The sequence below is a fragment of the Tribolium castaneum genome, chromosome 4 (genome assembly GCF_031307605.1).
Source record: "Tribolium castaneum strain GA2 chromosome 4, icTriCast1.1, whole genome shotgun sequence".
In the NCBI taxonomy this organism is placed as follows: Eukaryota; Metazoa; Arthropoda; class Insecta; order Coleoptera; family Tenebrionidae; genus Tribolium; species Tribolium castaneum.
The window spans coordinates 6,340,722-6,454,132 of NC_087397.1; the positions used below are offsets into that span (position 1 = coordinate 6,340,722).

Consider the following 113,411-nt stretch of genomic DNA (forward strand, 5'->3'; position numbering starts at 1 on the left):
AATAATGTTTTTCTATCAAACGAGAATATTTTTGCTCACAAATTAGGATTTTAAAACAACGGGAACCCTTTCAAATTTGGCTCCAAAAATATGACACAGACAGACAGACAGCAAAGCAAGTTAAATAAAAGCTTTTAAAAGTAAGGATGAACCCAAATATTTTAATAAAAGTGTTAAGCCACCGGGTACTAGGAAGCACATAAAATCAGAAATAATTACTTTTATGATGGGTTTAATTCTTATATCCTTCACTTTCAACTAATTTGGGATAATTTTATTGTAAGTTGTGCAAAAAGTTGGCAAGTGCTGTTAGGGGAAAAGGCACCATCTAATTAAAACTTTCCCTGGGAAAAAAGAAGTTAATTTAGCTCGACGCATTATTTACAAGATGGTAAAAAATTAAGATCGAACAAATTCGAGGGAATCTAAATCCGCCATCTGAACCGAGATCCATTGGGATATCGGGGAGATAAACGCACGATGGATGTTTCACTTGGCGCAATTTCGGTTTCTTTAAGGGATTATCGGATCAAATGTTAGTTGGTATTCATGCTCAATTCTTTAGGTTCGGGGGAGTTTAAGAGCTAAATTCGAGGCGAATCGAGTTTTGGAGAAATTCAGCGCCCAATTTTTGGTTTTTTTGAAACGTGATATCGCGGTAAAACAGGTCAAGGCTGCGAGTAATTGTCTGTTTTATTGGCTTCAAAATTCGCAGCCTGTTCAATTTATTTTCTGTCATGTAACAAGCTCTGACGTTGAACTTGGAAAAATGAAATTTTGCACAAGTTTTAATTAACCCTCCTTTAATGCAATAAGGGTGACAGTTCAATTAAAAAATTCCTTTCGACTCATAAATTTGCAACTAGCGAGTTTCTGGCTGCAAGACAACAGGAGGATTTTTTCATTTCCAATAATCGCTTTTTGTGTGATGAAAGCCTCGTTAGTTTTGAAACTTTCACAATTTTCACAATGCCAACTTAAGTCGTGAGCTTTTTCCAGCACAAACTTCGGCCTTGTGTACATTCGAGCCGTTTGTTTTGAAGCCTGACAAACACTTGTCTGTTTGTCGAGTAATCCTCGCGAAACAGAGCCACAATTTATGAAAAATATTAAGAGTGGCACCGAGTTGATGAGGTGAAACATAAATATTCGCGCAAAGCCGCGCCGAGAAAAAGCGCCGACCTAAAATATGTTTATTACTCCCGTAAACAATGGAATCTCGAAATAAAACAGGCCGGCCTTGTTGACAAGTCGATTTTAGAGCTTATTTGACATTCATTTGTAAATAAAAATGCACGGGAGGATGGGCTGCTTCAATGGCAGGGTGGCGGCTATATTACGCGTGACACAGGACCAGCGGCCCGGAAAATACGTCTTTATAAGGAATTTATTATTTGATTCGAGGATCGTCTATCACAGAAAGTTCACGGAATGTCTTTTGCAGGAAGAAGTGGCGGTGCCTCGCCGATTGTTTCGATTAGCAGTTTTATTTTTAGTCCAAACCATTAGCACGTTTATTGATTGTCGCAATAATCCCAATTATTTATAGCTTATTTGCTCATCGTTAGCTGAGTTGCAATAAACATTTGAAAAACGATCATTTTCCGACATTTTCTGTGTCTCTCGTTTGTGATGGCGACAGTAGAAATGAAATCATTGATAAAGTACATTTCAGGATTTCTAAAGTTTGAAAAGCCTATTGAATAGAGAAATAAAGAGCCACTCTGCTGGTTCATACCAACAGACATTTGATATTTCCATTCCCGTAAAAGATGAAAGCTTTCAGATATGTATAAAGAACACAGCAAATGTAATTAGAATGAAGCGATACGCTCACTTGTGACTCATTACAACAATAGATAATCAAGAGCCAAATAAGAAGTAATAATTCCGTCGTTTTCCACGTTTTTGTCGCAGAAATAACAATGTAATGTGGGATAATAGAAATATTTGAATATCCTTTGACGCAGCTCACAAACATATGCCCTCGTTCCAATCTTTTGTAAAAGCGCAACTCTGTTATTGCGTCTCTGACAATTTGTATAAAAATGCAAAGGCTTGACAGAATGAGAAATATAAACGTTAAAATGTCCGCGTCCCAGATGCATGAATTTATCCTGGAAAATACTCCGTATGACCTATTATCGATTTCAGGAAAATCCGTAATTCACATTGTTGACACCACAACAGAGTGACTTTCACGCTGTCCAAAAATAAGAGCAAAACCGAATAAAACTTTCCAAATAAATAAGAATTGATCGATATTCGGCGCAAACTTTCATTTAAATGCATAATGAGAAGGAAGAATTCCAGCTCCTTCAAGTCGGGGGTCCACTTAAAATGGAAATTTTATCAGATCACCGACAATTCCAACAGATAAAAGACCAGAATTACAGACATATTTGCGCTGCAATTATTAACTCGAGGCTTCGTTAATCGATCTCGGGACACTCATTTGCATCGGTAAAAACGCCGCTGGACTGCAAGCCTTAAATTTGCATAAGGAAATGTGCGGTTTGGTAAATAGCAGATTTTGATCGTATCGCAAAACCGAATCGGTGTTAAATGGAGAAAGAAAATCCGCGAAAAATTCACTGGGGGCATGGGAAAGCAGTTTGGAATTGAAGCGGCAACGCTTTTGTGTTAATTGTTTTGTTAGAGTTAAAACTGCCACAAACACAATGTTAAATAAATTTGGCGTTATTACTATTATTATTATTCCGTGGATTAACGATCAACTGTGCGTCGGTCGTCCCTTCGTGCTTTATTAATGTGGGCGTGTGTAATCCCGTATAAAAATACCAATATCAGTTGTATTTGGTGAAATATGACTGTATAAGTCAGAGTTTAATCCCGGCATTATGTCTGAGAGAGTTACAAGAGCTTTATGCGAGTTTTTATGAAGATAACCACTTCCTTGCGATCAAATAACAAAAGAAAAAAAATAAAACGTATACTTTTACTATCTTCGGGCTTTAGTAGCCGGCCGCAGACATTACGAGGGAATGAAATAGGCCGAGGAAATCGAATTCCAACGACCACACACATGTGTTCAATTTATTTTGGATGCGCCGTACAAAAACTTGGTTTAAAACTAAATTACGGGCTAATTAATAGCAGAAATGGAGATGCAAAAGCCACAATATTACAACTTTCGTAACTATTCGCCTAGTTGGGAGAATTAGCAGCAATTGAAAGCCTCTCGGAGAACAAAGTTAAATTATATTTATGGATTTGGGATGTTATCGCTGAAGTATCAAATTTCAGACGGGCTTGCCCTGAGCTTGAACGGAATTACCTTCCTACTACGAACGAAACACCAAAAATTACAAAATGATTTGAAACACTTTAATCTTCCTCGATTATAAGTCTCTATATTATAAATAAACAAAAAGAAATTTAAAATTTTAGCACATCATAGATTATTATTTTGCAAGCTGATCCTGTTTAAGTTGGAAACGGAATTAAAATCATTATCTTATTTAGCTATTTTTGATACTTTTAATAGAAAAGAAAATTCAAAAAAATTTAAAAATTACCTATTATGTGTCAATATTCAACCAGAGGAAGTTTAGTATGATCTGTATGTGTAATAAAAAAAGTTACAGTAACTGTATAGTAATTAATAATATGTGTGCGAAAGCACAAGCTGAAAGCTCGAAAGCTGCCGTTATACAACGAGCGTATGAGAGTGTTATTCAAATTCTTTTTGTAAAATTTTAATTCAAAACACATAGTTTATTTATATTTATATTGTACACAGTTGTAGAAATACGTAAGCTCAGAAATAAATTTCCTTTACAGTCGGATACACATGATTATAATACTAGATCAGCCAATCTAATGAAACTTCCGTATTGTTTTATACTCTTTCTTTCCTTTTTCTAACGAGCTACACAGTATGTTTATATTTTTATACTTAAGTAGCAAATAAAGATTATTATTATTATTATTATTATTATTATTATTATTATTATTATTATTATTATTATTATTATTATTATTATTATTATTATTATTATTATTATTATTATTATTATTATTATTATTATTATTATTATTATTATTATTATTATTATTATTATTATTATTATTATTATTATTTTTATGGGAAGCGTGTTTTAAAATAGTGTTTATAATCTAAGATTCAGGTATTACTAAGAAGGCTTAAAATGTTACCAAAAAAATACTATTCAAACTATTTTATCTAATTAGTCTTATTATTATTCTAATATAAAGTTCTTACTATAACAGTTTTCAAGTTTGGAACACCTTTCACAATAAAAAATAATTCGCACAATTTTTGGAAAGAATTGCTTAGGTACTTTTCTTGACACGCATTGGCGGGACATTTAAATCCCAAATAAATTTTTAAGCGGAGTTGGTTACATAAAAATCTAAAGAATGGAATATTTTAATAATTGTTATTGCAATTGCCGCACGTATTTGCGTGCAGCTAATTGCTTAACTGAGATAGTGACGTCTTATCATCCAATAACTCAGAGTTTGTGGTTTCACAACATAATCAATCTCCCGTTATCGGTCCCACTTTCCAATATCTCGATCTTTTAATATTTTATTATTAAACAATCCTCAAGTGCCTTAAACAAAAGATGGATAATTTTTGCAAGTTCCGTGTAATATATTCCGAAAAACAGCGGGAAGCCATTGAGACGGAATTTGTGCGTCTTTCAGGTACGTAAAATTGTAAATTTTACCAAACTGGAATTATTCGAGAGAGGTTATGACAATTCCAGGTCAATACTATTTAGAGCATGCCGGAGCTACTTTATATTCAGAGAAACAACTCGAGGAAATTGCCCACCAATTATGTACCAACTTGTACGCAAACCCACACGCGAAAAACCTCTCCAGTAAACTAACAGAAGACGCTATTGATATCGTGCGTTATCAGTAAGTCCCCGAACCCAACAAGCCCATTTTTACCCAAAACCCAGGCTTTTAGCCCACTTTAAAACCACCCCTGACGAATACTCCGTCGTCTTCACATCAGGCGCCACCGCTTCTCTGAAACTTGTTGCGGAAAATTTCAAATACGGACCTGACGGTAGCCTCGTCTACCTCCAAGACAACCACACGTCCGTCCTCGGCATGCGCGCCTACGCCCCCCACACCAAGTGCATTAAATTCACAGAGACTTTATCACAATGCAAGACCGCAAAATCGGGGAATTCCCTGTTTGTCTTTCCCGCGCAGAGCAACTTCTCGGGGGTGAAGTACCCGCTTTCGTGGATCAAGGCTGTTAAGAAGGGGGCCCTGGGGCCGGGGGAGTGGTACGTGGTGTTGGACGCCGCCGCTTTTGCCCCCACAGAGGTTATGGATTTGTCCGAAATTAAGCCGGACTTTGTGGCGATCTCGTTTTGCAAAATTTTCGGGTATCCGACCGGGCTGGGGGCGCTTTTGGTGCGAAATGAGAGTTGTGGGGTCTTGAGGAAGAGGTATTACGGCGGAGGGACGGTTTTTATGGCGCAGGCGGTAAGGGATGAGGTTGTGATGAGGGATGTGATACATGAAAGGTGATTTATGTTTTTTTTAATCGAGGAAGTTTAGTTACATTTTTGGTAGGTTTGAGGACGGTACTGTTCCATTTCTCTCAATTTTGGCTCTTAAGGCGGGCTTTAACACCCTCAAGCGACTGGATTTGTCCTTCGAAACCATCTCAAGACACACTTTTTCGTTGGCACAGTACGTCTACAGGAACTTGCTTTGTTTGCACCACTCAAACGGCAAACCTGCTGTTGTTTTGTACCACAACACCACGTTTGAAAACCCGCAAGATCAAGGCCCCATTGTTAATTTTAATATTTTGCGCGATAACGGCGAATATGTCGGTTATGCCGAAGTGTCGCATTTTGCAAATTTGTATAACATTCATTTGAGAACTGGGTGTTTTTGTAATCCCGGTGCTTGTCAGTACTTTCTCAATTTGAGTCCTGAAGATGTGAAAAAACACTATGAGGTAAGTTTTGATTTTGTTCCTAATAAGTAACAAAGTGGAGATTAGGCAGGTCACGTGTGTGGGGACCAGCACGATTTGGTGGATGGGTACCCCACAGGTTCCGTCCGCGTTTCATTTGGGTACATGTCCCGGAAAATTGACGCTGATAAATTATTGGAAATGGTCGAAAATTGCTTCGTTACCAAGCCAGTGATTAAAAAAATCCCGCACAAGGGACGTAACGATTATTTAATCCCAACCGACAGTGACTATAAACTGGAGGAAGAACTGGACAATAACAATTCGGAGGGTGTTTTGAAACAGATCATTTTATACCCGATTAAATCCTGTGGGGGTTTTTCAGTGCCACAATGGCCACTTACCTCCACAGGTTTGAAATTTGACCGGCAATGGATGATAATCAACTCATCCGGCGTTGCAATTACGCAAAAAAACAACAAAAAAATGTGTCTCATTCGTCCGATCATCGATCTGGAAACCGAAATGTTGTTCCTAACGTATCCAGGTGTGTACGGGATGTTTCCAACTTTTTTCTTAATTATTTTCTAGGTCGTAAGAGCTTCCACGTTCCGATAAATGTCTCTTCGTATTCGCAAAATGTCGCGTCTCTCTGTCAGAGTAAAGTTTGCGGGGATAAAATCGAAGGGTGGGATTGCGGGGATGAAGTTTCTGATTGGTTAAGTGAAGTTTTGGAATGTCCGGGAGTCCGTTTGTTGAAACAGTGCGACGAAAACGAGAAAATCTTCACGAGGAAGAGCACGAAAAGTCGGTGATTTTCTCAAGTATTTCGCAAATAACTTTTTCTGTCTAGATGACGAAATTCAGCTGTCGCTGGTCAATAAAGCTCAATTTTTGTTAATAAACGAGGCCAGTGTAGAGTGGTTGAGGGGGCAAATCCGTGAGGAGGAGTTTTTTGAGGAGTTGGGGACGACGATTCAGAGATTCCGAGCGAATTTTGTTGTCAGGTTTAATAAGGAATTTACGGAAAATGAGTTCGGCGAGTTTATTTTTGACGACATTGCGTTTGAGGTGATTTTCGGTTTTGTTGTACGGTTTTTTATTTGAGGTTTCAGGCCGGGGGAGTGTGTACAAGGTGCCAAATGATTTGCATTGATCAAACTACCGGAACCACTTCAAAAGAGCCTTTACTAACGCTGTCTAAATGTTTCAAAGGGAAAATCACGTTTGGCGTTTATTTAAATCGGACCAAATATGATTTCGAGCGATGTCTTTACGTCGGATCCAAAGTCAATGGAACAAAACTGAAATAAATTTTTATATTTTTATTGCCTGTTTTTTATTTGAATTTAGCGCCGCTTGTTTGGAAACAAAGATAGCATATCATATTTCTTTAGATCAGACAAAGACAAGCAATTCGTTTTGATTGGCTAAAAGCCCCACCAGGCCCGACAACATTACAAATACAAATAAATGAATGAAAATTCTGGAAAATCTCACAAAAGTAACGTTCAGTTTTAGTTTAATTTACCCAAATTTCGTACAGTGAGAAGATGGAAAACGGTGATGTAATGTTACAGTGTTACAACAAAGGTTGCGGTCAAAAATTCGACCCAAGTCAGAATAAAGAAGGTGAGGTTATGTCATGTCATTCGGCACCTGAATTTATAAATAAATTTTGCAGATTCTTGTTGCCATCACCCTGGCGCACCTGTTTTCCACGACGCTTACAAGGGCTGGTCTTGCTGTAACAAAAAATGTACAGACTTTACAGAATTTTTAAACATAAAGGGTTGCACAAAATCAAAACATTCAAACGTGAAGCCCCCAGAACCCGAAAAACCCGCCAAACGGGAGGCGGACGTAAACGAAGTGATCGAAGTCAAACCAATTGTGCCGACAGCCAAAGAACGGCCCCCATTTGATACTCCAATGGTGCGTTCTTCATAAAAGAATATTTATTAATTTATTAAAAAAAAAACATTGTAGACTGTAATGCAACCTGAGATTGCACCTTCGGCACAACAACAAGTCCTAAACATCTCAAATGCGAACACGGCGCAAAACTCGAACGAAATTGCCATTGGCACCACTTGTAAGAACGGGGGCTGCGGCCAGACGTACCAAGGCCCTGAAACGAACGCCACCCCCTGTACACACCATCCCGGCGTCCCCATTTTCCACGAAGGGATGAAGTTCTGGTCCTGCTGTCAGAAACGCACCACTGATTTCAACGCGTTTTTGAACCAAGTGGGGTGCAAAAGCGGCCAACACGTGTGGATTAAGGAGGTAAGTGCGGTAGGCGTATTTCCCACTAGGGCTGTAAAACGACTTGCCAGAATGCGGACAACACAACCGTCCAATGTCGCTGGGATTACCATCAAACTGCCACTCACGTCGTCGTTTCCATTTATGCGAAACAATATTGCGTTAAAAAAAGCGAAATTAAACTAAATCCGATTAGACTTTACGCGAGTTTGGTGTTTCCCCAACAAAATAATGCGGTTTTTAACTTGGATTTGGAGCTCAGAGGGGTGAGATTCGATAGGTTTGTGTTTAGAAGTGTTTAATTGTGGTTTGTGCCAGATTGTTGATGTGGGGGCAAGTCAGGTTTCAATGTATGGGACCAAAGTTGAGATTAAGTTGAAGAAGGCAGAACCTGGGAGTTGGGCAAAATTGGATATACCTAGGGTGAGTGAGGAGAAGCCCAAGCCTGTCACGGTCGCCGATATTACGCCACAGGTTGATGCAGTCGATCTTGACGATTTATAATTTTGTAATGAAATATTTAAGATTTTTTATGAATATTATATGTAATTTCATTTTGCAACCAACACGAAATATACGGTTTTGAAAATATTTAAGTTTCTTCTTTGTTTGCCTTTGTTCTTTACGGGAATGGTAAGAAAAGCCGGTTGTTTTTGCAAGTTACTATATTTTTTATTATTATATAATCAAGACATGGCATATTTACAATTTGCTAAACCTAGAATCTACAATATCACATACATTTATCAAATATAAGGAAATATACTTTGGAATGCACAATAGTGCACTTGTATATTGTCTACAGATGCCAGTGCACACCTCTTTTACCTACAGTCTAACAAATTCGGTCCATTGTTGAATACAAAAATAATATCAATCATAATGAAATTTATCTTTCTCGCACGGAATTGCACTAAACCTATCTTACACATTATTGTACACAAATTCCATAAAATCAACATTTACAGTATACCAGGCAACAGATATTATTGTTCTAAATACATATTGCTTTGCTTCAAAATAATACTTTAGCTAAGCAAAACACTTATATGCATAAAAAATACTACAATGTAAATATCACAAAAACATCATAACAAAAAACCTGATGTAAACATTTATGTATTAAAAATAATAAAAAACAATACAACACGTGTTAAAAACGGCTAAAATATCTCATAAATAAAAACAATAATAAAATCACACCCAATATCATAATAAATAATACGTTTTCTGTTTACTATTTTGGTACTCTATACACTAACATACTTACAAAAAACTCTATTTTTCTGACTTGAGAGTGGCGTAACACGTCTGACAAACCCTCACCGGTTTCAGAATACGCAACCGTGAGATTTCGCTCTCGAATCGGCTGCATTTCGAGCAAAACACTTGTCCGCAATTGCGACAATGGTGTTTCCTTTCGTAAATTGTAAACCTGATATTGCACGAAGCGCAAAAGTCGGCTCCTTCGTCCTTGAGCCAGTGGTCGGCCGCCCGACCCGGAACGTCGCAGACGCTCCAAGAGAAAACCCTGCCGCGGGTGTCTCCCACGTAGACGCTGCGGTGGTCTCTGCAAAAAGTATTAATTTTTGCCGAATTTCACCGGCGGACTTACTTTGAGACCGCCAGGGCTGTGATAGAGGCGGGCTCCGCGTTGTCCTTGCGGTCGTAGGCGGTGTGCATTGTCAGTTTGCTCCTGAAGACCAGCTGGCGCTGCCACTTGAACCCTTGGTGTAAAATTATTATTTTTTATTTAAATTATTGGTGGTAGTTTAGTTACCTGGCCTGAGGACGTTCATAGGATTCACAGTTCGTTTCTTACTCTCTGGCACCATAACGAACGAATCGGTCAGGCTAGTGTCGGACTTGCTGGTCCGCATGCTGGTGCCGTCGTCGACGTCCAGACTAGCATTATCGGCGCTGTTACCACCTAGAACCCGGTTATTGAATTATTGGTATTGAACCCAAACAGCGAACCTTCACTCTTCCTGAACCCTCCATGCACTCGTGACCGTCGCCTCCGCACAGGTATCGGAGGTGAAGGCTCCTCAGTGTCACTGCACGTTTCCTTTTCGTTTTGTTGCTCACTTCTCCACTCCTTGGAGCTCGCTTGACGATCGATCGAAGGTCGCCTCGTATTATTGTCTTCGGATAAGCTGCTCTCGGAGCCCGATTTCATCAAACTCAGAGAGCTGTCGTTTGAAACATTGATCTGCTTGACTAGACGGTGGTGGATCGGAGTCGGCCGGACCGGACTCTGGTGCTTTGGTTCCATGTTGGTGTTGGTCTCGTCGGGCACTTGCACGTATTCAATCGACCACATCTTCAAAAAAAAATATTACGTATGCATGCAAGATTTCACCATATTCGGATAACAGCAGTTTACTCACCCTTGTGACCCCATCTGTGGACCCCGTCATCACGACATTCAACGAGTCCCATTCGTGCGTTTGCGAGAACGCCACACACAGAATTTGCTGCATTCTGTCAGCCCTCCCGACACACGTGTTGACACTCGCCAGCTCGTCCCCGTTTATGCTCCAGACGTGAAGCCACGTGGCCGCACACGTGGCAATGTCCCCTGTGAGGTCGTTCACGGCGACTGCGGCGATGGGTCCAGCGTGACCCCGTAACTGTCGCACGAAAATCCCTCGGGATAAGTCCCAAATGATTGCGGTGCAATCCCGGGACCCCGAAACTATGACGTTGTATGCGGGACTTGCAGCGAGACACGTCACTGCGTCCGTGTGTGCATAGAGATTGTGTTTGATGTTGAGGGATTTTTTCCGGGATTCGAATTCCCAGATTGTCACCACTGAACTGGTCCCAGCTGTGACGATTAGTTTGGGAGAGGGACAAACACAGGCCAGGATTTCGCCGTTGTTTTGGACCACGCTTTCGGACACGAAGACGGCTTTATCGCTGTCGTAATTCCCGATTCTTAGGGAGTGGTCAGCGAAGCCCCAAGCCACGTATTTGTTGTACAACGTTGGGATTAATACTTTGTTTTGTTCGACGGCGAGGACTGTTTTATCCACGTGGAGGATTTGGCCGACGGGACTTTTCACTTCTGGAAACACAGTTTAGACAATTGGTTGCTTTAGCAAGTCTTTACCTTTAATTGGCTGTAAGGAGGGTCTAAGGTTGTCTAAGTGGTGGAAAAAGAGTTTCTCAGGTTGTGGTAAAGTGAACGCTTGGACTAGGGACCCCGTATCAATAACCGACGTCCGGTTATTACCTCCGCCCATTTTTTTACAAGGGTGTGGTTTCTTGAACAATTGTTTAGGAATTTGCCCGAAATTATTAATAAAACCTATAGTTGCATTCTTTTTCAATGGATCGTCAATACTGGAATTGAATTATTAGTACGAGAAAACGCAACACGACTTGACTGACTTGTAAATATCGACGTTTCCCTCGTAGAACAAATGATGGAAGACATTAACCGAGTCAATAGCCGGCTGTCCTTGCTGTTTGTAACCGAAAATGAGGTCAATCCAATGGTGGAGATTCTGTGACACGTAGTCACACTCCAGGGCCATTCTGTGAACCCTTATGAACTCCCGTGGGTCCTGCTTGGCCCAAGGTGGTAACACCACGTCACCCAAAGCAACCCCGCTTTGTTTCGCCCCCAAATCAAATTGATTCAAGTTCTCCAAAAACTCAGGTAGGTAGAAAAATTCAGGAATCAGCTCCTTCACATCGGCCATATTGTGTTTGGAGGCCGATAACCAAGCCTCTTTGACCGAATGAAACATACGGTCGGCTAAATCGAAGTGTCCGCCTTGTAACCTCAGGAAATGTTGCGTGAAAGGCTCACTTCGGACTAAATACGAGCACACGATCATGGCACTAGAATAGTGCGTCCCATAATGGTACGGAGGGGTTTCCCCGTGTGGGTCATCCCATTCTTTGAAACGTTTCCGGAATTGCTCCAAACGTTCGGGGCTTTGGGCTCCCATCGGTTTGGTGAAGTCACGGAAAGTTGTCGGGTCGGTTAAGTCGAGCTCTTCCGAGTCATAATCGGCTAAGATCCAGGGAAACACCGGGTACTGCATCAAATCGTTATACGAACGGCCGGCTAAAGTATTCAAGTACATCAAGTACTGGAAATTTGAGATTTCGCCTCTCTGGAAATTAAAATTGAGACACTGGAGACACTATAGTGGGGACTTACGACCCAGCGTTGTGTCACACTCGTCTCGCCAATCAAATTGCTTAAAAGACTCGTTGCTTGTTCGACATTGGCCGTCCGGCGCTGACCCGCGACCGACTGTTGGGCACTATCAGCGATCCCAGTGGCCATGGCCATGAAACGCTGATACACCTTGTTCCGGACTTTCCGGGGGAAAGCCAGGAGGTAGTTCCGGCCGTCCCCGGAAAACACCTCCAGGGCCATCGGCTGCAGGAGGTACCGCCGCTTGTGCACCTCTCTACGATTAGCGAACATCACACAAGTTATTTAATTTTATTTTAATATTTGAAAACTCACCTGATGTCTTCGTATGAAAATTTGGAGCACTGGCGCATAGCGCGCGACCTTCTAGGCGACCCAGGGTTGGGCAAAATGGGTTCGTACTCGTGCGCGTTATTCGGCACACCCTCAATATCCCGAATTTCGCGATTCTTCAACAGAGTGAAACCATCAACGACGTAGCAATGTTCTTGTCCGAATAGCAACAACCCTTCGGTTGTGTCCAAGCCTTGAATGCGGGCGCAGCGAAACATGTGCGAAATCTTCTCGTTCTCTTCTAGAAGCCTCATCAAGGTTTGGTTATCCGGCGGTGCTGAGGGTTCCTCCTCCACGTCATTCTCCTCCTGTTGGTCGTCCGGGTCCGACTTGAGCCTGGCCAGGGGCGGAAGCGGGGTCAGTGGCAGCGGTGACGGTTCATCCACGATACTATCGGCCCGTTCTGGTTCGGTTAAACCCGTAACCCCGGTTCTTTTGTTTTGAACCGCCTGGTAGTAGATTTTACTGTGGTGGCTCGTTGCGACTTTATACTTGAGTAAGCCTTTCTCGTGTTCGGGCCGGTAGGGGTAATGCAGGTAGAAGAGATCGTTCCTCATTGTCTTCTTGCGCATCCTGTGGGGCCCTTCAGTCATGTCCAGCATCCATTTGTCGAGGTAGCAGGGCTCAGGGGGGCCCCAAAGTCCCCGTTCCCGTGTCAGCTCGTTTTCGGTTTGGAGCCACTCTTGGTGGACGTATCTCTGGGTGTGTTGGGTGGTGTTTTGGTGTTGTTGGCGGCGCATTTCTACGAATTCCCGGAGGAGGTTCACGTGGTTTATCATCCATTGTAAGGCTTGTTTTTTGCTCATCCTGATTTTGATTCGCATTGTGTCGTCCTTTCGGACTTTAGTCCGACTGGCTAAGCGGGTTAAACCGCCTGTAACTTTATGGATTTTCGATTGGATTTGGTTGTGTAACTCCCAAGGGACTCGATAGGTTGCTTTACGTTCGGCGTCGACATAGTTGAGCCATAGTTTGGACGCAGCGTCGAACACTTGCTCCCGGACTATTGTCAAGTCGGGTGCTTTGCAACCCGGGTTCGGGAACGCCAGTGTGACTTTAAAAACCTCCTCAATTGCTGGTTTTTTGCAAACGTAGAGTTCTTCCCACACGCGTAAAGCCGCCCCTGCCATTAAATTGCGCCCTTGATGGGCGTTTAATTGCTCATCGCGTGATTCAAGATCACTGCTTGGGTTAACATGCCAGGTTGTTCGCATGTTTGACTCCAACATGATTTTCATATCGGCTGTTAACTGGAGAAGGCAGTAAGTAAGGCACCCAATGAAATCTAATTCGTGATTGCCGGCTCCGAACACAATCAAACGATTGGTTGTCAGTTTGTGTAAGGCTTCCAACACCGACATTTGATCGGCGATGGTGTCAGTAGGGCGGGACAGGAGGAACAAAATACTGCGATTGAGACAATGGTAGAGACACTCAAGTGAGAGATTACCGGTGCGGCGTTTTGCTTGCCCGATTAACTTGACTATGAAATCGAAAACTTCATGTGGGTCCTTAGTTAAGGACCCTTGCCACAGTTTATCAACAATCCGCGCCGTCAGATAGAACACGTTAGGTGTAACGTGTTGAATGTGGGCATTGGCCAGTGGCACAACCGGGATTGCCGCCTGGTCCCCCACTAGCATATCCGCAGCTAGGAGATGGTCCATCAAAGTGACTAAAATTTCCGTCTGGTAGCAAATTTGTTGAGACGCGGTTGAATTGACCGGAAACGCATCCAAAACCAGGTCAATAACCGGTGAAGCTTTCCCTGTCGTGGACAAACTTAACGAATCGACCACAATAACCCGAATAAAATCGATAATAAACTGTCTGACCGGATGCGTAGTCAATGGATCCTCGTCTGGAGTTCTCGGCACGACAATAACTTCGGTCTCGTCACCCGCGGGAGTAGAGGCACCGCTACTATCCCCACTATCCATGCTTGAGACCACAGGTGGGGGGAACAGGACCCCAGCCAAGGCCCCGAGCACCTCAGACGACATAAAAATGGGCATAAAGTCGGGCATGTTGTGGTACAATTGGAACAGAACTTGGATGATTGAAATGGGGTGGTTTTGCAACCACTCGGGTAAAGTCGAGTCGCTGGTGTGGAGCATGGACCTTGCCATTGTCAATAAAACGACAACAGCTTCGGGACAAAGGCAAATCCGGGGGGCCACACTAGTCGCCGGTTGGTTGCTTATGGAGCTGCCCCAGAGAAACGTCCAAATTGCGTCCAAATCGAACTTTGTCTCGGCTGGTAAAAGCTTGACCGGCACCCCCATTATAAGGGCAGTTAGTAGGAAATAAATTTCCGGGACGTCCAAATGCGACGGGAGAAGCCATCCCAAGTATTGAAACCCGGGAATGTGGAGGGCTTCCGATTTGGTGTCATTACCTTGGTTACTGTTCATGTGGCATCCTAAAACTACTGCCATTTTATTGTGAGTGACTTGTTCCGTGTAGCGCAACCACCCGCCATTGCTACTACCATCGCGGAATCTATTAAAACAATAATTAATTGGTAGTAACGTACATAACGAAAAAAATTTACCGATTCATAAGTCCGGGGTTTGAGCACATCACCACTAAAATCCTCAACCCCCAGACCACTGTCGTGGCGTGTAAATTCGGTTGCATGAAAAGCAAGATCCAGTCAAACCCCAACGTGCGCGCGATTTCCTCCCCGACGATGTTTCTCTGCGCAAAAAGCATAGAATGCACCAGCCCCAAACAGCGGTTCCTCAGGAGAATATTCTCGCCTTCGCCTTCCTTCTCCGAGTCACTTTCACGCAAAACTAGCGGTTTTTCGTTAACGTTTGACGATTGGGGAAGTGTCGCTGCGATGAATTGCCCGAACAGCAACAAGTCGGGTTGGCGCGGTTGCCCCCCTAAGAGCACCGAAAGCAGGGAGAAGAGGACTTGCCGCGTGGCGTTATGTGTGACTTCGGGCGTGATGTGGAGGAGTTTTTCGACGAGTTGCAAGTCGCGCATTATCCACGTGTTGTTGCGTTTCTCGTTAGATTCGGCGGCGAGTTCGTACAAGTGCTCCAGGTGGGAGCGGAGGAGTTCGCCGGGGGCTTCGTGCCAGACTTCCAAGTCGCACAGGAGGTCCTAAACTCAAATAAATTTTTGTCGTTGTGAGATTTCACACTTGCCTGAAACGCCGTTCGGTTGGGGATGGCTGAGGACTCCCGGCCGCTGTCCACCGTGCCGACGAGGCTGAAGGCGAGGTGTAAGATATGCGAGTTAAGGAGCACCCGTTTGCGCCTCAGCAGCATGGCTAAGGTCTGGTAGCCCCGCTTGCGGTCCATTTCGGCTTGCGCCACTTTGTTGCTTTTAACGACGCAAACTAGGGCTTTCACACCGGCGTATAAACTTTCCACGTCTTGCGCCATCGCAATCAAGCCCAATAACACGGAACAGCCACCGACAGTGTCAATCTACAAAACGGGCAATGAAACTAAGTTGTGACCCCTGATTTGGACTTACAGTCGTGGCAACAGGTCGCGGGCAAAAAACTCTAACCCCTAAATACCCGATAACGACTCCGCCTAAACTCCTAGCAGACCCGGCTAAATGTCCGGCCGAATTGTGCAAAATCCGAATCGGAGTGGCACTTTCATGACTCGACATTCCGAGTTGTTTGGCAATTGATTTGTTGTCAGTCCGACTGTAAACTTTCCGGATTTTGTTCAACGTGAGTTGCGAAACGGCTTTAGCGTTGAGTCCGAATACGACTTTTTCCTCCGACACCAACTGCATTGTGTCCGAAGTGTTGAGGTTTGGGGCGAGGAAAGAGCCCATGTAGTGAGGCCCCAAATGGAACATTTGGGAGACCACGACTGGGGTTAGAACCTCTTCGAACAAGTGACAAGGGCCTTGCTTCCAACACAGTCGGGAGTACCTCCTCCAAGCTGGGGGGGTTCCAATAAAACCATAAACGGACGAAGCCACCGTTAGATTGGCACTCCCTCCACCTGGGTTTTGCGATATGTAGTGCATTTTTTGCGCGTGGAGTTGTTGGCCATCGAGATACAGGGCAAAGGACGAGTTTTTAAGAACAGCCCGGTTCAGGACCACGACAATGTGGTGCCATTGGCCTTCTTGGAGGATGTCGGGGCACCAGACCCTTGCTCCGTGCTCGCCAGAGCCCTCCGGCTCCCAATCACCTACATCTAGGAAAAATTTATAAAAATAAATAGCTAAGAACAAGGCTTACGGTGCGGAATGTGAGTCTCTTGGGTTGATACGATAATGGCCTTGTCCCTCGCTGACAGCACGATAGAGAGGCACACCAAGTGGTCCTCCCGTGCCGCGTTGAAGTTCCTGACAAGGGTCAACAACCGTACGCAGTGTGGATCAGTTCTCGGGTCAGAGAATTTATCAACACAAATCCAAGTGGAGTAGCTCAAGCCTGTCTGTGGTGGAAACAAGCGATCTCCTGACCCAATCCCCCCCAAGACACTACTATCCAAAGTGGAGACAACACTTGGGGCTGCAGTGGACTGTGGAGCGATACTCGGGAGGTACAAACAGCCGAACCCCTCCGCCGACATGTCAAACTCCACAAAAGGCGGAAGAGTGTACGACGACTGCGCCCGGAAATCCTTCGGAGTAGTCATCGAGACCAAGGTTTTGATCCGTGTCAAAGGCACCGGACCTCCCCCCTGCTCCTTACTCTCCAACGCCAGGCAACACAGGGGGTTCCCCAAACGGAGGAAATTGCGTAAATCGGTGGGTTCCAAAGCCTGGGCTGCCAGACGTTCTAGCATGTATTGGAGGGGCCCATGGAGGGGGTGCGTCTCGTTTTGAATGGGGGTTGACCCGATCGAGAGCAAATAACCGACGAATTCTTTATCACACATGACTTGTTGGTTACGTTCACTCCGCACGAGGGATTTGATCACTTCCGAAATGTATAACTGGAGGGTGAGGCCGGGGTCTGATGAGTTGATACAAGGGAGGAGTTGTAACATTGCAACTACGACCCCTGGGTGGACTATGATCGGGTCGGGGATTGGGGGAGTGAGGTTGAGGGAGTTGATGGAGCGTTTACCGGAGTTAGGGGGCGGTTCGATGGAAGCTTGCCGGGACAAGGACGGGGATTTCATGAGGATGACGTTAGGTTTGTCGAAAAGGTCGAGAGCCAAGTCGTAGAGGAGGCGGTAGGTGATGGTGGCGTATGAGAGAGACGGGGCCACTAAGTCCGACAACCTGGATAAAATTATGACAAAAAACGCCTAATTTAATCAAAAGACTTACTCAGGATTCGTAACAGATCCGACAAACAACTTGTGATAAACATCTTGCAAGTCATTGCTTGGTGCTTCCGAATCACATTCTTTGATAACATCGACTTTGTCGGTGAAACAGCCTAATAATCTAAGAGTATCACAAAGACTAGTTTTGCAAATTTCGTGGTAGAAGAACTTGGCATTGGCCGGTTCGAATCTCATGGCGGTCGAAATCGTATGAAAAACCAACTGTAGGAGTGTTAGAACCTCCGGATTTGTCTCCTTCTGCCGCAACTTTCCCTCCAACGCCACCAAAACACTCGTCACGTAAACGAACCCGTTGACTTTACGAAAAACAGTCCGAGTTCGGTGCGACTCCTTCAGACACAACTTCAGAGCTTCCAGAATATCGATTTTGAGTTGGAGTGCGGTTCTTGGAGCGGAATGCAGAGTTGTGAGGAGTTGGGCCATGTCTTCGTCACCTCCCGTGGTGAGAACCAATTCTTTGATGATACCTAACGCCGAGTATCGACACTCGGAATACTGGACTAGTTCTTGCACGCATTTGGCTCCGCCACATTCGCGTAAAACCGTGGCGTTTGACGGGTTTCCAGCCAGGAGGTGAGTGAGGGCTTCCACGATAAGGGTCCCCAGTTTTTCCTGACCGGGGGGTATTTTAAACTCGGGCTTGGATTTTTTCTCTTCGAGGAAAGTTAAATAACGGTTTAAACAAGTAACGAAAACTTCCAACATGCCAACTTCGCGATAAACATCTTTAAATATAACGTTGTGTTTCAATATGTTCAACAGGGTCTGTACACATAATATACTACAGTCTACGTGGTTTAAACTATGGGTTTTGAGGAAAATTGACATGGAGATTAGCTCTTTGCAAGGTACGAAGTTTAATTGGAATACGAGAAACTCGATCATTTCGAACAGTTTGCTTTGGATTTCTTCAGACTTGTAGTGGATTTTTTCGGTGAACTGGCTCAGAGTATTTTGGTTTTCGAGGATGAAGTAATTGGCGTTGTCCGAGTGGTAAATGCTTGAGATTGCGTCCAGGATTGTGCAGCACAGGAGGGGAGAGTTAGATTTCAGGAATGTGCTCTGTAATACCTGAAAAAAATTTTTCATGCAATTTTTTTTGTTGATGGTTGTAATAATTGTGCTTACGTGAAATGCTTGAATATTGCGCACACTGGTGCCGCGCCCCGAGGGCTGCGGTAGCGTAAAACCTTGCATTTGAAATAACGAACCAGTGGAGGCCTGTGACGGCTTCAGCTCAATATACCCACACATGCACAACGAAGTGACCATAAGAACTAGATTTCGGATCGATTCTTGTGCCTCACTCGACTTTTCACTTTCCAATCTGCAAAAGTATTTTAATTTGGCTTAAAACTCGTTTGGTTGTCTCACTTGAGTAAAAAATCCGACAAGAACAAATAACCTTGAGCTTGCCTAAAGTCGTCTAAAAGCGTCGAGGAGACTTCGCTCGAATCTTTCAAAAAACAAAAAACGGTTACGAACATTTCGACTAATTCTAGTGGTGCTAATTCAGGTACTCTTTTCATGTTTTCTATACACAAAGCGACGCAGCCTTTTGCTGAAATTTCGCAAAGTTAGAGAGGCATTTAGCTAGTTGGGGGGATTACAGTGGATGTAGCCCACAACAGGGGGCGTAAGCCCATGCCGGGAGAGGGTCATTAGGACTTCGGCTGCACTTTTCCTCCACATGACGTTGTGTGAGGGACACCATGAAGTGATAGCAGAAAATAATAACGTCAGGTCGTCCTTCCGAGCCAATTCTTCGGCGGGAATTCGATGACTACACAGACGGACCAATAATTGTACAAAAATTTTCTGGAGCAGGATTCTCCTTTCGCGTGGCGTGAAATCACTAGATGAGTCTTTACTGTTGGCTTCCTGTTCGGACATTTCCGGCAAATCGAAGAACAAGTACAAGCATTTGACTAACGTTGACGGGACCGAAACCTCGGACATGACCTGAAATATGTGTTGTTTTTTGGGAAATATTTTTGGGGGAAAAACCTGGACTAAAGTCGCATCTCCCGCCGCTAAAAGATTCAAAGTGCTTAGAAGCATCCACCCATTGCTCGACTCTTCGCAATTTTCAATTTCTAGAAATTTCGCAATGGCACAGCTCGCCGCTTCCGTGCTCTGATTCGAGGCCCGCTTCCTTATTTCCGACACCATAAGGAGCGACACTTGGTGGCAGAACGCGAGTATGTCCCAGAATTTCTCATTCATGTCGCACGTGGGACTCGATCCGAAGACCTAAAGTCTGCGTTTACACAAAGATTGGCTCTTTGATCGAATCACCTTGCAAAAAAGCGGGAGCATGTTGTAAAGTTTATCATCCCGCTCTTGGTCTGTTAATGGATGTGACGGGTGCGTGTACTCCGAGAAAAGCTTTTTGAGATGCATCAGACCCAATTGGGTGTGAGGGGAACCGGGGCCGCCGTCTGATATGTCTGATGAGGAGGCGGAAGGGGTGCCACCGCCTCCACCTCGCAACTTTCGCATGATATTCATTGTGAGGGCCTAAAAGCACCTGAAAGCGAAATGTTAACGAGGTTAACGTCGAATCACTTTGAATTTTGTAACGCGAGACTCTTGGAACGTTTAAGAATTACAATATTCCTGAAGCACTTTATTAAACCGGCACTAAAAGTCCATCATTACTGGACGATCGATAAGGTTCTACGAAGATCAGGCTACATCAACCTGTGCTCGTGAATCACTATTTGTTTATAAACCTGTGGAAACGCGACAGTTTTGATAAGAGATAAGCGAAAACCGCAGCTTTGCCAATTTGAGATATTCGTTTGGGTCGCCTGGATTTTACTGTTTGGTTTATGTATTACCGTTTTGATAACTTTATCATTTTCTCAGACATGTAATGTAATTTGCTCCCGTATTATTACGAGAATTGTGGGTTTCGACAACCGCATCAGCATAAAATTATAGTAGAAAACTAGAAACGCTTAAGTTTGTTGTCGAAAAATTTAGATTCGTTTTACTACATATTTCAGGATAAAAAGTTATTCAGGAAGGGTTTATTTTATTTCAGCCGATAGACAACATATTCCTTGATTAACAATCTAAAAGATCGACACAATTCTGCTACACCGTGTGGATGATTACAATTTTTTGCTCAAAAATAGAAGAAATACGCCCAGACGATGGTGTTTACAAAACTAAGGTTTTTAAATTTTTACTCTTAATTCAGATTTGTCTCAACCTAGATTTTAAAACTTTCACATCGTTGTAGAATTTGTAGTTTTCGGTTGATTTCATCACGGATTAGCAAAAAAGTATCTATGCATTAATGTTAAAACAATTACGTAAGCAATTAACAAAAGTTCATACTACAAAAATTTCACAAATGAAAAACATTTAATTCAGAAATTCAGGTTGTTTGAAAAAAAAGGACGTTCCATAATTTTTAAAAATTGGTAAATTTTGTATTTTTTACTAAGATTCTTTGAAATTTTCAAATATAATCATTGGACTTTAAAAGTGAAAGCACAATGTTGATAATTGTTATTTAATTCATTTTTATATTTTCGGTGAATCAGTGAAGCATAAGAAAAGAAGAAATGGAGCAGCAATTAACAAAAGTTCTGACCACAAAAATTTCATAAATCAAAAACATTTAATACAGAAATTTAAATTACTTGAAAAAATAATTTGGTGTTTCACAAAAAAGGACGTTCCATAATTTTAAAAAATTGGTACATTTTGGATTTTTTTACTAAGATTCTTTGAAATTATCGATTTAAATTTAATCATTTGACTTTAAAAATGAAAGCAAAATGTTGATAATTATTATTTAATTCATTTTTATATTTTCGGTGAATCAGTGAAGCATAAGAAAAGAAGAAATGGAGAAGCAATTAACAAAAGTACCACAAAATTTTCACAAATCAAAAACATTAAATCCAGAAATTTAAATTATTTGAAAAAATAATTTTGGTGTTTCACAAAAAGGACGTTCCATAATATTGAAAAAATTGTAGATTTCGGATTTTTTTACTAAGATTCTTTGAAAATATCAAATTAAATGTAATCATTTTGACTCCAAAAATGAAAAAATTAATGTTGTCAAATTAATATTTCATTCATTTTTGTATTTCCGGTGAATCAGTGAAGCATAAGAAAAGAAGAAATGGAGGAGAAAGGTTTTTTTTGCAGTTTTTGCTTCTTAGATTTTTTAGTTTAAAATTAGAAGTCAAATGAAATCAAAAAATAACTATGCGTAATAATAACAATTCCAAGAGTATTTGGAGTGCTCGAATGAAATTGACAATGCTATTAACGCAATAAGTAGGTTTTTAATTTGCCATTAAGCCAAAAGAAAACAAATTAACGTTATCGAAGAACGCTTATCAGTTAGTATGATTTCCAAAAGTTGAAATTTAGAATTATGTATTTGGAGACGATGATTATCATTTGATTTTTTTATTCTTGATTAGTTTCATTTCGTTGCAATTGGCCCCAAGTGACGTCAGGCGCTCTCATTTTTTTTTTTCAAAAACTAATTAGCACATGTTCCGCGGTTTAACAAACGTGTAAAACAAACAAAACCGCAGCCTCGTCCCTGAAAATCCATAAACGCACATGAAAACAAACCCACGAAAATGCAAAATCGCAAATGGAAAAACGTGGTACGTGGGCACATGAAATGGTATAAAAGCAGCCTACCGTACTAGCAATTTAAACATTAGCATCGCAATTATAAATAATAATGTCACCGAATTAAGATAAGAAAATCAGGCGGCGAAAATTTTCAACGATGACACACTGACCCAAAAATCAATCAAAGCACTTCCGATCATAACAAATCGCGATTTTAGTAACAATTTCACTAGAGGAGTATTAAATGACAACAAATTTTAAAATGGAAGGCTAGAATCGATTAGTTGAGTGGCGATTTAGAACGCAATCGGTGAGGCGAAATCGGCGGAGGATTGAGGCCGACTTTTTACCTGATCGGATTCGAAACGATGCGTGTTTTCATTTTTGCACTAAATACGCCCATTGGGTCTGCACAAGTTCGATGACAGCTGACACCGCATTTATCCACAAACACAACTGCAACACCGCTTCGGCTATGGATGATGGCTCTATTTCGGACGAAACGTTCCACCAGTCAACGCGAGTGAGAGCGTTAGGAGCGCGTAGGAACGACAAGGAGAGGCGATTTGAAGGAGCTTAGACGGGCCAAAGCCAATAAAGCAACGAGTTAAATAAATCAAAAATTTATTCAAGAAATTACAAATAGCTGTTGACATGATTGGTCACTTTGGAGAAATAATCGCTGATTTTCCTCTTCTTGTCTTCGATGAACCCCACGGGTTTCGGCTCCACATCCACTTCCATCGGGATCTCGCAATCGTCGCTCTTCTTCGTTTCGCTTTTCTTCATTTTGTCGATCTTGGACAGGAGACTTTCCTCCTCTTGCTCGGCATTGTCCCGACTTTTCGCCACATTCCCGTCTATGATATCTATAATCTCGATAATTTCGTCGGGAGTGACTGGACTTTTCTTCCGTTCGATTGTCACCGGTAACTCGGGATATTTCGCAACACTCGGCTTCGCCTCGTCCTTAACTTTCCGCTCGTTCGGCGAAGTTTTCTTCGTTTTAACTGCATCTTCGGCCGACGTTGACGGCAAATTGAGATCGGGTTTCCGCTTCTGTGTGAGCCCAAAAAATTGTTTTATTGTTGGCTGTGTCTTGGAATCGAAGTGGCATTGTTGGATAAAGGAGTATAACTTGTCTGGAGTGACGTTTGCGCCACAAAAGCGGCACAAATAACGCCACAGTTGGCCTAAAACAACTGATTATTATACCGGACAAAAATTTTTTTTTTTTATTACAAATAGTGATTTTGTTATTGGCGAGGAACATATACATTTTGTAAAATTCATCTCGGAGCTCGACATCGCCAAACGAGTAGTAGACCAAGTCGCGTCCAGAGGCGCTACATGCCATGAGTTGGATCAATGATTTTAAGTTGGGGTCGCCTTTGAAGGCCCCACAGCCCCAATTGCCTGTCGCAACAGGCGCCAAGTTTTGCTTTTCGCGACAACTAAACCCCACATAAGCCTGGAAAAAATCGTACAAGCTACCATTGTGTCCAGTCTACGGAGGACTATAGATTAGGAAACGAAACAAGATACAAAATCGCAGGATTTTTAGTACCTAAAAAATTCTCTAGAGGAAAAATGAAGGCGCTTCGAGCGTTATACGGGTGTCAAATTGTTTTAAATTAATTTAAATTAAACCATTTCACTAATTGCTTACCAAGAAATGCTAAAATGCTCATAAAAAACATGATAAAAAATTATTTAAAATTTGCGTTTCGTCCGTCATTTTACCGGCGGTTAAGTAACGAAAATATACTTAAGCCGTTGAAGATAGGATAATAGTCTCGCAGATTTTTTTGTAGGAAATTTATTTATTACTTACACTCTTTTATATCTTCAACCGTATTCCCAGCGTTTTGATAAATATGCGACGGTGCGCAAAGAATTATCGCTTAGAATTATTGAACGACTTTGGGGCCTAATTGATTGAAGATAAGACTATGGTCTCGCGGATTTTTTTTTTAGAAAATTTAATTCTCTACAATTTTTTTTAAACATTTTTCTTGCATCTGTAACCGTATTCGCACATTTTTGAAAAATATAGGGCAGAGTACCATTTGGTAAAGTTTTGTTTTTTTTTAATTTAGGATAAAATTTGTGTATTATGTTTATGTCTTACTATTGAGAATTTCATGCACTATCGGCCTGTATTTTTTTGTTTGTCTTGTGCTAACCATTATACAAATACAACCAATTTTAATAAATTGGCGGTAATAGATCAATGACTGCGCTCTCTGGCGACATGGACCGAACTATCGAAGGCAGGAACGTTTTATTTGTACGTCGTTTCGTCTCCTAACATTTAAATATCCGTATCCGAGACTAAATAAAAATGTGGTCACAGCCCTCTTGACCACGTTTTTATTTAGACCCACGTTATGTTGTATACTTTATTGAGCTCGCGTAATATGGTCGAACAGTGGAACTGGTCTTTGGATTTTGTGAATTGAGTCGCATCTATCACAGCCAACGTTGTTTTTCGTCGGCCGTAATCATCAAACGGTGTGTCGTCATTGACGTTTCCGTCCCACTTGAAGGTGTTGGAATAACCGGAATAATTGCTATATCGCTCAATTCCGGTGATAATGACGGCTTCGCCGTCACCCAACACCTCGGTGAACAGGCGGCTGATTATCAATTCGGGACAAATGACAAACCGAATCTCCTCCTGAACACAGCCATACGACAGAACACCGCCGCCTATAAACCTGACAATTCTTACATGATTGAAATGCACTTTACATTTAGTTTACTTGTTCGCAAAATCGACTTGTAAAAAACCTCGAGCCTCTTCTATCGTCCCTGAGCTTGAGATATGCACTTTGGTGTTTCCTAAATTATTGTCCAGAGCGTCCCATCGTGGCATTTGGCTCCTGGGGACGAACTTGCGCTCGAATGTTATGACACCGACTGGAGCTAAAAACGGGTTTTACTAACTTCATTGAAAATGGTTTCTAATTTTTACTTTTGGTGGTGACTCGATTAAAGTAGTGCATGATGCACTTTAATTTTTCCGCGACACATTCCTGGCGTAACGTCCGATCATCGGCGTTAAATAATCTAGAAAAATTCAATCAACACAAATAATTTTTTGCTGTTTTCTACTTTGTGAAATTAACGCCGGGGAAAGTATCGGACGTTTTTTTCCTCCAGATCAGAGTGCACAAAAACGCATTCGCAATCAGCGAAGCCACTTGTAACTGGCTCAGACTGACCGATTTGGAATGATTTTTCCGCAACAGTGGAATACTTCCAGGGACTAACTCAGGCAGACGTAACGCAAGTTTGATGATTTTTGGTAACAGGGACGTGAAAAAAAGCTGCGCTTCCTCCTCTTCTATAACCTAAAATTACGTCAGTCGCTACGGTGTTTACATTTTTTGCAATATTACATCATTAAAAAAATGTTTCAGTGCTGTAAATTTTGGTAGTTTGTTGTTATATGTATTTATTGCTTTTTCTAAATCTTCGACTGAGGTGATAGGTTTCGAAAGGGCTTCGTTTATGACGTCCCAGCGCGGTTTTATCACTTCTTCTCCATTCTGGAAACACACTGGTTTATTTATAATTTAACCAAGCCATGATTTACTTCTTTCACTAGAAATAAGCTATGGGACGAGTAAGGCATCCGGACGTAATCGTCATCCCAATGCTTGGGTTGTGCGTTATAATGGGGCTCCGGGGGCTCCTTCAGCGTCACAGGGAGCTCGAATAGAACGTGGTGATACTTCGCGGGGGTGACAGGAGCAGTGGCGAAGCCCCACGGCCCCTGGCCCTTGTACATGTCCGACAAGGGGGTACCTAGCCATGTTTGGGATTCACTATCGCTCATTGTCACTACATAAATTGGCGCTTCATATTTATTATTATTGGCAAAAGTTAGGTTAGGCAGAGAAACGTCAAAACTGACGTTGACGGTTTGGGGTACGTTCCACAACACGATTACGTAATGGCAAAAAATAAAAATATTTTATTTCGTACATTTTTTACATATTTTCAAACATTTCGACGCGACGCACTGTATTCCCGCGCCTGATTTCGGCCAGAGTCTTGTATTTATTCCTGCCCTGGGCCAAATTCACCCGATGGATCTTATCCAGGTCCGTATCCATCGTTTGGTTCCTTGTTTCGTCCAATTTTTGTTGCAACATCTGCAATGTCGTATTATTTTAAATCACAAGAAGGGGAGGCAACAAACCTTGAGTTGGTCCCGGAGTTGGTCATTCACATCCACGATTTCCGGGAGTTCGGTGTTGGCCCCCTCCGGGAGCGCTTCCAGTTCCTTTTCTTCCCCTTTCTTCGCTTCCTCCAGTTCGCGTTGTTTGCGCTCCTCCTCCAGTTGTCTCATTTCTTCTTCTCTGCGCCGTGCTTCTTCGACTTCTTCTTGGAGTCGTTTGGTTTCTTCGTCTTTGGCGTTGACTTCTTCTTGGATACGTTGCACTTCTAGTTGCTTCTCGCGGATTTCTTGCTCAAGGGCTAGTTTTTCAGCAGCTTCCATGTTCTTGCTGTGCTCTAGACGCTCCATCATTTCCTTCAGTTCTTGTTGTTGCTTCTCGAGTTCTTCTTTGGATCTTTGGAGCTCTTCGAGCTGTTGCTGGAGCTTTTGGATGGTGTTTTGGGCATCGAGAAGATTAGCTCTGTTTCGTTCAAGCTCTTCTTTCATCGATTCGATCATGAGTTTGTACTGAGTTTCGCGGCGTTCGACCTCTTCACGAGCCTCGCGTTCCTTATTCAGTTTTTGCCTAATAAAAAATTTCATAATTTCAAAAATTTTTGGTAATAACATACTTTTGGGCTTCCCGATTCTTCCTCATCTCTCTTGCCCGTTCCTTCATTCTTGTAATTTCAGTAGTCTCAGGTTTTCGTCTCTTGACGTACAAAGAGTGATTACCGATTCCCAAATTTAGAATCATTTTACTCATTCTTGGTTCGGAAGTGAAAAATACAAAGTCCTGACTTGTCTTATCGGTTGGTTTTATAACAAATTTGCGGTCCTTGAACTTCAGGTTTTTTATTTCGGCCCAAGGAAACGAAATTTGAGGGTTCAGTCTAGAATTAGATAATTATTTCGTTGATTAACTTGAGAATTTTCATATTACTTGTCCTCAGGTTTATAAATATCTAGACCTAAGGCATTAACTCCGAGTAGCACGTCGGTGCCTTTCCGGTTTTTGATTTTGAAAAAAGTCACTCCGTACATTTCTAAATTTTGGGCTAGTTTCAAGTGCTCCATCATTGCATCTTCGTCTTCAAAACCCTTGTGTTTCTGCCACATTGTCACAATCGTGTCCTCCCATTCCGAAATGTCCATTTGGTGTTGGTTTAAAACACTGAAATCAGTGTTTTGGGTAAGGCGTCACACTTTGCGTAAAATTACCGCTCCGGGATTAATTTTTTAATCTGACTGGTCAGTTTTTTGCTTTCGGAGTAATCCCCGAACTGCGCTTGCAAAGCATACGATGCCAAAAGGGCGCACGTGTCAGCAGGACAGTAAATTTTGTCCCTCGCAATATCATTCTTCACTTGTGCGAAAAATAATTCAATTGTGGATTTCTCAATAAGTTCCTCGCCCACATCTTCAGGGTAATACTTCACCTTGAACTGTAATTTCTCGACGATGCTTTTCAAATCTCTGAGGCACTTTAGAATTGTTATTTCATTATTTTCGGAAATGTGGCGTTTGTTTTACCTTTTTGGAGCCATCTAACCAGATGTCTTCGTAATCAGGGCCTGTGTACATCAACCCAAAGTACCATTTTTCGAAAACTAGTAGATTTTTACACATCACATCGAAAATTTCCCGGAAGGGGGTTTTGGGCAATGCGTTTAGCTCGCATTCTGATATTGCTGACCGTATCAACACGCGCATTTTGGCACAAATGGAAACGTGGAAAACGGGCTATTTCGTTGAGATCAGCAGAATTTTCACTTAGCCTTATCGCAGAAATATCTACCTATACCTACTGATTAGATAAGTACGAAATTATTTCTAATATTTTATCATTCCAAGTATTGCCACAAATTTTGGGAAAACACAGCAATTAGCACAGGGGTGTTTAAAAGCAGTCATTTATCAACCCAATTATAGCCCATATTCGAGTCGGTTTACAAATCATTAGTTATTCTGGTGTTTGCGAGGCAAAAATTACTGCATACTGCAAATACAGCTGAGTAAATTTTTCTCGGGAATTTATCGTTCCTCATGTTTATCAACGGGAGGAGTTGCACCACAAATATGGCAGCTTTATGAAGGGCGAATTTTTTCACTTGACTGAGGAAATCTACCAATCTTGATAAAGTTTTATCATTGATCCGTTAAACTGGTTTAGGTCAGGCCTAAATTTAGACACATTCTACCAAAAAATCCAAAATAATCTTTAGCAGTTAAGCGGAAAGATTTTTTTTTCAAAAATTTGTTTGAAATTTTAGTCAAATCGTAAAAGTAGTTCTTTTAGAAGAAGTTTCTGCCAAAACTGCCAACTTTTTTTCCAAAAGTTGATACCCAAGAAAAATTAAAACTTACAGGCTGTTTATTATAGACTTTTAAATGTTACAAAATTATTTTTGTTATGAAAGCCGCACATGCTAACCCCCTGACGTAACGAAATTATTTTCTGGTATACAGGGTGTTTCCGTAATTAGCTACAGCACAAACTGATGTTTTTTTTTTAACTGAACAACCTATTTTTCTGCTGGATGTAGCTTTTAACACTGATGTTTTTGCTAAATTGTTATTGGTCGATTTTGCTTTGTTTTTTAAAGTAATTTGATTTTTTTGACGAAAACACGCTTTTTAAAAAATCATTTCATAAAAACTAAGAACTTTCACCACTTTAAAGAAGAGAGTTTAACTTAAAGGATATACTATTTTTTTAGCTTTATTACTGCAATCAAGAAGATAAAAAATAAAGTACATAGTATGTTGTAAGTTGAATAACTTCAAAATTTTAAATGGAACCCCAATTTTTTATTTTTGCATCTTAAAGACCTTTGATTGGCTCTCTAAAAATACTAACACTTATGTTTTTTTGCTGATTGCTGAAAAGATATTCAACTTTTATGTAACTCTTAGGTCATTATTCGTCATTCATTACAGTGAAATATTTAACAGTGTAATAATAAACAAGTCATGGAGCTTTTTCGGATCGTTGGGACAGCCTGTATTTGTGGAAGGTGTTTTATTAAAAATCGTAATAAGGAACCTAGATTTTGGGAAGTGCTTTATTTCTGTAGCAGTTTCATTTTGAGCAAATTTACAATTTTTAAACATCGTGTCTTAAATCATAATTTTCGAGAGGTGAAATTGGGGCAGGCATTGTGTATTAAATACCTCTTCACTTTGGTTTATTTATTTCTGGGTCCATTAAGCGCGCATTTAAAAATAGGTGCTGGCCATCAAATATTTTGAGTAATAAATTTTCGCACTCATAAATCGAAAATTTGCGTCGTAGTTCCAGTTTTAGGTTTTCAACTGATAAATTTGAATGTCACGGCCAGAGAAATCCTGAAATCCGAGATTAGCGCGTCACTTCCATTATCAGCGGCTTCTTTTCAAATATTTGCCGCAAATCCTTGTTTTGCTTTCTCCGATATTCAATCCCCGAGGCATTCCTCTATTCCAACTTTGCCAAAAGCCGGCCTCGGGTCATAAAATTCGTTTCCGTTCAAAGGATTTAATTAAGCAACAATCGAAAAATGCAAGATGTTTGGGGCGAGCGGGAACGACCGACGCCGATGTGTTTGGAGGCACAGAGCGTCGTTTCAACCCCGCATCAGTTGCACCGACGACGCCGATGCTCGAGCAGTGCTCCAGAAGTGCTCATGCGTGCGTAATGCTCACGTTTAGTACACGAGTGTGATTTCTAGGGGACATGGCTGAGGTAGGCGGGGGTTGCGACCCCTTTGGTTTTTTCGGGTGATTGCCAAAACTACTCTCCAAGTTTCAAACGGAATTAACAAGCTTGCCTCACTTTAAACCAAATCTAATTATTGAGATAATTAATTATTGGTTGAATCGCTAGATGAAATATTCGGTTAATTAAATTCGCAAAGCGACGAAGCTTCGGCAACATTCTTAAAGCGCAATGCACAGTTTTTGTTTTTGCGATTTTGGCAATTTTTAAGTTTTAATTAATTTGCGGACTCGTTAGGGGAATACCACTGAGACAGATTATTTTTAATTAAATACCCCATTGTTTCGCACACTTTTTGCATATTTTCACACAACTTGTGTTTTGAGGTATTTTATTAATAAACGGTATTAGGTGCGTGTCTAAATAATTTTAAATCGTTGCAATATTTTTTTTTAATTAAAATACTTGTATAAAAATTTAATCCGACTTTCCCAGTTGAGTCTGGTGTAGGTTACAGCTTTCTGCTGTGTTTTAATTAAGACTTTTTGTAATGAAGCGATACTGTTTCGGAAATTTGCGTATAACCGAGCGAATTTGTGTCGTCGATATTATTTTATAATTTTTCACGTCACCAAATAAATGTTTTCGAAGCCCAACGAGGAGCAATCAGATAGAAAGGAAATTGCAATTTTATCCCAAAAAGCTGCTAGTGGCAGTTTAACCGCAGCCTTTGTTCCGAATCTGGCTATGGGAAAATATTTGACTATTTCAGGCCTGGCCATTTTTTCGAATGTTGTGTTGTAATTCTGGTGTCATTCAGCATTTTTTTCCCAATAATATTTTATTGTGTATCTGCACCCAATTTAAATTAACCCAAATTGCTGTTTTATTCGCAATTTGTATTCAGAGTCAGTGAAACGTAGCTCATTCAAAAAACTCGCTTTATTGTAAAAAACAATTCCCAATGATCCCCTAATTGCCTCACGTCAGGTCGAATCTGGGTTACGTTTGTTCGTTTTTGTGAATTTCTTATCTCGGAATAGTTGGCCAATTATTAGATGAAAGTAAACCGATCAGCTCACAAATACCTCAATTTTATTAGCGATGATTGATCGTAAAGATATTTTACGACTGGGCTGTGTAAATATTCGTCACGAATTCTCGTGAAAAATTCATCCCGGCATTATCCTTCCGCGACGGTGATCTTATTGAATCAAAGTCGGAGCTTAAATTTAATTTTTGGAAGTTGGAATTTAGGGACGAATCCCGGCTCTAATTCCATTCCGCTCGCTTCGGTATAATTTCCTGGCAAATTGTATTTTTGCATAGTTTATCGGTGGAATTGCCGGAAAATATTTCACCGACGCTGACCCAAACTACGAAAACTCCGCTTTTCACACTTCTTAGATTGGAAAAGCCGGCGGATTTATTCGGCGCTTTCTTGCACGTAATTGCATTTTGCGCAATTCCAAATATTTATCCAGGGAGTATAAATAGCGGTAATCTGGTGATAAATTCGTTACAGATGGACATGTCGGCTGTTACACGTCTGACAGTCGGATTTGCCATAAAATATCGCGGAAACAAGTTTTAATTAATATTCAAAGGCCGACAGTTAATTCCATTTGTTAATTATAGGGCCTGTGTCGTTGCTGCGCTCACATAAATTCGTGGGTAATGAAACTCAGGTCGTGGATTGATTCACATGTCAGTCTCAGCCATCGGTTGACCACTGACAAAAATTTGAACCCAAAAAGTGTTTCTTCCCTTGTCCCAGAATCGCCTCATTTGTCGCATTTTCGCACAAAACGCTCTAATGAACCTCTGAAAATTTATTTCTTTTCAGGTGAGAGGAAATTCGTTTTGCATTCGCGCTTCGGAAGCGTTGCATTAATAACTCCTCGTTTCTAAAGTGAAAAATTCGCCGTTTTTCCACATGTCTGTCATCCGTGCTCTTGAGTCAACACGGTTCACGAAGCACGATGATTAGATTAAGTTTACCGCTAACACTTTTCACTGTTGACTGATTTTGAGCTGATGGTCACACGTAATCATGCATCCACTGTATGATTGTTACATGATCGATATTGCAAGGAAAAAATAATCAAAGCTGTGACCAGTCTTTAACGGAGATCAATGAGAATTAAAATGCAAACGGTCGGAAGTTGGACAAACAATCGAGCAGAAAAGAAACATTACCTGAGAAGAGATCGATTAGGCGGTTGATTTATTGGTTCCCGTGGGTTATTGACTGATACGTTATTTACGAAAGGGAAAAATGACAGGGCAGGGATAATGAAAATGGGCGCGGATCGCTACAGACGAAAATTGGATCCGGAGGCTGACTCCGGGCTGAGACACGGAAAGGGACTTCCAATATCAGTGCGCTTGTAATTATCAAGCCGGATTATTTTTCATTTAAAAAAGTACAAGTTGTCTCCACATCTCCAAACACACTTTGCCGAAATAGAACCCTGACTCGGAACAATAATTATTTCAAAGTGCAATAAAACCACTCGTTCGCTGTTTACTTAACATTATTTCGGGATCGAAACAACGCGGCGCCCCAAATTCTTGCCGCCGTAAAAACCCCAGATTAAGTAATGAAAACTTGAGAGCTTTTGAATCAATTGGCGAAACTGAGTAATTAGCAAACTTCGGAGCTCGCTCTCACGCACGTGTAATTAATGAAATTATTACAATTGCAGATATTCATTGCGAGGTCAGCTGAGATTTCGTAACAATGCGAAAGATATGCACGTTCTGGAATATCTGGAGATAGTGCTGACGGCAGTCATCGGGAGCATCATCATCATAGCGCTGTTCCTGTGCTATGCTCATGTGTTCCGACACATCTGCTGTCCACCACGTCCCAAGAAAAACAACCAACGACAGAAAACAAGGCGAGAATCGATCTCGCTTAAATACATCATGCACATTTCGAATCAACAAACAGAAACGAGCGTTGTGTAACGCCGCTAAAAATAAGCCGACTTTTTTTAAGCTCTGTGTAAATAAATGTGAGTTTTGTTACTGATTTTTATTGGTTTTAAAATAAATATTTTTCGCAATTAATGGTCGCAATCGATGCGGCCAATGCTTGTTTTTCTATGCCACCACCTTCATTATCATTGCTAATACTCCGTGCTGCTCCTTCTCCAAAGATCAATAATCCCTATCTTTCAACTAGTATTTTTTGTCAAGCGCGAAAAATATGTTATCGATAATTGTATCGTAATCCCAGGGAAGGCATGAACAGAAACACGATATTCAAAATAACAAAATTCTTTATTTGGCTATAGTACAACAAAATTATAACGATAAAATAGGCATATGTAGGTACTTAAAACTTTAAAATATTACAACATGAAAAATCGCTATGAATTTGGTGGTTGGTTCCGCATGTGGTTGTTGTGTCTTTGCAGGACCTTGAACACAGTCTCTTTCAAAGTCTGCGGCTTGCAGCACTCCTCCAACCAGCTGAAGACACCTGCGGACAACTCGGAAAAATTGCTGACTGAGACGTTGCTAAACGTGAGAAAGAGCTGCTCCATTATGGCTTGAAACTAAAATTGCGATGTGAATTGCGATTTATGCAACTTCCAGAAATTACCACAGAGAATTTGACTTCGTCTGAAATCCGTGTTTCGGTGTGTCCAGGCTGGGTCTGTTGGGCCTTGACGATCTGTTCGTAGTTCGTCTGCATGATCCTGAGAGCCACCACTTCCTTCCTCAGAGCGTTGCGCTCCTCCTCCTGCTTCTTTTTCTGCTGTTGCAGGTACTGGATGTAGTCTATTGACTTTTGCAGGACGGTGGCTTTGCTCAGCTTGTACCCTATTAAGCCCGATTACACAACAACAAAGCCCCGGGATAATTACCTGAGACGTCCGTTTGTTGGCACGTGGGGACCAATTCCTGCAGAGTGTCGTACCCTTTCTTGATGGCATCTCTCCGTTTCTGTTCAGCTTGGGTGTGAGCCTCTCGTCGGCGCTCCTTGTAGCTCATTGGCGAGGGCTTGCTCTCGAGCTCATCCTCGTCGTCTGAACCCAATTTTCGAGTAATTCCCACCACAAATATTTACCTTACCTGAATTCAGGGACGAGGTGTTCCCCAAACCGATCGAACCTGTGCTGTTGCACCTTTGGAAAGTGCTGTGGTCTCGTGGCATTGTTATTGAACGTTTCGCATTGCGTTGAGGTTAGAGATGCGAGGGGCTTGCTAAAACACTTATCGCGGCAATGATAATGTAAATATTAAATGGTCAATTGCGAAAACATTGCAGAATGGGGAGTTTGAACATGGTAATCGAAAGTCTAATCAAAACAACACACATGAAGAATGTGCAGTTATGCAAGCATGATTTTGCGCGGGTGTTTTGTTGGTTGCCCGATTGGGGAATTTTGTGAAACAAACAAGGGATTAGTTGGTTTATTGTACTTTTTCGTAATCCAATGTGTTTTTCCATTTAATCTTATCTTTGTCTTATGGAGAAGCTTGAGATTATTTGGAGAAACATTTTTGTGTAAAGTAAATTGGCCAAGGTGGATTAATAAAAGGTGGTTCCACTTGGCTTGTGAACGTGGATGATGTAAAGTTGGGTTTTTTAATGAAAGCCAAAGTTATCACACAAATAATTTATTAACTAAATAAAATACGGGTACATAGGTACATATATTAAATTTGAAAATAGACATTTTTTTCTTTGTTTATTCAATTTTGTTAATTTTTAAATCTAGTAGTGTTTATCACACCTATCCTAATTTTCCAAATAAAAGGACACTTTATATTAAATTAAGTTAGAAAAAAGATTATACTGTGTATCAACAATGTTTAGTAAAATTAAACTACCTATAAACTATTGAAATTAGTAAACTCGTTAACATTTTATGCAAAATAAACTATATGAAGCGCGATATTGAATCAATCAATTTTGTCTGTAATATACACTATCAATTTACACTGAACAAAACTAACTAAAACATTATGTTTACAAAATTAGTCTAAAAAAACTTGTACTAGAAATGTTGTAATCGTATGTTCCCATACATAAATGGCAGTGTCCAAAAAAACTCATTATTTGGACCCTACAACTGAAATCCACTGAATAAACACTCAATTTTATACAAAATACAAAAACGGGAGATGGGGCAAGAGTTTCGTAGTCCTATCACACATAATTCTCTAAACTGGCTAGCAAATATGGACACTTCCTGAGACACAATATACAACAGACACGGAGAGCATGTAATACTTTAAAGCTGAGTAGTATTGTTCTACCTTTCGTGAGGAGTGGAAAAAAATCAAAGGAAAAAATTTCTGGCTGTGCACAAAAAAGCTCCAAATATAACACTTTACCAGTCTTAAAAAGGCAGTCAACCAAAACATCACTAAGCGAATTAAATTTTTGATCTTTTATTGGTGCGCCCTTTGAGAATCCTCCGCGACTTTTTACTAGTCGAAGCTCTCGTCGGTGTATTATCTTCTAATTTCCGTTTAGTACTTTTACACGGCTCGGCGGCCGCCTCGACCTCCAAAGCCGCCTCTTCGCTGTTACTGCTCCCCGGAATCGGCTCGAAATCCGAAATGGGCTCCAACCCCAGCGGATTCACCCCTTGGTTCACCAACGCCTCCAACTCCTCTGGGTGCGGAAGCACTGCATTTCCGCAACTAGTGCAGAAAAGCGGAGTCGCCGGCGACTTCGATCGCCAGTACTGCAGTTCCGTTTTACATTTATTCAATTCCTGCAACAGTGTGCTGAATTTTCGTGAAATTTCCTCGTTCTTTTTGTCGTTTTCATCCATGCGTGTGGCGTATTCGAGGATTTGTTTTTGTTGTTCAGCGAGTTGTTTCTGCTGTTCGGACATAAGTTTCTGTTGTTCGGCGGCTTTCTGTCGGCAGGAGCGCACGTCCTGTCGCAGGATCGTCAACTGACTGTTGTACCGCTTCATGCCTTGCTTGATTTTCCGGATGCCTTTTCGCAGTACGATGTTCGATTGGGGGACCCCTTCCGGCGAAGCCTCCGCGTTCGAAGCGTCATGCGGGGGGCTGTCAGCGTCTTTCGCTTCGTCCATGTCGATCGAGAACGAGTCCAACAGGTAGTTTTTCTTGCTAGTGGCTGGAAAGCAACGCTTTGGTTTGGTTTCGGAAAATTGGTACTTACAAGGGTAGCTCCCGGCGAAGTCGAGGAAATCCGTGTTGAAATAAGCGATTTCGGGCAAGTCCGGCTCGATTTTCTCCTTGAAGTACTCCATGGCCATTGTGGACAAGTCGAAAAGTTCGTCGGTTACTTTATAGGGACGTGCGAGTTTTGGAGTGACTTTGATGTAATGCAAAATGTGTAAAACTTCGTCGAGGATTTCGCCCGGGAAAAAGCAGCAATGTTTACGTTCTATGTGCTTGCCGAGGGACATTTGCAAGAGGGTTAGTCTCATGTGGAGGGTCTCTATGATGTCGCTTTCACAAGCTAGGTGATGGTTTCGACGGGCGCTCTCTCGACGAGGCATTTTACGTTTGATTTCGTGAAATCGGTCAAGGAGCTGATGTTGCAAACGTTGAAAGGTCGTGTTCAAAATATGGCCGCAAATACGATCGATTCGGGTGCAAACCTGCGACCAAAACAATTTCTTTGGCATATTTTATGTTAAAAAATTTTTTTAATGAAAAAATTATAAGAAAATTTGCTAATCACTTTCATCAAAACGGCAGTAAAATAATGTTCATTGTGTTTATTAAAGAAAAATGGTATTTTTTTTCCATAAAATTAATCACATCTTCTTAGGTTTCATTTTTATCAGTCTGAAGTATAAAAAAAATAAAATACTCAACAATAATTACACAAACAAATGACAGTCATAGATTAAAAGCAAACATGATCGATTCGGGTGCAAACGTGCATTTTGCGCTTTTTTTTCTGTTTATTTTTAAAACAAAAACATGAAACAATAAATTAATTTCATGAAAAATTCAGGTCAATAAAAAAACTGTAACTTTTTATTAGCTTTTAATTTATTACTTCCCGACATTTTGTGGAATATAATTTGCTAATTTATTAATGATTTAAAAAAGAATAGAAGACTTAGTTCGTAATAAAATTATCACACCTTCTCGTATTGTATTTTTTATCAGATCCTGGATTAAATAAATAAATAAAGTAATTGTCAAACTGATTAACTCATTACGTAAACAAATGGGAATTGACCAACAATTAAGAACTAAATGTGTTAGAAACAGCTGCAAATACAATCAATTCGTGTGCAAACCAGCAATCAAAGTATGTTTTGATATATCAAGCCCTTACCGGGTGTTCAAAAACCGACGCACCAACTCTCTGATATGGTAGAGAAATGCTTACATATGAAGGTAAATATAGTAAAAAAATTCTTTGTATAATATTAAATTTATTAATAAAATCACGAATTTTAAATAAATCATATGTGGCATCGTTGATTATTTTTTTACGGACAAATATAGTAAAGGTTAGTACATTTTTCCATTTTTTAATTAATAATCAGAATATGGGCTAATTAAAAAATAAAATACTGGAACGTTAATTGGCTTAAAAATTGGTTGAAATAATTCTATGCACGAGTTTACAAAAACATTTTTGTGGAAATGTAGATTTTCTGCCAGAATGAGATAAACTAACATAAAAATTTATCCGAAATGTTGGACTTCAAGGGTATTTTTTTAAGCTGGCTTCTTGAGTAAGTATTAAGACATGTATTAATTAATAATTATGTCTAGAATATTCATTGTTAATTAGATAAACTTTTAAAGATGGGAAAAATTTTAGTTCCATGATGTTACATCACACCTCATCAGGTTGCATTTTGTCTGGGATTGATTGAATTATGAAATAAAATCCCCGACCATTAATAACAATTGTGCAAAGCCATTAGAAAAACAAACACCAACAATTAAGACTTTGCGATTAAACTGGGAAAGACTTGTTTTGCATGCAAAATTTCCATGCACTCGTGTGTAAACAGCCTCCATACTTACAAATCTCAGCTGGCAGATATTTTTGTAGGTTAAATAGCTAAAAATCTTCTCGATAATTTCCTGAGGTAGGTCTAAAAAATGCAGTTTCGCCGGTGCATTGGTGGTGCTTTTGCTGCATTGTCCTTGATGACTGGAATGTGCAGCAGCGGTGCTGTTCCTTGTGTACTTAGCCGGCCCATTTTCCGCGTGTTCTGACCCCTCAGTCGTCCCACTGTTCCCAATACTCATCTGCCTTGTCGAAACCATGACTGCAACCCCCTGGACTCACTTCTTCACCTGCTGCAAAAAATAATTTTTCCTCGCGACCACCGCCAATCTCACACAAAAACCACCAAGCGAATCGCTAAACGGGACATTCAACTACGCGAATCGCGACTCGAAAGGATTTCAACTTGATTTGATTCAAACCAAATCGAAATTTTCTACAGACATGTCAGTGAAATAATCAAAAATGGATGAACGTACCTGGAACAAACAGCTTTTCCCTTTCATTTGCGAGCGGATTGGCGGAAAGCGCGCACTTTCGGCTGCATTTTCGGGGCTTTAGGGCTCGAAAGGGGCTGTCTTTCTCAAAGGATTCGGACTTTTAAGGACAAAGGATTCACCAAGTCCTTGCGAATTTCGAAACGTTACCTCTGGATGCTCGGAGAATCGGGAGAAACTCACCAAATCAACACAGCCAATACAACAAACCGAAACAAGAAAAGTACCAAGGCACACGCGCGGGGGTTTACAGCCAATCAGCGGCCCAGTCGTTCCTCATTCAAACGAATCGACAGCTTTTTCGACCAAAACCTAAACCATTTCACGGTTTTTCCAGTAAAACCGGGCTTTAAGCGAAAAAACGGGCGCTCTCAGTGCACCAAAAATGATTCGAATTGGCAGCACTGGCAACTGACTTTTCAAAATTATGGCCGCAAATTTAAACGTCAATATTTTCATTTCCCACCTGAAAAAGTGGCTCAATTTTGGAAAAATAACACGAACAATGCCCTTTTTGGCTTCTTTTGAAATAAATAAGTGAAAAAAGTGAGTGGGGAGCATTGCGGTTGCGTTTCTTTGATCCACTTGCCCACCAGTAATTTTAACAAAAAACGAAGAAATTAGCTGGAGCATTTCAAGTAAAGTGATGAAAATAGTTGCGGAGAAAATTATTGTATCAATTTCGAGTCACATTCATCTGTTGCATTACTTTTATTGTAATTTTTTCCAGGTCTTGAAGACGCAGTTAATTGCCTTTCGGGTCAACAACAAGAAAAGCAAACAAGAAATTATCTTGTTACGACACACCAGCAAAGGAAAAATAATCTTTGTTCAATTGGTGATTTTTAAACCTGCGATAAAAAAATTGTCGGGTTCATGGTGATCGGTGCGCACACAGCCCCTGCGCACATTTCGTTCGATTATTTCCCTTTTATTCTGCACGGCTGTGCTCCGAACCCGAGTTGTAGCCTCCATTTTTGTGTGTAATTATCGTACCAAAATGTGTGTGTTTTATTGCAGAAAGCCCAATGTTATTAACAGAAAAATGAAGGTGAGTGCCCCTCGGGGCCATTTATCGTATTTTGTGCAACGAGAATGGCGTGACAATTGGCCAATCAGAAATTAAGAAAAAGTTGGCTTTTGGCATGTCAGGCGCGTTATCGGCGATGCGATAGCAGCAGATGGCCCCAAAGAACTCTTCTGACATTTGAACGCGAATAATGAGTAATTGTTCAAATAATAATTAGAAATGACTGGCGGCCTACATACCTACACTTTCCAAAGTGATGCAACAGTGGGCAAAAAAGAAAAAAACGATTTGTTTTGCTTTTATCTTTGTGTATATTTCAAAACTGGCGATTAGGATTAAAGAAAACATTGCATAATTATCACAATAAGTCATTAAAAATTAACAATTGAGTAATAAAAATATCGATAGTCTCAATATAATTAATTTTGGTTCGGAGATCCTGTTCCACTTGTCAACGGTATTTCCTCATCAAGGGTGAGTCAAGCCTGGGTTTGTTATTGTAAATATTATGTTTGCAATAATGGGGAATAACAATTTATCGGTTGGAACTTTCACCTTTTAAAGCGGAAAATTCGCAAAAAATTCCTAAATATTTATGCAAATTCATCGTGAAATATGCATTAAATGCCACGCTTTAATTAGTAACAAAATGGAAACTTCCCGCTTCTGGCAATTGACGAATTAATTGGGCCAGTTATCGTGGAAAATAACAATAGAGTATTACCTTCATGGTTCATCAAACTTGCCTTGGCCTTTATTACCGTGGTTTTACGGTACCAAAGCGGTTTGGCACCCGCTGTTATCATAAAAGTGCAAATTAATCACATCTTGTGCCAAGCAAAAGTTTGGCATTGTCAACAATACTTGACGTAACGCTCATATGATTATTTTTGTTTACAGCTCAGTAGAATGGCAAAAGCTTACTCCTAGAGACAGCCCGGCACGGAGACAGATTTATTATAAGTACAAATTTAATTGTAATTAATTAAGTCTAGTTGAGCTTATGTTACGTGTTTAAAATTTCCGTTGAAAATTGGTGTTACATAATGGCGACTCAAGAAGATAGGTCATTGTCTTCGGGAATGTCACTTCCTCAATGGATGAAAACAAAAATGAATGATAGGTAGGTCAACAGTTTGGGGTGAAATAATCAATTTTAATTGTGGTGTTTGGAATTCAGGCTAGATTTTGAACAGAGCGCTTTCTCACCGACTGAATTAGATGATAGTTTCATGTATTATTATCGCAGTAAAACACGAGGTTTTAATGACACACAAAATCAAACACTTGCGGCGAACTTGAAAGACAAAAATTGGACTGGGGCCCAGCCCGATTTTTCCAAACACACCCCCTATTGCCAGAAGTTTCTCCAGAACTCGATTGGTAAGTTATCTCAATTATCACTTATCACTGACGCAAATTTTCAAATGTTGACTGAATTTTTTATCGCACTATTTGCTTCAAAATCGCGATAAATGTTTTACGTAACGCTGTTTACTACGTCCCAACTCTTTGTGTTTTTAACCACACTTCATTGTTAATTTTGCACCACGTGTCCACAATAAATAATTCCAAGTGAATTCTTTGTTTTCCTTTCGTTAATATGTGGCCACCCGGTATTGAAACTTATCTAACGCAAACAAGTCTAAATCCAGTTCATTGTTGAATGGCCGTCCGCGCGCACCATGGAGCCCCTCCCCTTGACCGGTAACGCCATTCCCTTGGTGGTAACAGCCCCATATGGTCTTTTCCAGATAGTACCACGGCCCAACAGGTCCGCTTCCCCTCCGCCACCAAGACCAAGTCCAGTGGCGTGGACGACGGTTTCAAAGGCGAGGCCGCGAAATGCGGCACTTCTGTGGTGCGAGTGGCCCACCAGATGGTGTTAGGGAAAGCCATCCGTGGCTTTGACATCCAGAAAAAAGATTGTGATTTGCCCCCAGAGGGTTTCAACCCTTCGTTACGTCGAGGGAGCAAGTCGTTGCCCGCGTCGCCCCTGACGTCCCCCAACTCGTCCCCGAAAAGCACGCGACGCGTGAACAAATACTTCACGGGGCCTTTTGTCGACTCCGAACACCAGGGCAGTTGGATTTTGTCGAATTTGTTGGCCAAGAGGCAGAATTTGTCACAGAGTATGGGCTTTATCGCTGAAGAGGAGAAGGAGATGAAGAGGACAGAGTCGAATTTGAGTGTGGATGAGGTGTCGAATGGCAAGAGGAGTCAGGTGTTTGTACCCAAACCGTCAGAACTTAGGGAAATGAATTTTTGGTCTCCCACTTCCATGTGAAGTGGGCACATTTAATGTTGTCTAAGCAATATCTTTAATTTTTAGTTGGTTTCTTTTAGACATTGATTATTTTTGTAACTGTAATCATAATGCTCATTAAATTTATTTAAGTACACCAAAATCGTGTTTTAATGCCGCAAGATCGACCTCAAAGTCGCTAGTTATTTTAGAACACCCGTGGGTGGTATAAATAGAATTTGTTCTACGACTCGGGTTTTGGCGGGGTTACTTCCAAAAAACGTTTCCATGAGGTAATTAGGGGGCCACATGCTCGGAATAAAAAGCCAAAAAAAAAATATATAAATTCACACCAATATGATAACTTGACCGAGACTATCCAAATAATAGCAATTGTTAGTTGGTAAAGATTACTAGCATAGTAAATTATGCTGAAATTTCGTCCAAACGTTGCTTTTTACTCTACATACAGCTTTCCAAAAAATTTTAAAAATGACTAAATGTCAAGTGTATAATTGGTTGCATAGTCACTTTGTTTTAATTTTAAGTTTGGAGGGCGCCAAACGTTTTAATATCGAAATATTAGCAACAATTTGCACTAAACTTTAATTATAATTGCTGCTTAAGGTTACTAGTGGTCTGAAATGGCAGGTTTGTACCAATTTCTCTCTTATTTGACCTGAGAACCCACCTAACCTCAATTTTAGACGACTGTGCAGACCCTGAGTTATTTTCGCCCCGCAGGGGTTCCCGGCAACGCAATTTGAGTCTAAAAGCTAAAGAATACGTATCTACTTCCAGTAGGAGGAAACGTGGCTTTAAAAAACTGAATATTTCTACAGCAACTGAGTCTGAGGACGATTCCAATTGTGAGAGTAGTGAAAAACCAACAGGTGGACCATTTGCCTGTTGTATAACTTCCTTCATGAGTTTTTTGTAGTTTTGCACGATAATGACCATGTCCCTGGTGATAAATTATTCACGTTTCAAACGCGCAAAAAGTGCGAAGTCGTTCAACAAACGCCGCACGCTTTTAGGGACAAAATGAGGAAAAATATCGTGGCGAAAATTTTGGAAGAGAATGGTTCGAGCGGAGATGATTTTTCAGCCAGTGAGAGTGAATTCGAAGTGTCTGAGGAAAATTCAGAGGAGTCTTCCAGCAGTGACGACACACCGCCTCCCCCGCAAAACAAAAATATTAAACCCACTTTAGGAGCGAGAAAAGTCAATTACACTATAAAAACAGACGATTATTTCGCACAACACGCCAGTAAAAAAACTCTAACGTCCAATCACACTTTAGATAAGTTGGAGACACCAAGACTGCCGCAAGACCAACTGCATAAACTTTTGTCGAGAGTTAGCCTAGGGTGTGAGCATGAAAAAGCCACGAAAAAATTAATCGAGACGAATTGCGCCTATTTTGATAAGTGGATGTATTTGATGCATGAAAATTTCAATATTTTGTTGTATGGGTTGGGCTCAAAGAAGGGCGTTTTGAATGCTTTTCACGAAAAGTGTTTGAAGAAGTTGCCAACGGTTGTCGTGAACGGATTTTTCCCTTCATTATCAATTAAAGATGTCCTTGACGGGATTATTTTAAATTTACTAGAACTGAAGGAAAATCCCTCAAATATTTACGAGGCCTGCGACCTTATCGAGCGCGAATTTAGTTTTATTCCCGAAACTCATTTATACCTCATTGTGCACAACATCGACATGATGCGGAGTGGAAAAGCCCAAAGTGTCTTTGCAAGACTCGCGTCAGTCAATAACATTCATCTAATCGCGTCAATTGACCACATAAATGCCCCCCTAAGTAATGAAAAATTCTAGTAGTGCGCAAAAACTTTGATTGTTGTTTTAGTTTGGGACCATTCCAAAATAAGTAAATTCAATTTCACGTGGTGGGACGTTACCACTTTCCAACGCTATATTGACGAAACGTCCTTCGAAAGCTCAATGTTGGTCCAAAGGACCGGAAACCTGGCCTTATCATCGCTTCGGAACGTTTTCTTATCACTGACGAGCAACTCCAAAGGAATTTACTTAATCCTCGTCAAGTATCAAATCGAAAATGGCAAAAAACAATACTATCAAGGTGATTTATCAGTTTGTGCGTTCAAAACTGATTGATTTGTTGCAGGCCTGGCGTTTAAAGACTTGTACTCTTTGTGCCGCGAGGCATTTTTGGTGAGTTCGGACCTGGCATTGCGGGCCCAACTCACCGAATTCGTGGACCACAAAATGGTGAAGTTCAAGAGAGCGCCAGACGGGACTGAGTATTTGATAATCCCGATTGCAAACGCGTTATTACAGCAATTTTTAAATGAACATTCCGGTTGATTGTATTTTCCAATAAAAATTTAAGTTGGCGCTCGCGTTTGAATCACCTGCTGCCATCTTCGTGGAAGACAGTCGAACTAAAAAACAAGATGGTTTCGCAGTGCTGAATTTTATTTGAGTCAAAAAATCGAATTTTTCGCTTGGTTCAGACGATCATTGTTCGAATTGTACGCAAAAATGTTATTGTGTGTCGTTTCGATATGTCGCCGCCGTGAAGGCGCATGAATGCGTGGTGAATTCCTGGGTGAGTATCATATGTTTATTTTTGAAGGTTATCTTTTGTTGGTGCTTCCACTTTTCGGGTCGTTGGGACACGCGAGGGGGCCGAAATGGCCCCAATGTGGCTGCTCGTAACTGTGCCGAAAGCCGGCCGAGGCGGTGTGAGAATGACCGGAAATTGTGGCAATTTGTAAATAAAAACAAACAATCCGTTTTATCTCTCGGTGTGAACTTTCCAAGGTTAAACCGTCTGCGTGCACGGGGGTGGCAGCCAGTGCGAGGCTTTAGCCCCCCGCGTTATTAATTGACTCCGTTTTGCTCCGGACAGACATTGTTAAGTAATTCAACAAATCCGGGTCAGGCCAAGGGCTACATTAATTCAATATATTGACACACTATCCTTACCTGCTTTTCTTCAAAGAATATCATCGTTTTGTGAATAGTGTATCAGAAAAGTCACGTCCGAGCTTGATTCGGACGCCGTGTTTTATCTCACCCTGGTTAAAATTAGGAATCGGTGTTATCAAAGTGTGACATATTTTCGATCTAATAAAACCGCACTTGTGGTGTTTTACATTGTTATTATTAAAATGTTGATGTTTATGAAATGCTTGACACGAAAAAGTCCTTCATTGACGGTTTTATCCGTGATAACCAGTGTCATAATTCCAATGTAATAAATTTCACACACCGAAATGTTGGCATCAATGTCAACGAATTTTCGGTGTCGGATTTATAAAATAACACGCCGGAGGCAAAGCGGAAGCGTCGACGCTCGCCCAGAATATTTTAACTCCGACTTTTGTCCACCCAAAAATAAGAAAGTGCCAGATTTCGACTCCAAATTATTCGGTTGCATCACTGTCATTAATAAAATTAACGGATTTTTAATGAATTTGTCTGTTTTCGTGACCCCAAAAATAGGATATGATGAGTGTTTTTTTTTGCTAAAAATTTGAATTGCTAACTACCCATTCACGGGTTTTATTTTTGGTACTTCTAAACAAAGATCTGGATTCGTTGCGTCACCCAGATGCTTATCCGACGAAGACGACTTGCATGCGGGATGAATTTTTCACAAATTTTTAATTGGTCAATAGATCCAGTTGGCTTTTTACAAGCCGCATGATCTCAGTTGGCCATGAAAAATAAAAATAGAGTTTTTGATTGACTCACGACGTCGTGATGTAACTCTCAAAAATTTTACGTTGAAAAAATATGATTTTCTTTGCCCGTCGTATTAAGCTCTTGATAAATATGTTTTTTCGCGTTTGACAGTTTGTTGGGGTGAAAAAGTCGTTAGCGCGGTGAATAGACTTTACCGCATCTATTAAAGACGGACAAGTGTCGGAAAGAAGGGCCAGACATTTTAAAAATATCTGACCTGTTTCTTCCCTCTCGTTCCAGATAAACTGCCCATAAAAGAAGTTTATGATTTTTAAATCACTTTAATAAAAAATACACATTTGCGAGATAAGTTGAGTCAACAAACTAAACCATGCGTACACAAAAAGCGAATTTCCGTAAAGGGCTAAAAATCGTGTAAACCTCTCGTAAGAATCGTCCCCGTTTAATTATGAAACTTGGCCACGCTAGTGAAAGTGGATTTCACAAGACTCTGGATCGAGTGGGATTAAATTTAGACCAGTGGCCAACAAAGTGTTTAAAACAGAAACGAATGCACGCGGAGATAACTTTCACGGTGGAATTTCAACTGTGATATGTATTTTTATAATGCGATATGTTTTTTTGGCACGAGCTTAAAAAATACAAGGCGGACGATTTACCACCGAAGTGACCCTTATTTTAATTCGATCTGACCCAAAAAATGTTGTTCTTCTTCGCGGTCTGCGGCACAGCGTTTCCTCGACGACCTCTCCGTGCGAGGTCAATATTTCGTGTCCTCTGCTTGTATAACTCTCACTAAACTAATTATTGTCTGTTTCGGTTGTAACCTTTTCGGACAGAGGACGGAACGCAGCTTTGAGGGGGTTCCAGCGGCACGTATTTACGTTTTGCGTGCATAGAGGGCGTCACTTACGTAATATGATGTTTGTTAAGTCGGCGAAAAATAAATAATTACACTGATTATCAGAGAATGCGAAAATTGTTTCAGATTACTTCACCCAATCTGCTAAATTTAGATTAGGTAGAGCAAAGTACGAAACTGTTTATTATTTAGGTAACCTTAAATTTGACTTTATGGGTCGACCCGTGTTTATTTTCAAGTTTTTTTAAATAAGTTGTTTCGTTTTCGCGTTCAGATACCGGCTGAATCTATTATTTACAAAACGATTGTCAAAACAAATACGCAACATTAAACTTGTCCTTATTTAAGCAATAATCTGGGGCGTTTCAAATTGTAACAATTAGCTATCTCGTAGGTTTTAATTAAACCGAATTAAGTACACGGTTTCAAAAAATTTCAGCACTTAGACCTTCAATGGAAAGAAAGTCATTTTTCTCCTCTTCAATAAGTATAATTTGCATTCATTTATTTGTAGAGAGCACTTAATTGACTAGAATGGCCAACAATCTAAAATTCTCATGAGTCAATGCGAGAAATTAGGCCATAAATGTATAACTCGACGTTTACTGTGACAAGCAATTTTTTTACATGAGATTATCTCGTTGATCTGCTGAGAAGAAATTAAATGTGTCAACATCATTGAATGCAGATGTGGACGATTTTAATTTTTGTAGGTTCGAGTGAAAGTATAAGAACTGAATTGTTGGTCGTCTAACTTGGATTTTTATTCAATGGAAATGCACGGAAAATCGGATTATCCAGTTTCCATGGGAAAACAATAATTTTGCGATTTTACGTGTTCGTTTTATTAGCCAAAATTTCACGTGCTATTTTTTGGTTAAATATTTTTTGACCTTGTGTCTCAAGTGCGGTCCTATCGCTTCTTGTTAAATCTCGAAGGCTTAATGGTCGCAATAAAGCAATAAAATTCGTTACTCCCGAGATAATTGGTAGGCAATTAGAGTGCAGCTCTGAGGGAATTAACAAGTTTTATAAAGGGAAATTCAAGGAAACGATCGTTTCGCAATTTCAGTGGGAAGCTCATCTCTCGTTACAAAATATGAGTTTTTCGTTCGTCACCGTAACTGTGGAGGTTTTACGTAATAGTGTATTTTCCAAATGTTTTGGAACTGAACACATGCGCGAAATTTTCGACTTATAGTTGCTTTTTTGAATTCAGTGCGGCAGAGCTTTAGGTGGTGCAACGTCGGAAGGACTCCGTATTGATCCGGGAGAGAGCTTTATCTCTTCACCGGAGAATTTGGAATTTGTGTGTCTTTGACGTCGCCACCGAACCAAGTCGACGCCAACCGAGCGGTGCTTTTTCCTCCACGAGTGGGGGCCGATAAAGCACGGATCTCTAATTTGATGTAGTTCTCCATCGTGCTTTGATGGAGATGGTCTCGTTCGCATCTCGTTCGGAGCTTTGTTTATTTTGCTAAAGTGGGGTTAAGTTTTGACAGCGAGAAAGTGAAAAACGTGTGCTCCAAGTGCGGTGAAAAAATTGAGTGAAAAATTCACAGTGACCCAAAAGGTGGATTAACCCATGTCAAGATGGCCTTAGCTAGGTGAGGGTTCATTTTTTTGGTCGGTTTTTGTGTGTGGTCGAAAACAATCGAATAACCCACCCATGTTTATGTGTGCCAGGCTATGTAGAGCACGGCTGGTTGCTTCAATCTAGAGATTTTCAATGACCCCAAAATGCCGACTAATATCGCCATGAAACCCTACATTCAAATGCCACGCTTTGGGAAAGTTTCGCTCGAAAATGCACCACGTCCGGCCCTGTGGCCCTATGTGGGGAGAGGGTTCGTCTCTCAGCTGTCGGCTCAAGGGTAACATACGCATTTTTCCTCCTCCTGCTTTATTCGAGTCGAGTCGGAGCGTTTTTTCGGCCGTTACAGCTGCATACTTTTGTTCTTCTTCGTGGGGCCATCGGACCCAGGAGGCCTCCAAGGCCTCGGTCATCGGCCGGGAATAGCTCCATGCATCGTAACGTTCTTGTTTCTGCATTACGGTCTGAGCATTTGAGTTATTCAGAGGGACTTTATTTGAATTAATTAACGACACGAGAAAGTGGTTTTAATTTTAATCACAATTGGTTAAGGCATAAAAAATTTCGTGTGGTGGCTTCGAATACCGGAAACAGTATTTTTAGTCAACTTTTGGAATAGTGTCCGCGAGCGGAATATTTAAAACAATGACAAATAATTATCAAGTCTTATCACTAATTTGTAGTCGTTTTAAATACACCTTTTGGAATAATATAGAGGTACAGGAAGTACAGTCACTATCACAAGATTAATTGAAATAGGAATATAACTTTTTGGTAGTATTTTTCGTTCAAAAGCAAAAAGTTTTCTCACGTCAAACCTTGTAACAAAGTTTTTTATGATAATAAAGTGTGATATCAAGAATCAGATCATCGCATACATTCTCCGCTTCTTTCTGTACTCAGTTTAAGAGCATATTATTTTTGATGCCATGCTCATCACCCACTTTTAACAAACTGTAATAGATGTTCCAATTGCTCGCTGATCTGTAATTCTAACTTACGATATTCAAAAACTTTGGTATGTTGGAAATTTTGATTTTGATTCTGGGAATTTGTCAGCCACGTGTGTCAGCGTGGGCTAGTGCCTCGTGCTATCAATAATTGAACGGCTCATTATCGATTTTGTTGTATAATTTTTTAATTTACTCTCACTAAATTAAATTTAATCGTCCCTTCCACATGAATGGAGCGTTCACTTTCCATTTATGTGCAATAACGAATAATACGAGGGTGATTTGAAAAGTGTCAACACGTCTGCGGCGGTATTGACCTTTGACATCAATTTCCTGTGCATAATTTTGATCGGTAATTACTGTACTTATACGATTACCTTTGAGTTTATGTGGGTATCTATCGAGCCAAATAAAGTGGGCACAGTCAAGACTTCAATGTCAAACAAGCAATAATTTGTAACACGAGCGCAAACATTAAATTTCAAATAAAGCCTAAAGATAATCTTGCGTTTTATTGCGGTTTTGTCGTTTTGCGAAACTCGATTTTTTCTATCGGTGAAGATCCTGTGGTGGTTATAATTGTCAGTACGTTGTAACCTTGGCAGTAAACCGAAAATACAAAAATAAAACCGGCGCGATGCTGTACGTACCGATATAGTCGGTGATTTCATTGCATTCGTGAATAATTCAATCCTGAAGGAAGTTTGTCTTACGTCAGGTAAAAATTGATTTTTGCACTTGTTACAGTTGGCGTTTATTGATAATAGATAAGGCAACCTCCAGTGATATCAAAAAATTTCGCAATTACGCGTTTATATGCAAGGCCGTTTTATTTAATCATTTACAGTGTGTTATTTCACGTGCTGGCCTTGCGAGCAATTTTAGGAGATATAAATTGCACGTCGAAAAAATACCGAACAAATGAAAATATTTTTTCGCACTAGTCCAATGTCACATTGATAATCCTTTTATCACCTGGTCGAAGCGCACAGAAGCACAGTAGAGTGATAAGTGGCGTTGACAATGTCACATCAATGCGGAAATTACGTGAAAACAAGAGTCAAAGAAGCTCCCGTGATTTACTTGTGCTGTTTTCGGAGGTAACAACTCTTTTCTAATTCGGTTTATTGCCGATAAAACTGGAATAACATCCGCTTTCGGGCGAATTAACATAATATTTTGATAAATTAATTATCTAATTCTTGCGCTTAAGTTATTTAAAAAAGCGTTTTAAATTCAGACCCAATTGAATTGCAAACTGCAGAAACAGCTTTAGTTTATTGAAAGCATATTTGAATTTTTTTACATTTAACGATACTTTAATGAGATCTCTTGAGGCTGTTTTTTGCATAAATGACTTGAATTAAATGGATTTTGGTCTAAACGATTATTTAATGATGAAAAACGATTGTCTCGAAGAATTTCCTTGATTTTTTCCAAACTTGAAAGGTCACACTATCGGTGACCTGGAGATTGTAATTAATTATATGAGAAAGTGACTTAACCCTTGCACAAGTTTGACTCGTAAGCCAGATATTGGCAGATAATTAAAAATATTGCAAATTCGGTGCTGACATTGGAACAATGATTGCTATTAAAATTTCGAGAAAATCGTTCGTTACGTCACTTTTAAAACAAATTTATTTTGCTTGATAAGTTCAGATATCTTTATTTATAAACTTTGGTTTGATGTGATAAAATGGTTTATTTATAAAGTACAATAATACAGATAGGATTGTAAAAATTAAAATCGGGCAGAAAATTACAAATTTGACACTTTCCACGTAACGATCGAAAGAAAGTAGATTTCACTTCCGCCGTCGAAAACGCACTTTTCTAAATCTATTGTCTCGTTATCCAAACACAGAAAAATCATATTTTCGTTTCACATAATCCACACAAAAGAGATAAGTTTGTTCTTAATTTGCATAATGAATAATTTGGTCGTTCTGGTTTTTCTTCCGTAATAAAAAACGATCGCATGTCGTCATTGTCGTGTCCTAGCATTTAATTCGCCGTTCCCCCGAATTAGTATCCAATTCCGCAAGCGCGCATTCATCAGTCATCACCTCGGATCCTCCCACACATCCGAAATAATAATATTTAAAAGTTGACCCGAATTATCGTAACAAGATTACGAGTAAACCATCGCAACGACCTGCTCCGCCCCTCTTCGTGTCGAATGAGTTTGCGAATCGCGCGAATTCGGCGCTCTGCTCCAGTTCCAGATCCAGAGAGGCGTCCTCGTCGCCGCCGTCTCCATAACCAGGTTTCCGATCGAGAACGCCAGCGAATGCACCACGTCGGTTCAGAGAAGGGGAACAGTATGGCGACCCCTGACCTGGCCCGCTCCGGATCTAGAGCGGAGATGTTGGGGGACTTCGCCGTTCTACTTTCATACTCTACATCAGACACGCGCTCGCGCTTAGAAAATATTGCGATATCTGGATCTTTGCCGCGCTTCAATTCCGCATTTTCGCGAAGGGGAACGCTTTTTTGGCGGAGATCGCGCCATAGAGTGACTTTCTTCAAGAGCGCCATTTTTTCGGGTCTTGTGAAGGTAAAGATCAGCCGTCCGTGAAAATGCTAGGCTCGGGGCCGACCAGACGGCGGAATTTTGAAACAGCGACGTTTCCTGCTTTTTACCGGGAATGGCGGGCCAGAAATTCAAAAATGAAGGCTTGGCGCAGGCCAAACTTTCAATGTTGAGTTTAGAAGAAAATCGCCAGACTTCATAAAAAATTGCTAATTGTTTTGGAAGTACAGTCGGACAAGGCTCAACACAATGTGTAGTTGTCGCAGACTGGAATTGTTCACACTACCAATTATTATGATTAGGATTAGATCATATGTGTTTGTCTATTTTATATGGGCAAGGTCGAGATCGCATACATGTATAATTTCAAGATGATTTCACGGAAACAAAAATTATGTAACAATGTCATCTCCGCGAGCCGAACTGACCGAAAATTTCGGTAATTACTCGTCGTGATTTTTTCCGGACGAAAATAAGGCACGTGGGACCTTCGATACTTTTAAATGTGTTTGTTTTAAGTTGATTCAAGGGCGTTGTTGTTGGTTCGAGTAATTTTTTTCTTCCGAATCGAAAATAGTTTTTTCTCGAAAGTCAACTTTTCTTTTTCAATGATTTCAATAAGGAGGAAAAACTGCCTTGAGCTGTACAACCGACAATCAAGTTTGTGAAATATTTTACCTTGGAAATGGAACGTGGTAATGATAAAAGTTGTTTAGTGGTTTTCTTTCCGTAAAGATTATCACATTGTCATTTTTATTAAATATTTTCCTCGAAAATTTTGCGCTAAAAATAATGTCGCAGCAATGATCTAATTGTGAGGTATTTATGCGTCACTGTGTATATTAAAGGAATTTTTTCTCAACCAGAAAAGAACGTTTTCGGATTGTTTGCTTGACGCAGAGCAAAGGTAATTATGCCTATCAACTAGTCCTTTATTCGGCCTTCAGTCAAACGTTTTGAAGGTTAAGATTTATTAAAAATAGCTAAAGCACCACACTTTCCGTTACACGTGCTTATCTTGCTTGATAATGATTCGTCGGTGAAAATTGGCTTTTCTGCGCTAGAAAATTTTAATTCGATAAAACCTCTCGCGTGTCATTTTGTACGAAAGGATAATAATTAGAGAGATGGTTTTGCGAGATGACCTCGTATGTGAGCTTTTTAGGTTATTTTCGTGTCGCACTCAGTTTCTGTGTTTTTTTTAACCGTGTGTTAAATAATTATGTATGTGAGGTATTACTTAATACAGTTTATAGCCTATTGATACAGCATTTTATTAACATGGCATACATTTAATAGAGCGTGGTAGCTGCAACAAATGTGAAATAATTCACTGTCTCTGTTGCGAGTAGGTACTTTCCAAAAAATTTCATTTGTTCCCTAATCGATTCTCAAAAGGTCGTAATTAAGTTGAAGGGTTTCGAAGCGCTAATTAATTTTTCATGGAAGGTTTCTCGGAAAGCTCGATATTTTTTCCAGTTGTTGTAACAATTAATTTTTGGGTTGGAAAAGTGTGTCTGGACAATAAAAGAAATTAAATCGGAAATCGTGTAAAGACCTACTTTTTGTGATTACAATGACGCGTCCTTCTCGTCGCCCTTAACCCAGATTTCGGGGGTAATCGAGTGATTGAGGGTTGAAAGTATAATAAAAGCATGTCATGCCGAAACACGTGCGTTCCAAATATCGAATTTTGTTTAAACACAGAAAAGTGCATTTAAAAAGTTACACGCAATGAGTGAAAGTCTTTTAGTGAAATTATCAAAGTAAATTTTAAGCGAACAATTTCACAACACTGCTACGTTATTTTTCTCTGACCCATATTGTAGGCTGTTTGCTTTTATGACGCTCATCATTTTTTAAATTGTCATTACGTAATTGTGTATATTGCTAATTAATTACTAATTAGATTATGTCGTTTGACCTAGAGGCGGAAGCCCGTGACACGTTAGTGTCGTTTCTTTTATTTAATTTTTAAACGCGCCTCGAAAACTGAATAAAAATGGATACAGGTCGATAGCATCTCCGGAAATATCGCTCTGTATCCGAATTTGATGGTATTGTTTGGTGAAAAGAAATTTCGGTGAAATTCAAACGTTACGTTCACGTTTTGAAAGAGTAGAAAGCATCGCCCTTGAACGGTGAAACCTAGCTGTAAAATCTATACAGAGAAAAATTTCAGTTGAGTGAAATAATATCGAGCTTTTTACTTTAAAAAATGAACCGAATTAGGCGCTGACCCCAAACGCCGAGAAATAAACAAGCATTAGAATTTCAAATACCTATTTTCAATGATAAAAAATTAGCACAGAAAAAGGACAAGGGCTATTTTAACGTGTGCGCCCTACAATCAGAAATAACCTTCTATTTTCGCATCTTGTTTACATGAACGAAATCTGTTCAATTCGGGTCAGTCTCTCGATCTAGGTAAAGAGTTACCTTTAATGAGAACAATGATAGGTTAATAAGTCGAGTTGTGGAATCGCATTACTTTTACAGTCGCACCTTCACACCTCTCTTAAATTGCAAAACTCGACGGATTTCACTTGTACATTTTTCCGTACGGTTTAATTAATTACTTTTCGATTGTTGAGTAACAAACGACACCCATACAAAAAATGGTAATCGAATGAACTTGATCAAGAACACTATTGTATTCCATCGGTTTTATCTAGAAACGGATTTAGAGGGCAAGGAGATTTTTGCGAAGGTGAGTCGTAGTGGCAATGACACGCATGGTAGGAAAGAAAAAAATTAAAGTTACGGAAACGGTCTGGTCGATTTTTCGATACACATTTACGTGAAAAAGGTCAGGGAGTTATTTTCGCGTTATCAGTAATAATAACAACGGCAAAATAGCGAATTTAAAAGAGTCATAATTTTTAGTGCAACCTTGTTTTTTGATCAAACAACCTTGCGAAAAAATCGTCAAATTAAAAAAAAGTAGTTGGATTGTTTTTCAAGATCACGGGTGAAATTTCACTGATAAGATTTAGACCGGACATTGATAAAGTCAAGAGTATCTAAATTCAAGGTTAGATAAATGATCATTTAAATGATTGATCAATTTTAAGTGGCCGTAATTCAGTCGTTAAATAAAATGGGCCGAAATTTTGAGACGCCCAGTAGAGTTCCTATGGCAACAAAATGCGTCAGCGAAAATTATGAAACTGTAACGCGTCGCGTAAAATAGCATCACTAATGACTTATTTTTAAATTTTTAAATTGATAATGTATCGGTGAAACATTACGGGTAATAAATCGAATGATAAAAACGACAATAAAACAAAACATTTTACGGCGATCTAAAACAGTCCATGAATTATATTGCGATTCATAAACCATTACATAATGTAATCGCTCCGAAAAAGTTATTTCGCCAAGGTTTCCCCCGGAGTAAATGAAGTCGCCTTGGTGGTTGGATTTTTACGACTCATTTCAAGATAGATGAAGGGACGAAACCTAAAATTTTTAGGCACATGGAGTAATTTTAACTTTCTCCTGAATGTAGGAACGCCGTGCTGATGGTTCCATGTAAAAGAGAAATCGATATAGTAGAGCGCGGGTGTTCAATAAGGAATAAAGAGCGCATAAAGGGAAAGCGCGGGTCCTTTCGCTCTCTCGGCCGGGTGAAACTAGGAAACATTTCACCAGAGCCGATACTGTTGCCTTAAAATAATTACACAACGACCCATTGCATTGAATAATAATCGAGACGCGGATTACGGACGGCGAAATGGTGACATCTGCCAGAGATGAGGGCAAAAGAGGAAAAGCTGAACCCAATTAATTTGTCCCAGAAAAGCTTCGAAAATAATCAGTAAAAAAAAGAACGAAGTGTTTTTGCACACTTATATCGATTTCGATATAAACTATGAAATAAAAAGCTTAGAAGACTCCAAAACGTCAATATGAATAAATGCCGTACAAAATTTAAAAGTTGGAGACACAGAAACTGCATTTATTAAACGTTGTAACAATCCGTATAAAAAATTATCGACAACAGTGCTACATAGTCGCATTTTAAAACACCGTTGTCACGAAATCGCCACAATTGTAAAATAATCCGATTTTGATTATTATTTGTGAACTATAGTGTAAAAAATTGATAATAAAGTCGTTCAAAGCCTAAATCTTTATCTTGTCAATTTTGGATTTGAGTGTCAAGTGGCATTTTCGCAGCACACAGTTCTTGAGGTTGCGATAACGAGGTGTGAAAAGATAACGATCTTCGGTACACATTTCGAGTGTTGCTGGCAAAGTGCACATATCGCCGCCTTCTCCACCAGCAGCACGCATAAATAAGACCCCGAATATTCGGAATTTCTCCCTCGTTTCTCCGGGCGTTCTCCCCAACTAGGGGTCCATCCCTCGCCAACAACGTCGGAAACGGCCGTTGACCCAAACCTCTTGAGCACAGGAGCGTTGTACTAAGTCTGACCTTCAATAAACAGTCATCATCCTCAAGCTAACTGTCTGGTTTATCATCGAATCCACGGCGGGGTGTTGACCTTGCCGTGCAGAATTTTCGTCATACACACGCTCAGGTTGACAATTAGCTATTTATCGACGTGAATGGAACGCTGAGAACCGCTACTCGTAGTAAAATTCGTCATTATTGAACAGAGACAATGATTTTTGCGGGCGTTGCCCACAAATATGCTCGTCTACCTGCTGAGAAAAGGACCCGAATCGACCTTAAATCTCAAGGAACTACCTGCGGTACTCTGCGCGAGGAGTTCTTTTCGTTCAGACGTGAAGGTTTACTTGAGAAAGGTGACATGTGTGGTGAATGTTGACCGTTGGTGTCTCTGCACCCTCCAATGATAAATATGGCTGTTTACGAATGCTGTCAATGTCAAAAGTCACGTTTCTTCAGAGTCGGTTATCTTATCGGGATTGACTTTCCTGCTAAACCTCTGTGGTAAAGAATCTCGCTTATTTATACTTTTGTTTGCTTTCACCGCTTCGACAAAACCACTTGAATTCGGACACATTTTTTGTGCCGACCAGTGTATTACATTAGCAAATTAATGCCAGATCCGGAACAATCATTCCTGCAAAAACAATCCCAGATCCGGCTGTTCATTATGTAATCGTCGGCTTAATAATATTTTGTTGTTATCCACGCGGAATCCGCAATTTTTAATTAGAAAAAGGCCGCCAATTCAATATTATTTATTATTTTACTCTCACACAATAAGCATGTAAGTTGTATTTGGCTTTGGAAATACTGATGATTGAAAAGTTGAAATAACAAAAGTTTTAAGAAAAAGTTTAAAAAAAAACGTCAAGGGTAACACATTTCTGCAGAGAAAAGGCCAGTTCTTCCAATGGACGAACCTAGCTATAATTTTTTATAACAAATTTTCTAACAAAACAATGAGTTAGTTGGTTGAATTTTTAACTTTTACGGTGCTGTTGGCTTTTTCTTGGGTGATTTTTGCACGTTTCGGTTGCAGGCTGCCGGTGGTGAGTGATTGCTCGGCCGGCCAAACGGCCCGAGTCAGCTCCAACCTGCATCCCACGAGTACCATGGCCGTTAGCCGCGTGCCGAGTCCACCACCCCAGGAGGTAAACACCCCAGTGGCCGAGAACTGGTGTTACACGCAGGTAAGCCAGCCAGCAACCCGTTCCTTTACACGATTTTCTACCTATATCCACCACGCCAGAGGTAAACTGCTCGACCAAACGGCAATGTGCTTTCTGGTGCTGACCTTGGCTGAGGCCAACGGCTCTTGACTTGGAAATTATAACTCTGGCCTGTGTGACCGAGCACCACGAATTCACAGTTAGTTTCATTTGACCATAACAATAAAATTTCGAAAAACGGTCCGAACATCTCAAGAGAGAGGGAAAAAATCCAAGCGCTGAAGGATTTCTTCGCTCAAGAACAACGTCGGCCGCGTGAATGCCCTTGTTCAGGGTCGAAAATCCGAACACACATAGAGCCATCGCATTATTTTTAAATGATACAAGGTTTTCTGCCGGTCTATTGTTCACTCATTCATGACAAATATCGAAGGAAGTCATCAACGAATTGTTTTGCATTATTTTCGGTTCTTAAAAATAGAACTCGAATTGGCGTTTTTATCAGGTGGGGTAATTTTAGAACCGATAGTCTCATCCGAGGAAACATCAAGCGTTAGGAATGAAAGTTTTCTTTCATCCACTTTACATCACTCAAACATTTTCCCTGGAAGTTAATCAAAATCCGAGTTTCTGACTTTAATTACCATAAATTAATTATTTTGTATAACAGAAAACAGGCTACATGTATACACAACCAACCATTAATTTTCGTTAAATCTCCATTAATCTTGCTCCATTTTTGACTAATTTATACACAAAAGAGCAGTTTTTTAATCCAATTATCTCTAAATAAAAAAGGGCAATACCGACGAAAAATATTACGTATTTGGTAGCCGTTCAGTTTAATATTTTTCGTACCAATGTTTTTTTTTAATTTTTTGTTCCGAAAGATTACTTTAGTGAGATTTCTAGAGTTTTTGTTCGATAAGTTAACTCGTCGGTTGCAAAAGTCATTTTGAAAAACAAGTGAAACGTCAAATTTTGACGCACGCAATTTTTTGCTGTTGCGCCCTTGAGTGGTCATTTTTTGAGTTTAAAATCCACGATCGAGCCTTTAATTCGAATAATGGAAGTTTTTAAAAATGAAAAACATTTCGTTATAAAAATTCGGCGCAAAAAGGTTAGTTGACGAAAGAATCAAGTGGGTATGGTAAATTGTCAAAATTTTCTTTATCCGTCATTTTGCAACGCCATGTATCGGTTTGAAAAATTCATGTCAGTTTGTTGGACTTTTGCACGTCAAAAGAAGGTTTTTTGTGCATTGCGCGTGTGGGTCGTGATTTAATCTTGTGCTTTTTGTGTGTTTCAGGTGAAAGTCGTAAAGTTCAGCTACATGTGGACAATAAATAATTTTAGTTTTTGTCGCGAAGAAATGGGCGAAGTTTTAAAGTCTTCGACGTTTTCGGCGGGAGCTAACGATAAATTAAAATGGTGTGTGTGCGTTTGTACAAGTGTTGGGTGAGGCTAAAGTAAGGTTTGCAGGTGTCTAAGGGTGAACCCTAAAGGTTTGGACGAGGAAAGCAAAGACTATCTCTCACTGTACCTCCTTCTCGTCTCGTGCAATAAAAGCGAAGTTCGAGCCAAATTTAAATTTAGTATATTAAATGCGAAGAGAGAAGAAACGAAGGCGATGGAGAGTCAAAGGGCGTACAGATTCGTGCAGGGGAAGGATTGGGGGTTCAAGAAGTTCATCAGGAGGGACTTTCTGTTGGACGAAGCCAACGGTCTTTTGCCCGACGATAAGCTTACGATATTTTGCGAAGTGAGTCGATGGAAAATTGCGAATTTTGCTTATTCAAAATTTGGAATTGTAGGTCAGTGTTGTCGCTGATAGTGTAAATATTTCTGGCCAGTCGAATACAATTCAATTTAAAGTGCCAGAATGTAGGTTATCGGACGATTTAGGTTTACTTTTCGAAAATCAAAAATTTAGCGATGTTACTCTTTCGGTAGGCGGCAGGGAGTTCCAAGCACATAAGGCTATATTAGCAGGTGAATTATTTTGTGTATTTTGGGGTGGAAAGTACAATTTGAATTTCAGCGAGGAGTCCCGTATTCCAGGCCATGTTCGAACATGAAATGGAAGAGAGGAAACATAATAGAGTAGATATAACGGACGTAGACCATGAAGTATTACGAGAAATGCTTAGATTTATCTACACAGGAAAAGCGTCGAATTTGGAGAAAATGGCGGACGATTTGTTGGCCGCCGCCGATAAGGTACTTCACCGACTTGTAGTTTGAATTAAATTAATTTTTTTGTTTAGTATGCGTTAGAACGGCTCAAAGTGATGTGTGAGGAGGCGTTGTGTACCAACCTATCAATAGACAACGCTGCCGAGATTTTAATATTGGCAGACCTGCACAGCGCCGACCAGTTGAAAGCACAAGCAATAGATTTTATAAATACGTAAGTTGGTGTAATTTGGCTGTTGATCGAAAAGTGATTGTCCGTTTTAAGGCACGCGACGGACGTGATGGACACACCCGGTTGGAAGAGCATGATCCAAACGCATCCTCATCTGATCGCCGAGGCGTTCCGTGCGCTGGCGACCCAGCAGATCCCCCCCATAGGTCCACCACGAAAAAGGGTGAAACAGAGCTGAAGCTCGTGATAGTGCCACAGACTGCTATCGATGTGTTCACAATTAAGACACTCTATGAGTGCTTTTAGTATATGGCTAACGTTTTGTTAAATCATCAAAAATCCTGTGTAACTTTAAGTTTTAAAGTTTTGTTTGCGGTTTGAGTGAGTTGTTCCGGAATTCGATCTGATATTTATTAAGTTAAATCGGAAGGTGCTCACTTGGCCGATTAAACAAACGGAATTGTGATATAAAATGACCACAGCTTGTTCCTATCGGGGGACTTCTCAACCTCTTTTTTATTTTAAGTTAGTGTTGTATTGAATGATCTCTCCGGATAAGTTAAGAGAGCAGAGTTTGTCGATATTTTCAGTTGTCACTTGTGTCGGTACTACATATCTTTATTGTTTCACACGGACGGATAAGAAATCTTAAAACAAGTGATTTTGTAATATATTGGTAGTGATATGTATTATAGTTATGACATTGAAATTGGTGAAATCAGTGACAGCTCTTTTATTAATTAAATGTGGACAAATTGTAAACAAATTTATTCGTGTAAATAGTAGTGCTTCAGAATGTCATAGCTAAGAGAAAATTGCAAGAAATTCATAGATACAGTTGTCGTTTCGTCAATTTAGTAAGACAGTGTCAAAGAAGGTTGTTTAATGGCTTACTTTTAACGGACTGTACAGTATTGCGCTTCTGCTTCCTGTCCCTGCCGTATGGCAGTTTCACCCTTCGGTATTGATAATAATAAAACATGCCATACATGTTCTGTGATAAGCCCATGATTTCTCGCTTCATTGTGTATTGTTAAATTTGTTATTTGTATTAACGATTTCGTTTACGTTTGAACTAGCACTTAGCTTTCTTCCGGAACCAATGAATAATAATGGCTAGATAGTTTTTTGAAACCTAAGTACAAGACAAGTGTTACCTCATCATTATTATTACGAAAAACTACTTTCTTTCTGAACGCCCCTTTGTACTGATTTGTTTGTCACTCTGTACTTATTTCCAGTACATGAGGTGCTGACATGGCGGTTCACATGTGTATTTCACTGATAGGATTACATTAATCATTGATCATTGTTTCCATTTACTTTAAATCATAGCACATATTTAATAAAATGCATTTTCATGATAAACTCCAGTCTACACCTTATTTCACACTATACCCACTCTTGTTTCTGCCAAATGACTCGAAAATGACCTCAAAAATTGAAAAAAAAAACGGCGAGTGTCGTAGTTTTGAAATAATGGTTTCCCTAAACGCCAGTTCACTCACCAGTTGAGATTCTCAAAACACCTCCATCAGTAACTCATACTTTGTTTTGTCTTCAAGCACCTTGAAAGCGGGAAGATAAGAAAGTATTTTCAGTTTTTTTTTCTATTATTCCAAAATATTAAATAAAAAGGGCTACTTCATTATTCTATTATTCAGTAGAGACAAAAAAATTCTTTTCGACACAGTGAGAATCTTGTAAATAGAAGAAAATAAACGTGTGATCTTAAAAAAATATGCTATTTATTTAAACTCCCAAACTCGAAAACTATCCTCCCATCACACTCCTATTTATACCTGAAATCGGGCTTTTAATCCGATCTTGGATAAGATTATTATGGATATAAAATAACACTTCCTACATCAGTCAAAAGACATTAAATTATTACATTATTGGGTGGATTTTCCACAAAACATCGTATCGTAATCCCAGTTTTTTTGCAGAACTGCTAAAATCAAGTAAAAATATCTTCATTTGTGTATAACCATTTTTTTTGTGAAAATCGTCATTTATTAAGTTATTATTCATTTGAAAAAAATGAGGGAAACTTTTCGTTTTCGTTTGATTGCCTGCTTTTGAGTAATAAAATGAAACAAAGAAATTCATTGTGTGAATCCTGCCCCAAAACTCGCCAACGACCCCCAATTCAAAAATTTGCGCGCCAACCCCCCTCGCATCTGTTTTTCCATCATCCTTAGCGTCTTTCGTTTAATCCCGCCTTGGGCCACTTTTCCACCCCCAGATCGACGTCCAGTTCGCCATAAAACATCCCCGCGTGCTCCAATCCGCCCCCGGTGGCCGCTGCGGCCCCCAAGGAGCCAAAAATGTGGCTTCTGTCATCCCTAACCTCTCAAATCCCTGCGCTCCCATTGGCCGGCAAATCTCCCGCCAGCGCATCCATTGTGTTATTGTAGGTACCCCTCTAGCGGAGCATTGCGATGCCATGAACGCTGTGGCGGCTAATCGATGAGTTCTTGTCCACTGTCTTCGCGTTCGCGGTTTGAAAGTGGTGATTTTTAACGAATTAAAGGCTGCCTTGTATGAGATTAGTGCGGCGTCGGCGGATTTTGCTCGCTTTGGCCAGTGGATAAAAGTTTCGCGATGGAAAAACGCATAGAACTCGAAAAACGGGGGAGAAATCCGGACGAGGTAAGTGCTTGCGAGGTGGCGGCGAGGCGGACCACACATGTGCTTGGCCGGGGCTGCGGGAGCCCCGGCATGCCGTTTCGCACTAAACGCTCTTTTCGTAGATTAAGGAGCTTAATCTCGATAACTGCCGGAGCACCAGCATCATAGGACTCACAGACAAATTCTGCAATTTGGAAACCCTGTCACTTATCAATGTGGGGCTCACTTCCCTCAAAGGATTCCCAAAGCTTCCAAATCTTAAGAAACTAGAATTAAGTGACAACAGGTATTGTATCGATAAAACAAGAGGCAGGTAATCAATCGGGGCTGTTCTAGGATAAACAATGGACTTAACTTACTGGAAACAAGTCCCAAATTAACGCATCTCAATTTAAGTGGCAACAGAATCAAAGATTTAGCGACGCTTGAACCGTTAAAAAATTTCAAACATCTCAAAAATCTCGATCTCTTCAATAACGAAGCCACAACTGTGGAGAACTACAGAGAGAAAATTTTCAAAATGATACCAAGCCTTAAATATCTCGATGGGTGAGTTTAAACGGCCATTTTGGCGTCACCATCATCTCGAGATTTATTATTTTGCATTTTATTGCATCATTCATCAAATTGTTATATGCTTGAAAAGCCCATTATTGACCTTTAAACAATATTTCTTTCACAAAAGCCTCTGCATCACCGACAATTATTTTCAAATATCGAATGTTTCAGAAATGAGCTACAATACAAGTTTGTGGTTTAAATGGAACGCCCAAAATTATATTGCATTTTAGACCTAGCTTTTAATTCTAGTCTGGTTGATGATTTTTTTGACGAAATCACGCTTTAAAAAATAGGAGTTTTACCACTTTAAAGAGGAAATTAGGAACTTAAAAAACAAGAAGAAAGTTATGCCCAAGGTTAATATTTTTAAGTAAAAAGATTTTAACATTTAAAGGTCAATAAGGGACTATTTTCTCACTGTTTTATTATTTTATTGTAAGCAATGCAGATACGCGAGTCTATTTTTGCTCGTTTTGAGCCCCGATTTTATCGAAGTAGGTTTAAGGATCACCTGCTTTATTGTTAACTCTGTTTTGAATAAAGATTTGATGCGGAGGACCGCGAGGCCGACGACACCGACGGCGAGGAGGAGGTGAACGGCAACGACGACGACTCTGAGGAAGAGGGAAGCTCTGAAGAGGATGAAGATCTGGAGGAGAGCGTGGGTTTGGGCGCCGTGTATTCGGAAAATCTGGATGAACTGTCAGATGAGGGTGATTATGAGGCTGGTGAGGAGGAAGAAGATGAAGACGGTATTGAGGAGGAGGAGGAAGAGGAGATCGTGGAGGAGGATGCACAATCACCTGATGGTAACTATTCGTGGTGGTTTGGATATTGTCTAATGTGTTTTTTAAAGTTTCAAGGGGTAAAAAGAGAAAACACGAAGACGGTGAGGGCAATTAAAATGTGTTATACTGTAGTGATATGAACTATTGACCAATGATTGTGTCTCCATTTTGTGAGAAGAGACGTCACCCCTGGCTGTGGTATCATACTTTACAAAAATCAGATTACTGATACTATAATATGCTAAATTGATATTCTAAATTTGGGAAAAAATTCAGTGGTAGTTTTATTATAGTTGTAAAGTATTTCCTTGTAGCAGCCAGTTGTTGTTAATGTAAGTCAATGATGGAATATATTTTGTACAGGAACACTTGTTCCAATATAGATTATATGTATTAGTAGTTTAGTACGTTTGCATAGCTAAGTTATTGGTTTTTTACTTTTTGTTATTTTTTTAAACATGGTAGGTCAATAAACTTCATTTGATAAGGATTTCATAATTTAATGCACTTTGCAAGTAATAACACTTGAGTGAAGTTTATTGTTAATGTTAAGGCTATGTTGACGTCTTTTGTTAATGGTATTACAGCTAGGAGTCATAATAGACAGAAAAACGAAAATAAAATATATACAGTACAAAATTTTTAAACATTTTATACAGTTTAGTATTAATCTGCAAAAAGATTTTTTAATATTGTCTGTTATGAAGCCTTCTGTATCAAATTTAACTTATATATAGATATGGATATCAAAACTATATTTCTAATTGGGGAATTTCTTAAGCATTAAAACAAGAGACATTATTTTATTCACTAGTAAGCCTTATTTTTCAAACAATTAGGAGTCATTTCTTTGCATAAAGTCTAGCGAAGTTAAAATACATTTTTTTGTATGTATTGCAACATCACAAATACAATGCTCAACAATTCCTTAATTATTGGTATTTTGTTGTTACTTATTAAATCTATTCTCAGATTTTAAAATATTATAGATCTTTCAATGATTAGTGGAATATGCTATATCTTGTGTAATGGATAATCTCTTGTAATTTCAGTTAAATACACAGTTTAGTATAAACCTTTTTTCACCCCACACTTATCAAACACGAAAAAAATCGGAAGTTATTGTTACGTTTATTTATCCAATAAATTAAGCCCAACGATTGCCACACTTCCGACCTTGTTACTTCGAAATTTATTGGAATAGTCTGCGTAAAGAACAGTCACAAAAACCAACTTCCTTATTATTTCATTTGCGCTCTAAATTTGTCGATTTTTAATTAAAAAAGTGGGTGGATTGACGCAGTTGCCACACCCATTGTTACCACGTGTCAGGTAAAATTTTCAAAAGTTTGTATAATGGAATGAGCTGCCGTTTAAATCCCAAAAGTAGACCAAAGTCATGAGGTACGGAATTCCAAGCAACTCAAGGTCGTGTTTTGTGAAAAAAAATACAGTGTGAATAATTGTTTTCACAAATGACCAAAAATTCCAGCAGGATTTGATCGGGAATGTGAGATATCATGAATGGAATGTTGATTATGTTTCAACCTGAAGTAGAATCGTATTGATTACACTGTTGGTTTAATTCTACTGTAGGTCGTGACCTTGACTTGGTACAAATTGTTTCCTGTTTTACTCCAGGTTTGTTGCGGGTTTTTACTGGGAAAATGGCCCATAGTTTTGGCTGAAGGAGCGTTTTTTGGTTCACCGTGTATATGGGTGTCTTCGGCCCGAGTACGTCTGCGCCCCCTACCGCCGTCCGCGTCAGTCGCTGCGACTTCAACCTGTTTTACCTACACAAGTTCCCAGACGTTTATTTCATCCTGAAATGTACTAAAATAATATGCGGCTAAAGCTAGAGCTAAAAGTAATACAGTGGATGAGACAGTCGCGGTAGTCGTTGTGCTTACATCACAAGGGACAAAATAGGAAAAAAATCGCAAAAGTGTGAGTGAAAGAGTGCAAGATCTGGGCGGACCATTTTCAAAATTCAAAGAAATGGCAGAAAGTCGAGGCTCTTTATTGGCCAAGTCCGTGCAGAAGCATGCAGGAAGAGCCAAAGAAAAGGTCAGTGACTTTTTTCCCAGTTAGGTTATGTCCTTTGCTCCCGAAATCCAGTGGGAGTATCGGCCACTTGTTGAGGTGTTGTTTAATTAAAATTACCTTGAAGTTACGTGTGCAAACACGAAATAAATAATCCGGTGGCACCGAGATATACGGCTTGTAAATTTCGAAAAATCGGCAAAATATTCCGCCCACGGCCGCTTCGGCCTCTCCAAATAAGCGCATTTGCGCGAATTCTCGCCGAAAAAGTAGCGCATCTTCGTGAATTTATTCGTAAAATTCGCCGCGGGCTCGCGACCATTTTTTCCATGTTTGTATCCTACTTTCCCGCAAAGTGGGCCAGCAGACCTTTCAGGGGCCGCTTTTTACGGCATTTACTCAATGAAAATACGATTTTAAGTCAATTCGAGCCATCTATTTTTATTTGTGATTCGCGTAACTTCAGCAATAGTTGACCGAGCCGTCCAAATAAAATAGCCAGGCCTTAGAATAGCACGTCTTGGCACTTGCTGCCAGCCACACAGGAATTTTCTAACACACCTCGAACCGAAAGATAACCATTTCAAAGTTAAGTACAATGCGGTGTTGAACCAACGTTGTGCAATTGGGACGAGGCGCCTTCGCCCCAAAAACCCCTTTTTCGCATTCTTTCCATCGAAATCATGGGGCCCATGGTTGCCATGGTTACCAATTTGACAATAAGAATTTGTCGGGCGCCAAAAAACAGAACAGTGTTATTTTTAAAACTATCGAATTCGAGGTGAAGTAGTCTCTATGTACACGCGACCGAGTATCCAATTTGTTTCAAAATTAGAAACGAATTTTAAGTGATTAGTCATGTAAACAAACGTGTTTTAATCTTTGTTTTCCTCTTTTGATATGGAAATTTACCTAATCCATGTCACTTAAGTCCTAAATCCAGCAAAGAATTCGATTGAAAGACTGCCTGATTTATGAAATTGTGAAAATTGACTTGGGACCAGTGCCAACGTGGAGTTACAAAGATGCAATTTTACTAAAATAATTTTCAAGTTGATAACTTTTATTGAATTCGCTAAGATTATTATATTACCTATTTTTACAGTACTTGCGTGTACATTATTGTTTGTAAGATATTACATCACAACACCGCAAGCTAATTGTATTGGCATGGAAAACAACTTATCCGAGATTTCCCGAGTGTAATAAAATTTTGGATAGTTTGAAAATTATTCAAGCAGAATAGTTTATTATTGTATGTGTTACTTCAGATATTACAGATGCCAACATGTGATTTATTTTATGGTTGTGGTAGTTTGAGTAAAAGTTTTACAATTGGACACAAATTTTCGATTCAAATCGAACATGACTGTTTTTATTTTGAATAAACTAAACTGTTCAACCCAGACTGTTAAATTATTTTTGTAATTTTTTATTCTAATCGCTCAGAATAAGTACTTAAATTTCTGATAAAGGTGGCCTATGATTTTAAATTAAGTTGGCAACATTGAGAAATGTAGAGACACAAGTTTCTTAAAATAATACACTCGTTAAAAAACAGCAACATTTTGAAAATAAATAAGGTGAATCTTTGGACACATTTTTTTTTTCGAATTTTTAAATTGCCACTTCTGAATTTTATTTTTAAACAACTCCTGATTGTTTTGACATTGGGTTAGTTTTTAGTTTCATTAAATATTGTAGAAATGTGTAAAATTTCTATGGAACTCTTTGCAATGTACTGATGTTAGTAAAATAAAAACCTCTGTATATTCGGTCTATTTTTTTATTTTCTCCAGTATTGCAAACTTAGTAAAGAATGAGATAACAATAATTAAAATTTGGAACAAATTTTACTTACTACAAAGAAAAAATACCGTCAACTCTAATTACAATATCAAATGATCACCCTATATTTATCCGATTTGTCGAAAAAATTCACAAAGGGTTTTTTTGACCAGATGCACTTTTTCATTATAATAAATTGCAGCTATTTCGTAAGTTATTTCTTTGCGGTTTTCCACTCTATTTCTTCCATTTCCAATATGCAGCTCTAACAGATTTTTTCAAAAAACTAAAAATCGGATTTATTGCTACTAATTAGAGCTCTGACCTATTCCAATCTAGATTAGAACAATTTTTTAACTTCAGGTCTAGACATGATCCGTTAAGACTTAATCACTAACATAATCAAAATTTTTCGTTCGAAATTGATAAGCGTTGCTACAACATCGTGAATTGCTATTCGCTCAGGTGTATAATAACAATAATATCATTATGCATACCACGGTAATAAGAGTAAATGGCAAATCGAAAGTGATTATTTTTAACGTTAGAATAATTCTTGAATAAACTGTTAGATTAAAATACAGTTAGCCGTAATGCGGGTGTTTGTAGCACTTGCAAGTTATTTAAAAATAACGAAAGGAGGGCAAAAATTTTTAAACTTGAGTACTTCCGACAGAAGCTTTGGAAATAATCCAAATTGAAAAAAAAAACTCGACTTTTAAAGTAATTAATGGTTGAAGTTTATACTTTGTATTGTGCAGTTGCTTCAGCATTACTCGACCTGACATGCAAATGTGTGACAAAGTAATTACGCAGTAGTAGAAAAAAATATGTTAAAACACAAATAAAACATTTCGCAATCTGGAGATTGTACAAGTGACGCAGGACCTTTGAAGGAATCCGAAGACGTTCTAGAGAAATTGTAAGAAACGTGAAATGTTAGATAAATCCACGCGAGTGACCTTTCGAAGAGTGAAAATGGCCCCAAGCTATGCACTTCTAACATTACACGAGGGCACAACAGGTCCGTTGCACACGCTCTACTAATTCCGATCTGTTTTATATTTGTTCGGGGGAACAATGGCCACAGTTCGATTGTGAGATAAATCTTCACACATCTTCGCATTCCATCTGTGGTGTTTCGTAAAACCGGCGGTGGGCAGAGGACCACTCACGCGCGCTCAGAATGGAAAGTAATGATTTTAAGGCGTGCGTGTGCGAAGAGGAAAAATTGACGAATTGATGAATTCGTCGAGAAAGTGCAAATGTCAACATTCCTCTTCCAGTGTCATTGAAAATCGCCAAAGAAAAAATCGCGATTACGTTCACCGAGTTGCATGTTTGCAATTATTTAAATGATAATTGTTGAAAGCAGGAAATTGTCCTGGAAAAGGCGTTATCGGTAAGACGGGTTGCGTTCCTCGAAATTAGAAAGCTAACGCTCCGAATCGAATTATTTCCATAAAACTAGTTTTCGAGAGAGAATCTTCGTGGATTCAATTATTTTTCGGTGTTCTCACGACGGTATTTATAAAATTACAAAATTGGGTTAAGAGTCGACGTGAAAAGAAGTCGAGATTCTAAAATTAGAGACGCGGCTTTGGTGCATACGGGACACAAATTAGCTGTTTAACACCGAAGGTCGCTTTTTATTAAAAAATATTCAAAGAACTTTGCACAATGGTAATTAACTTCATTATAAGGCCACGCCTTGATGAAAATTTTGAATTCGATTGTTGTACGCGAAAGCCAATTGTTATATAAGAAAATCATCCAAGTAAATTGGGGACAAAGATTGCAACTTCCGCAAAAATATAATAAAAATGACTAAGAAAAAATCGAATTAGCTAATATACCTGGCTTATGAGCAGCTTACATTTGTCTAGAAATTGTTTACATCAAGCGAGTCCGACCAAAAGAAAAATCGAAAAATGTACTATTTTGAATTGAAATAGACTTCATAACTAAATTAATTTTTGTTACTAAATTCCTTACTGATAAAAACATTACTCATTATTTGGTTATTGTGAGCGGGTTTAGTTGGGACATCCTGTATTTATCGACAATAAACGAATAAACAGCTATTTTTACTGTCCATTGCCAATAAACGGGATTTTTGTGATTTTAAATGTTTTATTTTTTGCTTACATAAAGCGAATAAAATTGTAAGGATTCTGCTTGCAGCGTTTTTGACTCTTCTCCGCTAATAAGCTTCAGTGAAGCCCTAAAACTCGAGTCGATTAAAATTTAATCGCTCGAAATTTTATCATTTGTTTTAATGATATGGTGCCGGGGTGAATACATAATCACGGAATGAATCATATGGGAGCCAGTGGTGATATAATTTAAAAAGGTCATGCTTGGCATTAGCACAGAATCTATAATTTATGAAACATTTTTTAAGGTAAATAACCTTCGTCGCTTTCCTTTATTTCGATTTTTTCGAGCAGACGGTATGAATGAGCGCCAGTTGCGATAATATTTAATTGAATTATCAATTCAGTGGCATTGCATAATACATTTTGAGCGGAAAGTGTCTATTGAGCACATTGTGTAACACAAAAACGTCATTGTGTTTGAAATAAAAATTCAAGTCGGAGTTAATGCATCAGACGGAGTCTATTTCCATAACGTAAATAAATAGTTTATCGATGAAACTGCAGTAATTACAATTTGACGTCACGTCCAGTTCCAAAATCAACAAATAATCGCCGGTGGAGCGAAAATTTGCGGCGGAAATCGATGTTTTATAGGGTGATGAACTTCGCAGTATAACCACTGGGTTTATTTCGGTAATAAGTGCACTTTTAGCGCGGAGTCTTGCCGACCTTGGTGTGTTTTTCGGCGGCTGAGATTACTTCAAAAATAGATTTTTCGCAAATTTGACACAAACTGCGGTCGCCCCGTGTTGATAATAACCGATTTGATGGCAGGAAGAACGTGTTAATATCACTCGTTAATTTCTGTTTACAGATATTGCAAAATCTTGGGAAGGTCGACCGGACAGCGGACGAAATCTTCGACGAGCACTTGCAGAATTTTACAAGACAGCAGAACGCAGCGAATAGAATACAGAAAGAATTCAACAACTACATAAGGTGTATACGAGGTAAATGAGGCGGTTTCCGTCCGTCGATTTGTACATTTTTGGGATTTTTCAGCTGCACAAGCGGCTTCGAAATCACTCCTCGAAGCGATCGGTGAGACATACGAGAGTCAATGGACCGGTCACGATCTTCTCTACGTCCAAACACAACAAATCGACATGTTATGGCAAGATTTTAGCCATAAACTGGCCGATCAGGTGCTCCTTCCATTGAACACCTACCAGAGTCAGTTCCCGGAAATGAGGGTCGGTGAAAAATTTGTCTAAGGGCCTGGCAATTAATATGTGTTTTAATTGTAGAAAAAAATCGACAAGAGGGGTAGAAAATTGGTAGATTTTGACAGTCAGAGGCACAGTTTTCAGGCGCTTCAGACGAATATGAAAAAACGGGACGACGCGAAAATCGCAAAAGGACGCGAGCAGTTAGAAGAAGCCAAAAGGACTTACGAAATGTTAAATTCGGAATTACACGATGAGCTTCCCGCGCTTTATGATTCCAGGATATTGTTTTATGTGACGAATTTGCAATCGCTTTTTAATGCCGAACATGTTTTCCATTCGGAGGCCTCGAAAGTAAGTTCAACAAATTTAGAAAAACGTAAACGTTTCTTTGGTCGAATTTTAGATTTACGGCGAACTAGAGTCAGTGGTTGACAAGCTGGCAACGGACAGCCAGCGGGGGTCGTATAGTCTTAAGAAAACCAACGGCTCTAGTCTGCCCCGTCCGGCCGACAAAAACTCGTCACCCTTAATAATCAACAATATTTCACCGATTTCTTCACCTCATCGTAAGTAAATCTTTAATTTCACGTGCGACTTTCACAATTAATTGACTAATTTGTTGTTTTCTTTTTGTTTTATTTATATAACTAACAATTTCAATGTTGCGTGTGTTTTGCAGCCGAAGACCTTACACAATCCCCAACTAAAAAAGATCCACCTAAAAACGAAACGACGCAACTGTACGCTAATGACCCGACACCAACAACTCCTCCCAAATCAAATTCAACTCCGGCAACTCCCGTCGAACCTGTAACTCCTCCTGCGAAAACCAATCCCCCTGAAACAAACGGAGAGACAACTCCCGATGGTAAAACTCCCTCCCAAGAACCTAGCGCCCCTGCTAATGAGAAAGCCAGTATTAACAATGCCCAAAACAATAAAAATGTCCAGGAATTGTACGATATTCCCGTGGGTAAGTAGATAGTGCATGGTAGGGTTAGATTTAATGTGGTGGTAACGTTGAGACTGAGTTGGGGGAAATTTCTAGGCGCTAGTACTGATAATTTGCCACCAGGTGTCTTGTATAGAGTCAAGGCGACTTATAAATACAACAGGGAGGATGTTGACGAGTTGTCGTTTGATGTTGGGGAGATAATTCAAGTGGTGGAGTATGATGACCCAGAGGAACAGGTTTGTGGCGACGTTTCGTCGTTTTGTTAATTATTTCTGGGTTTGTTTTCAAGGAGGAGGGATGGCTGATGGGTCTGAAGGAAAATACCGGGGAGAAAGGGATGTTTCCGGCGAATTTCACGAGGCCACTCTAGACCAATCAAATAAGGGGTGGATCTGTCAAATACTAACAAAGGACTTCCAGGATAGTCCAAGTGCCTTATGTGAATTTGTTTTATTTTTACAATGCTCACTGTTAATTTATTCACTTATACTATACATGATATTATTTACAGATTTTATTCCTTGAATTATGTAAAAGATCTGATTTTAATTGGTAATTCGGTAATTAGCGTTAAGTACAAATCTGATATAATCAAATAATGCTTGCTCATGTATGCCTAAAAACGGAACATTTCTTCTAATCAAATAATTATAGACTTAAGATTTACAATAATTTTAATGCATTTTTCCATACCAGCACTATGAACATGAACATTTTTTCAGCCTAGTCATCAAAACACTGCTCAAATTTGATAATAAATTTCCACTGTTTAAAGCTAGTCACTTCGGGAAAATCGCATCAAGGTGTTTCGGGATCAATCAATTCAGGTGCCAAGAGGATAAGTGACGGAAATTTGTAAATATTTACATTGTTAAAGTGATTGAAGTAATTATGTTGTTGTTATTTTCTTCACGTTTTCTTCAAATGTTCATATTTGTGCCTTAAATATATTATATCTCGTTACTTTTGGTTACGTTAGTTAGATCTGCTATTCAGGCGAAGGAATGTTATGTGTAGTAAATATTCTGTACAATAAAATGTAACTTATTTTTACTCAGTTAATATGTTTTAATATTTTATTATTATTAACTAATTTTAAGTAGAGTGTATGTTCGGATTATGTTACAATAAAGATAATTATTATGGTACAGGGTCTTTTTCTAAACCTCAGACATCAAATTTGGCACTACCCCAATTCATTTAACGAGTAACAGGAATTTTGCACTACAATAATCTTACCTTTTGTGTTTCCGACCAAAAGATTCGGGTTTTTCAGGCTCTTAGACCTTGAACATTATTTTTTGCAGTATTTTTCGGATCTTCACTGTTTTTGTAAAAAACCCATAATATTGTCAGTGCTGCCAACTGATTTTTCTATGCCCTTCACAAACTTATTAAAACGGGGCTTTGTAATTGTAGTTTTTCTGTCTTCTAGTACTGGGGCACGTAATGGTTTCGAAATTTTCATTCAAAGCGAATGAATAGTTGGGTAAATAAGCAAAAAAGGCGAAAGAATCGATGACAGCTGTCAAATTTTGCCATGTTTACTTCCGGGTCAGCCTGTGGTTGAAGCTCGAATTTTGGAGCAAATTGTGTCAATATTGTCGCAATAGTGCGTGTGGTTGTGGCGCTGGACGTGTGGTTTGTGGTAGTTTGGTCGAAAGTGTGTTGATTTTGAGTTTTGGCGTTGAAGATTTGAATGTGTGAATTTTGGCGCGCTCGTCGCACTTCCTGTTCTGCGTGCACGGTCTGGTCGTCTGGTACTACAGGGCAGCGCCATATTGACAAGAGGCGGCTGCTGTTTGTCGTGAAATGTGTTTCTAGTGGTGGTTTGAGGTGTTTCGGTGTCGTAGTCGTTGCGAATCGATGGACCGCAGGTCGTGCTATGGCCACGGTGTCGCTCGGTCGAGGGGCTAGTGTCGTGTAGTCGTCGGAGGCCGTCGTAACCTCGCCTAGCGCCGCCGAGGGCAGCCGCCCTAATCCCGCTCCGAAGGCCGTGGATGAGGCTTCTGCAATCCGCTTACCCTAACAGGATCAGCTTCAGCCCCGCTATAAGAGCATGCCGGCCCGACCCAAGCACCACACCCAGCCGACCGCGATGGGAACGCTCGCTCTCTAGGTGTGTGCAGGTCTAGTCGGCGTGGATGCGAGCTAAGGGGGCCCCCCAAGACCATGACCATGCAGTGTTGCCAGTCGGATGAGGCTAGGGAACAGAAACGCATCAACGCTGAAATCGAAAAACAACTCCGGCGAGATAAGCGAGATGCACGACGCGAACTCAAACTTTTGCTGCTGGGTGAGTGCCCCACACGCACCTAACCTTCCCATTTATGAACAAAACGTTCCTCACTCGAGGTGTTTACAAGAAAACGCCGTTGCATTTGTTATTTTTACACCGCATATACTGAGTGGCCCCGTCACTATTTCTGCTTTCCGTTACAGGCACAGGAGAATCTGGCAAATCCACGTTCATTAAACAGATGCGAATCATTCATGGTGCTGGATACTCTGATGAAGACAAAAGGGGATTTATCAAACTGGTCTATCAGAACATCTTTATGGCCATGCAAAGCATGATCAAGGCTATGGATCTATTAAAAATTCAATATGCCGAGTCTTCCAGTCCAGTAAGCCTTTTTAATATCCTTTTACGTTACTTAAACGCATGCACTTACTAATTGCTTGATGCAATTTTGTACGTCTTTCAGTCGCGTGTGTGACATAATCCCACTATCGGATTAGTTTTACATAATTTTGCTCAGCCAATTTAATTCAATGTCAAGTGACCAATTTTCGTTTAATTTTTTTCCAGGGAAAAGCCGAATTAATCAAGTCAGTCGATTACGAAACGGTAACAACATTCGAAAGTCCATTTGTAGACGCAATTAAAGATCTATGGAACGATGCCGGAATCCAGGAATGTTACGACCGCCGTAGAGAATACCAACTTACGGATTCTGCCAAATAGTAAGTGTATTTTTCACTATACCAAATAGTGTAAAATACTCGAAACGAACGCTGTTTTAACAACTACACAATTATCACGAGTTAGTTAAGGTTATGGAACGTAGATTGTAGATTTAACACACGCAAACATTCGGGGTTTACGACGCGAAAATTTGCCGGTAATTTGTTCGTGTTTTAATTTTTGTTTTAGCGGTTTGTAGTGGTGAAATTTCATGCCTAAATTAATGTCAATAATTTTTGCTAAGTTTGGGAATCCGGTAGGTTGTGGCAGGTGACGGACAGGTGGCGCCTCACTATCGGCAAGCCATTTATGAATGAAAATGAGGAGTAACACTTGTAAACTAACATACAAAAGTCACGTGCCATTTTTATCAGATATTGACGATTATTATTGAACACAGAAAAAAATATTAATTGTTTTTACTGATTGAAGAAACGGCAAAAAAACAATGAAAACAGCTGATTTGGATAATACTCGGCATTTGTATGTAATGCTAATCGGTTTATCTGTGTTTTTAAAAAAATTCTTATACACAGATTACCTTCAGACGACCAAATTAATGTGCACACATCAGGAAAGACTAGGGATATTTGTAATTTTTCTGAATAACATTGTAATAAATAAATCATAATTTGGCCATTTTTTTGAAACGAGTTATTTATTAGCGTAAATTTTTAAGATTCCGTGAAAATTATTTTGTTTGGCATTGTTATAATTAAAAAAAACAAATATAAAAACTGTTGTTTAACTTGGTCTTGTGTTATGTTCTTACAATTAAAAAAAAACAAAAATAAATTTATATATACCGCCGTAGCACACTGGTCTATTCTTCTCAGAAGATTTACCACGTTGCCAATAACTCCTGATAATTTTTTTGTGGAACATTATCATGCATAAAAGTCAAACGGTAAATGTTTAGTGTAAGACAAGACAAGACTTTAATAATTAAAACCTGTCTGAATAAATTTTTTATTTATATTTATTTTATACAAAATACAAAAACATGAAACAGATATAAAAACAATATCAAGACACAACTTAATAAAGTAAATCGCTCTGTCGTTATGTAAAAATGAAATAGATAGTGGCGATAATCTAAAAATAATTATAGTTAATGATACGTACTAATTACATACGTAGAGGGTGTACGCATTCGATTACAAATTAAAAAAAAAGTCTTTCACAGTTCGGTGTACACCTCTTGCAAAAGATGGTTCGTTTTAGTAATTAAGATAGGTATATTATGATCATATGCACTAAGACTCTTGATAGAATGTATTGTTCCTGAAAATTATTTGACAGCCCCTCTCAAGGGTTTCCAAAAATAACAATGTACTTTTGGAATGGACTTTGGAAGCGCAGTCCTCGCAAAATTATGTGAAACACGCTGTGTTGGAGAAATGGTATAATACTATTTATGTACTGAGAATTTTCAAATTCATTACTGGGTATTTAATTTATTTATCTTACTGACTGATTGAAAAAAACACTGATAATTTGATTTGCAATTTTTGATTGGATTTAAGAGCGCCACACGTGTCCAGATTCAGCCACCACTAGGCCACAGATTTGTAGATTTTTGAAACGGCTAATAGGTGTTTTGTTGACATTGATTTATGATGCGTGTCGGTTCGTTGTTGAGTAAAACCGGCCTGTGCGTTGCAGCTACTTGCAGGAGATAGACCGGGTCGCAGCGCCCGACTATCTGCCAACAGAGCAGGACATCTTGCGTGTGCGAGTGCCCACCACCGGCATCATAGAATATCCATTCGATCTGGACGAGATCAGGTTTAGGTACGGTTTCGGCATGTCGCGTTTGTCTCTTTTATTTGTGGTGCCCACGTCTTTGATATTAATTGTAGCACGGCGATTTCTTTTAATTTATTTAATACATGTGTTTAAAAATTAACGGTTAAAGCACTCACTCTCTTTTTACAATTAGCTCTGGTCTGTGTTGTTGGCTGCATGTTGCATGCTTATGTTGGTTGCAGCTATCTTAGCGACCTGGAGCGAATAAGAGCTCCTGATTATCTACCCACCGAGCAGGACATCCTCAGGGCGAGAGCGCCTACGACAGGAATCATTGAATATCCTTTTGATCTCGACTCCATTATTTTTAGGTATGAGTATTACACTGATTTCAATTTTTCTTTTTTCAAAAAATCATTCGCGACATCGAAGCGGGCTTTTTCAAAGGTCTAGTATACTTCTTTATTACGACAGTTCTTTTTTACAAAACGGGTCATTAGAGCAGTAGATGACCACACTTTATACGTTTTGACAACAATTTATTTTTAAGTAAAGTCGGTCAGAAAACTTTAATGCCGAAATCAGGTAAATTTTGTGTTTTATTTTTTACAAAGCTTTTGTATCATTTAGGAGCACTAACTGATTTTTACGCAATTGGCTTTTGTTTTATTTTTGTAGTGTGTTGCATGAATAAAGAAGTATTGAAAGATATTGCAGTTGTAGTGTAGCTTTCGTAATCACTTGTTTCACTAACAAAAGTTTTATTCATTTTTTTACTAGTCTAGTAAATAAACTTGGCAACAGGAGAATGTAAAGATCTGTTGTTTGTGATGTTACTAGACTAAACCTCGACGAGACTAAATATTTATAAATTTGTGAAATGTTTCAGAATGGTTGATGTTGGAGGACAAAGGTCCGAAAGAAGGAAATGGATTCACTGTTTTGAAAATGTAACATCTATCATATTTTTAGTAGCTTTAAGCGAATACGACCAGATTCTATTCGAATCCGAAAATGAGGTAATTGATTTTGTTAAAATTTTCGACGCCTATTGATTTTGACTTTGTTAGAATCGTATGGAAGAGTCGAAGGCACTCTTCAAAACCATCATAACATACCCATGGTTCCAGCACTCGTCTGTCATTTTATTTTTAAACAAAAAGGATCTACTTGAAGAAAAAATCATGTATTCTCATCTTGTAGATTACTTTCCAGAATACGATGGTAAGTAATTTTGTGACGGTTTTAACTAAACCTACTTGAAAAATAAATTGTTACTAAAGGACCGAAACAGGATCATATCTCGGCGAGAGAATACATTTTGAAAGTCTATTTGCGTGAAAATCCCGATCCTGAACGCAGTTGTTACTCTCATTTCACAACAGCAACAGGTGCAATTCGCCTATTGCTAGTTTTGCTTATTAAAAATGTCCCTTTTAATATGTAGTTGTATCGCTAATTGTGTTTTGATTAGGCCTCCAACGAGATGCAATTGCAGCTAGGGAATTTATTCTCAGGATGTTTGTAGACCTCAATCCAGACAGTGAAAAAATCATATACTCACACTTTACATGTGCAACAGGTATTTTTAGTTTATGAAAAGTCGTCTAAAGCTTCCGCTTCTTGCCTAAACTAATATTTTCGATGAGTTTTTAACGATCAATTTTGTTTCTTTTGTGCATGCTTTCTTGTGGAATGTTAAAACAGATACGGAAAACATTAAACTTGTGTTTTGTGCTGTCAAAGATACTATAATGCAGACGGCACTGAAAGAGTTTAATTTAGCTTAAATTTGCATGGAGAGTTAAGGTAAATTTATGACACTTTTCTTTTGCTTTGATGCTTGGCGATGGTGTGTGTCGATAGATGATGGTAAAATAACTGAGCTTTTTCAGACACTGAGAATATAAAGTTTGTATTTGCGGCTGTCAAAGATACGATACTGCAGTCAAATCTCCGCGAGTACAATTTGGTTTAGGAGGAAAAAATCGTGGTACGAATCCGGATCACATCAGGAATAAACCAAGGACCCCAATTGTGATGTTATTCTAATTTACTGTCGATTAAATTTATTTGTGTCCAAGTGTGCGCTTAGCTTAGTGGCTGCGTTGGAGTAAATCTAGTGCCATTTTACTAGTAATGGTGTCCCTCGATGGATTAAAGCCAAAGTGTTTTTTTAACAGACTGCGAAAGCATTATGACTATGATTCATTACTATAAATAGTATTGTTATATATAATATATTAAATTAATGTAGAAATAGAATGTAAGAACACTAAACTTTTCCCCCATTATATTTGCAAATATTTTGAACATGTGCAGTTCTTAAGAGGCCGTCATAGCAGTTAAATTCATAGATCGAAAGAAACTTTTTCGACAAAATATGATGCTTTTATTTGCATGAGTGTCGTCGTCTATCAGTCAGATTTTGTTGTTTAGCGCGATCAATATTTGACTGTTTCGACGGCATTACGTAATTCAAGACTGCCAGTGTCTATGAAAGCTATTTGCAGCGAGAGAGATGTATTTGGAAAGCGATTAACTGGTCATAAAACTGTTAGTGGGCTTTCTTTGCGTATTGTTCCGTTAACTTACTATACTAATGGCAAATTTATAAACATATTATAGGAGCTTGGTTTTATGTGGGTAAATGAGCGGATGATTGATGAATGTTTGTGGCAATAGTAATTTGTAAATCATTTCTTGTCAAAAGTATAGATTTTTTCTGAAATCTCCGCCTTTTATTTCACCAGTATCCTTACCCCACAACGATAATAATTTTATTTGGGTAGTAATAAAGCGATCAGTAATAAATTCGATCTTGATCAGTAAAAAATAATAAATGATCAGTATTTCATTAATTTTTGCACAGTAAAAAATTTAAATGACAAGTAAACCACGCACAATATTTTATTAAAATTTGACCAGTAAAAAAATCGTATATGCGCAGTATCTAACTTCAGTTTGCACAGTTTAAATAATAAACGCTCAGTAGCGGGCTTGCAGACTGGGGCTTTGCCCCAGCGACCTAAAAAAACACATACCCCTCGAACGATTAAACTCGAAATGTGGAATTCTGCACTCTCTAGTTTTGAGATGCTGTTATTTACTGTGCAGTTATTATTTTTACTTTGCATCTATCATTTTTACTGTGCATTTATTATTTTTACTGTGCAGTTATTATTTTTACTGTGCAATTATTATTTTTACTGTGCATTTATTATTTTTACTGTGCACTTATTATTTTTACTGTGCATTTATTATGTCTTCTGTGCATTTATTATTTTTACTGATCAAAAATACTTCTCGTTTAAATAAAATACTGTGCATTTAATTTGTGCCCTTTTTATTTTCAAAACAAATTGATGAAATTTTCTTGTCTCCAACAGATCGAGTGTAACAACTCAACAACTTTTTTTCTTTTTTTTAATCTTCTCTTACAGCGCACCAACGGTTTCGTCCGCCAATATTCCAAATAATTATAAATTAACGAAATTGTTAATTTCAGGCGTGCGAACTAATAGTAACTTTAATTTCACATTAACTAAGTGATAGTAGTAAATGTGCAGAGAGCGGTTCTTGCTTAAATAATCCGGCTGAATTTTATTAAATAAATGTTTTGGGTCGAATTATTTGAGTTTTTCTTTCCTCGACCACACTGCTAGACGAATATTAGCTTAGAGACGAATCACAACGTGAAAATACGAGTCTAGTTTTGTTACAGGTTACTCCATAGGTAACAGCAGACCCATTTTACTTGTTCGCAGATTACTGTAATTTTATATTTAGCTCATTTTTGCATAAATGGGTCTATTACTTTTGCAGAATTCTTAATAAAATAGTCGACAAAATCGTAAGCAGAAATTTTAAATATCGTTTTTGGTGTTAACGTTTCATTCTTTTTGAAATATAACGTGTGTGTAACCTTATATTTTTTTATGAAATAATCGGGACTTGGGATCAGGATCGGGATTGTGAACAAAATAAGACACTTTTTATAGAACAAAATATATTAGATTCTGCAAAAAATAAAAAATTGTACTTACAACGTTACCAAACAAAATTTGGCGTTCAAGTTAATGAAGTAATAACTATATTAAGTTTGAGCTGATTTCTATTAGGTCCAATCAAGTAGGGACTGTCATGACTATTGGTTGAAGCGCACGGATTGAGTTCACAAAACGGAATTAAATTATCAATATTCATAACTTTGTCGTCATTAGTGAAATGGTGGATTTTTTCTCTGACTTCCATAACATGCTCCACGCCTCCTTGAATGCCGTAAATTAATACGGCAACTTTGACTTTAATTTTCGCTTGTAAAAGTTCGCGACAAGTTAGCGATAATCTCACTGTTGAAATGATCTCTTCAGGCACCTCCAGCGTGCCCTGCCATACAATCAAGTAGCATTTTTTAAACCAAACTCCTTTGGGATACAAATCCACGACCCAATCATTGATTTTATCCGACTCGCAATCTGCCGCCGACATATGCGACGAAAAAACAAAAGTGCTCGTGTGATAACTGGGCAAACTGTTGAAGTTCTCGATTAATAGAACCGCACTGTACGTGTCTGAAGTGTACAGCCGGGGGCTGAAGAGCAGCCTCCCCTCTTGCGTTTGGCTGATTTTTTCGATTTGCTCCAACTGCCCCGAGTGGTAAATCATGCCAATGGCCATTCTATCGACGAAAAACTCCTTGTATTGTTTTATCAAAGGCGATAGCAACAAATCGGCGAGCTCTCGCGGCGTCATCATCGGGAATCTTATATAGATCATTATGTTTTTCACCAGCTCTCGCATGTAATTCTCCACTTCGTTAGCGCTCATTTCGGAGCTGTGTAACTTAATTTTTTGCAAGTCCAACCATCGCACCACGCAGTTGTAAAGAACCATTTCATTGTAGACAATGACGTCGTTCTCTTGCAACAGCTGTATGAGCATTTCCGCGTCAATGTTGCTGAAATCGGGAGTATTTGCGATGGATTCTAGGTTCCATTTGATGTAGTTTTGGCATTTTTCCCCGACTTCGTTGTGACCGCACGGAATGGAATACTGCAGCCAGAGGAACAGCTGGTTGTGTGAGGCGGCATGTGGGACGTGTTTGCACATGTAATCCACGCAAAGTCGCGACAATCCCTTCACAATATACTTATCAGCTAGCGCTAAGATTGGCATTACGTTAGTATGTGTAATTAGAATTTTCCCGGTATAAAAATACTCTAAGAATAAATGGAACACTTTTTCGCACTCGGGGAGCAATTCCTGGAGCTCGACCTTACTCTCATGCCATTCGCACCACTCAGGCTTCATAAGCATTGCCTGAAATCACACGAGACAAACCCCAATGTAATTTATTAAAACAAAATGAGAAATACCTGGAAAACGTCGCTGAAAGCGCACAGGATGAGACGGTGGGCATAGTGCTCGCGGTTGCCGACCCGCAGAGCCACGTCGCACATCTGCCTCTCCACGTACAAGTTGCGTAAAATGTTTAAAACAGTCTGCGAGTTGTCAACCTACAATTTGCAAAAACTTACATAAACAACGACAAATTTGGCGGAGAACAGTCACCACCATAATCTGGCACGAATTTTCGGGCATTTGGGGGGAGCATTTGCGCCTGTTTTTCAACGAGGGCTCCCCCAAGTCACTCTTGCGCTCCATTTGGACTAGTTAGTGAGTCCCGGTAATAACACTGGACTGGGCTGAACGAAATAAAAGTGACAGGGTAGTAGAAGCGCAAAGTGAGGTCATTTCCTCGGAATTAGTAGATTATTACTTTGTTTACGTTTATTAATGTAACAATAGTTAGGTTAGGATTTTGATGACATTTGACGTCCTGCTGAAAAAAGTATCGACCAAAAATAGTGCTGGCACCATGAATATTACAGTCGACCAGACAATCACTGCGCGCATGGAACTAGCACCATTTCCCCCCACCATTCTCGTTTTATACAGCCAAGTTCACACCAGGAAAATTATCAAAATAATCGTAAATGATTATAAAAATATCAATAAGCTGTTACACTGACTTGCATATCACATTTGTAGAACATCTCCTGACCATTCTAATGGCTTTCTATTGCAAATGAAAACTTAACTGCATTTAATTTCTGCATTTTTTATTCTCATATTCAAACAATGCAAACTGATTTTTTTCACCCTCTTTATATCCTGCAATTTTCTTTATTTTTGCAGGAGATTAAGCCTATCGATAGGGCCTTCGACTGTAAAAAAATAATGTTCGGACAAACACCCCTTGGAACCTTAACGATTTTTTTTAATTTTTATAAAATTCTAGAATTTGCAAACTGCTTTAAAAAATCGTATTTAAGGATTGCTTTAATTAGTCAAATTAATAACTAAGAACCACGTGGAGGTTTAGAGCATTCTTGCCAGAAAAAAAGGAAATACAAAATAAGGTAAACAATGATTATTAGAAAATAAAGGAAATAAAGGAATTATTGGTTATGAAATAAATAAAATACAACACATAAATAAAATATTTTTCACTTGGCGTTAAATAAAATGCACTTACCTTCATATGGCTTCTACGCTGGCTACTGTTTGTAGCAAGATGTTAGGAATAAATGAAAAACACAACCAAAAAATCTTTATTTACAACAAGTGATTATTATCAATATTATACAAAAAAAGAATTGACAATACTTTACAATATATGGCACTCAAACTATTAAATTCAACACCTCACAAGTTAAATAGAAAAAAAAAGCACCTACCTTCATATGGCTTCTGCGTTGGCTACCGTTTGAAGCATTTAAAAGCTTTTAAATATCAAATAAGTTGTTCTTTACGTTACATCTTTGACAAATCTACATTTCATATCTTTTCCGCAATATGAGAATACAAGAGGTGTTTTAACACAGTTTTACGGCTGTAAAAAACAATCAGCAATATTTATTACGATTATGGATTGCTCTAATTTGTCAAATTACTAAGTAATTTGTCCAGCAAGAACCACGTGGAGGTTTAGAGCATTCTTGCCAGGAAAAAAGGATATAAGGATGAGGTAAACAATGATTATTTGAAAATGAAGGGAGTAAAAGAATTATTGGTTTGTGAAATGAAAAAATAGTACACAAAAATCAAAGTTTTTTCACTTGGCGTTAAATAAATGCTCTTACCTTTATACTGCATCTGCTACCATTTGTAGCAAAACCTAAAAAAGAAATTAAAAACACAACCAACAAAAAAAAATAATTTGTAGGAAAGTTACAACAAGCGACATTAATAAATATTATACAGAATAAAGGATACACAATACGGTATAATATATGACACACAAGCTATTAAATTCAACACATCACAAGATAAAACGCAAAAAAATGCACCTACCTTCATATGGCTTCTGCGTTGGCTACTGTTTGTAGCAAGACATTAAAAAATAAAAACAACACCAATAAAAAAATCTTTATTTGCATGAAAGTTACAACAAGCAACGTTTGTCAATATTAAACAAAATAAAAAATACACAATACGTTTTAATATGTGGCAATTCAAATTCAAAACTTCAGTAAATAAATACACCTACCTTCATATCGCTTCCACGTTGGCTACCGTTTGTAGCATTAAAAAAATAATAATAATAAAAATGAAACCAAAAAAAAAGTTTATTTGCATTAAATTTTGAGCAAGCCACTTTCACTCATTGGAATTAAAGACAAAATTATTACGTTGCAATAAATTGTTTGAGTGTTTGATTTAATTTTTAGTTACTGAATTTAAAATGAGTCACTCAAACTATGACTTTTCAACACCGTATTTAGAGCCGGTGTACACAACATTGTAATTGCAATTAAAGTTTATGAAATTATTGGTTTGTGAAATAAATAAATACGACACAACAATAAAATGGACGTACCTGTATATCGCTTCCACGTTGGCTACCGTTTGTAGCATAAAGAAATAATAATAATAAAAATGAAACCAAAAAAAATGTTTATTTGCATTAAATTTTGAGTCAGCCACTTTCATTCATTGAAATTAAAGACAAAATTATTACGTGGCAACAAATTGTTTGAGTGTTTGATTTTGTTTATAGTTACTGAATTTAAAATAAGTCACTCAAACTATGACTTTTCAACACCGTATTTAGAGCCGGTGTACACAACATTGTAATTGCAATTAAATTTTATGAAATTATTGGTTTGTGAAATAAATAAATACGACACAACAATAAAATGGACGTACCTGTATATCGCTTCCACGTTGGCTACCGTTTGTAGCATTAAAAAAAAATAAAAACAACACCAATAAAAAAACTTTATTTGCATGAAAATTACAACAAGCGACATAATTTTACGGCTGTAAAAAACAATCAACAATGTTATATTTAAGGATTGCTCTAATTGGTCAAATTAGTCAATAACTAATTTGTCCGGCAAGAACCACGTGGAGGTTTAGAGCATTCTTGCCAGGAAAAAAGGATATAAGGATGGGGTAAACAATGATTATTTGAAAATGAAGGGAGTAAAAGAATTATTGGTTTGTGAAATGAAAAAATAGTACACAAAAATCAAAGTTTTTTCACTTGGCGTTAAATAAATGCTCTTACCTTTATACTGCATCTGCTACCATTTGTAGCAAAACCTAAAAAAGAAATTAAAAACACAACCAACAAAAAAAAAATAATTTGTAGGAAAGTTACAACAAGCGACATTAATAAATATTATACAGAATAAAGGATACACAATACGGTATAATATATGGCACACAAGCTATTAAATTCAACACATCACAAGATAAAACGCAAAAAAATGCACCTACCTTCATATGGCTTCTGCGTTGGCTACTGTTTGTAGCAAGACATTAAAAAATAAAAACAACACCAATAAAAAATCTTTATTTGCATGAAAGTTACAACAAGCAACGTTTGTCAATATTAAACAAAATAAAAAATACACAATACGTTTTAATATGTGGCAATTCAAATTCGAAACTTCAGTAAATAAATACACCTACCTTCATATCGCTTCCACGTTGGCTACCGTTTGTAGCATTAAAAAAATAATAATAATAAAAATGAAACCAAAAAAAAAGTTTATTTGCATTAAATTTTGAGCAAGCCACTTTCATTCATTATTGAAATTAAAGACAAAATTATTACGTGGCAACAAATTGTTTGAGTGTGTGATTTAATTTTTAGTTACTGAATTTAAAATGAGTCACTCAAACTATGACTTTTCAACACCGTATTTAGAGCCGGTGTACACAACATTGTAATTGCAATTAAATTTTATGAAATTATTGGTTTGTGAAATAAATAAATACGACACAACAATAAAATGGACGTACCTGTATATCGCTTCCACGTTGGCTACCGTTTGTAGCATAAAGAAATAATAATAATAAAAATGAAACCAAAAAAAAATTTTAATTTGCATTAAATTTTGAGCAAGCCACTTTCATTCATTGAAATTAAAGACAAAATTATTACGTGGCAATAAATTGTTTGAGTGTTTGATTTAATTTTTGGTTACTGAATTTAAAATGAGTCACTCAAACTATGACTTTTCAACACCGTATTTAGAGCCGGTGTACACAACATTGTAATTGCAATTAAATTTTATGAAATTATTGGTTTGTGAAATAAATAAATACGACACAACAATAAAATGGACGTACCTGTATATCGCTTCCACGTTGGCTACCGTTTGTAGCATAAAGAAATAATAATAATAAAAATGAAACCAAAAAAAAATGTTTATTTGCATTAAATTTTGAGCAAGCCACTTTCATTCATTGAAATTAAAGACAAAATTATTACGTGGCAATAAATTGTTTGAGTGTTTGATTTAATTTTTGGTTACTGAATTTAAAATGAGTCACTCAAACTATTACTTTTCAACACCGTATTTAGAGCCGGTGTACACAACATTGTAATTGCAATTAAATTTTATGAAATTATTGGTTTGTGAAATAAATAAATACGACACAACAATAAAATGGACGTACCTGTATATCGCTTCCACGTTGGCTACCGTTTGTAGCATTAAATAATAATAATAATAATAATAATGAGTCCGAAAAAAAAATGTTTATTTGCATTAAATTTTGAGCAAGCCACTTTCATTCATTGAAATTAAAGACAAAATTATTACGTGGCAATAAATTGTTTGAGTGTTTGATTTAATTTTTGGTTACTGAATTTAAAATGAGTCACTCAAACTATGACTTTTCAACACCGTATTTAGAGCCGGTGTACACAACATTGTAATTGCAATTAAATTTTATGAAATTATTGGTTTGTGAAATAAATAAATACGACACAACAATAAAATGGACGTACCTGTATATCGCTTCCACGTTGGCTACCGTTTGTAGCATTAAAAAAAAATAAAAACAACACCAATAAAAAATCTTTATTTGCATGAAAATTACAACAAGCGACATAATTTTACGGCTGTAAAAAACAATCAACAATGTTATATTTAAGGATTGCTCTAATTGGTCAAATTAGTCAATAACTAATTTGTCCGGCAAGAACCACGTGGAGGTTTAGAGCATTCTTGCCAGGAAAAAAGGATATAAGGATGAGGTAAACAATGATTATTTGAAAATGAAGGGAGTAAAAGAATTATTGGTTTGTGAAATGAAAAAATAGTACACAAAAATCAAAGTTTTTTCACTTGGCGTTAAATAAATGCTCTTACCTTTATACTGCATCTGCTACCATTTGTAGCAAAACCTAAAAAAGAAATTAAAAACACAACCAACAAAAAAAAATAATTTGTAGGAAAGTTACAACAAGCGACATTAATAAATATTATACAGAATAAAGGATACACAATACGGTATAATATATGGCACACAAGCTATTAAATTCAACACATCACAAGATAAAACGCAAAAAAATGCACCTACCTTCATATGGCTTCTGCGTTGGCTACTGTTTGTAGCAAGACATTAAAAAATAAAAACAACACCAATAAAAAATCTTTATTTGCATGAAAGTTACAACAAGCAACGTTTGTCAATATTAAACAAAATAAAAAATACACAATACGTTTTAATATGTGGCAATTCAAATTCAAAACTTCAGTAAATAAATACACCTACCTTCATATCGCTTCCACGTTGGCTACCGTTTGTAGCATTAAAAAAATAATAATAATAAAAATGAAACCAAAAAAAAAGTTTATTTGCATTAAATTTTGAGCAAGCCACTTTCATTCATTGAAATTAAAGACAAAATTATTACGTGGCAATAAATTGTTTGAGTGTTTGATTTAATTTTTAGTTACTGAATTTAAAATGAGTCTTTCAAACTATGACTTTTCAACACCGTATTTAGAGCCGGTGTACACAACATTGTAATTGCAATTAAATTTTCTGAAATTATTGGTTTGTGAAATAAATAAATACGACACAACAATAAAATGGACGTACCTGTATGTCGCTTCCACGTTGGCTACCGTTTGTAGCATTAAATAATAATAATAATAATGAGTCCGAAAAAAAAAATGTTTATTTGCATTAAATTTTGAGCAAGCCACTTTCATTCATTGAAATTAAAGACAAAATTATTACGTGGCAACAAATTGTTTGAGTGTTTGATTTTGTTTATAGTTCCTGAATTTAAAATGAGTCACTCAAACTATGACTTTTCAACACCGTATTTAGAGCCGGTGTACACAACATTGTGATTGCAATTAAATTTTATGAATTTATTGGTTTGTGAAATAAATAAATACGACACAACAATAAAATGGACGTACCTGTATATCGCTTCCACGTTGGCTACCGTTTGTAGCATTAAAAAAATAATAATAATAAAAATGAAACCAAAAAAAAATGTTTATTTGCATTAAATTTTGAGCAAGCCACTTTAATTCATTGAAATTAAAGACAAAATTATTACGTGGCAACAAATTGTTTGAGTGTTTGATTTTGTTTATAGTTCCTGAATTTAAAATGAGTCACTCAAACTATGACTTTTCAACACCGTATTTAGAGCCGGTGTACACAACATTGTAATTGCAATTAAATTTTATGAAATTATTGGTTTGTGAAATAAATAAATACGACACAACAATAAAATGGACGTACCTGTATATCGCTTCCACGTTGGCTACCGTTTGTAGCATTAAAAAAATAATAATAATAAAAATGAAACCAAAAAAAAATGTTTATTTGCATTAAATTTTGAGCAAGCCACTTTCATTCATTGAAATTAAAGACAAAATTATTACGTGGCAATAAATTGTTTGAGTGTTTGATTTAATTTTTAGTTACTGAATTTAAAATGAGTCACTCAAACTATGACTTTTCAACACCGTATTTAGAGCCGGTGTACACAACATTGTAATTGCAATTAAATTTTATGAAATTATTGGTTTGTGAAATAAATAAATACGACACAACAATAAAATGGACGTACCTGTATATCGCTTCCACGTTGGCTACCGTTTGTAGCATTAAATAATAATAATAATAATAATAATGAGTCCGAAAAAAAAATGTTTATTTGCATTAAATTTTGAGCAAGCCACTTTCATTCATTGAAATTAAAGACAAAATTATTACGTGGCAATAAATTGTTTGAGTGTTTGATTTTGTTTATAGTTACTGAATTTAAAATGAGTCACTCAAACTATGACTTTTCAACACCGTATTTAGAGCCGGTGTACACAACATTGTAATTGCAATTAAATTTTATGAAATTATTGGTTTGTGAAATAAATAAATACGACACAACAATAAAATGGACGTACCTGTATATCGCTTCCACGTTGGCTACCGTTTGTAGCATTAAATAATAATAATAATAATGAGTCCGAAAAAAAAAATGTTTATTTGCATTAAATTTTGAGCAAGCCACTTTCATTCATTGAAATTAAAGACAAAATTATTACGTGGCAACAAATTGTTTGAGTGTTTGATTTTGTTTATAGTTACTGAATTTAAAATGAGTCACTCAAACTATGACTTTTCAACACCGTATTTAGAGCCGGTGTACACAACATTGTGATTGCAATTAAATTTTATGAATTTATTGGTTTGTGAAATAAATAAATACGACACAACAATAAAATGGACGTACCTGTATATCGCTTCCACGTTGGCTACCGTTTGTAGCATTAAAAAAATAATAATAATAAAAATGAAACCAAAAAAAAATGTTTATTTGCATTAAATTTTGAGCAAGCCACTTTAATTCATTGAAATTAAAGACAAAATTATTACGTGGCAACAAATTGTTTGAGTGTTTGATTTTGTTTATAGTTCCTGAATTTAAAATGAGTCACTCAAACTATGACTTTTCAACACCGTATTTAGAGCCGGTGTACACAACATTGTAATTGCAATTAAATTTTATGAAATTATTGGTTTGTGAAATAAATAAATACGACACAACAATAAAATGGACGTACCTGTATATCGCTTCCACGTTGGCTACCGTTTGTAGCATTAAAAAAATAATAATAATAAAAATGAAACCAAAAAAAAATGTTTATTTGCATTAAATTTTGAGCAAGCCACTTTCATTCATTGAAATTAAAGACAAAATTATTACGTGGCAATAAATTGTTTGAGTGTTTGATTTAATTTTTAGTTACTGAATTTAAAATGAGTCACTCAAACTATGACTTTTCAACACCGTATTTAGAGCCGGTGTACACAACATTGTAATTGCAATTAAATTTTATGAAATTATTGGTTTGTGAAATAAATAAATACGACACAACAATAAAATGGACGTACCTGTATATCGCTTCCACGTTGGCTACCGTTTGTAGCATTAAATAATAATAATAATAATAATAATGAGTCCGAAAAAAAAATGTTTATTTGCATTAAATTTTGAGCAAGCCACTTTCATTCATTGAAATTAAAGACAAAATTATTACGTGGCAATAAATTGTTTGAGTGTTTGATTTTGTTTATAGTTACTGAATTTAAAATGAGTCACTCAAACTATGACTTTTCAACACCGTATTTAGAGCCGGTGTACACAACATTGTAATTGCAATTAAATTTTATGAAATTATTGGTTTGTGAAATAAATAAATACGACACAACAATAAAATGGACGTACCTGTATGTCGCTTCCACGTTGGCTACCGTTTGTAGCATTAAATAATAATAATAATAATAATAATGAGTCCGAAAAAAAAATGTTTATTTGCATTAAATTTTGAGCAAGCCACTTTCATTCATTGAAATTAAAGACAAAATTATTACGTGGCAATAAATTGTTTGAGTGTTTGATTTTGTTTATAGTTACTGAATTTAAAATGAGTCACTCAAACTATGACTTTTCAACACCGTATTTAGAGCCGGTGTACACAACATTGTAATTGCAATTAAATTTTATGAAATTATTGGTTTGTGAAATAAATAAATACGACACAACAATAAAATGGACGTACCTGTATATCGCTTCCACGTTGGCTACCGTTTGTAGCATAAAAAAATAATAATAATAAAAATGAAACCAAAAAAAAATGTTTATTTGCATTAAATTTTGAGCAAGCCACTTTCATTCATTGAAATTAAAGACAAAATTATTACGTGGCAACAAATTGTTTGAGTGTTTGATTTAATTTTTGGTTACTGAATTTAAAATGAGTCACGCAAACTATTACTTTTCAACACCGTATTTAGAGCCGGTGTACACAACATTGTAATTGCAATTAAATTTTATGAAATTATTGGTTTGTGAAATAAATAAATACGACACAACAATAAAATGGACGTACCTGTATATCGCTTCCACGTTGGCTACCGTTTGTAGCATAAAAAAATAATAATAATAAAAATGAAACCAAAAAAAAATGTTTATTTGCATTAAATTTTGAGCAAGCCACTTTCATTCATTGAAATTAAAGACAAAATTATTACGTGGCAACAAATTGTTTGAGTGTTTGATTTTGTTTATAGTTACTGAATTTAAAATGAGTCACTCAAACTATGACTTTTCAGCACCGTATTTAGAGCCGGTGTACACAACATTGTAATTGCAATTAAATTTTATGAAATTATTGGTTTGTGAAATAAATATATACGACACAACAATAAAATGGACGTACCTGTATATCGCTTCCACGTTGGCTACCGTTTGTAGCATAAAGAAATAATAATAATAAAAATGAAACCAAAAAAAAATGTTTATTTGCATTAAATTTTGAGCAAGCCACTTTCATTCATTGAAATTAAAGACAAAATTATTACGTGGCAATAAATTGTTTGAGTGTTTGATTTTGTTTATAGTTACTGAATTTAAAATGAGTCACTCAAACTATGACTTTTCAACACCGTATTTAGAGCCGGTGAACACAACATTGTAATTGCAATTAAATTTTATGAAATTATTGGTTTGTGAAATAAATAAATACGACACAACAATAAAATGGACGTACCTGTATATCGCTTCCACGTTGGCTACCGTTTGTAGCATTAAAAAAATAATAATAATAAAAATGAAACCAAAAAAAAATGTTTATTTGCATTAAATTTTGAGCAAGCCACTTTCATTCATTGAAATTAAAGACAAAATTATTACGTGGCAATAAATTGTTTGAGTGTTTGATTTAATTTTTGGTTACTGAATTTAAAATGAGTCACTCAAACTATGACTTTTCAACACCGTATTTAGAGCCGGTGAACACAACATTGTAATTGCAATTAAATTTTATGAAATTATTGGTTTGTGAAATAAATAAATACGACACAACAATAAAATGGACGTACCTGTATATCGCTTCCACGTTGGCTACCGTTTGTAGCATTAAAAAAATAATAATAATAAAAATGAAACCAAAAAAAAATGTTTATTTGCATTAAATTTTGAGCAAGCCACTTTCATTCATTGAAATTAAAGACAAAATTATTACGTGGCAATAAATTGTTTGAGTGTTTGATTTAATTTTTGGTTACTGAATTTAAAATGAGTCACTCAAACTATGACTTTTCAACACCGTATTTAGAGCCGGTGTACACAACATTGTAATTGCAATTAAATTTTATGAAATTATTGGTTTGTGAAATAAATAAATACGACACAACAATAAAATGGACGTACCTGTATATCGCTTCCACGTTGGCTACCGTTTGTAGCATTAAAAAAAAATAAAAACAACACCAATAAAAAATCTTTATTTGCATGAAAATTACAACAAGCGACATAATTTTACGGCTGTAAAAAACAATCAACAATGTTATATTTAAGGATTGCTCTAATTGGTCAAATTAGTCAATAACTAATTTGTCCGGCAAGAACCACGTGGAGGTTTAGAGCATTCTTGCCAGGAAAAAAGGATATAAGGATGAGGTAAACAATGATTATTTGAAAATGAAGGGAGTAAAAGAATTATTGGTTTGTGAAATGAAAAAATAGTACACAAAAATCAAAGTTTTTTCACTTGGCGTTAAATAAATGCTCTTACCTTTATACTGCATCTGCTACCATTTGTAGCAAAACCTAAAAAAGAAATTAAAAACACAACCAACAAAAAAAAAAAATAATTTGTAGGAAAGTTACAACAAGCGACATTAATAAATATTATACAGAATAAAGGATACACAATACGGTATAATATATGGCACACAAGCTATTAAATTCAACACATCACAAGATAAAACGCAAAAAAATGCACCTACCTTCATATGGCTTCTGCGTTGGCTACTGTTTGTAGCAAGACATTAAAAAATAAAAACAACACCAATAAAAAATCTTTATTTGCATGAAAGTTACAACAAGCAACGTTTGTCAATATTAAACAAAATAAAAAATACACAATACGTTTTAATATGTGGCAATTCAAATTCAAAACTTCAGTAAATAAATACACCTACCTTCATATCGCTTCCACGTTGGCTACCGTTTGTAGCATTAAAAAAATAATAATAATAAAAATGAAACCAAAAAAAAAGTTTATTTGCATTAAATTTTGAGCAAGCCACTTTCATTCATTGAAATTAAAGACAAAATTATTACGTGGCAATAAATTGTTTGAGTGTTTGATTTAATTTTTAGTTACTGAATTTAAAATGAGTCTTTCAAACTATGACTTTTCAACACCGTATTTAGAGCCGGTGTACACAACATTGTAATTGCAATTAAATTTTATGAAATTATTGGTTTGTGAAATAAATAAATACGACACAACAATAAAATGGACGTACCTGTATGTCGCTTCCACGTTGGCTACCGTTTGTAGCATTAAATAATAATAATAATAATGAGTCCGAAAAAAAAAATGTTTATTTGCATTAAATTTTGAGCAAGCCACTTTCATTCATTGAAATTAAAGACAAAATTATTACGTGGCAACAAATTGTTTGAGTGTTTGATTTTGTTTATAGTTACTGAATTTAAAATGAGTCACTCAAACTATGACTTTTCAACACCGTATTTAGAGCCGGTGTACACAACATTGTGATTGCAATTAAATTTTATGAATTTATTGGTTTGTGAAATAAATAAATACGACACAACAATAAAATGGACGTACCTGTATATCGCTTCCACGTTGGCTACCGTTTGTAGCATTAAAAAAATAATAATAATAAAAATGAAACCAAAAAAAAATGTTTATTTGCATTAAATTTTGAGCAAGCCACTTTAATTCATTGAAATTAAAGACAAAATTATTACGTGGCAACAAATTGTTTGAGTGTTTGATTTTGTTTATAGTTCCTGAATTTAAAATGAGTCACTCAAACTATGACTTTTCAACACCGTATTTAGAGCCGGTGTACACAACATTGTAATTGCAATTAAATTTTATGAAATTATTGGTTTGTGAAATAAATAAATACGACACAACAATAAAATGGACGTACCTGTATATCGCTTCCACGTTGGCTACCGTTTGTAGCATTAAAAAAATAATAATAATAAAAATGAAACCAAAAAAAAATGTTTATTTGCATTAAATTTTGAGCAAGCCACTTTCATTCATTGAAATTAAAGACAAAATTATTACGTGGCAATAAATTGTTTGAGTGTTTGATTTAATTTTTAGTTACTGAATTTAAAATGAGTCACTCAAACTATGACTTTTCAACACCGTATTTAGAGCCGGTGTACACAACATTGTAATTGCAATTAAATTTTATGAAATTATTGGTTTGTGAAATAAATAAATACGACACAACAATAAAATGGACGTACCTGTATATCGCTTCCACGTTGGCTACCGTTTGTAGCATTAAATAATAATAATAATAATAATAATGAGTCCGAAAAAAAAATGTTTATTTGCATTAAATTTTGAGCAAGCCACTTTCATTCATTGAAATTAAAGACAAAATTATTACGTGGCAATAAATTGTTTGAGTGTTTGATTTTGTTTATAGTTACTGAATTTAAAATGAGTCACTCAAACTATGACTTTTCAACACCGTATTTAGAGCCGGTGTACACAACATTGTAATTGCAATTAAATTTTATGAAATTATTGGTTTGTGAAATAAATAAATACGACACAACAATAAAATGGACGTACCTGTATATCGCTTCCACGTTGGCTACCGTTTGTAGCATTAAATAATAATAATAATAATGAGTCCGAAAAAAAAATGTTTATTTGCATTAAATTTTGAGCAAGCCACTTTCATTCATTGAAATTAAAGACAAAATTATTACGTGGCAACAAATTGTTTGAGTGTTTGATTTTGTTTATAGTTACTGAATTTAAAATGAGTCACTCAAACTATGACTTTTCAACACCGTATTTAGAGCCGGTGTACACAACATTGTGATTGCAATTAAATTTTATGAATTTATTGGTTTGTGAAATAAATAAATACGACACAACAATAAAATGGACGTACCTGTATATCGCTTCCACGTTGGCTACCGTTTGTAGCATTAAAAAAATAATAATAATAAAAATGAAACCAAAAAAAAATGTTTATTTGCATTAAATTTTGAGCAAGCCACTTTAATTCATTGAAATTAAAGACAAAATTATTACGTGGCAACAAATTGTTTGAGTGTTTGATTTTGTTTATAGTTCCTGAATTTAAAATGAGTCACTCAAACTATGACTTTTCAACACCGTATTTAGAGCCGGTGTACACAACATTGTAATTGCAATTAAATTTTATGAAATTATTGGTTTGTGAAATAAATAAATACGACACAACAATAAAATGGACGTACCTGTATATCGCTTCCACGTTGGCTACCGTTTGTAGCATTAAAAAAATAATAATAATAAAAATGAAACCAAAAAAAAATGTTTATTTGCATTAAATTTTGAGCAAGCCACTTTCATTCATTGAAATTAAAGACAAAATTATTACGTGGCAATAAATTGTTTGAGTGTTTGATTTAATTTTTAGTTACTGAATTTAAAATGAGTCACTCAAACTATGACTTTTCAACACCGTATTTAGAGCCGGTGTACACAACATTGTAATTGCAATTAAATTTTATGAAATTATTGGTTTGTGAAATAAATAAATACGACACAACAATAAAATGGACGTACCTGTATATCGCTTCCACGTTGGCTACCGTTTGTAGCATTAAATAATAATAATAATAATAATAATGAGTCCGAAAAAAAAATGTTTATTTGCATTAAATTTTGAGCAAGCCACTTTCATTCATTGAAATTAAAGACAAAATTATTACGTGGCAATAAATTGTTTGAGTGTTTGATTTTGTTTATAGTTACTGAATTTAAAATGAGTCACTCAAACTATGACTTTTCAACACCGTATTTAGAGCCGGTGTACACAACATTGTAATTGCAATTAAATTTTATGAAATTATTGGTTTGTGAAATAAATAAATACGACACAACAATAAAATGGACGTACCTGTATGTCGCTTCCACGTTGGCTACCGTTTGTAGCATTAAATAATAATAATAATAATGAGTCCGAAAAAAAAATGTTTATTTGCATTAAATTTTGAGCAAGCCACTTTCATTCATTGAAATTAAAGACAAAATTATTACGTGGCAACAAATTGTTTGAGTGTTTGATTTTGTTTATAGTTACTGAATTTAAAATGAGTCACTCAAACTATGACTTTTCAACACCGTATTTAGAGCCGGTGTACACAACATTGTGATTGCAATTAAATTTTATGAATTTATTGGTTTGTGAAATAAATAAATACGACACAACAATAAAATGGACGTACCTGTATATCGCTTCCACGTTGGCTACCGTTTGTAGCATTAAAAAAATAATAATAATAAAAATGAAACCAAAAAAAAATGTTTATTTGCATTAAATTTTGAGCAAGCCACTTTCATTCATTGAAATTAAAGACAAAATTATTACGTGGCAATAAATTGTTTGAGTGTTTGATTTTGTTTATAGTTACTGAATTTAAAATGAGTCACTCAAACTATGACTTTTCAACACCGTATTTAGAGCCGGTGTACACAACATTGTAATTGCAATTAAATTTTATGAAATTATTGGTTTGTGAAATAAATAAATACGACACAACAATAAAATGGACGTACCTGTATGTCGCTTCCACGTTGGCTACCGTTTGTAGCATTAAATAATAATAATAATAATGAGTCCGAAAAAAAAATGTTTATTTGCATTAAATTTTGAGCAAGCCACTTTCATTCATTGAAATTAAAGACAAAATTATTACGTGGCAACAAATTGTTTGAGTGTTTGATTTTGTTTATAGTTACTGAATTTAAAATGAGTCACTCAAACTATGACTTTTCAACACCGTATTTAGAGCCGGTGTACACAACATTGTGATTGCAATTAAATTTTATGAATTTATTGGTTTGTGAAATAAATAAATACGACACAACAATAAAATGGACGTACCTGTATATCGCTTCCACGTTGGCTACCGTTTGTAGCATTAAAAAAATAATAATAATAAAAATGAAACCAAAAAAAAATGTTTATTTGCATTAAATTTTGAGCAAGCCACTTTCATTCATTGAAATTAAAGACAAAATTATTACGTGGCAACAAATTGTTTGAGTGTTTGATTTTGTTTATAGTTCCTGAATTTAAAATGAGTCACTCAAACTATGACTTTTCAACACCGTATTTAGAGCCGGTGTACACAACATTGTAATTGCAATTAAATTTTATGAAATTATTGGTTTGTGAAATAAATAAATACGACACAACAATAAAATGGACGTACCTGTATATCGCTTCCACGTTGGCTACCGTTTGTAGCATTAAAAAAATAATAATAATAAAAATGAAACCAAAAAAAAATGTTTATTTGCATTAAATTTTGAGCAAGCCACTTTCATTCATTGAAATTAAAGACAAAATTATTACGTGGCAATAAATTGTTTGAGTGTTTGATTTAATTTTTAGTTACTGAATTTAAAATGAGTCACTCAAACTATGACTTTTCAACACCGTATTTAGAGCCGGTGTACACAACATTGTAATTGCAATTAAATTTTATGAAATTATTGGTTTGTGAAATAAATAAATACGACACAACAATAAAATGGACGTACCTGTATATCGCTTCCACGTTGGCTACCGTTTGTAGCATTAAATAATAATAATAATAATAATAATGAGTCCGAAAAAAAAATGTTTATTTGCATTAAATTTTGAGCAAGCCACTTTCATTCATTGAAATTAAAGACAAAATTATTACGTGGCAATAAATTGTTTGAGTGTTTGATTTTGTTTATAGTTACTGAATTTAAAATGAGTCACTCAAACTATGACTTTTCAACACCGTATTTAGAGCCGGTGTACACAACATTGTAATTGCAATTAAATTTTATGAAATTATTGGTTTGTGAAATAAATAAATACGACACAACAATAAAATGGACGTACCTGTATATCGCTTCCACGTTGGCTACCGTTTGTAGCATTAAAAAAATAATAATAATAAAAATGAAACCAAAAAAAAATGTTTATTTGCATTAAATTTTGAGCAAGCCACTTTCATTCATTGAAATTAAAGACAAAATTATTACGTGGCAATAAATTGTTTGAGTGTTTGATTTAATTTTTGGTTACTGAATTTAAAATGAGTCACGCAAACTATTACTTTTCAACACCGTATTTAGAGCCGGTGTACACAACATTGTAATTGCAATTAAATTTTATGAAATTATTGGTTTGTGAAATAAATAAATACGACACAACAATAAAATGGACGTACCTGTATATCGCTTCCACGTTGGCTACCGTTTGTAGCATTAAATAATAATAATAATAATAATAATGAGTCCGAAAAAAAAATGTTTATTTGCATTAAATTTTGAGCAAGCCACTTTCATTCATTGAAATTAAAGACAAAATTATTACGTGGCAATAAATTGTTTGAGTGTTTGATTTTGTTTATAGTTACTGAATTTAAAATGAGTCACTCAAACTATGACTTTTCAACACCGTATTTAAAGCCGGTGTACACAACATTGTAATTGCAATTAAATTTTATGAAATTATTGGTTTGTGAAATAAATAAATACGACACAACAATAAAATGGACGTACCTGTATATCGCTTCCACGTTGGCTACCGTTTGTAGCATTAAAAAAATAATAATAATAAAAATGAAACCAAAAAAAAATGTTTATTTGCATTAAATTTTGAGCAAGCCACTTTCATTCATTGAAATTAAAGACAAAATTATTACGTGGCAATAAATTGTTTGAGTGTTTGATTTAATTTTTGGTTACTGAATTTAAAATGAGTCACGCAAACTATTACTTTTCAACACCGTATTTAGAGCCGGTGTACACAACATTGTAATTGCAATTAAATTTTATGAAATTATTGGTTTGTGAAATAAATAAATACGACACAACAATAAAATGGACGTACCTGTATATCGCTTCCACGTTGGCTACCGTTTGTAGCATAAAAAAATAATAATAATAAAAATGAAACCAAAAAAAAATGTTTATTTGCATTAAATTTTGAGCAAGCCACTTTCATTCATTGAAATTAAAGACAAAATTATTACGTGGCAACAAATTGTTTGAGTGTTTGATTTTGTTTATAGTTACTGAATTTAAAATGAGTCACTCAAACTATGACTTTTCAGCACCGTATTTAGAGCCGGTGTACACAACATTGTAATTGCAATTAAATTTTATGAAATTATTGGTTTGTGAAATAAATATATACGACACAACAATAAAATGGACGTACCTGTATATCGCTTCCACGTTGGCTACCGTTTGTAGCATAAAGAAATAATAATAATAAAAATGAAACCAAAAAAAAATGTTTATTTGCATTAAATTTTGAGCAAGCCACTTTCATTCATTGAAATTAAAGACAAAATTATTACGTGGCAATAAATTGTTTGAGTGTTTGATTTTGTTTATAGTTACTGAATTTAAAATGAGTCACTCAAACTATGACTTTTCAACACCGTATTTAGAGCCGGTGAACACAACATTGTAATTGCAATTAAATTTTATGAAATTATTGGTTTGTGAAATAAATAAATACGACACAACAATAAAATGGACGTACCTGTATATCGCTTCCACGTTGGCTACCGTTTGTAGCATTAAAAAAATAATAATAATAAAAATGAAACCAAAAAAAAATGTTTATTTGCATTAAATTTTGAGCAAGCCACTTTCATTCATTGAAATTAAAGACAAAATTATTACGTGGCAATAAATTGTTTGAGTGTTTGATTTAATTTTTGGTTACTGAATTTAAAATGAGTCACTCAAACTATGACTTTTCAACACCGTATTTAGAGCCGGTGAACACAACATTGTAATTGCAATTAAATTTTATGAAATTATTGGTTTGTGAAATAAATAAATACGACACAACAATAAAATGGACGTACCTGTATATCGCTTCCACGTTGGCTACCGTTTGTAGCATTAAAAAAATAATAATAATAAAAATGAAACCAAAAAAAAATGTTTATTTGCATTAAATTTTGAGCAAGCCACTTTCATTCATTGAAATTAAAGACAAAATTATTACGTGGCAATAAATTGTTTGAGTGTTTGATTTAATTTTTGGTTACTGAATTTAAAATGAGTCACTCAAACTATGACTTTTCAACACCGTATTTAGAGCCGGTGTACACAACATTGTAATTGCAATTAAATTTTATGAAATTATTGGTTTGTGAAATAAATAAATACGACACAACAATAAAATGGACGTACCTGTATATCGCTTCCACGTTGGCTACCGTTTGTAGCATTAAAAAAAAATAAAAACAACACCAATAAAAAATCTTTATTTGCATGAAAATTACAACAAGCGACATAATTTTACGGCTGTAAAAAACAATCAACAATGTTATATTTAAGGATTGCTCTAATTGGTCAAATTAGTCAATAACTAATTTGTCCGGCAAGAACCACGTGGAGGTTTAGAGCATTCTTGCCAGGAAAAAAGGATATAAGGATGAGGTAAACAATGATTATTTGAAAATGAAGGGAGTAAAAGAATTATTGGTTTGTGAAATGAAAAAATAGTACACAAAAATCAAAGTTTTTTCACTTGGCGTTAAATAAATGCTCTTACCTTTATACTGCATCTGCTACCATTTGTAGCAAAACCTAAAAAAGAAATTAAAAACACAACCAACAAAAAAAAAAAAATAATTTGTAGGAAAGTTACAACAAGCGACATTAATAAATATTATACAGAATAAAGGATACACAATACGGTATAATATATGGCACACAAGCTATTAAATTCAACACATCACAAGATAAAACGCAAAAAAATGCACCTACCTTCATATGGCTTCTGCGTTGGCTACTGTTTGTAGCAAGACATTAAAAAATAAAAACAACACCAATAAAAAATCTTTATTTGCATGAAAGTTACAACAAGCAACGTTTGTCAATATTAAACAAAATAAAAAATACACAATACGTTTTAATATGTGGCAATTCAAATTCAAAACTTCAGTAAATAAATACACCTACCTTCATATCGCTTCCACGTTGGCTACCGTTTGTAGCATTAAAAAAATAATAATAATAAAAATGAAACCAAAAAAAAAGTTTATTTGCATTAAATTTTGAGCAAGCCACTTTCATTCATTGAAATTAAAGACAAAATTATTACGTGGCAATAAATTGTTTGAGTGTTTGATTTTGTTTATAGTTACTGAATTTAAAATGAGTCACTCAAACTATGACTTTTCAACACCGTATTTAGAGCCGGTGTACACAACATTGTAATTGCAATTAAATTTTATGAAATTATTGGTTTGTGAAATAAATAAATACGACACAACAATAAAATGGACGTACCTGTATATCGCTTCCACGTTGGCTACCGTTTGTAGCATTAAATAATAATAATAATAATAATGAGTCCGAAAAAAAAATGTTTATTTGCATTAAATTTTGAGCAAGCCACTTTCATTCATTGAAATTAAAGACAAAATTATTACGTGGCAATAAATTGTTTGAGTGTTTGATTTAATTTTTAGTTACTGAATTTAAAATGAGTCACTCAAACTATGACTTTTCAACACCGTATTTAGAGCCGGTGTACACAACATTGTAATTGCAATTAAATTTTATGAAATTATTGGTTTGTGAAATAAATAAATACGACACAACAATAAAATGGACGTACTTGTATATCGCTTCCACGTTGGCTACCGTTTGTAGCATTAAATAATAATAATAATAATAATGGTCCGAAAAAAAAATGTTTATTTGCATTAAATTTTGAGCAAGCCACTTTCATTCATTGAAATTAAAGACAAAATTATTACGTGGCAACAAATTGTTTGAGTGTTTGATTTTGTTTATAGTTACTGAATTTAAAATAAGTCACTCAAACTATGACTTTTCAACACCTTATTTAGAGCCGGTGTACACAACATTGTAATTGCAATTAAATTTTATGAAATTATTGGTTTGTGAAATAAATAAATACGACACAACAATAAAATGGACGTACTTGTATATCGCTTCCACGTTGGCTACCGTTTGTAGCATTAAATAATAATAATAATAATAATGAGTCCGAAAAAACAATGTTTATTTGCATTAAATTTTGAGCAAGCCACTTTCATTCATTGAAATTAAAGACAAAATTATTACGTGGCAATAAATTGTTTGAGTGTTTGATTTAATTTTTAGTTACTGAATTTAAAATGAGTCACTCAAACTATGACTTTTCAACACCGTATTTAGAGCCGGTGTACACAACATTGTAATTGCAATTAAATTTTATGAAATTATTGGTTTGTGAAATAAATAAATACGACACAACAATAAAATGGACGTACTTGTATATCGCTTCCACGTTGGCTACCGTTTGTAGCATTAAATAATAATAATAATAATAATGGTCCGAAAAAAAAATGTTTATTTGCATTAAATTTTGAGCAAGCCACTTTCATTCATTGAAATTAAAGACAAAATTATTACGTGGCAACAAATTGTTTGAGTGTTTGATTTTGTTTATAGTTACTGAATTTAAAATAAGTCACTCAAACTATGACTTTTCAACACCTTATTTAGAGCCGGTGTACACAACATTGTAATTGCAATTAAATTTTATGAAATTATTGGTTTGTGAAATAAATAAATACGACACAACAATAAAATGGACGTACCTGTATATCGCTTCCACGTTGGCTACCGTTTGTAGCATTAAATAATAATAATAATAATAATGAGTCCGAAAAAAAAATGTTTATTTGCATTAAATTTTGAGCAAGCCACTTTCATTCATTGAAATTAAAGACAAAATTATTACGTGGCAACAAATTGTTTGAGTGTTTGATTTTGTTTATAGTTACTGAATTTAAAATAAGTCACTCAAACTATGACTTTTCAACACCGTATTTAGAGCCGGTGTACACAACATTGTAATTGCAATTAAATTTTATGAAATTATTGGTTTGTGAAATAAATAAATACGACACAACAATAAAATGGACGTACCTGTATATCGCTTCCACGTTGGCTACCGTTTGTAGCATTAAAAAAATAATAATAATAAAAATGAAACCAAAAAAAAAATGTTTATTTGCATTAAATTTTGAGCAAGCCACTTTCATTCATTGAAATTAAAGACAAAATTATTACGTGGCAATAAATTGTTTGAGTGTTTGATTTTGTTTATAGTTCCTGAATTTAAAATGAGTCACTCAAACTATGACTTTTCAACACCGTATTTAGAGCCGGTGTACACAACATTGTAATTGCAATTAAATTTTATGAAATTATTGGTTTGTGAAATAAATAAATACGACACAACAATAAAATGGACGTACCTGTATATCGCTTCCACGTTGGCTACCGTTTGTAGCATTAAATAATAATAATAATAATAATGAGTCCGAAAAAACAATGTTTATTTGCATTAAATTTTGAGCAAGCCACTTTCATTCATTGAAATTAAAGACAAAATTATTACGTGGCAATAAATTGTTTGAGTGTTTGATTTAATTTTTAGTTACTGAATTTAAAATGAGTCACTCAAACTATGACTTTTCAACACCGTATTTAGAGCCGGTGTACACAACATTGTAATTGCAATTAAATTTTATGAAATTATTGGTTTGTGAAATAAATAAATACGACACAACAATAAAATGGACGTACCTGTATATCGCTTCCACGTTGGCTACCGTTTGTAGCATAAAGAAATAATAATAATAAAAATGAAACCAAAAAAAAAATGTTTATTTGCATTAAATTTTGAGCAAGCCACTTTCATTCATTGAAATTAAAGACAAAATTATTACGTGGCAACAAATTGTTTGAGTGATTGATTTTGTTTGTAGTTACTGAATTTAAAATGAGTCACTCAAACTATGACTTTTCAGCACCGTATTTAGAGCCGGTGTACACAACATTGTAATTGCAATTAAATTTTATGAAATTATTGGTTTGTGAAATAAATATATACGACACAACAATAAAATGGACGTACTTGTATATCGCTTCCACGTTGGCTACCGTTTGTAGCATAAAGAAATAATAATAATAAAAATGAAACCAAAAAAAAATGTTTATTTGCATTAAATTTTGAGCAAGCCACTTTCATTCATTGAAATTAAAGACAAAATTATTACGTGGCAATAAATTGTTTGAGTGTTTGATTTAATTTTTGGTTACTGAATTTAAAATGAGTCACTCAAACTATGACTTTTCAACACCGTATGTAGAGCCGGTGTACACAACATTGTAATTGCAATTAAATTTTATGAAATTATTGGTTTGTGAAATAAATAAATACGACACAACAATAAAATGGACGTACCTGTATATCGCTTCTACGTTGGTTACCGTTTGTAGCATTAAAAAAAAATAAAAACAACACCAATAAAAAATCTTTATTTGCATGAAAATTACAACAAGCGACATAATTTTACGGCAGTAAAAAACAATCAACAATGTTATATTTAAGGATTGCTCTAATTGGTCAAATTAGTCAATAACTAATTTGTCCGGCAAGAACCACGTGGAGGTTTAGAGCATTCTTGCCAGGAAAAAAGGATATAAGGATGAGGTAAACAATGATTATTTGAAAATGAAGGGAGTAAAAGAATTATTGGTTTGTGAAATGAAAAAATAGTGCACAAAAATCAAAGTTTTTTCACTTGGCGTTAAATAAATGCTCTTACCTTTATACTGCATCTGCTACCATTTGTAGCAAAACCTAAAAAAGAAATTAAAAACACAACCAACAAAAAAAAATAATTTGTAGGAACGTTACAACAAGCGACATTAATAAATATTATACAGAATAAAGGATACACAATACGGTATAATATATGGCACACAAGCTATTAAATTCAACACATCACAAGATAAAACGCAAAAAAATGCACCTACCTTCATATGGCTTCTGCGTTGGCTACTGTTTGTAGCAAGACATTAAAAAATAAAAACAACACCAATAAAAAATCTTTATTTGCATGAAAGTTACAACAAGCAACGTTTGTCAATATTAAACAAAATAAAAAATACACAATACGTTTTAATATGTGGCAATTCAAATTCAAAACTTCAGTAAATAAATACACCTACCTTCATATCGCTTCCACGTTGGCTACCGTTTGTAGCATTAAAAAAATAATAATAATAAAAATGAAACCAAAAAAAAAGTTTATTTGCATTAAATTTTGAGCAAGCCACTTTCATTCATTGAAATTAAAGACAAAATTATTACGTGGCAATAAATTGTTTGAGTGTTTGATTTTGTTTATAGTTACTGAATTTAAAATGAGTCACTCAAACTATGACTTTTCAACACCGTATTTAGAGCCGGTGTACACAACATTGTAATTGCAATTAAATTTTATGAAATTATTGGTTTGTGAAATAAATAAATACGACACAACAATAAAATGGACGTACCTGTATATCGCTTCCACGTTGGCTACCGTTTGTAGCATTAAATAATAATAATAATAATAATGGTCCGAAAAAAAAATGTTTATTTGCATTAAATTTTGAGCAAGCCACTTTCATTCATTGAAATTAAAGACAAAATTATTACGTGGCAACAAATTGTTTGAGTGTTTGATTTTGTTTATAGTTACTGAATTTAAAATAAGTCACTCAAACTATGACTTTTCAACACCGTATTTAGAGCCGGTGTACACAACATTGTAATTGCAATTAAATTTTATGAAATTATTGGTTTGTGAAATAAATAAATACGACACAACAATGAAATGGACGTACCTGTATATCGCTTCCACGTTGGCTACCGTTTGTAGCATTAAATAATAATAATAATAATAATGAGTCCGAAAAAAAAATGTTTATTTGCATTAAATTTTGAGCAAGCCACTTTCATTCATTGAAATTAAAGACAAAATTATTACGTGGCAATAAATTGTTTGAGTGTTTGATTTAATTTTTAGTTACTGAATTTAAAATGAGTCACTCAAACTATGACTTTTCAACACCGTATTTAGAGCCGGTGTACACAACATTGTAATTGCAATTAAATTTTATGAAATTATTGGTTTGTGAAATAAATAAATACGACACAACGATAAAATGGACGTACCTGTATATCGCTTCCACGTTGGCTACCGTTTGTAGCATTAAATAATAATAATAATAATAATGAGTCCGAAAAAACAATGTTTATTTGCATTAAATTTTGAGCAAGCCACTTTCATTCATTGAAATTAAAGACAAAATTATTACGTGGCAATAAATTGTTTGAGTGTTTGATTTAATTTTTAGTTACTGAATTTAAAATGAGTCACTCAAACTATGACTTTTCAACACCGTATTTAGAGCCGGTGTACACAACATTGTAATTGCAATTAAATTTTATGAAATTATTGGTTTGTGAAATAAATAAATACGACACAACAATAAAATGGACGTACCTGTATATCGCTTCCACGTTGGCTACCGTTTGTAGCATTAAATAATAATAATAATAATAATGAGTCCGAAAAAACAATGTTTATTTGCATTAAATTTTGAGCAAGCCACTTTCATTCATTGAAATTAAAGACAAAATTATTACGTGGCAATAAATTGTTTGAGTGTTTGATTTAATTTTTAGTTACTGAATTTAAAATGAGTCACTCAAACTATGACTTTTCAACACCGTATTTAGAGCCGGTGTACACAACATTGTAATTGCAATTAAATTTTATGAAATTATTGGTTTGTGAAATAAATAAATACGACACAACAATAAAATGGACGTACCTGTATATCGCTTCCACGTTGGCTACCGTTTGTATCATTAAATAATAATAATAATAATAATAATGAGTCCGAAAAAAAAATGTTTATTTGCATTAAATTTTGAGCAAGCCACTTTCATTCATTGAAATTAAAGACAAAATTATTACGTGGCAATAAATTGTTTGAGTGTTTGATTTTGTTTATAGTTACTGAATTTAAAATGAGTCACTCAAACTATGACTTTTCAACACCGTATTTAGAGCCGGTGTACACAACATTGTAATTGCAATTAAATTTTATGAAATTATTGGTTTGTGAAATAAATAAATACGACACAACAATAAAATGGACGTACCTGTATATCGCTTCCACGTTGGCTACCGTTTGTAGCATTAAAAAAATAATAATAATAAAAATGAAACCAAAAAAAAATGTTTATTTGCATTAAATTTTGAGCAAGCCACTTTCATTCATTGAAATTAAAGACAAAATTATTACGTGGCAACAAATTGTTTGAGTGTTTGATTTTGTTTATAGTTACTGAATTTAAAATGAGTCACTCAAACTATGACTTTTCAACACCGTATTTAGAGCCGGTGTACACAACATTGTGATTGCAATTAAATTTTATGAAATTATTGGTTTGTGAAATAAATAAATACGACACAATAATAAAATGGACGTACCTGTATATCGCTTCCACGTTGGCTACCGTTTGTAGCTTTAAAAAAAAAATTAAAACAACACCAATAAAAAAATCTTTATTTGCATAAAAATTACAACAAGCGACATAATTTTACGGCTGTAAAAAACAATCAACAATGTTATATTTAAGGATTGCTCTAATTGGTCAAATTAGTCAATAACTAATTTGTCCGGCAAGAACCACGTGGAGGTTTAGAGCATTCTTGCCAGGAAAAAAGGATATAAGGATGAGGTAAACAATGATTATTTGAAAATGAAGGGAGTAAAAGAATTATTGGTTTGTGAAATGAAAAAATAGTACACAAAAATCAAAGTTTTTTCACTTGGCGTTAAATAAATGCTCTTACCTTTATACTGCATCTGCTACCATTTGTAGCAAAACCTAAAAAAGAAATTAAAAACACAACCAACAAAAAAAAAATAATTTGTAGGAAAGTTACAACAAGCGACATTAATAAATATTATACAGAATAAAGGATACACAATACGGTATAATATATGGCACACAAGCTATTAAATTCAACACATCACAAGATAAAACGCAAAAAAATGCACCTACCTTCATATGGCTTCTGCGTTGGCTACTGTTTGTAGCAAGACATTAAAAAATAAAAACAACACCAATAAAAAATCTTTATTTGCATGAAAGTTACAACAAGCAACGTTTGTCAATATTAAACAAAATAAAAAATACACAATACGTTTTAATATGTGGCAATTCAAATTCAAAACTTCAGTAAATAAATACACCTACCTTCATATCGCTTCCACGTTGGCTACCGTTTGTAGCATTAAATAATAATAATAATAATAATAATGAGTCCGAAAAAAAATGTTTATTTGCATTAAATTTTGAGCAAGCCACTTTCATTCATTGAAATTAAAGACAAAATTATTACGTGGCAATAAATTGTTTGAGTGTTTGATTTAATTTTTGGTTACTGAATTTAAAATGAGTCACTCAAACTATGACTTTTCAACACCGTATTTAGAGCCGGTGAACACAACATTGTAATTGCAATTAAATTTTATGAAATTATTGGTTTGTGAAATAAATAAATACGACACAACAATAAAATAGACGTACCTGTATATCGCTTCCACGTTGGCTACCGTTTGTAGCATTAAAAAAATAATAATAATAAAAATGAAACCAAAAAAAATGTTTATTTGCATTAAATTTTGAGCAAGCCACTTTCATTCATTGAAATTAAAGACAAAATTATTACGTGGCAATAAATTGTTTGAGTGTTTGATTTAATTTTTGGTTACTGAATTTAAAATGAGTCACCCAAACTATGACTTTTCAACACCGTATTTAGAGCCGGTGTACACAACATTGTAATTGCAATTAAATTTTATGAAATTATTGGTTTGTGAAATAAATAAATACGACACAACAATAAAATGGACGTACCTGTATATCGCTTCCACGTTGGCTACCGTTTGTAGCATTAAAAAAAAATAAAAACAACACCAATAAAAAATCTTTATTTGCATGAAAATTACAACAAGCGACATAATTTTACGGCTGTAAAAAACAATCAACAATGTTATATTTAAGGATTGCTCTAATTGGTCAAATTAGTCAATAACTAATTTGTCCGGCAAGAACCACGTGGAGGTTTAGAGCATTCTTGCCAGGAAAAAAGGATATAAGGATGAGGTAAACAATGATTATTTGAAAATGAAGGGAGTAAAAGAATTATTGGTTTGTGAAATGAAAAAATAGTACACAAAAATCAAAGTTTTTTCACTTGGCGTTAAATAAATGCTCTTACCTTTATACTGCATCTGCTACCATTTGTAGCAAAACCTAAAAAAGAAATTAAAAACACAACCAACAAAAAAAATAATTTGTAGGAAAGTTACAACAAGCGACATTAATAAATATTATACAGAATAAAGGATACACAATACGGTATAATATATGGCACACAAGCTATTAAATTCAACACATCACAAGATAAAACGCAAAAAAATGCACCTACCTTCATATGGCTTCTGCGTTGGCTACTGTTTGTAGCAAGACATTAAAAAATAAAAACAACACCAATAAAAAATCTTTATTTGCATGAAAGTTACAACAAGCAACGTTTGTCAATATTAAACAAAATAAAAAATACACAATACGTTTTAATATGTGGCAATTCAAATTCAAAACTTCAGTAAATAAATACACCTACCTTCATATCGCTTCCACGTTGGCTACCGTTTGTAGCATTAAAAAAATAATAATAATAAAAATGAAACCAAAAAAAAAGTTTATTTGCATTAAATTTTGAGCAAGCCACTTTCATTCATTGAAATTAAAGACAAAATTATTACGTGGCAATAAATTGTTTGAGTGTTTGATTTTGTTTATAGTTACTGAATTTAAAATGAGTCACTCAAACTATGACTTTTCAACACCGTATTTAGAGCCGGTGTACACAACATTGTAATTGCAATTAAATTTTATGAAATTATTGGTTTGTGAAATAAATAAATAGGACACAACAATAAAATGGACGTACCTGTATATCGCTTCCACGTTGGCTACCGTTTGTAGCATTAAATAATAATAATAATAATGAGTCCGAAAAAAAAAATGTTTATTTGCATTAAATTTTGAGCAAGCCACTTTCATTCATTGAAATTAAAGACAAAATTATTACGTGGCAACAAATTGTTTGAGTGTTTGATTTTGTTTATAGTTACTGAATTTAAAATAAGTCACTCAAACTATGACTTTTCAACACCGTATTTAGAGCCGGTGTACACAACATTGTAATTGCAATTAAATTTTATGAAATTATTGGTTTGTGAAATAAATAAATACGACACAACAATAAAATGGACGTACCTGTATATCGCTTCCACGTTGGCTACCGTTTGTAGCATTAAATAATAATAATAATAATAATGAGTCCGAAAAAACAATGTTTATTTGCATTAAATTTTGAGCAAGCCACTTTCATTCATTGAAATTAAAGACAAAATTATTACGTGGCAATAAATTGTTTGAGTGTTTGATTTAATTTTTAGTTACTGAATTTAAAATGAGTCACTCAAACTATGACTTTTCAACACCGTATTTAGAGCCGGTGTACACAACATTGTAATTGCAATTAAATTTTATGAAATTATTGGTTTGTGAAATAAATAAATACGACACAACAATAAAATGGACGTACCTGTATATCGCTTCCACGTTGGCTACCGTTTGTAGCATTAAATAATAATAATAATAATAATGAGTCCGAAAAAACAATGTTTATTTGCATTAAATTTTGAGCAAGCCACTTTCATTCATTGAAATTAAAGACAAAATTATTACGTGGCAATAAATTGTTTGAGTGTTTGATTTAATTTTTAGTTACTGAATTTAAAATGAGTCACTCAAACTATGACTTTTCAACACCGTATTTAGAGCCGGTGTACACAACATTGTAATTGCAATTAAATTTTATGAAATTATTGGTTTGTGAAATAAATAAATACGACACAACAATAAAATGGACGTACCTGTATATCGCTTCCACGTTGGCTACCGTTTGTAGCATTAAATAATAATAATAATAATAATAATGAGTCCGAAAAAAAATGTTTATTTGCATTAAATTTTGAGCAAGCCACTTTCATTCATTGAAATTAAAGACAAAATTATTACGTGGCAATAAATTGTTTGAGTGTTTGATTTTGTTTATAGTTACTGAATTTAAAATGAGTCACTCAAACTATGACTTTTCAACACCGTATTTAGAGCCGGTGTACACAACATTGTAATTGCAATTAAATTTTATGAAATTATTGGTTTGTGAAATAAATAAATACGACACAACAATAAAATGGACGTACCTGTATATCGCTTCCACGTTGGCTACCGTTTGTAGCATTAAATAATAATAATAATAATAATAATGAGTCCGAAAAAAAAATGTTTATTTGCATTAAATTTTGAGCAAGCCACTTTCATTCATTGAAATTAAAGACAAAATTATTACGTGGCAATAAATTGTTTGAGTGTTTGATTTAATTTTTAGTTACTGAATTTAAAATGAGTCTTTCAAACTATGACTTTTCAACACCGTATTTAGAGCCGGTGTACACAACATTGTAATTGCAATTAAATTTTATGAAATTATTGGTTTGTGAAATAAATAAATACGACACAACAATAAAATGGACGTACCTGTATATCGCTTCCACGTTGGCTACCGTTTGTAGCATTAAATAATAATAATAATAATAATAATGAGTCCGAAAAAAAAATGTTTATTTGCATTAAATTTTGAGCAAGCCACTTTCATTCATTGAAATTAAAGACAAAATTATTACGTGGCAATAAATTGTTTGAGTGTTTGATTTAATTTTTAGTTACTGAATTTAAAATGAGTCACTCAAACTATGACTTTTCAACACCGTATTTAGAGCCGGTGTACACAACATTGTAATTGCAATTAAATTTTATGAAATTATTGGTTTGTGAAATAAATAAATACGACACAACGATAAAATGGACGTACCTGTATATCGCTTCCACGTTGGCTACCGTTTGTAGCATTAAAAAAATAATAATAATAAAAATGAAACCAAAAAAAAATGTTTATTTGCATTAAATTTTGAGCAAGCCACTTTCATTCATTGAAATTAAAGACAAAATTATTACGTGGCAATAAATTGTTTGAGTGTTTGATTTAATTTTTAGTTACTGAATTTAAAATGAGTCACTCAAACTATGACTTTTCAACACCGTATTTAGAGCCGGTGTGCACAACATTGTAATTGCAATTAAATTTTATGAAATTATTGGTTTGTGAAATAAATAAATACGACACAACAATAAAATGGACGTACCTGTATATCGCTTCCACGTTGGCTACCGTTTGTAGCATTAAATAATAATAATAATAATAATAATAATAATAATAATGAGTCCGAAAAAAAATGTTTATTTGCATTAAATTTTGAGCAAGCCACTTTCATTCATTGAAATTAAAGACAAAATTATTACGTGGCAACAAATTGTTTGAGTGTTTGATTTTGTTTATAGTTACTGAATTTAAAATGAGTCACTCAAACTATGACTTTTCAACACCGTATTTAGAGCCGGTGTACACAACATTGTAATTGCAATTAAATTTTATGAAATTATTGGTTTGTGAAATAAATAAATACGACACAACAATAAAATGGACGTACCTGTATATCGCTTTCACGTTGGCTACCGTTTGTAGCATAATAAATAATAATAATAATAATAATGAGTCCGAAAAAAGAATGTTTATTTGCATTAAATTTTGAGCAAGCCACTTTCATTCATTGAAATTAAAGACAAAATTATTACGTGGCAATAAATTGTTTGAGTGTTTGATTTAATTTTTAGTTACTGAATTTAAAATGAGTCACTCAAACTATGACTTTTCAACACCGTATTTAGAGCCGGTGTACACAACATTGTAATTGCAATTAAATTTTATGAAATT

The 113,411-nt window shown here is 36.4% G+C and overlaps 14 protein-coding genes and 2 long non-coding RNA genes across 33 annotated transcripts; 10 read left to right on the forward strand and 6 right to left on the reverse strand.

Annotated features, from left to right (window-relative positions):
* Window positions 1-4,460: 4,460 nt before the first annotated feature.
* Window positions 4,461-7,266, forward strand: mal (maroon-like). The gene is made up of 8 exons (XM_962553.4): window positions 4,461-4,695; window positions 4,758-4,914; window positions 4,959-5,537; window positions 5,587-5,980; window positions 6,026-6,485; window positions 6,530-6,745; window positions 6,792-7,009; window positions 7,054-7,266. The coding sequence occupies exons 1-8, from the start codon at window positions 4,614-4,616 to the stop codon at window positions 7,249-7,251; spliced, it is 2,304 nt and encodes a 767-aa protein (XP_967646.1). The 5' UTR covers window positions 4,461-4,613; the 3' UTR covers window positions 7,252-7,266.
* A 92-nt stretch (window positions 7,267-7,358) lies between these two features.
* mora (morgana) lies at window positions 7,359-8,797 on the forward strand. The gene is made up of 5 exons (XM_962474.5): window positions 7,359-7,570; window positions 7,623-7,873; window positions 7,928-8,227; window positions 8,278-8,472; window positions 8,525-8,797. Exons 1-5 carry the CDS (start codon window positions 7,492-7,494, stop codon window positions 8,708-8,710), a joined length of 1,011 nt encoding a protein of 336 aa, XP_967567.1. The 5' UTR covers window positions 7,359-7,491; the 3' UTR covers window positions 8,711-8,797.
* Window positions 8,798-8,853: 56 nt separating this feature from the next.
* bchs (blue cheese) lies at window positions 8,854-23,124 on the reverse strand. The gene is made up of 20 exons (XM_008197094.3): window positions 22,969-23,124; window positions 20,300-20,531; window positions 20,009-20,254; window positions 19,612-19,963; window positions 19,376-19,562; window positions 19,130-19,328; window positions 17,982-19,072; window positions 16,939-17,933; window positions 16,209-16,894; window positions 15,875-16,159; window positions 15,271-15,830; window positions 12,699-15,218; window positions 12,384-12,639; window positions 11,603-12,336; window positions 11,322-11,554; window positions 10,597-11,276; window positions 10,184-10,529; window positions 9,987-10,136; window positions 9,822-9,933; window positions 8,854-9,776 (listed from the first exon to the last, which is right to left on the reverse strand). Exons 2-20 carry the CDS (start codon window positions 20,510-20,512, stop codon window positions 9,485-9,487), a joined length of 10,137 nt encoding a protein of 3,378 aa, XP_008195316.1. The 5' UTR covers window positions 20,513-20,531; window positions 22,969-23,124; the 3' UTR covers window positions 8,854-9,484.
* A 101-nt stretch (window positions 23,125-23,225) lies between these two features.
* On the reverse strand, window positions 23,226-26,580 carry Parg (Poly(ADP-ribose) glycohydrolase). The gene is made up of 8 exons (XM_962307.4): window positions 26,220-26,580; window positions 26,023-26,172; window positions 25,736-25,974; window positions 25,596-25,690; window positions 25,384-25,546; window positions 25,020-25,338; window positions 23,861-24,089; window positions 23,226-23,811 (listed from the first exon to the last, which is right to left on the reverse strand). The coding sequence occupies exons 1-8, from the start codon at window positions 26,460-26,462 to the stop codon at window positions 23,255-23,257; spliced, it is 1,995 nt and encodes a 664-aa protein (XP_967400.2). The 5' UTR covers window positions 26,463-26,580; the 3' UTR covers window positions 23,226-23,254.
* LOC655662 (moesin/ezrin/radixin homolog 1) lies at window positions 26,578-28,606 on the reverse strand. Its single transcript, XM_962225.5, has 6 exons — window positions 28,320-28,606; window positions 28,008-28,270; window positions 27,730-27,960; window positions 27,419-27,679; window positions 26,829-27,372; window positions 26,578-26,781 (listed from the first exon to the last, which is right to left on the reverse strand). The coding sequence occupies exons 1-6, from the start codon at window positions 28,497-28,499 to the stop codon at window positions 26,617-26,619; spliced, it is 1,644 nt and encodes a 547-aa protein (XP_967318.3). The 5' UTR covers window positions 28,500-28,606; the 3' UTR covers window positions 26,578-26,616.
* A 1,610-nt stretch (window positions 28,607-30,216) lies between these two features.
* On the forward strand, window positions 30,217-33,558 carry LOC103313555 (uncharacterized). Its single transcript, XR_511530.3, has 2 exons — window positions 30,217-30,510; window positions 33,192-33,558. It is a non-coding gene; the product is annotated as an uncharacterized LOC103313555 (long non-coding RNA).
* A 194-nt stretch (window positions 33,559-33,752) lies between these two features.
* bigmax lies at window positions 33,753-34,869 on the reverse strand. Its single transcript, XM_064356123.1, has 4 exons — window positions 34,570-34,869; window positions 34,362-34,523; window positions 34,097-34,317; window positions 33,753-34,049 (listed from the first exon to the last, which is right to left on the reverse strand). Exons 1-4 carry the CDS (start codon window positions 34,649-34,651, stop codon window positions 33,861-33,863), a joined length of 654 nt encoding a protein of 217 aa, XP_064212193.1. The 5' UTR covers window positions 34,652-34,869; the 3' UTR covers window positions 33,753-33,860.
* A 233-nt stretch (window positions 34,870-35,102) lies between these two features.
* Window positions 35,103-39,423, reverse strand: dmpd (dampened). 2 transcript variants are annotated; one of them, XM_008197070.3, is made up of 4 exons: window positions 38,950-39,423; window positions 38,485-38,760; window positions 36,644-37,088; window positions 35,103-36,598 (listed from the first exon to the last, which is right to left on the reverse strand). In XM_008197070.3, the coding sequence occupies exons 2-4, from the start codon at window positions 38,728-38,730 to the stop codon at window positions 35,880-35,882; spliced, it is 1,410 nt and encodes a 469-aa protein (XP_008195292.1). In that variant the 5' UTR covers window positions 38,731-38,760; window positions 38,950-39,423; the 3' UTR covers window positions 35,103-35,879. The 2 variants fall into 2 exon arrangements, with proteins under 2 accessions (XP_008195292.1, XP_967057.1); XM_961964.4 differs by having other exon boundaries at window positions 38,485-38,763; window positions 38,950-39,412.
* A 434-nt stretch (window positions 39,424-39,857) lies between these two features.
* Window positions 39,858-42,405, forward strand: LOC655336 (uncharacterized). Of its 2 annotated transcripts, XM_970939.5 has the most exons (4): window positions 39,858-40,018; window positions 40,898-41,120; window positions 41,178-41,380; window positions 41,752-42,405. In XM_970939.5, exons 2-4 carry the CDS (start codon window positions 41,044-41,046, stop codon window positions 42,282-42,284), a joined length of 813 nt encoding a protein of 270 aa, XP_976032.1. In that variant the 5' UTR covers window positions 39,858-40,018; window positions 40,898-41,043; the 3' UTR covers window positions 42,285-42,405. The 2 variants fall into 2 exon arrangements, with proteins under 2 accessions (XP_976032.1, XP_015840426.1); XM_015984940.2 differs by lacking the exons at window positions 39,858-40,018; window positions 40,898-41,120; window positions 41,178-41,380 and adding an exon at window positions 41,442-41,704.
* Window positions 42,406-42,735: 330 nt separating this feature from the next.
* On the forward strand, window positions 42,736-44,617 carry Orc2 (Origin recognition complex subunit 2). Its single transcript, XM_008197060.3, has 5 exons — window positions 42,736-42,893; window positions 42,950-43,135; window positions 43,183-44,061; window positions 44,110-44,343; window positions 44,389-44,617. The coding sequence occupies exons 1-5, from the start codon at window positions 42,887-42,889 to the stop codon at window positions 44,586-44,588; spliced, it is 1,506 nt and encodes a 501-aa protein (XP_008195282.1). The 5' UTR covers window positions 42,736-42,886; the 3' UTR covers window positions 44,589-44,617.
* A 64-nt stretch (window positions 44,618-44,681) lies between these two features.
* rdx (roadkill) lies at window positions 44,682-61,208 on the forward strand. 7 transcript variants are annotated; one of them, XM_015984906.2, is made up of 9 exons: window positions 44,688-44,832; window positions 48,017-48,404; window positions 57,343-57,493; window positions 58,782-58,903; window positions 58,955-59,234; window positions 59,287-59,464; window positions 59,514-59,692; window positions 59,740-59,882; window positions 59,934-61,208. In XM_015984906.2, the coding sequence occupies exons 2-9, from the start codon at window positions 48,391-48,393 to the stop codon at window positions 60,076-60,078; spliced, it is 1,212 nt and encodes a 403-aa protein (XP_015840392.1). In that variant the 5' UTR covers window positions 44,688-44,832; window positions 48,017-48,390; the 3' UTR covers window positions 60,079-61,208. The 7 variants fall into 7 exon arrangements, with proteins under 7 accessions (XP_008195273.1, XP_015840392.1, XP_015840402.1 ...); XM_008197051.3 differs by lacking the exon at window positions 48,017-48,404 and having other exon boundaries at window positions 44,682-44,832; XM_015984916.2 differs by lacking the exons at window positions 44,688-44,832; window positions 48,017-48,404 and adding an exon at window positions 50,018-50,062.
* Window positions 61,209-62,256: 1,048 nt separating this feature from the next.
* On the forward strand, window positions 62,257-64,898 carry Mapmodulin (mapmodulin). Its single transcript, XM_008197033.3, has 5 exons — window positions 62,257-62,495; window positions 62,597-62,760; window positions 62,811-63,023; window positions 63,579-63,844; window positions 63,892-64,898. Exons 1-5 carry the CDS (start codon window positions 62,448-62,450, stop codon window positions 63,936-63,938), a joined length of 738 nt encoding a protein of 245 aa, XP_008195255.1. The 5' UTR covers window positions 62,257-62,447; the 3' UTR covers window positions 63,939-64,898.
* Window positions 64,899-65,640: 742 nt separating this feature from the next.
* Window positions 65,641-73,085, forward strand: Amph (Amphiphysin). 3 transcript variants are annotated; one of them, XM_008197003.3, is made up of 8 exons: window positions 65,641-65,890; window positions 70,628-70,763; window positions 70,816-71,006; window positions 71,061-71,333; window positions 71,386-71,548; window positions 71,662-71,955; window positions 72,058-72,173; window positions 72,227-73,085. In XM_008197003.3, the coding sequence occupies exons 1-8, from the start codon at window positions 65,822-65,824 to the stop codon at window positions 72,305-72,307; spliced, it is 1,323 nt and encodes a 440-aa protein (XP_008195225.1). In that variant the 5' UTR covers window positions 65,641-65,821; the 3' UTR covers window positions 72,308-73,085. The 3 variants fall into 3 exon arrangements, with proteins under 3 accessions (XP_008195225.1, XP_008195230.1, XP_966444.1); XM_961351.5 differs by having other exon boundaries at window positions 65,643-65,890; window positions 72,031-72,173; XM_008197008.3 differs by lacking the exon at window positions 71,662-71,955 and having other exon boundaries at window positions 65,642-65,890; window positions 72,031-72,173.
* LOC107399192 (uncharacterized) lies at window positions 66,802-67,411 on the forward strand. Its single transcript, XR_001575863.2, has 2 exons — window positions 66,802-66,918; window positions 66,972-67,411. It is a non-coding gene; the product is annotated as an uncharacterized LOC107399192 (long non-coding RNA).
* A 483-nt stretch (window positions 73,086-73,568) lies between the features above and the next one.
* LOC654901 (guanine nucleotide-binding protein G(q) subunit alpha) lies at window positions 73,569-79,385 on the forward strand. 7 transcript variants are annotated; one of them, XM_064356121.1, is made up of 10 exons: window positions 73,569-74,233; window positions 74,380-74,564; window positions 74,750-74,904; window positions 76,571-76,699; window positions 76,897-77,025; window positions 77,544-77,673; window positions 77,725-77,878; window positions 77,938-78,045; window positions 78,362-78,463; window positions 78,550-79,385. In XM_064356121.1, the coding sequence occupies exons 1-9, from the start codon at window positions 74,110-74,112 to the stop codon at window positions 78,442-78,444; spliced, it is 1,197 nt and encodes a 398-aa protein (XP_064212191.1). In that variant the 5' UTR covers window positions 73,569-74,109; the 3' UTR covers window positions 78,445-78,463; window positions 78,550-79,385. The 7 variants fall into 7 exon arrangements, with proteins under 7 accessions (XP_064212191.1, XP_015840419.1, XP_064212192.1 ...); XM_064356122.1 differs by lacking the exon at window positions 77,938-78,045 and adding an exon at window positions 78,129-78,236 and having other exon boundaries at window positions 73,595-74,233; XM_015984933.2 differs by lacking the exon at window positions 76,897-77,025 and having other exon boundaries at window positions 73,575-74,233.
* A 1,261-nt stretch (window positions 79,386-80,646) lies between these two features.
* Tango10 (Transport and Golgi organization 10) lies at window positions 80,647-82,520 on the reverse strand. Of its 2 annotated transcripts, none has more exons than XM_961270.5 (3): window positions 82,232-82,520; window positions 82,033-82,173; window positions 80,647-81,976 (listed from the first exon to the last, which is right to left on the reverse strand). In XM_961270.5, exons 1-3 carry the CDS (start codon window positions 82,319-82,321, stop codon window positions 80,726-80,728), a joined length of 1,482 nt encoding a protein of 493 aa, XP_966363.2. In that variant the 5' UTR covers window positions 82,322-82,520; the 3' UTR covers window positions 80,647-80,725. The 2 variants fall into 2 exon arrangements, with proteins under 2 accessions (XP_966363.2, XP_008195211.1); XM_008196989.3 differs by having other exon boundaries at window positions 82,229-82,520.
* Window positions 82,521-113,411: the final 30,891 nt, after the last annotated feature.

What these genes read in the sequence shown, in the direction of transcription:
- Parg (XM_962307.4), bottom strand. Translation starts at nt 26,462, where the DNA reads ATGAGCGATAGTGAATCCCAAACATGGCTAGGTACCCCCTTGTCGGAC. An exon ending in GCTTATTTCTAGTGAAAGAA is followed by an intron (nt 26,173 to 26,219) that starts GTAAATCATGGC and finishes GTGTGTTTCCAG; the next exon opens with AATGGAGAAGAAGTGATAAA. An exon ending in CCCGGCGTTAATTTCACAAA is followed by an intron (nt 25,691 to 25,735) that starts GTAGAAAACAGC and finishes GAATTTTTCTAG; the next exon opens with ATTATTTAACGCCGATGATC.
- LOC654901 (XM_064356121.1), top strand. Translation starts at nt 74,110, where the DNA reads ATGACCATGCAGTGTTGCCAGTCGGATGAGGCTAGGGAACAGAAACGC. An exon ending in CTTACGGATTCTGCCAAATA is followed by an intron (nt 74,905 to 76,570) that starts GTAAGTGTATTT and finishes TGTGCGTTGCAG; the next exon opens with CTACTTGCAGGAGATAGACC. An exon ending in CTCGACTCCATTATTTTTAG is followed by an intron (nt 77,026 to 77,543) that starts GTATGAGTATTA and finishes GAAATGTTTCAG; the next exon opens with AATGGTTGATGTTGGAGGAC.
- dmpd (XM_008197070.3), bottom strand. Translation starts at nt 38,730, where the DNA reads ATGGTTTCGACAAGGCAGATGAGTATTGGGAACAGTGGGACGACTGAG. An exon ending in ATATCTGCCAGCTGAGATTT is followed by an intron (nt 37,089 to 38,484) that starts GTAAGTATGGAG and finishes TTTTGGTCGCAG; the next exon opens with GTTTGCACCCGAATCGATCG. An exon ending in CTTCGCCGGGAGCTACCCTT is followed by an intron (nt 36,599 to 36,643) that starts GTAAGTACCAAT and finishes GTTGCTTTCCAG; the next exon opens with CCACTAGCAAGAAAAACTAC.
- Orc2 (XM_008197060.3), top strand. An exon ending in GAGTAGTGAAAAACCAACAG is followed by an intron (nt 43,136 to 43,182) that starts GTGGACCATTTG and finishes AGTTTTTTGTAG; the next exon opens with TTTTGCACGATAATGACCAT. An exon ending in CCACATAAATGCCCCCCTAA is followed by an intron (nt 44,062 to 44,109) that starts GTAATGAAAAAT and finishes TTGTTGTTTTAG; the next exon opens with TTTGGGACCATTCCAAAATA.
- LOC655662 (XM_962225.5), bottom strand. Translation starts at nt 28,499, where the DNA reads ATGCGCGTGTTGATACGGTCAGCAATATCAGAATGCGAGCTAAACGCA. An exon ending in AAGAATCGGGAAGCCCAAAA is followed by an intron (nt 27,373 to 27,418) that starts GTATGTTATTAC and finishes ATTTTTTATTAG; the next exon opens with GCAAAAACTGAATAAGGAAC. An exon ending in AACTCCGGGACCAACTCAAG is followed by an intron (nt 26,782 to 26,828) that starts GTTTGTTGCCTC and finishes ACGACATTGCAG; the next exon opens with ATGTTGCAACAAAAATTGGA.
- mal (XM_962553.4), top strand. Translation starts at nt 4,614, where the DNA reads ATGGATAATTTTTGCAAGTTCCGTGTAATATATTCCGAAAAACAGCGG. An exon ending in GTTGTTCCTAACGTATCCAG is followed by an intron (nt 6,486 to 6,529) that starts GTGTGTACGGGA and finishes ATTATTTTCTAG; the next exon opens with GTCGTAAGAGCTTCCACGTT. An exon ending in CACGAGGAAGAGCACGAAAA is followed by an intron (nt 6,746 to 6,791) that starts GTCGGTGATTTT and finishes TTTTCTGTCTAG; the next exon opens with ATGACGAAATTCAGCTGTCG.
- Mapmodulin (XM_008197033.3), top strand. Translation starts at nt 62,448, where the DNA reads ATGGAAAAACGCATAGAACTCGAAAAACGGGGGAGAAATCCGGACGAG. An exon ending in GGGGGAGAAATCCGGACGAG is followed by an intron (nt 62,496 to 62,596) that starts GTAAGTGCTTGC and finishes CTCTTTTCGTAG; the next exon opens with ATTAAGGAGCTTAATCTCGA. An exon ending in AGCCTTAAATATCTCGATGG is followed by an intron (nt 63,024 to 63,578) that starts GTGAGTTTAAAC and finishes TTTTGAATAAAG; the next exon opens with ATTTGATGCGGAGGACCGCG.
- bchs (XM_008197094.3), bottom strand. Translation starts at nt 20,512, where the DNA reads ATGAATATCATGCGAAAGTTGCGAGGTGGAGGCGGTGGCACCCCTTCC. An exon ending in CTCCTTACAGCCAATTAAAG is followed by an intron (nt 11,277 to 11,321) that starts GTAAAGACTTGC and finishes CTGTGTTTCCAG; the next exon opens with AAGTGAAAAGTCCCGTCGGC. An exon ending in AGGGTTCAGGAAGAGTGAAG is followed by an intron (nt 10,137 to 10,183) that starts GTTCGCTGTTTG and finishes ACCGGGTTCTAG; the next exon opens with GTGGTAACAGCGCCGATAAT.
- Tango10 (XM_008196989.3), bottom strand. Translation starts at nt 82,321, where the DNA reads ATGGAGCGCAAGAGTGACTTGGGGGAGCCCTCGTTGAAAAACAGGCGC. An exon ending in ATTCGTGCCAGATTATGGTG is followed by an intron (nt 82,174 to 82,228) that starts GTGACTGTTCTC and finishes TGCAAATTGTAG; the next exon opens with GTTGACAACTCGCAGACTGT. An exon ending in CTTTCAGCGACGTTTTCCAG is followed by an intron (nt 81,977 to 82,032) that starts GTATTTCTCATT and finishes GTGTGATTTCAG; the next exon opens with GCAATGCTTATGAAGCCTGA.
- mora (XM_962474.5), top strand. Translation starts at nt 7,492, where the DNA reads ATGGAAAACGGTGATGTAATGTTACAGTGTTACAACAAAGGTTGCGGT. An exon ending in CCCAAGTCAGAATAAAGAAG is followed by an intron (nt 7,571 to 7,622) that starts GTGAGGTTATGT and finishes TAAATTTTGCAG; the next exon opens with ATTCTTGTTGCCATCACCCT. An exon ending in AACACGTGTGGATTAAGGAG is followed by an intron (nt 8,228 to 8,277) that starts GTAAGTGCGGTA and finishes ACGACTTGCCAG; the next exon opens with AATGCGGACAACACAACCGT.
- Amph (XM_961351.5), top strand. Translation starts at nt 65,822, where the DNA reads ATGGCAGAAAGTCGAGGCTCTTTATTGGCCAAGTCCGTGCAGAAGCAT. An exon ending in GTCAGTTCCCGGAAATGAGG is followed by an intron (nt 71,007 to 71,060) that starts GTCGGTGAAAAA and finishes TTTTAATTGTAG; the next exon opens with AAAAAAATCGACAAGAGGGG. An exon ending in ATGATGACCCAGAGGAACAG is followed by an intron (nt 72,174 to 72,226) that starts GTTTGTGGCGAC and finishes TTTGTTTTCAAG; the next exon opens with GAGGAGGGATGGCTGATGGG.
- LOC655336 (XM_970939.5), top strand. Translation starts at nt 41,044, where the DNA reads ATGGCGACTCAAGAAGATAGGTCATTGTCTTCGGGAATGTCACTTCCT. An exon ending in AAAACAAAAATGAATGATAG is followed by an intron (nt 41,121 to 41,177) that starts GTAGGTCAACAG and finishes TTTGGAATTCAG; the next exon opens with GCTAGATTTTGAACAGAGCG. An exon ending in GTTTCTCCAGAACTCGATTG is followed by an intron (nt 41,381 to 41,751) that starts GTAAGTTATCTC and finishes GGTCTTTTCCAG; the next exon opens with ATAGTACCACGGCCCAACAG.
- rdx (XM_008197037.3), top strand. Translation starts at nt 56,704, where the DNA reads ATGATAAATATGGCTGTTTACGAATGCTGTCAATGTCAAAAGTCACGT. An exon ending in GCTAACGATAAATTAAAATG is followed by an intron (nt 58,904 to 58,954) that starts GTGTGTGTGCGT and finishes TAAGGTTTGCAG; the next exon opens with GTGTCTAAGGGTGAACCCTA. An exon ending in GCAATAGATTTTATAAATAC is followed by an intron (nt 59,883 to 59,933) that starts GTAAGTTGGTGT and finishes GTCCGTTTTAAG; the next exon opens with GCACGCGACGGACGTGATGG.
- bigmax (XM_064356123.1), bottom strand. Translation starts at nt 34,651, where the DNA reads ATGCCACGAGACCACAGCACTTTCCAAAGGTGCAACAGCACAGGTTCG. An exon ending in CCAACAAACGGACGTCTCAG is followed by an intron (nt 34,318 to 34,361) that starts GTAATTATCCCG and finishes CGGGCTTAATAG; the next exon opens with GGTACAAGCTGAGCAAAGCC. An exon ending in ACGAAGTCAAATTCTCTGTG is followed by an intron (nt 34,050 to 34,096) that starts GTAATTTCTGGA and finishes TCGCAATTTTAG; the next exon opens with TTTCAAGCCATAATGGAGCA.